This window comes from Malus sylvestris, chromosome 7, assembly GCF_916048215.2.
Source record: "Malus sylvestris chromosome 7, drMalSylv7.2, whole genome shotgun sequence".
NCBI classification, from domain to species: Eukaryota; Viridiplantae; Streptophyta; class Magnoliopsida; order Rosales; family Rosaceae; genus Malus; species Malus sylvestris.
In genome coordinates this window covers 1286976-1415734 of record NC_062266.1, presented here as the reverse complement: position 1 = coordinate 1415734, position 128759 = coordinate 1286976, and the positions used below count along the sequence as shown (strand labels likewise).

Sequence of the window (128759 nt, the reverse complement as noted above, 5' to 3'; positions counted from 1 at the left end):
GTGATGGTCCGTAATGCCCTTTGGTGCCTTGGTTCTGTTGGGTGGTCCAAAATTCCCTTTTTCAGAGATGTAGTCTTCGGTCGAGCTGTGGCGCTCTAGCCCGCATATTGACGTGTTGTATGTGTTATTGATGATGTGATGGTTGGCATTATTGATGGATGTGATTATGGAATGATGTTGGTTATGGTAATTATGATTAGACTCGTTGAACTTTATAACTAGTGAATATGATTGTGCTCCGTTGTTTGTCCCTTGTAATGTTGCATGTTATGCAATGTGATTTATTGTTGAGACATAGCGATTTAGTTGATGAATATTTGAGTGTAGTGACATGACGAACTACGAATGGCTTGATCCCTAATGAGGGTACGTAAGTAGTCTAACGAGGAGGTTAGATGCAGCCATAAAGTATACGAAAAATTCTATGCAATTCGAGGCATGGCATGTGCTTGATACATATCCCGGGGGACGGGTATGTTAGATATGTGGTTATTTGATGACGTCATGTGTCGATCCCGGACGTATGTTGGGATCGGAGCGTGACAAATAGTCATAAAATCCAAAAGAAATCACAAGCTTTGTGAGTGCATGATACATATCCAAATTTAAATATGGAAACATGAAATCCAAAATACGTAACTCCTTAATTCTAAAAGATTCTTTATAATAGATTTTATTAGTAAATGAAATGAGTTAATTCAAATCAAATACAAAACGGGTAATTTAATTGCAATATTAATCTAGCTTAAATTCCCATAATAGTTGTATTGTGATGCACAACCCAAATTCAAGGAGACTACTAATTACCCTTTTAAGAAAACGTATTAAAATAATTTCTTTTTATATGGGCAATATCAATAATTGTGAAAATACTTTTAATCTCACAATAACACAATTAGTGGAATATATTTTAAATTTAGAATCTCCTCCAATTTAGTTGATAATTACCAATTAATTTTAAAATCAATTCCATAAGGAAATCTACATACTGATGAAATTGGGGTTCCACCATAAATCCAATTGGCAATATGGAGAGTAGCTCAAGATTATATAAGCACATAGCAAACCTTGTCCCTCACAGATGTGGGACAACTCTCAACACTCCCCCGCACGTGTGGCGGATTTTCAAGCTTACACGTGGACAATAACTGGGTGACGTGGAGTGCGTGTGGCCGTTGGGCTTCACACGTGGACAACCTTGCTCTGATACCATGATGAAATTAGGGTTCCACCATAAAACCAATTGGCAATATGGAGAGTAGCCCAAGATCATATAAGCACATAGCAAACCTTGTCCTTCACCGATGTGGGACAACTCTCAACACATACAACACCAAAATAAATTAGTAAACATCAAATTAAATTGATTAGGAGATTGCTAACATAATTAGAAAATTGCAACATGTCTAATGCAATTATTCCCTTCAATAGAATATCATTAGGATTACTCATATTAAGAATAAGAGTAAGCGGAAGCATATAATCCCAGAGACTAATAGCAAAAAAATCGATATTAATTCGTAGGAAAATTTGTATTCGAAAACAATTATAATTCAAGTAATTTATATAAAAGCAAAATTGATACAAATTGTAATTCAAATTAAATCTTACCCAAGTTGTCTCCTAACAAGAAGTTTTTCTCGTCAGAAAGTGTCGAGAGAGCAAAAACCATAAGGAAAAATTTGAGCTTCAAATATTACATTGTAAAGTAGTGCTCGAAAAATATATAACCAAAAACCCAAATTATTTTTTTTTTACCAAAATATAAATAAAAAATAATTTATCTCATATAATTAACACCAATTTCATATATGTTATTAACCACGAAAAAACATTGCACACCAACACAAAATTGCTGAAGCATCAAAACCAATTTTCATGAGATAGAATAGTAGAAGGCATCCAACCAAAACGATAAGCAAATTTTCTTTAGTATGTGAATCATCTTCAATTAACAAATTTTTTGCTTATACCTTTATATTGGACCCTAAGCTTGTTGTGCGGCTCTGATACCATATGTAAGATATTTCTGAAATCATAAGAACAACAAAACATTAGGATCACGGATTTGATAAACTATAATTACAATAAATCATTTACAATTTACTTATCTTGGGAATATAGAAGACATGGCTCTTGCGGATGAGAAATGAGTCTTCTACTTTCAACAAGCAGAAGTGTTCCAACAATAATAGAGTTTGCTCGGAATGGAACGTGTATTTTGTGAAAGCAGGGACACCCTTAATATAGTGATTAGGGTTCCTCCAATTCCGCCTATTATAGTAATTAGAGGAATACACCAAATCACCATTTATTCTTAATGTTGTCCCACCAAGGCATGTACAATATGTCTTACTTAATTAGGGTTTCAATTAGTCAACTAAGTATATCTTGGTTTCAAGATTCCTGCTAACCAATATTCAATCACGTTAAAAGCCAAATATCTTGAGGATCAAGTTATTTGTCTTTCAAGTAATTCGATTCATAATAATTGACAACTCAACATGAGTCTTACAAGCCGTCCTTAAAAAGATGAACGTTCTGCACATACAAGTTGTAGGCGAAATTTCTGTTTGTTTATATGAAAATAAATCGCATAAAATTCTGCAGGTGCTCGGACTCTTCATATATGTTTATATTTATTTGTTAGAAAACATGAAACTTGAATTTCGTTTCCTATGATGATCAACCATTATTAGGATAGAAAACATCAAAGATGTAAATCTAATCTGTATTTTGAATTTCTTCAATGTCTTGATTTTCCACATAACTTGATTGACACGGTTTAGTGAGTCTTTTAGTCTATAATAACCGAATTAAACATTTTGGTACTCACCAGTGGCGAAGCCACGTGGGAGCGAGGAGTGGCCGCCGCCACTCCCCTCGCCGGGAAATACCATTGGACCTCGGGTCTTCGCCACTCCCCTCGCGCGCCTCGCCGGAACGCAGCAGAGGCAGAGCCCTCTGTTTTTCTGGGTTTTCTGGGCAATCTGCACTGCAGATTGCATTATAATTTTTTTTTTTTTTAAAAACCAGGCCAAAACGACGCCGTTTTGGACCTGGTATAAAAAAATTTAAACAGCTAAATCAAAACGGCGCCGTTTTGATGTTGAATTTAAAAAAAAAAATTATAATGGGGTGGGGGACCGCTTCCGCGTGTCACCCCAATGCCCAATGAAACCCTAGATTTCTTCTTCTGTCTGTACTCCCCCCCCCCCCCACACACACCCCATCCACACTGCCTTTACTCTTTTCTGTCCTTTTCTTCTGTCTTCTTCACCAATTATCAACACACACAGAGAGCGGGCCACCATCCATCTCAGCCAAATTTGCTCCTCAAACTCCAGCAGCCAAGCCAAAGCCACAAAGTCCTCTTTAATTTCTGTTCCACAAGCCAGTGAGCCACTCTCCTCTCCTCTGAGATTGAGCCGGCTCCAATCACTATTTAAAGGTAAATTTTTTAATTCTTAAATGCATAATCCCTACCTTAATTATGTGAATCAAATGATATGGTTATAAGTTATTGATTATTCATGTCATGGTTATTTAATACAAATTATAAAATTATTTTTTACGGTGAAATTATTGATACGAATTGTTGGGAATTAGAAGAATCATGTGTATGTATAATTGTACATATAGATAAATTGGCATGTCAAAAGTCATCTTGAACTAAACTTATTGGTAATAAGCCACATTTTGAATGAAATTATGAAATTATTTTTTAGAATGAAAATTAAAATTTGAATTCTTTGAATCTTGATGGATGATTAGTTGAATTGCTTAGTTGTATTCATATGAATATGATTACTTAAATTACTTAGTTGTATTCATATGAATATGATTAGTTGAATTGCTTAGTTGTATTCATAGAGTCTAAGAATTTTTATTTCTTTTCATTTTACAGTTACGTAATGGAACGATACTATAAGAAACAGTGCTTAAATCCTCCTTCAAACATTTTGGGTAGTCCTCCTCCTTCAAATATTCCGAGTAGTCCTCCTCCTCCTTCAAATATTCCAAGAAGTCCTCCTTCAAATATTCCAAGTAGGTCACAACAAAGTGAGGCCACTGAGTTTGATGAAATATTGGCTAATCTTCCTGCAGACTCTGCACATAGACGTCGAATGCTTGATTATCCACCTAATTATCGTGAAGCAATTCGTAGACACTATCTCCAAAATGATCCTTGTCAACCTAGAGACCACATCATGCCAAGAAAGGTTAGCGACAATCGATGTTTTATCATTGGTTGGTTTGATAAGTTTAAGTGGTTGGAGTATAGTATATCAAAAAATGCTGCATTTTGCCGTTATTGTTATCTTTTCAAATGTGATTTTGATCAAATGGGTAGCACTGGAAGTGATGTCTTCACTGAGATAGGGTTTACAAATTGGAAGAAAGGACCCAAAAATCTTCGAGTCCATGAGGGAGGTGTTGGAAGTCTTCATAATAAAGCTGTACAACAAGCTAGAGATTTGATGACACAAAAACAACACATTGAAACATTTGTGATTAAGCAAACCGATGAAGCTCACATTAATTATAGTACTTTATTGAGTGCCTCACTTGAGTGCACAAGATGGTTGTTGGGACAAGGTTTACCTTTTCGTGGCCATGATGAATCGTTGAAATCAAGCAATAGGGGCAATTATTTAGAGCTTATGCAATTTCTTTCCAAGCATAATGAACAAGTTAGGAAGGTTGTGTTTGAGAATGCTCCCAAGAATCTTAAGTATACTTCTTCCGATATTCAAAAAGATCTTGTCTGTGCTTGTGCCATTGAAACTGTAGGTGCAATCACTAAAGATATGGAAGGTGCATTTTTTTCTCTTTTGGTTGATGGAGCACGTGATTGTTCAACTAAAGAGCAAATGGCGGTGGTATTGCGTTATGTGAATAAAAAAGGAGAAGCAATTGAAAAGTTTTTGGGTGTTCAACATGTCTCCTCTACAACTAGTAGCTCGCTTGAAGATGTCATTGAGAGATTGTTTGCTACAACAAATTTGAGTATGTCTAAGTTACGAGGACAAGGCTATGATGGAGCTAGCAATATGAAAGGTGAGTTGAATGGTCTTAAAACAAAGATTTTGAACAAATACCCTCAAGCATTTTATATTCATTGTTTTGCACACCAACTTCAACTAGCTCTTGTATTCGTGGCAAAGGAAAATGAGGATGTTGCCTATTTCTTCATTAATGCTAGTAGTTTGGTGAATCTTATTGGATCATCGTGTAAGCGTCGTGATGCATTTAGAGAGAAACAACAAGAAAAAATTCAGAAAGCTCTTGATCTTGGTAATCTTGAAACGGGTAAAGGGTTAAATCAAGAAATGAGTCTCATGCGTCCATGTGATACACGGTGGAACTCGCATTATGGTACTATAGTTAGTATTATTGTTATGTTTGAAGCCGTGGTGGAGGTGGTTGAATGGATTAAAAGTGATCGCAACCAAGATAATCTCGGTGAAGCAACTAGGTTATTCAAAGACATACAAACTTTTGATTTTGCATTTCACCTTTTCTTGATGAGACTTATATTGGGAATTACAAATGAGTTATCACAAGCATTGCAAAAGAAAGATCAAGATATTGTGAATGCAATGGCGTTAGTGGAAGTATGCAAGCAAAGACTACAATCCTTGAGAGATGATGACTTTGGGAACTTGCTTCATGATGTAGAAAAGTTTTGTGAGGAGCATGATATTATCGTTCCTAACATGGAGGATTTGCATTTCGTACCTGGAAAATCAAGGCGTAAAGCTCCAAAAATCACAAACTTCCATTACTATCGTGTGGACCTCTATTTTCAAGTCCTTGATATGCAACTAAAGGAGTTGAATGATCGCTTCAATGAGGTAAACACCGAGTTACTTCTTTGTATGGCTTGTTTGAGTCCGGTGAATAATTTTGCATCTTTTGACAAAGCAAAAAGTGTTCGTTTAGCCAAACTTTATTCTCAAGATTTTGATCGTATGGACCTCATGAATCTTCCAATTCAACTTGACAATTACATTCATGATATGAAGATGCATAGTGAGTTTTCATCATTGAGAGGAATTAGTGATCTTGCACAAGAGTTAGTGAAGACCGGGAGGTCTGAAAGTTATATGTTAGTGTATAAACTTCTTACATTGGCTTTGGTGTTACCGGTTGCAACCGCTTCGGTGGAGAGAGTTTTTTCTGCTATGAAGATTGTGAAAACACCATTGCGTAACAAAATGGGAGATCAATGGTTGAGTGATAGCATGCTTGTTTACATTGAGAAAGATGTATTTGCTTTTATTGATAATGAGCCTATTATGCGACATTTTCATGACATGAAACCTCGCCGGCAACAATTGTAATTTGTTTGTATTGATTAATTATGGAAGACATTACTATATAAAAAGATTTAGTTGTTGCCATTTTTCTTTAACCTTGCATTCTTTTAAGTTCGCCCCTCCCCCCGAGAAATTCTGGCTTCGCTACTGGTACTCACTATCGTAACGATCATTTTCAAGTATCTTCCTCAAATTGTACATACTACTTTTTTCATGTATTATTTACAACATATAGACGTACAAAGAGCAGAAAACGAAGATTGTGTTCTTTTATGCAAATTCATAATTATTTTAGTACATTGTAAATTTATTATGCGACAAAAAACTTTAAAGGGGTAGGTAATCAGAGAAGATTCAACTCAGACCAGGTAAACGGAGAAGATTCAACCCAAACCCACAAATGAGGAATATTTTCCAAGATTTTGAAATTGGTCAATAGTAGAAGTTGATTAGGTCGGTTGGTCAAGACAAATTCGGCCCCCTTAGACCCAAGTTCAAGTTTAAGAGTAGTAGCCTTGTAAAAAGAAAGAAGAAAAAAAAAATTTCAAAGACGTAATTGTTGAATATTTGAGGAGGAAAAAAAGGCAAGAACTGTTTGGCTAAAATTTCCAATCGACTCAACTCTTAGGACAAACCTTGTCTGCCTGTTCAAACACTCTTGTCAATTCACGGCTACATTTCAATCATGAACAGATTTGAAAAACCAAAAGAAGAAGAAGAAGGCGACAACGAAGAAACCATCAAACACGAGTTAAAGGTTTATCAGCTGACCTAAACCTTTCTTATGGACACAAGGTACGTACAAGGTGGGCTTAATCAAAAGATAATATTAGGGAGACTAAAACTTTAAACTAAAAGACGTATCACTAATAAAAAAATAAGTGCGTTAATTAACATAATTTAATTATCAACAATTATGTTATTTAGTTTTGGGTTATTATACAAAATGGTTCCTGAGATTTGCATGATCAATAGAAATGGTCCCTGAGGTTTAAATTCAATAGCAATGGTTCTGAGATTGTCCACCATCCATGATTTTGGTCCTTTTGCTAAAAACTCTTTGGGCAATTTTCAAAGCTTCGTAACCCAATCGATTCTTAACCAAATTCGACCCATAATATATCAAAATGAAGATAAGAAAGTGTAGAACAAGGTTATACATATTTGGAATCCCAATGATTGTCAGAGATGGCCGGAAAATAGCCTGAAAGGTGACTGGTCCACGGGAAAACTGGAAAACTCGCCAGAAACTGGGGAAACTTTAAATGTTCATAACTTCTTCAATACTCAACGAAATCGAGTGATTCAAAAACAAAAATAATACTTCTCGACAAGAGGAAGATAATGGTATCTTTCTTCACTACTAACTCGCCGTGGTTTGGCCGGAAAACTGCTCGAAAGTGGCTAACTCGAAAATGGTTAGCCACTTTCGAGCCGTTGTCCGACCAAAACACGGCGAGTTAGCCTTCGAAAAAGGTACCTCTCTTAGTTTCATCAAGAAGTATGATTTTCAATTTTGAATGACTCGATTTGGTTGAGTATTGAAGAAGTTATGAACGTGTAAAGTTTATCCAGTTTCCTGCGAGTTTTCCAGTTTTCCCGCAGACCAGTCACATTTCAGGCTATTTTCCGGCCATCTCCGGCAATCATTGGTTTTCCAAATAGGTATAATCTTATTCTACACTTTTCTATCTTCATTTTGATATATTATGGGTCGAATTTGGTTAAGAAACGATTGAGTTACAAAACTTTGAAAATTGCCCAAAGAGTTTTTAACTGAAGGACCAAAATCATGGATGGTGGGCAATCTTAGGACTATTTCCATTGATTTTAAATCTCAGGGACAATTTCTATTGATCATGCAAATCTCAGGGACCATTTTGTAGAATAACCGTTTAGTTTTTAAAAATTAGCTTAAAAATTCGGTGTCCCCAAAATCACCCTTGTTTTTTTTTACCAATTCACCACTAAACAATTGGTCAGTGGACATAATAGTACAACTTTTGAACAAGTTGCAAGTACTTATTAGGAGAAAATTTTAATTGTGACGGGAATACGAGTGGTACACCATGTGTTTTTATGTAAGTGGTGGGAAATTTTATTTTTAAAGTTATTAACTTTTTAACACACAAATCCCACCATTTGTATAGTGACACATGGTGTACCACCTCGTGTGCCGATCACACTGAAAAATCTCTCACTTATTAGAGGTTGATGGCACCGAGGCTAGGTCAACACTCAAAACTGAAAAGTCTTGCTACCACCCCTACATTGCTCTTGTTAATACTCAGCCCTAGTTTGGTATTGCTTAAATTTTTTTTAAAAGCTGGGATGAAAAAAAGTTGAGCTCAATATTGTGTTTGGTAACTCTGCAACAAAGCACTTATTTCCAAAATTGCTGTGAGAAACAGCTATTTGCTACTTTCAAAAACCAGCTTTTTATCATAGAAACACAGGTGAACAGTAATGTTTAATGAAAGTTTTCAAATGCCGATCCTACCCTCACCCTTTGCGTCTCACTTCTCTTCCTTGCTCTGGCATCTCACTTCTCTCATTCCCGTCTCACTCATCATTCACTCCCAACTCGTCGCCCCAAACCCAATCCTCAACCTGAAACTTCCTTCCTCCCATCGATCTTTCTTGTTCTCCAGGTCGCATTCTCCGGCTCGGCATCCTTCCTCTGGTAAGCTTCTTTTGTCTAAAATTTTGTTATTTATTTGTTTGGATTTTTAAATTTGGGGATGGCAGAGTGAGTGAAAGAGGGGTGGGAAGAGCGAAGGGATGAGTGTATGGGTGTTGGGAAAAAAAAAATTGGGGATGGAGGGTCAGGAAAAAATTAATTGGGGAAGGTGATATGATTTGTGGAAAAAATTAATTGGGGAAAAAAATTAGGATTTGTGGAGGAAACAAGAAAATTTGAGAGAGAAGTAAGAAAAATTGATTACTTCTTTGCCCACAACGAAGCTTGTCGTTCGAGCCGCTCGAACCAAGTCCAAAGGGGTCTCTCTGGGGTTCCGAGATCCCAATTTTGAGGCACCACATATATACTTGTTCTTTTTAAATTTTGTTTTGAATTATGTTCAAGATTTGTTCTTTATTTTGATTGTTTGGGAATTGGTTTTAGATTTTGGAGCCACTTACTGGGAAAGTTTGGAAATTGGAAGATTTTGAATCACATCCTGCTTTACTGGTGAGTTCTTACTTTGTGTTTTTGTTCAATGGTGTTTTGGATGGTTATTGTTTGTTTGATTTTCTCATCATCTGTCATATTATATGTCATGTATTGGATATTGGCAATTAGTTAGAGTGGATTTTTAGATTAATTAACATGAATGATGGGTTCTTAAATAACAACTGCAACTGCAACTGCAAATGACATGACAATTGCTATTTTAGTGGAAATCAGAGGACATTAAACCTCTCTTTGCTTTTCCAGACTATCACCATTTAAAACAAACCAGAGGTTTCCCTTCACAATGGAATAACTACACGCCTATTTAACAATCATGTCACTGTACAGTTTTTAAAGGCTCTTCCCTCTCCGTTTGCTCTTTCTCCCAAAGGAATTGGTCATTGGTTGAATTGGCCATATTGTTTCCATGTAAAACCATCTCCATTGGAATGGAGACTATCAAACAATGTGACATCAAAGTGAGGCATGTAAAAGCTAACATATCACTAAAAAGTCATTTTTGTTTCTTAAAGCCGATAGGAGGTTTCCTTTATTTCGTTAATGAGGATTCTAGGTCTTATCATTGCTTCGAAATACTTGTACATCCAGTACATAGCTATAGAAGTTAGTATGTTCATTCAAGTCACTTTCTCATCATTGCCAGAGATCCCATTTTTTGGAATGTTGCAAGCTTTATATCACTAAAAAAATGAGATGGTGCCTCGCTATATTCCACACACACCAGGCTTAGCATTTGATTAAGCTGGGGTGAGAGCATAAACAACCTACTAGAATACCATTTGTTGATGCACAAAATCAGTGAGGACTTTGGTACAACATAAAGTGTTAAGTTTGTGACCTTCGCTAGATTGCTCTGGTCACTAGTGTGTGTAAGTATGTAAATGGATAGAAATAGGGAAGCAAACACAAGATGTACGTGGTTCACCCAGATTGGCTACGTCCACGGAGTAGAGGAGTTCTCATTAATTGTGAAGGGTTTACACAAGTACATAGGTTCAAGCTCTCCTTTAGTGAGTACTAGTGAATGATTTAGTACAAATGACATTAGGAAATATTGTGAGAGAATAATCTCTATTTATAGAAGAGAGTTTCTAGTTTCATTCTGACATTGACACGTGTCGTGTTGTGATTGGCTTCTGATGTTAACACGTGTCGCGCTATGATTGGCTTCTGATGTCGACTGATGTCGTGCTGTGATTGGCCTCCTAGTTGGAGGGAAACTCTTCTGGGTCCTTGACGGTATAACTTTGATCGGTGCTCAGTAGTTTCAGGATTGGTCAAGTATGGTACAAACAGTGCTCCCCTAAGTTCCTGAGTGAGGGAAGCTCCTTGGTTGGGGACTTGCAAGATCCAAGCCATTAAGTAATCATGAAACTTCTAAGTACCGAAGTGTGGTATCATTTTCACTTGCCTTATCTGTCTCATATGTAGATGTGGCATCTTCTTTGGAAGTACTTTTCCTCCATCCATGGGTGGTATCTTTAACCGATGAAGATGCACAAGGTAATGTATCAATTTCACTTGAAGCTTACTTGTAGTTTCGGGCTTGGTCAAGTGCGATACAAACCCTATAGTAGGAGTCCCCAAGTCGCCGAGTTAGGAGATTTGCCGAAGGAGGTAACAGACAAGGTAAGCAATTAGACTTCCAAGCAAGCAACCTGGATCGGAGGTTCGACTTCGGCTTCCGGTTGATTGTTCTCTTTCTCCTTGTGTCATAAATAGCACCAAGGATAAGGAGAAGCAAATGGATAAGACATGATATGAGATACTTTTTCTTTTGAAGAAGTAACTGTCTACAGGCTTATTCTTGAACTAGGCTGGAGGGTTTTCTGGTTTCCTCTAGAGTATAAGGCCGACTCAAGAATTTGAGGGTCAAAACAAGTCCATCAAATCTAAAGTACGTTTGACCCTGATGATATGGGATACTTTTGCTGTTGACAAAGTAGTGGATGTATCGGCACGTGTTCTGTTACGCTTGTCTCCACATGCTTCCTTGTATCCTTCTCACTTGCCCTATCTGTTCCTCAAGCAGATGTGGTATCTTCTCTAAAAGTATAAGATGTTGAAGATGAGTACTCGAGAGCAATACCAAGTAAGTAATCAGGCAAGGGGTTCCAGGCAGTCAGTTCCTGATTGTAAGCTTGATTCCAAATGCTGACTGATTGTTCTCTTTCTCCTTGTCTTACAGGTAAGAACAAGGCCAAAGGAAAAGACAGGGAAAAAGCATGATATGGGATACTCTTGCTTTTAACCCTGATGATATGAGATACTCTTGCTCTGGTGTGGCTTGTTTGCAGAGGTATTATCTGGAGGAAAAGAAGCTGAGTATTTCGAGAGACTCTGCTGAGAGTGCCCTCTTGGATGTGAAGAAAAGTTGAGCATTTTTTTTATTTGCAGGTTTGCCTGGCTATGGAGGATGGAGGTCGACATATATAGGAGTCTTCCTAACAACAAGTAGTAGTGTTATTCCTTTACCCTTCTTGATCATAGCAATGTAGTGAGAGCTGCAAGCTTCACGTGTTTTAACTTTGTCAGAGCACTTTGAAAAAGTGGTCTGTGGTATCTGGAAAGCTGATGTTGCGTGTGAAGATTGCAGATAAGCTTTATCCAAGGAAATCTGGCTCTCGAAGTTCGGAGAACGGTGCCTCTTCGGTTTTCGAACAAGCAATCATGTTGGGGATCTGGCTCTCAAGATTCGGATAACTGTGCCTCTTCGATTTTTGAGAAAGAAATCTTGTTGGGACTCTGGCTCTCCAGATTCGGAGAGCAATGTCTCTTTAATTTTTGAGAAAGTAATCATGTTGGGAGTCTGGTTCTCAAGATTCGGAGGGTGGTGCCTCTTCGATTTTTGAGCACGTAATCCTGTTGGGAGTCTGGCTCTCGAGATTCGGAAAGCGGTGCCTCTTCGATTTTTGAGAAAGCAATCTTGTTGGGAGTCTGACTCTTGAGATTCGGAGAGCAGTGTCTCTTCGATTTTTGAGAAAGTAATCATGTTGGGAGTCTGGCTCTTGAGATTCGGAAGGCAGTGCCTCTTCAATTTTTGAGCACGTAATCCTGTTAAGAGTCTGGCTCTCGAGATTTGGAAAGCGGTGCCTCTTCAATTTTTGAGAAAGCAATCCTGTTGGGAGTCTGACTCTTGAGATTCGAATAGCAGTGTCTCTTTGATTTTTTAGAAAGTAATCCTGTTGGGAGTCTGGCTCTCGAGATTCGGATGGCGGTGCCTCTTTGATTTTTGAGCAAGCAATCTTGTTGGGAGTGTTTTCTCGAATGTGAGTAAAGGTTGGGCATTTTTGCCAGTCTGCCTTACCACGGAGTACGGAGGTTGACACACATTGGGACTTTCTAGTTATCAAGCAGTGGTGCTGTTCCTTTACCCTTGTAGGTAATAGTAGGGTAGCTGGACCTTGAAAATTTATGTGTCTAAACTTTGTTAGAGATCTTTGGCAAAGTTATATGTGGTACCCGAGGAGCTGATGTTGCGTCTGGAAAGTGGTGCCTTTTCGGAATCCGGAGAGTGGTGCCTCTTTGATTTTTGAACCAACGGCCATGTTGCCCTTTCTTTTATAAGGGCACCAATTATGTGCAAGAAGTACATTCAGAGAGTTATTGCTTGTAGGAATTTTCCCCTTACTTCAGAGATTTATTGCACCTCATTTTTCCTTCATCATTTCTGAGAATGTCTGGCCCATTCGACCGTCGTTTTGACTTAAACTTTGGTGAAGAGGCAGCCATGCCTTCTCAAGACAACATATGGCGCCCATCCTTCTTATCCCTTACTGGTCCTCTTACCATTAGGGAATCTGTGATGAAGAATGATATAACCGCTGCGGTGGTGGCTAGGAACCTTCTCACTCCCAAAGATAACAGACTATTTTCCAAACGGTCTGATGAGTTAGCTGTTAAGGATTCTCTGGCTCTTAGTGTTCAGTGTGCAGGTTCTGTGTCTAATATGGCCCAACGCCTATTTGCTCGAACCCGCCAAGTTGAATCATTGGCGGCTGAAGTGATAAGTCTCAAACAGAAGATCAGAAGGCTTAAGCATGAGAATAAACAGTTGCATAGGCTCGCACATGACTATGCGACAAACATGAAAAGGAAGCTTGACCAGCTGCAGGAATCTGATGGTCAGATTTTGCTTGATCATAAGAGGTTTGTGGGTTTGTTCCAAAGGAATTTATTGCCTTCGTCTTCTGAGGCTGTACCGCGTAACGAAACTCCGAATGATTAACCTTCGGTGCCTCATTCTTCTGGGGTTCTGCCCAGTACTGAGGCTCCGACTGATCACCCTCCGGTGCCTACTCTTTCTGGGATTCTGCCGACTGCTGAGACTTCTCATGAGCAACCTTTGTGAAGTCTCCCTCTTGTTTGTTTATTTTGATTCATGTATATGTACATATTTGTAACTTATCAGAGATATCAATAAAGAAGCTTTGCTTCATTTCAACGTATTGTGTTAAATACACCAAGGCCTTTTTCACTAAGTTCTTTGAATTTTTTCTTTTGTTGAAGCTTGTATGTTGAAGCTTTGAGAGTGAAGTATGTATGTTGAGGTAGTGCTCCCTTAATTTCCCGAGTGAGGAAAACTTCTCGGTTGGAGACTTGAAAAATCCAAGTCACTGAATGGTCGTGAGACTTCGGAATATCAAGGTGCAGTAGCATATGGTAGGTGTCCCCCAAGTCTCCTGTCGAGGGAGTTGACGAATGAGGCATTTCCTTTCTAAGTGGTAGCCCAAAACTCCTCCTCCATATATATTTGTTATGAAAGTTATTAGGCCCAAAGAAGAGGAGGCCTAGGCAATTTTTTTTTTTTCAAATTTTTGAATTTCCGAATTTTTGAATTTCCGAATTTTCGAAAAAAAAAAAAAATATATATATATATATATATATATATATATATTTTAAAGCTTTGTAGGTGAAGCTTTGGTGTTGAAGTTTTGTAGGTGAAGCTTTGAGGTTGAAGTTTTGTTGGGCACCATGAATTGATTTTGCTTCACATTATCTTGATCAAGATAGTGTGAAGCTTTTGTGTTGAAGCTTTGTAGGTGAAGTTTTTGTAGGTGAAGCTTTTGTGGGTGAAGCTTTTGTGGGTAAAGCTTTTGTAGGTCAAGCTTTTGTGGGTCAAGCTTTTGTAGGTAAAGCTTTTGTGGGTCAAGTTTTTGTGGGTCGAGCTTTTGTAGGTGAAGCTTTTGTGGGTGACGCTTTTGTAGGTGAAGCTTTTGTGGGTGAAGCTTTTGTGTTGAAGCTTTTGTGGGTGAAGCTTTTGTGTTGAAGCTTTTGTAGGTGAAGCTTTGGAGTTAAAGCTTTGTAGGTGAAGCTTTGGAGTTGAAGCTTTGTAGGTGAAGCTTTGAGGTTGAAGCTTTGTAGGTGAAGCTTTGAGGTTGAAGTTTTGTTGGGCACCATGAATTGATTTTGCTTCACACTATCTTGATCAAGATAGTGTGAAGCTTTTGTAGGTGAAGTTTTTGTGTTGAAGCTTTGTTGGTGAAGCTTTCGTGGGTCAAGCTTTGGAGTTGAAGCTTTTGTTGGGTACCATGAATTGATTTTGCTTCACACTATCTTGATCAAGATAGTGTGAAGCTTTTGAGAATTTGTAGTTGTCCTCCATTGATTTAGCTTTTGTTGGTGAAGCTTTGGAGTTGAAGTTTTTGTTGGTGAAGCTTTTATGGATGAAGCTTTTGTTAGGTACATGAATTGATTTTGCTTCACACTATCTTGATCAAGATAGTGTGAAGCTTTTGAGAATTTGTAGTTGTCCTCCATTGATGAAGCTTTTGTTAGTGAAGCTTTGGAGTTGAAGCTTTTGTTGAATTTCCTTTTTTTTTTTTTTTTTTTTGGAAAACTAGAAATTTGAAAATGTGGGAAAGACAACATATACAAATTTTTCTTCCACATTGTTGAGCAAGAGATTGTGATGCAAGCCACACCTTGTAGTAGTCGAAGGTTTGGATGAACCATATAAATTGAATTTGCTTCGAAGGTTTAAGAATTGTAGTTGCCCTCCATTGATGAAGCTTTTGTTGGCACCATAAATTGGTTTTGCTTCACAATGTCTTGATCAATAGTGTGTGAAGCTTTTGAGAATTATGGTTGAACCCCTTTGATGAAGCTCTTATTGGCACCATAAATTGGTTTTGCTTCACACTGTCTTGATCAAGAGTGTGTGAAGCTTTTGAGAATTGTGGTTGCCCTCCATTGATGAAGCTCTTGTTGGCACCATAAATTGATTTTGCTTCACACTATCTTGATCAAGAGTGTGTAAAGCTTTTGAGAATTGTGGTTGAACTCCTTTGATGAAGCTCTTGTTGGCACCATAATTTGGTTTTGCTTCACACTGTCTTGATCAAAAGTGTGTGAAGCTTTCTACGAGTTGTAGTGTTTGCATTGTTACAGAGGGGAAATGTTTGAAGCAGATGCAAGAGGGCTGAATAGCTTGATCTTCGTATGCCACGCACTGAAGTTGTTGTTGGCTTGCAATAAGACTTTGTTGGTGACTATAACTCTTGTTGGGCATAAGTGCTCCCCTAGTTGAGTTGTCAAGCTTGAGGGTTTTTTATTATATGTGAACGCTAGGAGTTCACATGTACAAGTTGTACCACTCGTCTTCTGGTAGATGGAATGAATGGTGAGTTGCTTTCATCACTTGGTTGTGGTACGAAGGTGAGTTCCTTCATCACCTTTCATCACATTTCATCACCTGGTTGGTGGCACGAGGATGAGTTCTTTCTTCCCCTGGTTGGTGGCATGAATGGCAAGTTGCCAAATGATATTAGAGTACGAGTTGTACATTTCATCACCTGGTTGGTGGTATGAGGGAGAGTACGGGTTGTACATTTCATCACCTGGTTGGTGGCATGAAGATGAGTTCCTTCTTCACCTGGTTGGTAGCATGAGTGGCAAGTTGCCAAATGATATTAGAGTACAGGTCGTACATTTCATCACCTGATTGGTGGCATGAAGGAGAGTACAGGTTGTACATTTCATCACCTGGTTGGTGGCATGAAGATGGGTTCCTTCTTCACCTGGTTGGTGGCATAAAGGAGAGTACGGGTTGTACATTTCATCACCTAGTTGGTGGCATGAAAATGAGTTCCTTCTTCACATTTCATCACCTGGTTGGTGAGAATAAGGGCAAGATGTCTAGACACATTGTAGCAAGTGTCAAATGACACAAAGTATGTTGAACCCTTTCAAAGCACAATTAGCTTATGTACGAATGTGTTGGAATGTATGATTGAACGAATATACTGTGAAACTGTTCGTTTATTTGTATAGTCTTGTTGACATATACTTAGAATTTGTTTCATGTTGGAAGCATTCATGTTGAAGCTTTGAACCCAAATGTTTCATTGCTAGGAATGTAAGAGGATTATGACCGAGTTGTCTAAATCACCTCTTTATTGAATTCATGCCACATAGTATTCGTTACATAGGATGCTGAACGGCTGAAGCTTAACACTTGTACAATATGAGTTTACTTGTAATAGTACTTTAAGTGATCAGCGTTCCATGGATGGCCAATGGTCTTGCCATCGGAGCTTCTAAGCTTGTAGGAGCCAGGGCGACTGATGCCAACAACTTCAAACGGTCCATCCCAGTTTGGATTAAGTGTTCCTTCACTCGAGACTCTATCGCAGAGTAATCTTTTCTTCAATACCCAGTCCCCCACTTTGAAAGAACGAGGTTTGACCCTGGAGTCATAGTAGTTGGAGATGCGCTGCTTGTAGGCGACATTCCTCAAGTGAGCCTGGTTTCTATGTTCCTCGACTAGATCTAAGTTGAGGGTAAGTTGTTTGTCATTTTCGCTTTGCATGTAGTTCTGGACTCGGAACGTTGCTTGCTCAAGCTCAACTGGGACAACTGTCTCTGTACCAAAGGCAAGTGAGAATGGGGTTTCTCTTATTGATGTCCGATACGAAGTGCGGTAAGACCAAAGAACTTGGGGTACAAATTCTGGCCAACAACCTTTAGCCTTGTCCAAGCTGGTTTTCAAAGTTCGCTTGATTATTTTATGGATAGCTTCAACTTGTCCATTAGATTGGGGATGAGTTGGGGAGGCAAAACATAAGTTGATGTTGAACTTAGAGCATAACATCCTGAACTTATTGTTGTCGAACTATTGCCTTTTGTCAGTGACTATCGCATTGGGAATGCCGAATCTGCAAAGGATGTTCTTCTATACGAAGTCTTCTATTTTTGCCTCAGTAATGGTTGCCAAGGGTTCTACTTCGGCCCACTTTGTGAAGTAGTCAACTGCAACGATTACATAGCGAACTTTGCCTTTCCCTGCAGGCATTGGGCCGATCAAATCAAGTCCCTATTGGGCCAAGGGCCAATGGCTGATCATAGGAGTGAGCGGCTTGGGAGGGGAGTGAGGAATAGTTGTGTAGCATTGACACTTATCACATGAGCGGGATATTCTGATGGCATCTTGGTGGAGTGTTGGCCAGTAATATCCTTGGCGAAAAACCTTGTGTGCTAGGGATTGAGATCCAGCATGATCTCCGCAGACTCATTCATGTATTTCTCAAAGGACAGTTTCCGCCTCTGCGGGCGTAAGGCATCTTAGGTATGGTAGGTTAAAACCCCGCTTGTAGAGTTGGTCATTAATGATCAAGTAACGGGTAGCCTTGTATCGAATTTGCTTAGCTTGGACTTTATCATTTGGAAGGGTGCCATGAGTAAGGAATCTATAAATCGGGGTAATCCAACTATCCCCCTGTTGTAAGTTGCACACTTTCGCAACCATGGTGCTTGGTGCTGCCAACAATTCGACCTAAATTTTTCTCCCAATCTTGTCTTCCACCGCTGAGGCAAGGCGAGCCAAAGCATCTGCATGACTGTTTACTGCTCGAGGAATTTGGGTGATCTAGTAGTGGAAGTGATTGAGCAACAATTGTGTTTGTGCCAGATATGCTCCCATGGAGCTATCCTTAACGTCAAAGTTGTTGGTGACCTGGTTAACCACCAATTGGGAGTTACTAAAGATTTCAGTTCGTTTAACCCCAAGGTGTTTGGCCAAACGTAAGCCTGCTAGGAAGGCTTCATATTCAGCCTCATTGTTCGACGCCTTGAATTTGAAACGAAGAGCATACTCTATTGCCATTTTGTCAGAGGTCGTAAGGACTAGTCCTGCTCCACAACCCTATTGGTTGGACGAGCCATCAACATATAGGCTCCATGCTGGGGCTGTTGGTTCTGTTTTCTGAGCTTCCGAGGGTAATGAAACCACTTCTTTAGGCGTAGAAACAATGTTAACAAGATATATGAAGTCGGCGATAAAGTATGCCACTGCTTGGCCCTTCTCAGCTGGCTTTGGTTGGTAGGAGATGTCAAACTCACCCAATGTTATCGCCCATTTGATCATTCGCCCGGAAGTGTCAAGACTTGGAGTATCTGTCTGAGAGGATGATTGGTAAGCACGATGATGGAGTGTGCTTGGAAGTAAGGGCGAAGTTTTCGAGCAGACATGACCAATGCAGAGCCAATTTCTCAATGTTGGAGTATTATGTCTCCGCATCTTGTAAGACCTTGCTAGCGTAGTAGACAGGCCGTTCGACATTACCATCCTTTCGAATGAGAACAGAATTTACTGCTGAAGCCGATACCGACAGATAGATAATGAGAGTGTCACCAACCTCAGGTTTGGAGAGCAGATGGGCATTACTCATGTAGTCTTTGAGGTTCTTGAATGCCTCGGTACATTCATCAGTCCATGTAATGTACTTCTTACTTCCCTTAAGTGCTTTGAAGAAAAGAGCACATCTGTCTGTGGCCTTAGAGATGAACCTAGTTAAGGTTGCCACCTTGCCAATAAGGCTTTGGATGTCTTTTGAAGTTACCGGTTCCTTCATGTCGAGGATTGCTTTGATCTTCTCAGGATTAGCCTCAATGCCTCGTTGGCTTATCATGAAGGCTCAGAATTTGCCAGAGCCTATGCCGAAGGCACATTTGTTGGGGTTCAACCTCATTCGATACCTCTTCAGAATGGTGAAAGTTTCAGATAAGTTGGTGATGTGTTGGTCAGCATGTTTGCTCTTGACTAGCATATCATCAACGTAAACTTCCATGTTCTTCCCAATCTGTTCGGCGAACATTGAATTGACCAGTCTCTGATAAGTCGTTCCTGCATTCTTTAGGCCGAAGGGCATGACTTTATAGCAATATAGTCCCCTGTCAGTAGTGAAGGCTGTGTGTTCTTGGTCCGGAAGGTTCATGAGGATTTGGTTGTATCTTGAGTAAGCATCCATGAAGCTCAGGAGTTCACATCCTGCTGTAGAGTCTATAAGTCTGTCTATGAGAGGAAGAGGAAAGTTATCCTTTGGGCATCCTTTGTTTAGGTCAATGTAATTGACACACATTCTCCACAAGACCTTTTGGAGAAAGAGACTTTCCTTGGTCGGATTCTTATTAACAATGACAACATTTGCTACCCACGTTGGATAATTGACTTCGCGGACGAAGCCTATGCCTTTGAGTTTTTCAACTTCTGCCTTCATTACCTCGTACCGTTCAATGTCATAGGATCTTCGCTTTTATCTCACTGGCTTGGTCTTGGGGTCAATACTTAAGCGATGACAGATGATATCGGGAGAGATGCCTGGCATGTCCTCGTATGACGAGGCGAAAACCTCAGTGTTCTCTTACAAAAAAGATATCAATGCCAACCGAATGGGTGGTGACAAGATGGTGTCAATCTTCACCATGCGATCCGGATAATCTTTTGTGATAGAGACCTTCTCCAACTCTTCAGCGGGTTGTGCTTGCTAGGTGAAATAGTCATCTCGAGGATCGTCGAGTTGACTGTTGCCACCGTGAATATCCAAGTTGGCTTCGTCTGGGCTGGTCTTTATGACTTGGTCATGTATAGAAAGGGTTTCCTTGGGCACAGGCAGGTGTTGTTGCTTGACCGAAGTGTTGTAACATGATCATGCACTAAGTTGATCTCCTCTGATGTAACCATTGCCATAGGGGGTTGGAAATTTCATCAACAACATATGTGTGGATACCATGGCCTTGAGATCATTAATGCATGTGCGTCCAAAGATGACATTGTATGTCGTTGGGCAATCAACCACTAGGAAGTTAGTGGTAATGGTAACTGTGTAAGGGCCTGTACCAATGGTGAAAGGTAAGTGTATGCTCCCCAAATGTTGCACAATATCACCGGAGAAGCTTATCAGAGGGGAAATCGAGCGATTGAGCAAGTGTTCAGCTACATTAAGTGCCCTGAAAACTTCCGCAAACATGATATTGACCGAAGCCCACGTGTCTACCAGGATTCGTCGTACTTCAAAGTTGGCTATGTGAGCTTCCACGTCAGTGGGTCATTGTGAGGGTAGATGATACCTCTTTCTTCCTCAGGGTAGAAACATATTGGATCCCAGTTAGGCTTTTGATACTTACCTCCCCTGATGTCTTCCACGTGAAACACTTGGTGGCCAGACCTTAAAGCTCGTTCACTATTTTTCATGGCCTTGTTGGAAGATTTAGATATGGGTGTGCCACCACTTAAATATATCACATTCACCTGGCGTTGGTTACGGTTACCCCTTGGAAGGTGAAGGAGGAATTGATCAATTTTTCCTTCACATGCCAAAGCTTCAACATGATCACGAAGGGTGATACACTTCTCGCCGTCATGGCCGTTATGCTCGTGGTAGCAGCAAAACGTGCCCATGTTCTTTGTGGGCTTGTAATCCGGGTGCCTCGGCTTTGGTTTCGGTATCAAGTGTATTATGTTGGGGTAAATAGCCACACATGTGGCGTTCAAGGGTGTGTATGCCTCATACCTCGGGGTAGGGGCTGTTCTGACACGTGCTTGACCCACTGTGTTGACTGCCTGGGGTCAGGGATTATTATGGCGATACCCTTGGTTATCGCGGTAATGTCCCTTACTCATTTTACTAAAATGAGACTGGTGAGAATGGAAATCTTTCCTTTTGCCCTGAGATTAATATGTCTGTTGACTTGGCAAAGTATTAAGTAAGGCAGGGGGAGGCACCACTGCCGCTTAGAAGGTCGAGGTCTTCTCATTTGGTTGGATCTGGCTTCCACTCCCTACTTGCTGATAAGGGGTGGCTGTGGGGGGTTTCCCTTGATATGTCCTTGCCTCGGCGGAGGCGTGGTTGTAAGCATGTGCCATCACCTCAGAGTAAGTCTTCCAAGTGTTGGCATTGATCATGTACTTGAAGAAATAGTCAGGTAGGCCTGCCGTGAAGGCTTTGAAGGCAGTCTTGTCGTCTGCCTCGGCACAATAGGAATACTCATGGCTGAAGCGGCCAGTATACATACGTAATGACTCGTCTGGCTTTTGGCGAATAGTGTACAAGTCATCTGCAGAATGCAAGCGATCGGTCTGGAAGATGTGTTGAGAGACAAACAGTTTCCTCAATTCCTCAAATGAGTCTACTGTCTCAGGTGGAAGATAGCAATACCAGTTTAGAGCTCTGCCAGAGAGGGTGGAGGGGAAGAGAAGACATCGCTCTTCGTCGGTGTGCATCCGATATGCCATGGTGGACTCAAAGAGGTTAAGGTGTTCAATTAGGTCTTCCCTTGCAGTATAGAGTTGTAAACCAAGCTTTTGTTTTGTCTTCGCTTGAAAGGGGTGTCGAGGATCCTCCTTGTGAGAGGGCCAGGCCTGGGTTGGTTCCAGTCAGGTATCTCAGCAAGACGTTCGGCCTTCAACTTGTTTACTTCCTCAAGGAACTGTAGGACAAGAGGGTCCTGAATGGAGTCATGTACCACTGGAGCTTTCTTTCGTAAATCTCCATCTCCTCTTGGAAGTAGGAAGGTTTGATCAAGAGCATGTGATTTTTCCCTAGACTAGCCGTACTGACTTTCAAGGTATGTCTGTCGAAACATCTCTGAGTCCCCTATACCTTCGTGTTTCTCTAGGACTTGTTACCCCTTCCCCAAATTGGTAGCTGGCCTGGGACGTGGAAGGGGACCGAGCCTTTTAGAAACTCTTGGGTCATTGATCTTCGAGCTTATGTGGAAGGGATTCTCTCGACGTTGCTTTAGGAAATCTCAGCAGTCCCGATAAACGGCTTTCGATCCTTCCAACCTTTCTGCAATGAGGTATCTTCCTCCACTTCTCCTGCTTCGGGTCAAAGCAGCTGCGTTGAGAGAAGTCTCATGTTGATCAATGTTTTGATGATTAGCTCGCTCCTCATCAAGAATACCCATGTCGAAGGAAGGTGACCCTCCTTGTTGGGAGGCATCCAGATGATGGTTGATGTCCACAGGGGTAACAAGTTCGCGTGTTTGAGTACGCCTAGTTTCGTGGAGCATCTCAAAGAGCTTCTCATACTGCTTCTGGAGGACCTCATTCTTCATTGCTATCTTGTTGTTTTGAGATTCTAGCTCATCGACTTTAGCTTGAAGAGCAAACCTCTTTCCTTCATTCTTTCGTTGCTTCGCACTAGGTGCAAGATGGGTGTCATTCTGTGTGTTGAGGCTTCCTTCGCTCCCCATGTCGGAGAGGGATGCCTGGTCAAAATAGAGTGTACGAATGGTGGAAACCAGTTTGACAAAGCTGAAGAGAGTGGGAATAAGTGTCGTTCCCACATACGGCGCCAAATGTTGATGCACAAAATCAGTGAGGACTTTGGTACAACAGAAAGTGTTAAGTTTGTGATCTTCGCTAGATTGCTCTGGTCACTAGTGTGGGTAAGTATGTAAATGGATAGAGACAGGGAAGCAAACACAAGATGTACGTGGTTCACCCAGATTGGCTACGTCCACGGAGTAGAGGGGTTCTCATTAATTGTGAAGGGTTTACACAAGTACATAGGTTCAAGCTCTCCTTTAGTGAGTACTAGTGAATGATTTAGTACAAATGACATTAGGAAATATTGTGAGAGAATGATCTCTATTTATAAAAGAGAGTTTCTAGTTTCATTTTGACATTAACACGTGTCGTGTTGTGATTGGCTTCTGATGTTAACACATGTCACGCTATGATTGGCTTCTGATGTCGACACGTGTCGCGCTGTGATTGGCCTCCTAGTTGGAGGGAAACTCTTCTGGGTCCTTGACGGTATAACGTTGACCGGTGCTCAGTAGTTTCGGGATTGGTCAAGTATGGTACAAACACCATTGATATCCCAACCTTGAAAATGAAAGAATTCTCTGGAGTCCTAAATAGTTTGATCACTATTATTTGGTTGATAGAATACCATTTTAGTTCATTTCTATAGTACAAGAAATGCAACAGTCTACATATAGAAATTTACATAACTATTGGCCAATAGATTATACTGAGCAAGATACTACCACAGAGCTTTTAGTTGAATATTCGTTCTAAGTGTCATTCCTTGTCCAGTTCTTTAAATTACAGAGACTGCTTGTAGTCACTAATTGCAGTCACCAACATTACTAACAATATGCTAACTATAAGATGTTTGTTTTGTTGTCAATGTATTAAACTGCTCCCTGTCCAATGTGTTTCACATATGTATATACCTCAAATAAGACCATTTCAGGGATAGATCCACAACGTTTATCCCTCAAATAAAACAATGTCACGTATATATTTATGTGTGTGGGTACATAACAATGTCATGGCCCTGCTTTATTTCTTATTAACTAAACGTTTTATCTTATTAAGTTAGCCATGGCCCTTATAGACAATCCAGGCTCCTGCTGTTTGATTGTTCTGTGAATTGCTGTCATTTGTTCTTGTTTTAATATATATATATATATATATATATACACACACACACACAAATTAGTAATTGGTATCGATGGCAGAGAAGGGGGCATCTTCGTCAAGTCCTTCAGCTACATGGAATGCCCACAATATATCTATATTTTGTGATGTTTGCATCAAGGAGGTTCAGGCCGGAAATCGTCTGGGCACTCACTTTAACAAAGAAGGATATGCAAATATTAGAGCTAACTTCAAGGCAAAGACAATGTCACGTCCCTATCCCGACATACGCCCAGGATCGACACGTGACGTCACCAAAACTCATATCTCAAACTTATTCCGCCTCCGGAATATGGCAAATTACAACTCCAGAATTGAATTTCGTAGTGATTTTTCGTATACTTTATGGCTGCATCTAACCTCCTCGTTAGACTGCCTACATACCCTTAATAGGGATCAAGTCATTCGTAGTTCGTCATTTCACTACACTCAAACATCCATCACATAAATCGCTATGTCTTAACAATATATCACAATGCATACCATGCAATATGTCAAAGAACCAATGACGAAGCACAATATTCTTCTCAAGCCACATTGATAAACTAAAATAATCATAATAATAACATCCATATCCAAAGTCATTCCGCAATCCCATCAATTAATCAATTCATGAATAAAAAATGCATGATTTAGCATTTATTTACGTTAATCAATCAACGCGATAACTTATCATTTCACGAATTTAACTAAGGAACTCTATATAATTCCCTACTTGGATTATGAGTAATAAACATGGTAATTCTAATTTATATTCACAACGTCTATTAGGGGTAATTCTCATTCACTCGAATCTAGGGTTCTAGACTAACATTATGCAAATGAGCAAGAGCAAGGATTCCGGACTACTCAACGGAATCCAAAATATCAAGAGTTTTCTCGTAATCTACCCTGACCTGTCACATGTATAATCAGTGCCTACATCATGGAAATGATGCACAGGCCAACCAGAACTCAGATAAACTACGAAGCTCGGGTGAGTGACAATAATACAAGTATGTGATATTCAATAAAAAGAAAGACCATCGATCACAGTTTATAAACCGGAGACTGGTTTATCACATGTTACGCTACGGAAACGTGTCTTTCTTCCGAAAAATGGATGAAAGCCCTTCTGCTTATTTCTCGAACCAGTTCAATGCTACAGCCAAATCGGTTTAACCAACTGGTGGCTGAAACTGTCACTGGCCTAGTGCCAGTAGCTGCAAATGCACAGACCGGTGCTAAAAAGTTGGCAATGAAACAAGAAAACTTTGATGGGCTTGGGCTTGAGCAGCTGTTCAGCCTTGTGCAGTGCACGCCTGACCTATCGAGCACCGATTGTGATCAGTGTCTTCGCGGAGCTATCAAACTTTTACCGAAATGCTGTGACGGGAGGAAAGGGGGAAGAGTTCTGTTTCCTAGTTGTAATATTAGATATGAATCGTATCTATTTTTTAACCTTGACACTTCCATACCTCCGCCAACACCACCACCTCTTCCTCCTCCACCTCAGCTTCCAGGCTCAGTTCCAAGGTCTCAAGGTAAATATAATTTATACGAGGCAGTTAAGTGTTTAGAATTTTTACACATACATTTGTGTACTAAAAAGAATATTATTTTGTTTAGGAAATGATGAACAAATCTCATCATGGATCATAGTGGCGATTGTTGTTTCAATTGCCATTTTGCTTTCCTTGGTAGGCTGCCTTTTCTTTAGAAGAAGAGCGATGAAAAAGTACAATGCGATACAAGAACAAAATGGTAAATCTAAAAGTTTATTTATTCTTTTCCCGATCCAGTGAAATTATATAATTTCATCTCTTAAACGATTTGATTCTGGATCATTCTCTTTATTTTACTAAATCAAGATTAATAAATTTCTGATCTTGATTGTGTACGCAGTGGGGAAGGAAATAAATGCTGTCGAGTCATTGCAGTTTAGTTTTGGTACAATTGAAGCAGCCACAAACAAATTCTCTGATCATAACAAGCTAGGGAAGGGTGGCTTTGGTGAGGTCTACAAGGTTGTGATTTTCACATAGCAAATTTTATGACCTTAATATGCCAGAGTTCCAGAGCTGAGCGTAGCTAAGTTGGCTAGAGCAATGTGATAAGTTGATGTCATGAAATCTCAATTTGATGCTTGTAATGACTGGTTAAAATGTTTTCAGGGCACACTTCCTGATGGGCAACAGGTAGCCGTGAAGAGGTTGTCTTGGGGATCCGGGCAAGGCAGTGAGGAGTTTAAGAATGAGGTTGTTTTGGTAGCTAAGCTTCAACACAGAAACTTAGTGAGGATACTAGGATTTTGCTCCGAAGGTGAAGAAAAGATGCTTCTTTACGAATTTGGGCAGAACAAAAGCCTTGACCACTTTCTATATGGTATGTACCCTTCTAATCAGATTTAGGTATCATGTGTGATCTCGTATGCTATTTTATTACACTTGGATTTGTAACAAACCGAAGCTCAAAAGTGTCAGATTTTATGGAACACCCGGTGGGCCCGGATTTGGTATTGTTCTTACCTCTGTTTCTTCAATTTTTTTAATTTCTTTTATATGTAATTTCTGTGCTTGCTGTTGAAATGAATATTGTGGTGGAAACACTTGTTTTATATGAATTGGGTTTTTCACTAAATTAATAAAGATCAAATCTTTGTGGTTCTTTGTTGTTTTTCTCAATCTTGCTTCGCCCGCAGCCGCTTGAAGATGACGTGGTCCTGATCGTCGGTCACTTCTTCGACTGTTCCGAACAACAGATTCGGTTCCCAAGCTCCGACAATTCTGTCTTTGGCAAAGAGAATTCAGGAAGAGTGGAAGATCCTGGAGAAGGATTTGCCAGCAGAGTTCTTTTGTTTTTTTATTTTGAATTTCCTTTTGAATAACTGTTTTGAATTAATAGTAGTTGAAGTTTTCCCATACTTAGTCTATTAATTTTTATCAAATATTTTGCACCGACCATTTCATGATGCTGACTGCTGTAATTAATTTCGTTTTGTACTGAAAGAGTGAGTTGAGAATATATGGAATATAGTTGTTGGATTGGTGTTTGTACTATAGAAACTTAGGTGTGCTTACCCCCCTTTTCATTGACATCCACAGTAACAATATTTGTTAGAGCTTATGAGACAAGAATGGATCGTGTGAGAGCTGTAATTGTTGGGGCGGAGGCTACTCCTTACCATGATGGTCTCTTCTTCTTTGATGTTTGCTTCCCCGGTGACTATCCCAATGTGCCACCGGTATGTGATAATTTTGAACGCCTAGAATTGATTTATATCTGTTTACATCTTTGGCCTAACTGGGAACTCTGTTATGCGGAATATCTACTACCACTCTGGTGGCCTTCGATTAAATCCAAATTTGTACAATTGGGGAAAAGTATGCCTTATTCTTGGTTCTAGACAAACCAAAATGAATGTGTATTTGGTGGTTTTCTGCATTTTTTGCATCTTCATTTTCCTACTTTTGTGGTCATTGCTTTCATTTTACTGGAACTACCCTGCTTCTTTCTCATGGTCGTTAAGCATATGCATGTTTGTATTTTTCTGATGGATTATACTATTAGGAACTTAGGTACTTGTATTTTGGGTAAATTACATTTTACCCACTCAGGTTTGGAGTCGATTTCAATTCCTTGCAACATCTTTAAAACATTTCAGTTTCATACATTTACTTATCATTTTATTTCAATTTCATACATCCGTTAGAAAATCCGTTGAGTGATGCCGTGGCAAATATGAGATCCAAATTTGTGCTGACATGACTGCCAAATTTGTGTCATGTGGCAAAAAAATAATTTTTTATGTATTTAAAATATTATAATAATTTACCCTATTTATTAAAAAAAAAAAAACTAAACATCTTCCCCGACCCCTTCCCCTTCCCCGCAACCCAAACCTTCCCATCGCACCCCACACCCACCTCCCCCGCAACCCCCCACCCCACCCCACCCCACCCAAAACCCAAAAAAACCCAGATTATATCTGTGGAATTGCTGGAGTTTTGCAGTTGTTCGATTTGAAGCAGTGGGAAAGGCTGCTGCAATTGCTCCATATCTGTGGGTTGTGGAGTGAAGGGTGTGAGGGTCATAGACTCTGCCGATTTGGAGGTCATGGCTGTGAGTTGCAGCCGTTGTTGTTCGGGTCGTCGCTTGAACGGGCAGTTTCAGGAGAGCGGGTTTGCGGAGATATTTTTGTTGGGTTTTTTGTTTTTTCAGAAAATGGTTCAGAAAATGAGTATATGATTAATCGCTTGACTTTCGCTTTCAAAAGGACTGTTAGAAGTTTTGTGTCAATTTGGTTGTGATGGTAAGATTCCTTCATGTAACATTGTGTTGTGGCATGTGAGTGTCGAATCTTTTTCTTAATTTAATTTCGGAAAGAAGCGTTTAATGGTAGTGCTATATGATGAAGTTAGCATCCTTAAAAGTTAGGAACCTAAAGCAGGAGTAGTGTGCTCACAAATTCCTACTTTTCTCTGCGTCCTTCCTCTCTACTTGCACCAGTTGTGACTTACTTTCTTTTTTGGTTCCATCTCAGGAGTTTGTCAAGGAGAAAGTTCGTGAACAAAATAAATCTAATCGAGAGGTATTTTCTTTTTGGCAGATATCATGAATTATGATTGGGTGTTTAAACAATATTTGCCTAAAAGTATACTCTGTTTTTTAGTGGTATTTTAAATAAGGTAACTTCCCCAAACACTGATATTTTGGTTTTCTATTGGTATGTGTGAAACCAGCTTGATTCAGGTTACAAGGTTGAGGGTTGCAGATAGTTGTCATATTACGGATAGTTAATCATGTTCAATAACCTTAGTTACAGGGCCATTCATTTAAATTTTGGTTTCAAGTTGTTGAAAGACGGCTTTTCATTCTTTCTTAATATAACCTTTCATTACAGCTTCAGTTTCACATCATTCGTCACTGGCTTTGCTAATATATGTTTTTAGTGAGATAATCTTACTGGTGAATTGTTAAAAGGTAGGAAGAGAGAAGGCGGCCTGCGATTTTATAAACTAAAGTTCAAATGCATTTTCTGTGGTATGGGGAGTCCAAGAGAAAGGGTTTTGAGGATTAGGTTTGGGGTTTTGTTTGTGCGATCTGCAGATAGATGGGGGTGTCTGAGATAGGATTTAGGACATTTGTTTTAGGAATTGCAGAGATAGATGGGGAGTGTTCAAGAGAAGTGTGGGAGGATTTAGGCGGGATTTTAGGAGTTTGGTTTAGGGTTTGTTTTCTGCGATTTGCAGAGACAGAGAGATGGGAGGATTTTATGCGAGGGTTAAAGGGAACGGGTAAGGGAGGTATGGGTTTTTAGGGCCAGTTTCTAGGGAGGAGGTCTGGTGTCAGTACCTTCACAGGGGGGGCATGATATGGGGGAGAGAGAAGAGGGGGTTGGTTGCAGAGAGGGTGACGGTGGGTGCACAATTAGGGGGACAGAAAGAGAGTTGATTGGGTACAATATTTGAGGGTAGGGTTGAGGGAATGAGTGTGCTGGCTGCAGAGAGGGTGGGGTTGAGATAGTTTGGAGAATCTCTTTTCATTAAAACTCTTTATTTTTTATTTATTTATTTATTTTATTACACACTTACTACAAATTTGTACCATCTAGGGGTGGACACTTAGAACCGAAAACCGAAACCGAAACACGAACCAAATCGAACCGCACCGAACGGTTTGGTTTTGTAGTTTTGGAACGGTTTCGGTTTTGAAACCGAATCGCAACATAGAAAACGATTTGGTTTCGGTTTTGGCTTTTGAAAACCGCATCGAAACCGAACCGCACCGCAAATATTAATAAACATTTAATTAAATGTCCATATTAAATTTCATGTTTTAATTGGTTGTTTGTTAGAATCCATGCACTTAGTATGGACACAACTACACTAGAATATCATCATTCATCACTTTCTTTCGTTCATTAACTTGAATGACCTTTGTTATTTTATACCACCACACACACACACATACACATATATGTACAAGGGTGGACTAATCTTGTTATCAAGAGTTGAACAATGATCTAATGAAGTCCACTCATTTGAAGTATGATATCACATATTCTAGTATGAAAGTTTCACTCATGTTTAATGAATTCAAAGTTATTCAACTTGTTTTATGTTATACCTTGTACGGGACACCCTTTTGTTGCACAAACATATTTTAACATCACAACTGCATGCAACATTCTAATTGTTTATATAACAAATGTCTTTTTCCTATTGCTAATGCGAAATGCTTATTAATATGTTAAATTGCAAATTGTACTTTTTTTCTTAAAAACCAAACCGAAACCGTTTGAAACCGCACCGAACCGAACCAAACGGTTTGGTTTCATTTCGGTTTTGGCTTCAAAAACCGCACCGAACCAAACCGCAAAAAATTTTGGTTTCGGTTTTGGTTTCACTCAAAACCGCACCGAACCAAACCGTGCCCACCCCTAGTACCATCTCTCTAATAGAGGTATGGTCCACCAACACATATGAGTCTCATCTCTAAAAATATGATATGAGATTTACATGTGTTGGCCCCTATACTTATTAGAGAGGCGGTACAAATATAATATGACAAATACAATAAATATAACATTACTCTTTTATTGCACGTCCTTAATTCATTTATTAGTTTTTGTTTATCCATAAAATTTCCATCATTTCAATATTTTTATTGAATGTAACCAACTAAGAAATGGACATGGACAGCGAAGGAGATACTATTAATTTGGGATTGTGCAATATTGTACCACAAGCACAAAAACAAAATTATCATCAGAGGCAGTAATGGAGTTAAAGTCAAGGTGTTCCCTTTATTCTTTGTAGCTTTACCAATTCAAAATTCTAAACTGGGGTAGATCGATGTGGGTACGATCAGCTGGTGAGGGCAAATATATGCCATTCTTTTATGCTCGAATCTTCTTCCCCTGACGTAGTATAGGATATAGGAATACAACCCAAGTGGCTTGATGATTAGCGAAGCAGTTGCATCATGCTAGTTGGTTGTCTATTAAACCAAGAACAGAAGACAAGTTGGTTACCATAACAATATAATGAAATACTACATTTGACTTGAACAACAGTAATGGATTCCTCAAGATTGCTAATTCTCTTCATTGTTCCCGTTCTCTTGGACCTTCTTGCACCCGCCGGAGCCGTCGTTTGCACTTCTACAGCTGAATTCTGCTGGAGGTGTTCCAACATTGGCACCTACGAAGACCGTGGCAACTACCAAAAAAACCTCGACACCCTCCTCTCCTCTTTCTCTTCCAACAATCAAACCAATTCCGGCTTTTACAATTCATCAATGGGGTAAGACCCTGACAAAGTGAACGCAATTGCATTGTGCAGAGGAGATGTGTCCCTCAACGACTGTCACACTTGTGTCAACCAGTCTATTCCCTTTCTCCTCACGAATTGTTCGAATCAAGACGAAGCAATCGTATGGGCGGTGTATTGCACGGTCCGATACTCGAGCAAATTAATATTTGGTATTCAGGAAGATGAACCTTATCAGTTTGTGCCTGGCCCGGCTAACGCTACTGATCCCCAGACATTCGATTTGGTGCTCAATCTCTTATTGGATTATTTTACTGAGAAAGCTGCGTCGGGGGATTCTCTTAAGAAATTTGCAGCCGGACATACGATTATACAAGGAAGTACGACAAACCAAACAATATATGCACTTGTGCAGTGCACTCCAGATTTGGATAAGCAAAATTGCAGTGATTGCCTTAAAGGGGCTATCTCAAAAATACCAGAGTGTTGTGGTGGAAGGACAGGAGGCAGAGTTCTTGAGCCGAGTTGTAATTTGAGATTCGAGACATCTATTTTCTACGCGGCCAACGCCGATTCTCTAGTGACTCTTCCATCTGTAAAAGGTATGGTTAAACTTAATGTCTTAATTACAAATAATTTTTTTTTCTTTGCTTTCTATATGTGACACTCAATAAAATGAACGCACCCATCTGATGCTAAGCAGGAAAGAAGAGTACCATATCAAAAGCAGTCATCATCATCATCGCCGTTGTTGGGGTTGTTTTTGTCGCTATGATTCTTATCGGAACATTGATTTCCTTAAGAGTGAGGAGACGGCGGAAAAAGCAAAAACTTGAAAGTAAGTTCAATTGTGATAATTGTCACATAGTCTCATATATTATGCATTTATCTCAGTAGCGTTCTAGGACATATATGTTATGATTAAGCTGTCACTTTTCAGATGATGATTCGGAAGACACTAGTCTGGTGGAGTCGTTGCAATATGACTTTGAAACTATAAAATCAGCAACTGATGACTTCTCTTATGCAAATAAGCTTGGACAAGGTGGATTCGGAGCTGTCTACAAGGTAACAAAACATTACATTACAAGAAAAACGATTTAATGAAAAATTGTTTTACCCAACTAATTTTTTATTTTTTCTTTATAAACTTCAGGTTAGGCTACCAAATGGAAGATATATAGCCGTGAAAAGACTCTCTAAGAATTCTGAGCAAGGTGAACGTGAATTTAAAACTGAAGTCACGTTAGTTGCTCAACTTCAACACCGTAATCTTGTAAGGCTGCTAGGTTTTTGCTTGAAAGCAGGGGAAAGAATCCTCATTTACGAATACGTGCCTAACACAAGTCTTAATCACTTCATTTTTGGTACGTTTGCACTACCTTTTGGCATAATTCATAACATTTCCTCTCAATTTTATATTACTGAAAATTGTATCAACAAAAGAAAAACTTATGAATCGTATTTCAATCTATCGCGCTTGTATTTAGATCCAGTCAATCGTGGACATTTGAATTGGGAAACACGTTACAAAATCATAGGAGGGATTTCTCGAGGGCTTCTTTACCTTCATGAAGATTCTCGTCTTCGAATCATTCACCGCGATCTTAAACCAAGCAACATTTTGTTAGATGAAGATATGAATCCTAAAATTGCAGACTTTGGCATGGCTCGATTGTTTACGATGGATCAAACTCAAGGAGATACTAAGACAATTGTGGGGACCTAGTAAGTATCCAAAAATTCTAGCTAAATTAGTATCCTAAATTCATGTTTTAATTTGGTGAATATAATCATGCAGTGGATATATGGCTCCAGAGTATGCAATTCATGGACGTTTTTCTGTCAAATCGGATGTTTTTAGTTTTGGTGTGTTAGTTCTTGAGATCTTAAGTGGTACAAAGATCGCCAGTTTCCGAAGTAGTGAGAATGATGAGGACCTTTTAACCTATGTGAGTAAGAATATAATTTTTAATTTTACTTATGATTTAACTCTTAGTATATGAACTTTCTTTCATTAATGTAGTTCTCAACTTTATTATAGGCATGGAGAAACTGGAAGGAGGATACGGTGTCAAATATCATAGATCCTGTGTTAGCGACAGGATTTGGAACCAAAATAATGAGATGCATCCACATTGGTTTACTTTGCGTCCAAGAAAATGTGGCTAGCAGACCAACCATGGCTTCAATTGTTTCGATGCTTAATAGTCATTCTGTCGCACTCTCATTACCTTCAAGACCTGCATATTATTTGCATAACAGTGAAAGAGACACCATGGAAGGAACAAAAACATATGAATCTAAAAATTATGCAGATGTGTTGATAAATGAGGACTCAAACATTACTGAGCCATATCCTCGTTAGTGGGGCTGATTATAAATGTAGGCTTTCTGATTTATTTTTAAGCACAAGTTTGTTATAAGCCGGGTAATGTTATGTATTGGCGTGGGTAATCTTTAGGAAAATAGGAATGTAAATATTTTGTAAATATTAGAGTCCTTTATTAGGAATGATATCTCTGTGTCCTTTTTTGGTTCCTTGAAGAATAAGGACTGTATGTACTTATAAATCAAATTATGCAATACATGATAAAGCCGTTAATTTCTATTTTATGTGTGCTTGGAACACCGTCACGTGGTCTGATCAATGATCTATAGAATCCGTCCAGAGTTAAGTGCACAGAAGAACAAATGTTTTGGTCAAACAAGAAAAAGAAAGACACGACCAACTGCAGCTGAAGTTTAAATTTTCACAGATTGCATTGATCATGGAAAGGCATGTTCGATTTCTAACGTAAGAATTTCTTACGACATGTGAGAAGAGTCCTCGATGGTCTGTTTGCCGGCGAGGGCCTTGATGTTAGGGTTTTTATTCCCCTCTCTTTGGAAAGTACTAGAATATGGTTGGTGGAGCTTAAATTTATTTATTGGGGTCTCAAGTCAAATTATGATTTTGTATGAAATTATTGGCAAAATCATTTCTATGAAATTAAGCAAAAATTATGACAAAATCCATTGGTGGTATCACGATCATCAATTGCACACGCTTAGACATTGAAGAAAAGAGATGAAGACGCTCAAACAGCAGAAGTTTTCAACTTGCTTGGCATGGTGGATCTCTGTATTTATCGGACGTTGATTAATTGATAAAACTTGTTAAAAGGGCAATCCGGCTGATAGCGAAGCACATGATGCCAAACTTGATTGCATCATATGATACACTTTGTTGAATCGTTTTCCCCTTCATTCTATACAACAAAAACAATCAATTCTCTCATTTCTTTCTCAAATTATATGATTAGCAAAAATGTCCGCGCGTTGCTGCGAGACTTGAATGCACCAGCCTTAACCACATGAATAAAACATTTTAACCTGAAAAAAAAAAATTCAACACAATCATGAACGAACAAAAGGGATAGATGAGAGGAAGGTGTCGGTAAAATGAGCAGTTCGGCTTTTATATACATTCAACCAAGCTGATTACAAAAGATACAGTTGCAAAAAAATGCTTTGTTTCTTGAGAAACAGAACCAACATGCATTTAACACTTATATTGCCCTTCAAGTTAAGATGGCAAAATCATAGGTGGGATTTCTCGAGGGCTTCTTTACCTTCATGAAGATTCTCGTCTTCGAATCATTCACCATGATCTTAAACCTAGCAACATTTTGTTAGATGACAATATGAATCCTAAAATTGCAGACTTTGTCATGGCTCGATTGTTTACGATGGATCAAACTCAAAGAGATACTAAGACAATTGTGGGGACCTAGTAAGTACCCAAAAATTCCAGCTAAATTAGTATCCTAAATTCATGTTTTAATTTCGTGAATATTGTTGGAATTTAGTTTGGAATTTAGGTTGTTATCTTGCGGGCCAAGGATTAGTTACTTGCCCATTAAGTATTTGAGTTTGTTTAGGATTTGGTTTAGGGTTTTAGTCTAGGGTTTGCTTTGGTCTTTCTCTATATAAAGACCTCCTTGTTTTGTTTCTGATTATTCATTCAATAAAAGCTATGTTTTTCGGTATATTGTTCAATATGGTATCAGAGCGGGTTAGCTGGACCTGTCTCGGTGCCGTCTGTCTGAGTGATTCATGAACTCGTGAGTCTACCACCAGCACCGGATCACCCTGCACCACTGGACGCTTCCGACTGCAACCTGCTGCACCGACTTGAATTTGCATCTGCTCAGATCGCTGCAATCATCGCAGCTAACTGGACCACCGCCACACTGCACCCACCATCTGCCGCACTGCTTCAATCTGCATCAATCTGCATCGTTGCATCTGCATCAGTTTGCATCAGTCGCATCTGCACCTTTGATCTGCATCTGCACCAGGTATCGTGCTCCTTGTTCCTCCGTATTGTCATGGCATCTGCAAAGGATGATTCCTTACAAGCTATTGGTGTGAAATTGAATGGAAATAATTATGTGTATTGGGCATATGTGATGAAGAATTTTTTTATTGGAAAAGGTTTGTGGTTGGAAAAGGTTTGTGGGGCTATGTTTCTGGAATTATTTCTATTCCAAATAACCCTAAAGATGAGAAACATGTTGAATTGGTTGCTGCATGGGAGATGAATAATTCAAAGATTATTACGTGGATTAATAATTCTGTTGATTTGGCTATTGGAATGCAACTAGCTAAGTTCTCAACGTCTAAGGAAGTTTGGGATCACTTGGCAAAGTTGTATACCAAGGCCAATTTTGCTAAGAGGTATCAATTGGAAATGGAGATTCGTACAATCCAACAAGGTGATAAGAGTATTCAAGTGTTTTACAATGAACTGACCAATCTTTGGGATCAACTTGCATTAACTGAGCCTGAAGAACTCGGCATTGTCAAGCTCTATTGTAAATATAGAGAAGAACAACGTCTTGTTCAGTTTCTAATGCCTCTTCGAGATGAGTTCAAGACACTCCGTAGCTCCATCCTTCATCGAACTCCTCTTCCATCTGTTGATTCTGTTCTTAATGAGTTACAAGCAGAAGAAGTTCGTGTGCAGTCGCATAGGCTCTCTTCATCGTCGTCAAATACTTCAGCATTTGCTGCGACAAGGTCTCGTAGGGTTGCTATGGATGAGTGTTCTTATTGTAAAGGGAAAGGGCATTGGAAATCCCAATGTCCTAAGTTGTCTCAGCAACATGAACTTCCACAGAAAGGAGGAGCAGCTGCTGTTTTGCATATTGGAACTGATTCAAAATCTGAATCTAGGAAGGATGATTGGACATGGTAGTTTGAAGTTGGCATCGGCATTGACATGGTAGTTTGAAGTTGGCATCGGCATTAACATGGTTGTGTTTTGAAGTTGGCATCGACATTAGCATGGTTGTGTTTTTCGCATTGGCATTAGCACTAGAATTTGGAGTCTTGTATCCACATCTACTTTGCAAACTCATGACTATGTTCCGCCATGAGTTTGACGGGGGTGTTGGAATTTAGTTTGGAATTTAGGTTGTTATCTTGCGGGCCAAGGATTAGTTAATTGCCCATTAAGTATTTGAGTTTGTTTAGGATTTGGTTTAGGGTTTTAGTCTAGGGTTTGCTTTGGTCTTTCTCTATATAAAGACCTCCTTGTTTTGTTTCTGATTATTCATTCAATAAAAGCTATGTTTTTCGGTATATTGTTCAATATCATGCAGTGGATATATGGCTCCAAAGTATGCAATTCATGGAAATTTTTCTGTCAAATTGGATGTTTTTAGTTTCGGTGTGTTAGTTCTTGAGATCTTAAGTGGTAGAAAGATTACCAATTTCTGAAGTGGTGAGGATGAAGAGGACCGTTTAACCTATGTGAGTAAGAATATAATTTTTGATTTTACACATGATTTAACTCTTAGTATATGGACTTTCTTTCATTAATGTAGTTGTCAACTTTATTATAGGCATGGAGAAACTAGAAGGAGGATACGGTGTCAAATATCATAGATCCTGTGTTAGCGACAGGATTAGGAACCCAAATAATGAGATGCATCCACATCGGCTTACTTTGCGTCCAAGAAAATGTGGCTAGCAGACCAACCATGGCTTCAATTGTTTCGATGCTTAATTGTCATTCTGTCACACTCTCATTATTACCTTCAAAACCTGCATATTACTTGCATAACAGTGAAAAGGACACCACGGAAGGAACAAAATCATATGAATCTAAAAATTCTGCTTATGTGTCGATAAATGAGGACTCAAACATTACAAGCCGTATCCTCGTTAGTGGGGCTGATTATAAATGTAGGCATTCTGGTTTATTTTTAAGCGCAAGTTTGTTATAAGACGGGTAGTGTTATTTGTACTTGGAACACCGTAACGTGATCTGATCCATGATCCATCGAATCCGTCCAGAGTTACGTGCCCAGAAGAACAAATGTTTTGGTCAAATAAGAAAAAGAAAGAAACGACCAACTGCAGCTGAAGTTCAAATTTTCACAGAATGCATCGATCATATGTGAGAAGCGTCCTCGATGGTCTGTTTGCCGGCGAGGGCCTTGATGCTAGGGTTTTTATTCCTTCTCTTTTGAAAGTACTGTTTCGTTGAAAGTTGCAAGCTTTGACTCCCTTTTATTATATAAATTGTATCCTCGCGTGTAATATGTGTGTGTGTGTGTATATATATGTTGTGTGTTGGAACAGTTATATAATTTCTATAGAAAATTAGATTTTAATTTTTAAATAAGATGACGTTTAGAAAAATGTCTTTTACAAGATTAAAAATTAATTTTAGTCCCTAGATTATATTTCATGTCAGTATATACATTCAATGTCTTTTTACTATATAATTTTATGGTTGCCACTAAGCAAAGCCTTCCGGCCCCAAAAAGTTTTTTTTTTTTAACAAACGATATTATCTACTCTAAAAGGGTGAGAGATTGAGCTTAAGCCTTACAATGGGCTAGCAATTATAATGTGATTCAAATTCGCTTTTGAAAAAGAATATCATTAGACTATAGTACTAAGTGGTAGGTAGCAAGATGCAACCTTCTATTGAGTACTGCTTTTGGTGATTATAGTGAACGATTCATATTATGTCAGCAACTATATATATGATATGTTCGTGGATATAGAGTCATTGTTGGAGAAATAGAGAACAAAAAACAAAGTCAATTAGTGGGAAAACAAGTAGATGAGTTTCATTTTTCATTTTTTATATATAAAAACAACAAATTGTTATTTAACTCTCTAAAAATTTCATTTTACACTCCTTATAAGTATATTTTCTTTCTGATTATAGAAAGTTTGGAGTGCAAAAATAAGTTTTTTGGAGTGTTAATAACAATTTCCCAAAAATGTACTTACTAAGAGGTAAAAGAATAAGTTGGTTTCAAACTCATCATTGATAACATTTGAATTTAAAATCTCCCACCTACGAGTGAAAAAAATACCATTAGACTGGTATCAAGTGACATATTTTAGTTTTATTTTATATATCAATTAAATTATTGTTGCACCCCTAACTTATTAGGGTTTTTTTTCATTTAATGTAAAGTGCTAATAGGGGTATCTGCTGAAACATGACAAGTAATCTGTTCACAAACATCTGTAGCAATAGATAAAATGAACTATATTAAGCAAAAATACATGCTAAGAGCAAAAAATTTCCAGAAAAAAAGGGATTTGGATCCCATCCGGATTCAAATTGTGGGGATCTTAGGGATCCTCACATCTTAGCTATTCATTATGAATCGTGCGGTCATAAATTATTTGATTTTTTTATTTAAAATTAAACAAAAATAGTATCTAACAAAAACTGACCGCACGATGTACATTGAACGGCTATGATGTGGGGATCCCTAAGATTCCCACAAAGTCGATCCGAAGAGGATCCTCTACCTCGTTGAATCTAAATTTTTATATTTCTCATCGGTTCATTTATAATAATTTTTTAAAAAATATATAAATATACATATACATAGTATTTCCTTTTTCTTTGTGGTTGGCCTACAACAAAAAAATTCCGCATGAATTAGGCATTCGGCCTAATTTCCCTTCAAGGGTTTGAGTATTACTTCCAATAGGTGCCAAAATATAAATTCAGTTAATTCCAAATTTCATTGGTCATTGGACATAATTTTCCATTAGTTCATTAACTTACTTCCATTAGTCAAGCCTCCAACACTAAAGACCAAAACCAAATACGGAGCTCACACTTCTTGAAGATGAACTTAAAAATTATATTTCTGACATGCGTTTGCATAATGAAATTTCTGTGTTGAAAGGAATTTGTAGTCTTGCACAAAAGAGGGATAGGCAGTATGCCTTAGTGTACTTGCTAATGAAAATAGCAAAAATTTTACATGTTGCGACTGCTTCTGTTGAAAGAGTTTTTTCGGTGATGAATATTGTGAAGAATCCATATTGTAATAGGACAAGTGATGAATGATTGAGTGATAGTTTGGTTGTATACATTGAAAATGATGTATTTGATTTTATTGATAATCTTGTTGTGATACAACGTTTCGAAAATATGAGAACAAGTCGTGGGAAATCAAAAATGGAAGTATGATCAATTTTTTGACCCATCATTGTAAATTCCTGATTCTGCCACCGTTAACAGTTTAGACCACTAAATTTGATCACTCTATCATGGCATCTAAATGTTGAAACTTGTGAGGGACCATTATCAACCACCGAAAAAAAAAACAAAAAACAAAAAACAAAAAAAACATAGATCAATCCCTCTTTATAAGTGAGTCTTATTGATCGAAAGGAATTGGGCCAAATCATGAACCTTGGACCTTCGACTTTAGATAAATTTGGATATATATTAAATGTCAAAGATATGTTTTGGAACAGACCAAAAACACTTGGTTAAATAGTTATAGTGATCATTGTTGTAATTTGATTTACAACTATATTAGTTATTCATATTGTGGTTAATTATATATTATAGTGGAATTATATTTCTATATAAACCGTGCATATATTGTTATTTGTTTGGTTCTAACACTAAACTCCCTCCCGAGACGTAAATGAGTGAACCTTTCAGGGTCACAATTCAGTCTTGTTTATTAGCAAGTTCAATACACGAATTATCCCGTTTAGGTTTAGGTTATGGGTTGGTCCGAAAATTCCCTTGTAGATTTCTTTTTGTTTCTGATAAACAGCCTTGTCGTGTTCAGCAAGCAGACGTAACTCTCTTGCAATAGCTTTGTCTTGAGGTGCAAGTTTGCGCGCCCTTAGAAAGTCTTCCCGCGCAGCATCTGTCTGCCCAAGCTCCGCTCTGGCTTTTCCTCGCCTAAATAGCGCTTTGACGTTGTTTTCATCCTCTGCCAGTACCTGCGAGCATTCGTTCATCCATTACAGTTAACACAGTTGCATTGACAATTTGGGGGTATTCATAAAAAGTTAAATATCTGCCGACTCCAAGCGAAGCAGAAAAATCAATTAATAGACATTAGTTGCATTGACAATTTATGGGTATTCATGAAAAAGGTAAAATCACCCGACTCCATACGACACAGAAAAATCAATTATTAGACGTTAGTTGCATCAACAAGTTTAAGTTATAACAGCCATATAGTTTGAACAACAGGATGAAGCGTGGGTAGTAACATAATAAAGAGATCATGAGTCGCGTAGGACCTAAAATTCGACCATTGAATGAAGAATGGTGCCGGTGAGCCTACAAACTTTTCGCTGGTCCATACTAGGAGCATTTTCATTTTCTACGGCAATCCAAAATAGCAGGTTAAACTGAATGAAGATTCAAACTTGTTGGGATGCAGTTATACTCCCAAATAAGCCTACAAACCCAACTTTCTAGTATCTAATGATGAATAGCACAAACGCTGAACACATGAAATTAGATGACTTTCTTGTGATAGCAGCATACTTACAATACTGCATTGTCCAATGGCTTCTTCATAACGCTTGAGCTTTATAAAAGACGCTGCCATGTTAAGGTGGCACGGATTTTTAACAGCCAATGCCATGTCCCTGTACTTCCCAAACAACTGGAACATGAAGTCGTCACCCATATATGCATAGCCTGAGAAAACCCACCAGAATCATGTCAGAAAGGAAATATAAAAATGCACATCAGCCACAAATAAAATATATAAGAATTATAAGTGCGTAATATTTCATACTGTTGCATTGCCTCCTCTAGTTTTTTGCTCTTTAAATAAAGCATTTCCATCCATCTTTCTTCTATCTGCTGCTCCAATCCTTTCCTCCACAGTCATGTCACTACGTGCTTTCCGCTATGAAAGGCAGAACCCATAAATATACATGTTACTGTATTACTGAAACAAATCCCTGGAAGAGAAATTCTGGAACTTCCATTGGTAACTACTTCGGAAGACATTTGAAAGCAAGTGACCAACTTACTTCTTTGGTTTCATCAAATTCAATACGCTCAACTTCATATGATATATCTGCCACTGATGGAACATTCGGAAAAGAAAAGCTCCCTTCTTTCCCATACCCTAACTCCCAGCCTACACGTAATAGGACACGCTCTCCAGACTTCATGCTGGACACCCCAATAGACCAGCCATTCATTTCTTTTCTCTCTGTTGCAGTAACAAAAATATACTACTAATAAGAAGTTCGTTGCATTTAACCACCACATAATGATTAAATGCTTATGGACCCAAATCATCAAACGACAAGTTAACTACAGAGAATAAAAGCAATAAAGAAATCACAAAACTAATTGCAGGCTGAACAAGGAACATGCCAGAATTCTTCTGCATATATTTTGTATATATCAAAAGTACCAGACAACGGCAAGGCTAATACCTTTTCCTAAAATCATTTCAAGTGGTGTGGTCGTTGTTCATCCCATGTGTCCTCAAACTTGTGTCCTGTGCTTTCAGTCCATGTGCCCTGTAGTGCACTATCACACATATGCCTATCACTCAGTGATTGAAAAAATCAGAGTAAAACTTCACTGCAAGACCTTTCTACATGTATCTTAGGCATCCCTTTTATAAAATTTAATGCATGCACAAATAATTCTCCTATACGCATGCACAACTCTGTGAACCCACTTATGAGGTTAATTTGGCATATATTTGAAACTAAAAAGCTACTAAGAGTCTAAGATTTGACATATATTTGCTTTTACAGAAACCAAGTGTAGCTGAAAGATTGAATGAGTGTAAGTTAAGGCCAAAAGTATGACTAAACATACTAAGTGGTGGACTTTGCCGCTCAGCCTGCTCCAGATCCCAGAAACATCCTCCATTACTTCAAACTTGTATAATCCAATGCAAATACCCAAATCAAAGGCGCAAAATTTAATGCAATTGCATTCGAATTCCAAACCAAAAATTAGAAAGGGTTTCGTTTTCCTTGGAATTTTCCCGGGAAACAAACAAAACACGGAAAATAGAAAAAGGAAAAAGCGGGAGCGACTTGTATGATGAGATACAGACGGGAGGAGAATATTAGCCGTGCCCAGAAAGCCTTTGCCCACACTCTTCCTAAACTGTCCTTGTGACACCTGTCTTTTTACTTAACAGGGAAGATTAGCTGTTTTTATAATTAAAATCGTTTAATTTTTTAAATTTTATTAAAAGAATTTTTATAAGAAGTTATTTTGAATCGTAAATTGTTTATGCATCTAAATAGATGCAATAAATAAAAGGAAAACTAATGAAAAAGACTTGAAAACTTTGAATTTTAACTATAAGGATAAAATAAATGGTAAAGTGAATAGTATCATGATTGACTTTTTATCGTAAAAATATGATTTTTCGTTAAAGCAAACAGTACCGAAAGCTTTTCGTTAAAGTTCCCATATAAATAAATGGTGTGAGTATTAAGGAACAATTTATGATGATTGTCTATTCATTTAACACATTTCCACATAAAGGGAGGCATCATATGTCCAATGGGGAAGCTGTCTCAACTCAACTCTTTTTGTCATGAAAAATGCTCTAACTAATATGTATACTCATAAATAAAGTTATAGTCTAAACACTCAACTCAAAATACTTTCTCGCGTTATATACTTTTCTTATCTTCTCACCCTTCTGATCATGTAATTTTTCCATTAGCTAATAATTTACAATTTTACTATTCTAACACCAATTATCCAACATTAAGTTGTTAGACAATAAGTTGTCACCACTAGAATAATATTCGATGTGTTGTAAAGTAAGAAATTTTATCTATAATAGTTTGAGAGTGATGTAAAGTATTGTTGATTGTGATGTAGAGGAGATTCATCTTTATCTTATGTAACGGACAAAAGAGAACGTTGCCTCTTGTCTCCAGATAGTTTTAGGTGAGGTTCGGAAAAGTTCCTCCTAAGCCTTTAGATATGTGTGTATTCTATGTAAGAACGCCTACTTAAATGAAAAATTAGTTCTTTGTATGAACTTCTCTTGTTGAGTAAATATCCTTGCTTTAGTCATCCTTAATTTGTAACGATCCTAATTAAAGTAAAGCCTTTAGTTTCTCTAGGTTCAGGCACAACACGAGCCTGAGCACCATCTGAGAACTCAACAAGGGACACTTGAGAATGGGGTGCGAACCCATGTTCTCCAAACAACAAAAATACCACAATTTCATCATGCTCCAACTTCATCATTTTTGAACCAAAGGAGAAAGCTAAGGGCAGCAAGGAGATTGCATATACCGGCCTCAATCCTTTTGACAGAGAACACCTGATAAGGGTGAAGCTTGGATTTAGGGTGAAGAATTCCTAATCTTGTGGCCAACAACTGTGGTGGTAGACAAGTAGGATGCATTGCAGGATTTATGGGGTGTAGCTGCAGAACCAAGAATTGAGGGTGCACCTTGAAATGGTTCTCTTGGAACTTAAAACAGAGCATCAACTTTGTAGCTGTAGTTAAAGCATCTCCCGGATCCCATACAGGCCAAAGGTTAAGGTTACTGGTGAACAGCAGTGAGAAATCAACATGTAGATCAATTGTCAAGGCACCAAAATACTGTCATCTTATTGCAGCCGTTAGGATAGCTGCATCTTGTTCTCCCAGCATAGTTTCAAAGCTAACTCCCCATTTAGCACTACCTTAGACAATCTCAACTAGATAGGAATTTCCCTTCAAAGATGTTCTAACTGAAGTCTTGATCGATTGAAGATGACAACAAACAACTAGACTTGAACCCAGATTCTTATGCCTCATTAATGCCCATATGATCATGTCTTCTTTTGCCATTGTGAAAACCCAGCACGCAGCTATCAAGAAGACCTCCCATATAATACCAAAACAGCCATCAGACCACAGAGAAACGTGCTGCATTTTTCGTCCATGAAGCATTTGGATGCCAATTGTGTTTGTAAACAGGTACTCCAGAGAATATACGAGGAGATACAATAATTGTGCTTCCAAGTATAAACTATATCGCACAAGTGTTGCAATCGTAGACAACTAGACAAACCGATTTCATAGTATCAATCATATGTCTAGATAAAGTAAAAGTGGAAATTGCTTTAGTAAAAGTGGAAATTGCGAAGCACTAAAAACTGCAATAATAAGTTGGGAATTAGTGGACTGAATGAATCCGAAGGAGTTACGGATGCCATTGTCCTGTCAATCCTTGGAAGAAAGTAAATGTCCATTTTGTTGTTCATGGTGAGCAATCTCCATTAGCTCCGCTTTCACAGCAAATATCTGTTTTAAGCTCAAAACGTATTGAACAACGGAAGTATTAGCCAAAGAAAAATGCAATTGTAGCCAATCCAACTGCTGGAAGTATCAGGTTGTGGTTATCCCCAAAAAATAACCGTTGAATATGACAACAAAGGAACCTTCCTCGGAATACCGCTCTTGGTCCACTTCAGTGATTTCGCTCCCTTCTAAAAAAATATTCCCACTTCATTGCTTTCCCAATCATCCTTACAAAAGTATCCACAAAACACAAACTTGCTCATCCAAAGTGCCAGTCAACAAGAAGGTTATGGGAGAACCCAAAATGGTATCGATATCATGCTGAACATTTCTAGTCAGGAAAGAATTATTGAGGAACCCCCAATCAGGAAAATGAAGTGATATAAGTAGGGTAAACCTTCTTGTTCACAATACAAACAATTCGAATGCATAAGTAAACACATCCCTAGTGCAACGTTCCTCAATTTCAATAAGCAGAAAGTCAAGAACCGATTTAGTAATCTCCATCCGATGGTGCGAATCAAGTAAAAGGTCATGCCTATATTTCTAGCCAATTTCTCTCTGCTGCATTTTGTCAAACACATCTTGGGCTAAGATTTTTCTTCTACTTCCTGAGGATTTAAACACACAATCATTTCCAAGGTCACGTGATGTCTCAATCATTAAGATATCTTAATTTGACTTTAACTAGGATTTCCTTTTCAAAGACAAGTAATATCTTTATTAGACCTAAGCCTATCCTACCGGACTACCCTCCATGGACTTCGGACATTACGATTATCCTTTCCATGTGTCATGGACCTAAAAATTCATGATCTTACATCACTCCGAGACTTAAATGAGTGAACCTTCAAGACATCTCCAATGAAAATAGTTATAGGGCTATAGGTCAAGTTTTAGCCTTCAATAGATAGTTGGGCCAAAAAACATTAGGACCCACTAGGCCGGCCGGATGATAGCCGAAAGACTATCGGGCTAGGTATGTTGGGCCTGCCGAGCCTCCAATTGTGGAGCCCAGCACCAACTCCTTTCTGGGTTTCTTGACAGCTGAGTGGACACATGCACCTCAAAAACCCATGAGGAAAATCATGCTTTTCGGTTTTGACAAAAACACGGCCTGATTTGACCATATTTTGCTTAATCAGAACACATGATTTGGAAAACACGCATATTGTAGGTATTCTAATTGAAAAAGATGCGGAGCCCTTAGAAATACATTATGTTTGCAGATTGTAAATCATGACCCATTTTTAAAAACATGAATTTTTACTATTTTGACTCATTTTAATCCATTTTCTCACATTATATCCACCTTAAAAATTATGTTTTGATAACCTTATTTTCATATGATATAAGTAGTAAATAAATTTAAAGAGTGAAATTAAAACTAATAAATTAGTAAGACCAACACCAATGTGGGCTAAAAGCCAAATTACCCTCCAAAATTTTCCCCCAAACCCAACCCAACCCAACCCAAGCTAAAACATTGGGCTAAAAGCCAAATACCAAAGCTGGGCCAAATACCCCCCCCCCCAAAATCGCCCCTCCATGCGCATGGATTCGCTGGAACTTGGGCTAGTCTCAGCCCACTCACACGCCAACGCACCACACGCGGTGGGCTTGCAAGTGTTTCCTGACAGGGTGGGCCCCGCTATCAGCCTGTGTGTCGACCACCAAATCCAACCCAACGGGTATATTTAACATCCAACGACTGGGCTTTTTGGACCGTTGGTTGATCCAACAATCCATATTCAATTTTTTATAAAATATGTTATTTTAAAATACATTGAATCCAACGACTGAGATCGAATATAATAAAATCTAACGATAAAAAAAGATCTAACGGCCCAAATTTAAATCCAACGGCTAAAAAAATTAAAAAATTTATTTAACTCAAAATTCACCCAAAAACTCTATAAATACATATGTATTTGTTCAAACATCAACACAAAACTCAATTTTCTCGTACAATTCTTCCAATTTATCTTTACATTTCCAAATTGTTCAACATGACAAGAGAGCATATTAGAGGTCATAATTGGATGTCACAGCCCGTCCCGGGAATTATATATCGGGGACGTGAATTGACGGGTTTACCCTTGACGTTACTAAGGTATGTGTGCGTAACGTTATTTGGGTTAAATTATTATAAGTTTTGGGGATAATTTGGTTTAAATTTTTGTTTGTATGGTTAGGATGAAAATGGATGGTGTGGATTAGTTTGGACCACACACAGGACCTCTCTCTCTCTCCCTCCCCGTGTCTTCTCTGTCTCTCTCCCTCACGATCTCTCACACTCCCACACACCCAAAACGTACGGCACAAACCCAAATCCTCCAAAAACTCGACGGATCGAGGCAACCAAGGTATGCATCTTCATCCTTTTGACGTTCTGAGTTCATTGGTACTAGTTTAGGAAGTGAAACCCTCGAAATCACGTGGAACCCGAACCTCCATTTTTGAGTTACTGTTCATGCACTCGTAAAATGTCGTGTTTCAGGGAATTCTAAGCTTATAGTGAGCTTAGTGAGGTCCTAAGGAAGCTCGGGGACGTTCGTTGGGAAGTTTTGGACGTCGGGATCGTGAGTTTCAAAGTTGGCCGAATTCTTGAAATTTTCCCGATGAGATTTCTTGATTTTTAGAGCCTTAAACTAGTCCAACGTGATTCTACATGTTTGGGGCTTCAATTGGGTATAAAATACGAAGAAAATGGGTGAAAAACGAAGGAGAACGAAGAGTTTTAAAACTCGCCGGAAACCGGCCGCCGGAAAAACCAGTCCGGCGAGCCAAGGAAGAAGGAGATGCGCGTGGGGGGCGCGTGGACCCGTGCCACGCGCGGCGCGTGGGGGCGCGTGAGACCTCCAAAAAAATTTCTAAAAATTTCCCAACGCTCGTGCCGTCGAGTAGGTCGATGTGGTATATTCATATACCCAAATTGAGCATCGTATGAGAAATTATTTCTAATTATTGGTTATGTGCTTAAATTAACGTTTTTATAGTTGTTTCGCATATAGGTGAGACATATCCCGAGGACGAGCGTATCCAGGGACGCCACGGGGGTTACGACCCGTCGACTTATCAGTGAGTGGGCAGTTTTGATTTCGTATTTACCTATATACATATATTTTTCCCAGAAAATACGTTTTTATGAAAATTGTGAATTTAATTGCCATGCATGAAATTATTGAGATATTTAGTTTGATAATTGATATATATGTACGTGAAATGACGCGGTGGACGCTCAGGTGAGTTTATTTATTTTCAGCTAAGTTATTTATATGAATTGCATGGAAAGCTCATAACCTGCACCTAGGTGATAGTGCTTATATTGTTATTCACCACACCGCACGCTCGTCTTGGATCCAAGTAGGTGGATGTCGTACAGACCATGTGAGGGTTCCGACATGCTAGTTGTACAGATCACTAGATGTGATTCCAACTAGTGGGTAACCTTAGTTATGCGCGCTGATGATTGATGAGAGAAGCACTAGAGCGTATTCATACACCTGTCATCGTACAGACTACCATATGTAGTTCCGAGTGACGTGCAGAGTTGGACCGTACAGGTCACCGAGGTGACTCCGGTTGGATTGGATGTTGAGCTTTAGTACCAGCCGTACAGGACCATAGTAGGGTCTCCGGTTGACTTATTACTTCACCTGATTATTATTGATGCATTCTGATTATATTTTGGGCATGGTATATCATTATTGAGATATTATGATGATGAATATGTGCTGAGTTATGATGTGGCATATATATATATGTTTATATACTATTTTCTGGGAAAGTATACAGGTTTCTACGGCGAGGGGATAGAATTGTTTTTAATGAACTGTTTTGGAAAAACTATTTTGTTTTATTGACCCACTCATTTTGTTTTGTGCCCCTCCAGGTTCTAATTTAGCGGTTGGTGGCTCTCGAGGTCTTATTCCGGCTTTCTGACAAATTGTCGACATGTAGGACTCACATGAGGGTGATGTATTTTTATTTTAGTCCTACTTGACTGCAGTTAACCTATGCTCTGAACTTATGTGTTTACTTTATAACTCGTCCCGTTACGTTCGTAGGTTGTTATGTTAGTGTCTGGTTTGAATTTCTGCTTATATATGATGTTGTTCCGCTTCCATGTCGCACTTATGGTTACGTCACGCTCACGTGACTACCAGCACACCTGGGTCCTCTGGATCGGGGTGTGTCAGTTTGGTATCAGAGCTTAGGTTGCAGTCCTGTATAATTGTTAATGCTTTAACGATCTTTTGATGTTTTCTGTCAGAATCATGCCGCCTCGTAGAGAGCGTAGGGAATCTCGCTGTACTCATGATCCTAATTTTCCGGATATTACTCAGTTGGGGGAAGCAATGGCTCAGGCTTTCCAGAATGTGATTCCTCCTCCTCCCCCACCTCAGATGACACTTTTGGAGACCATGTACAATTTGAAGTTAGATCGTTTTATGGGTGATGAAGGTCACGAGGGCGCAGAGAAATGGCTAGATCACATTGAAAAGACATTTCAGGTAATGCAAAGTCAGGGGAATTTTCCAGCTGATAGGTGGGTGGAGACCACTACCTGGTTTTTGGGTCGTGAGCCGGCTAGTTGGTGGAGAAATCAGACTCAGTTTATGACCCCAGTTATGGCATCTGATTGGGCTGTGTTTAAAGATAATTTCAAGAAAAGATTTGTCCCTCCAGAGTATATTGATGGCAAGAAACAGGAATTTACTCAGTTGAAACAGAAGAATATGTCAGCTCATGAGTACTATAGAAAGTTTACTGATTTATCTCGCTATGACCCTGATACAGCTGGTAATCAGGGAGAGATGCTTAGACGTTTCAAGTTGGGAGCTAAGAAGAAGTGGCGTACCTTTGCCAGTGCACTTCCCTGTGCCGATTACCATGAGTTCTTCGAGATTTTGGTCACGATGGAGGATTCTGATAAACTTTCCAGTGACAGTGATGATGACGAGGATAAGAATGACGGTCAGAAAAAGGATGATAAAGGTAAAGGTATTACTATTCCGAGACCACACAAGACTCAGAATTTTAAGAAGAGTGGAGCAAGTTTGAGTTCTTCTAGTGGTGGATTCAGTGTTACTGGCCCTAGGAAAGGCGGTGGTAGATTTTCTGGTGGGCCTAGATTTCAGAGGCAGAGGGATTCTGGTGGTGCTGGTAGCTCTGGCGCTCCGTGGTGCCGCCGATGTAACTTCGTCACCATGGTGAGTGTAGGAGAGGTGGTGGTGCTTGCTTTACGTGTGAGCAAATGGGACATTGGGCTTCTCAGTGTCCCCAGGGTCAACAGAGACCGCAGCAGACTAATATGCCACCTCCAGCATCTATTCAGCAGAGTTTTGGACCGGGTGGTTATGGCCAGTCGAGTCGTGGTGGTGCCTACCACTACCAGGGGATGCTGCTCCGTATGCTCCAGGACCTTATCAGTATCCCCATGAGCCTTATCCTCAGGCAGGGTATTCTCAGGATTTTGGAGGTTATCCTTCTTATTCATCTATGCCAGCTGGTGGATCGCATTGGCAACAGGGGGGCCAACCCCGTCAGGGGGAAATTGCTACTGGTGGTGTAGGATCATCCAGGCAGCCTAGTCAGCCAGGCCAGGGGCGTAATCCTCAAGGACGAGGTAATCAGGGCAGTAGAGGCCGAGGTGGACGACAGCAAGCTCAGGGGCGAGTTAATCATATTTCACTGCAGGAGGCTCAGAACCATCCGGACTTGATCATGGGTACGTTAAATGTTCTTGGTCATTTTGCTAAGGTTTTGATTGATTGTGGTGCTACGCACTCTGTGATTTCTCATACGTTTGCTCAAATGACCCAACCTCACCCTTCACCTCTAGGATTTGATTTAGAGTTTGCCATGCCTAGGGGAGATAAATGTTACGTTGATAGCGTGTATCTTGGGTGTCCAGTGATGGTAGAGGGCATGGTTATGTCAGCTGATCTTATTCCATTAGATATTGTGGATTTTGATGTGATTCTAGGGGCTGATTGGTTACATTATAATCGTGCCCATATTGATTGTTATGGTAAATCAGTTACTTTTTATCGTCCTGGATTACCCGAGGTTACTTTTGTGGGCGAAAGAAATAGGGTGAGACATGGTGTTATTTCTGCCATAAGGGCAAGGAAATTATTATCGAAAGGTTGTCAGGGATACTTGGCTTATGTGGTGTTAAATGATGTTGCTCATACTAGTATGGAAGAAGTTGGTGTGGTCCGACATTATTCGGATGTATTCCCTGATGATTTGCCGGGATTTCCGCCAGACAGAGGGGTGGAATTCGCCATTGATTTGCTTCCAGGTACTGACCCTATATCTCTAACTCCTTATAGAATGGCTCATGCTGAGTTGAGAGAATTAAAAATCCAGTTGCAAGAATTACTTGATAAAGGTTTCATTCAACCTAGTTCTTCACCTTGGGGTGCCCCAATATTATTTGTGAGGAAGAAAGATGGAACTCTGCGATTGTGTATTGATTATAGGCAATTGAACCGGGTGACGATTAAAAACCGTTATCCATTACCTCGTATTAATGATTTGTTTGATCAGCTGAAAGGTGCGTGTGTATTTTCTAAGATTGATTTGAGATCCGGGTATTATCAATTGAAGATTAAAGAGGATGATGTACCTAAGACAGCTTTCCGAACTCGTTACGGACATTATGAATTTCTGGTTATGCCATTCGGATTAACTAATGCACCTGTAGCTTTTATGAGGTTGATGAATGAGGTATTCCAGCAATATCTTGATAAATTTGTTATTGTTTTTATTGATGATATTCTGGTATACTCTAAATCTCAAACAGATCATATCCGGCATCTTAACTTGGTGTTAAGGAAATTGAGGGAGCATCAGTTGTATGTTAAGTTCAGTAAATGTCAGTTTTGGTTGACTGAAGTAGCATTCTTGGGGCATGTTGTATCGGCTGAAGGAATTCAAGTTGATCCTCAAAAGATAGCAGCGGTGGAGAATTGGGAACAACCTCGAACCGTCACTGAGGTACGCAGTTTTCTTGGTTTGGCAAGTTATTACCGACAGTTCGTTCAGGATTTCTCTATGATTGCTTTGCCGTTAACAAAGTTGATCAGAAAGGATGTTAAATTTGAGTGGGATGAAAATTGTGAGCGGAGTTTTCAGCAACTGAAATATTGCCTCACTCATGCCCCATTGTTAGTACTTCCTGATGATAGCGGTAATTTTGAGATTTATAGTGATGCTTCCTTAAATGGTTTGGGATGTGTTTTGATGCAGCATAATAAGGTGATAGCCTATGCTTGTAGGCAGTTGAAAAATCATGAAAGGAAATATCCTACTCACGATCTTGAATTGGCAGCAATTGTTTTTGCTTTAAAGATTTGGAGGCATTATTTGTATGGTGAGAAGTGTAAAATCTTCACTGATCACAAGAGTCTTCAGTATTTATTTACTCAGCATGATCTTAATCTTCGTCAGCGAAGGTGGATGGAATTGCTAAGTGATTATGATTGTACTATTGAGTATCATCCGGGTCGTGCTAATGTGGTAGCGGATGCACTGAGTAGGAAACCTCAAGGTAGACTCAATGCCTTATATGCTTGTCGTGTTCCTCTTCTTGCTGAACTGAGGGCAACTGGGGTAAGGTTGGAGTTGGAAAACCGAAGTGGAGCTTTTCTTGCTAGTTTTCAAGTCAGGCCAGTTTTGGTGGATCGTATACTCGCAGCTCAGATGGTGGATGAGGAAATTCAGGAGTTGATTCAATTAAGAAGTGAAGGGAAAAAGAAAGATCTCAGAATTCGGGAATCAGATGGTATGCTTATGCAGGAAAACAGGATGTATGTTCCGAATAATGAGGAATTAAAGAAGGAAATTTTGGATGAAGCGCATTGTTCAGCTTATGCGATGCACCCGAGCGGAACTAAAATGTATCATACCATTCGACCATTTTATTATTGGCCAGGTATGGAACGAGAGATTGCTGATTATGTGAGTAGATGTATTATTTGCCAGCAAGTTAAAGCGGAAAGAAAGAAGCCATTTGGGCGATTGCAGCCACTTCTCGTTCCCCAGTGGAAATGGGAAAATATAACCATGGATTTCGTGTATAAACTTCCTCGTACACGAAATCGATTTGATGGTATTTGGGTGATTGTGGATCGACTTACCAAGTCAGCGCATTTCATTCCAGTGAGGGAGAAATACCCTCTGAATAAATTGGCTAAGTTGTTCATTACAAAGATTGTAAAGTATCATGGAGTTCCAGTAAATATTATCTTTGATCGAGACCCAAGATTTACTTCTAAATTCTGGGTGGCTTTTCAGGAAGCTCTGGGTACACAATTACTGTATAGCACAACTTATCATTCTCAAACTGATGGGCAATCAGAGAGGACCATTCAGACGTTGGAAGATATGTTGAGATCTTCAGTATTACAATTTGGTGATTCCTGGCATGATCGTCTGGACTTGATGGAGTTTGCTTATAATAACAGTTTTCACTCGAGCATTGGTATGCCACTATTTGAGGCACTTTATGGTAGGGCGTGTCGAACGTCATTATGTTGGTCTGAGGTTGGTGAAAGGGTATTAGAATGCCCAGAGATTGTAGATGAGACTACTTAAAATATTCAGGTAATTAAGTCTAACCTGAAAGCAGCCCAGGATCGGCAGAAGAGTTTAGCGGATCGACATACTACTGATCGAGTGTATGATGTGGGTGATTGGGTGTTTTTGAAATTGTCACCTTGGAGAGGCGTGGTACGATTTGGAAAAAGAGGAAAGCTAAGTCCGAGATACATTGGACCTTATGTGATAACCGAAAGAGTTGGTGAAGTTGCCTACCGGTTGGAGCTGCCTCCAGAGTTATCTAAGGTCCATAATGTGTTCCATGTCTCTATGCTTCAGCATTATATTTCTGATCCTTCTCATGTAATCCCTCCTCAACCGTTAGAGATTAATCCGGATTTGACATATGATGAGGAACCAATCACTATATTGGATTGGAAAGATAAAGTTCTAAGGAACAAAACGGTGAGTTTGGTGAAGGTGTTGTGGAGGAACCATTCTGTAGAGGAAGCTACTTGGGAGACGGAAGATCGGATGAGAGAGATGTACCCAAGGTTATTTTATGGATATTAAGTGCGTTATTTGGTTCTGGGAATTTCGGGGACGAAATTCTATAAAGAAGGGAGATTGTCACAGCCCGTCCCGGGAATTATATATCGGGGACGTGAATTGACGGGTTTACCCTTGACGTTACTAAGGTATGTGTGCGTAACGTTATTTGGGTTAAATTATTATAAGTTTTGGGGATAATTTGGTTTAAATTTTTGTTTGTATGGTTAGGATGAAAATGGATGGTGTGGATTAGTTTGGACCACACACAGGACCTCTCTCTCTCTCCCTCCCTGTGTCTTCTCTGTCTCTCTCCCTCACGATCTCTCACACTCCCACACACCCAAAACGTACGGCACACACCCAAATCCTCCAAAAACTCGACGGATCGAGGCAACCAAGGTATGCATCTTCATCCTTTTGACGTTCTGAGTTCATTGGTACTAGTTTTAGGAAGTGAAACCCTCGAAATCACGTGGAACCCGAACCTCCATTTTTGAGTTACTGTTCATGCACTCGTAAAATGTCATGTTTCAGGGAATTCTAAGCTTATAGTGAGCTTAGTGAGGTCCTAAGGAAGCTCGGGGACGTTCGTTGGGAAGTTTTGGACGTCGGGATCGTGAGTTTCAAAGTTGGCCGAATTCTTGAAATTTTCCCGATGAGATTTCTTGATTTTTAGAGCCTTAAACTAGTCCAACGTGATTCTACATGTTTGGGGCTTCAATTTGGTATAAAATACGAAGAAAATGGGTGAAAAACGAAGGAGAACGAAGAGTTTTAAAACTCGCCGGAAACCGGCCGCCGGAAAAACCAGTCCGGCGAGCCAAGGAAGAAGGAGATGCGCGTGGGGGGCGCGTGGACCCGTGCCACGCGCGGCGCGTGGGGGCGCGTGAGACCTCCAAAAAAATTTCTAAAAATTTCCCAACGCTCGTGCCGTCGAGTAGGTCGATGTGGTATATTCATATACCCAAATTGAGCATCGTATGAGAAATTATTTCTAATTATTGGTTATGTGCTTAAATTAACGTTTTTATAGTTGTTTCGCATATAGGTGAGACATATCCCGAGGACGAGCGTATCCAGGGACGCCACGGGGGTTACGACCCGTCGACTTATCAGTGAGTGGGCAGTTTTGATTTCGTATTTACCTATATACATATATTTTTCCCAGAAAATACGTTTTTATGAAAATTGTGAATTTAATTGCCATGCATGAAATTATTGAGATATTTAGTTTGATAATTGATATATATGTACGTGAAATGACGCGGTGGACGCTCAGGTGAGTTTATTTATTTTCAGCTAAGTTATTTATATGAATTGCATGGAAAGCTCATAACCTGCACCTAGGTGATAGTGCTTATATTGTTATTCACCACACCGCACGCTCGTCTTGGATCCAAGTAGGTGGATGTCGTACATACCATGTGAGGGTTCCGACATGCTAGTTGTACAGATCACTAGATGTGATTCCAACTAGTGGGTGACCTTAGTTATGCGCGCTGATGATTGATGAGAGAAGCACTAGAGCGTATTCATACACCTGTCATCGTACAGACTACCATATGTAGTTCCGAGTGACGTGCAGAGTTGGACCGTACAGGTCACCGAGGTGACTCCGGTTGGATTGGATGTTGAGCTTTAGTACCAGCCGTATAGGACCATAGTAGGGTCTCCGGTTGACTTATTACTTCACCTGACTATTATTGATGCATTCTGATTATATTTTGGGTATGGCATATCATTATTGAGATATTATGATGATGAATATGTGCTGAGTTATGATGTGGCGTATATATATATATATGTTTATATACTATTTTCTGGGAAAGTATACAGGTTTTTACGGCGAGGGGATAGAATTGTTTTTAATGAACTGTTTTGGAAAAACTATTTTGTTTTACTGACCCACTCATTTTGTTTTGTGCCCCTCCAGGTTCTAGTTTAGCGGTTGGTGGCTCTCGAGGTCTTATTCCAGCTTTCTGACAAATTGTCGACATGTAGGACTCACATGAGGGTGATGTATTTTTATTTTAGTCCTACTTGACTGCAGTTAACCTATGCTTTGAACTTATGTGTTTACTTTATAACTCGTCCGGTTACGTTCGTAGGTTGTTATGTTAGTGTCTAGTTTGAATTTCTGCTTATATATACTGTTGTTTCGCTTCCGTGTCGCACTTATGGTTACGTCACGCTCACGTGACGGCCAGCACATCTGGGTCCTCTGGATCGGGGTGTGTCATTGGACCTATGAGGAATATGTTGCTTTATGCTTGTCATAGGTTTTGTGGAAAATTTAGTGATTTTTTCAATATTTATCAGAATTTAAATATTTTTATATTAAAATGTTCATAAAATTAATTTACGATAGTCTACATATTTAATTTAAAAAAATTAATTTAAGAAAAAAAATAGCCTAAGTTAATTCTTTAATAATCTCGGATTAAAATTTTAGGTCAGAAGGATTTGAGCAGAAAAGCTGTTTCTAGGCTAAAAACTAAATTTTTCGGGCTAAAAAAATTGACTCTTAGCTCAACCATTGGAGATGGTCTAAGGAGTTATATTTAGTCATTTCAATTGAAAATGATATATGAATATGACCTAACTCTGTTCATTAAAAAATAATTCTTTATAACTCTAAACGGAACTATACATAACCTTTTAGTTGGAGATGGACCTTAAGGTCAGAATTCAGTCTTGTTTGTTAGCAAGTTCAATACACGAATTTCCTCATTTATCATACAATTCAAGAGCCTAAGATCTTTCGACAAAAAAAACGTGGAAAAAAAAAACAAAAGATCTTTGACTACTCAGCTTACGCCTTTCGCGTCTGAAAGCGTAACTATCTTGCAATAGCATCCTCCTGAGGTGCAAATTTGCGCGCCTTTAGAAAGTCTTCCCGCGCAGCGTCTGTCTGGGTCCCTGTTTGGTTTCGGAGAAAATCACAAGTTTCTCGCACATTTTCTCAATTTTTGTGTTGGAATTGATAGGTTGCGGTGAAGGAGGTTATCGAGAAGGTTCTGGCTGGGCTGATACGGCCTCATTTCGTTGTGGCTAATCTTGGAAGTGGGTTTGGATTGTATGACATTTCCAAGTTTGTTTGTGTTCTTGCTCATATAAACCCCTTAATCTTAATTAGTATATCTGAGCACGGTGAGTTTTTTGTATGATTTTTTTTTTTTGGGGTTCGTGGGTTTTAGAGTTTTTTCGGTGAATGGATTGATTTTTGTATGATGTTTGATAGTGGGTTTTGATGCTGAACCTATTCGTTGATCAATCTGAAGAGGAAGAGGAAGAAGGCAATTCCGAGCACGAGTCCAATCCCCAGCCCAATTCTGTATGATCCTCTAATTTCAAGTTTCCTTTCTATTCTGATTCCAAAAGCATGTTTGGGAATGATTAGGGTTTCAATTTTTGCTTTAATCTTAGCCGAAGGAACATATAGGTTGTGGTGTTGTCATTGCGGTGGATGATTTAGAAGAAAGTATGTATCTTGGGATTTTTTTGCTTGCAGTTGTTTAGGCCTAGACTGAAGAAAGTTTTGTGGAATGAGATACTTATGATTAGTCAATTTTACTAAAGCATTTCAGGTGTGATCCTTGTTGTCATATCCTTGAAATACTCAATTTTGACATTTAGTAATCTGTTTCGGTTTTGATGTCTTTAAGTTCATGGGTTGGTTCAATGTTGGATTTGAATTTTACCCTTCAAGAGTTGCTTATGTGAACCTTTTGACTGTTTCCATTGCAGGACTATAACAACAAAGTGGCGCAATTATGAGCAGGAAGAGTAGCAAGAGCAACCTTACAATTGTAAAGTTCAAGACTCCGGAGTCAGTGGATGGATGGGAAGTTTGTCAGGGGACTTACTTTCTGGATGTGGTTGCTTCTAAGTATGATGGAGGAATGGATGCCAAGTTCAAATTCACTTTCACCGGAGATGCTGTTTTCTCTGGTACAAGAGACTAAAGTAGGGTTTTGAGGTTCTAAAAGGAAATGAACTATTATTTCTTGTACTCTATTTCTTGCTGCATTGTAGGATATGTTTTCACCAGGGGAGGGTATTGAACTGTCAAAAAAGCTTTCAGTTCCTTTGGGTCGGACCCTTGACCAGTATGCCATATTTGCATTCTCAAATGGAGCTACTAAGCTAAAAGCAGCTTTCCAAAATGAAATTCATGGTATTTTTCTTATTATTTATTACAAGATTTGGGTAATAAAATTCATGGTATCCTTATTATTAATTACTTGGAATTTGAACACAAAATGAATTCATTTGATAGAAAATCATTGGCAACAGAAATTACCTGATGAATTTGCCGTGCAGCTACGACATTCCAGCTACATTTTGTGAATTGAGAAGCAAGCTGTGCAAGTTCAGTTGCATTCTGTTTACTTAATTTTCTGTGTTTTTTCTTTTGCTGTTTGGATTTAGGGCCTAAAACATTTTTCTTGTGCAAAATTTGTAGGTGGATGGTGCTATCTGGGCTGTTGAAAGTGCCACATTGAAAGCTGAGATGGTTTTAGAATTGCCTGTGTACAAAGGATTATCATGGCAGCGAGATCATGTTGCTCTGGGAAGCTATTTTGACGGCCCCCGTTGTTGGAGGTCAGTCTCTTCCTCTGCTTCCACTCCACTCCATTCATTTTATTTTTTATTTTTCATCACAAAAAATGAAAAATCGCTCGGGTTTCTGATTTTCCAGTACTATTATGTATACTTTTTACTTTTGGACATGAGTTCTGATTTTCCAGTTCAGTGGAATAACCGCCGCCACCAAAATCACATCTCAAAGTCTTCGAATTTCAACCCGCACATGCACTCAAACAGGTAGCAAATCGCCTTGACATCTCTCTCTCTCTCTCTCTCTCTCTCTCTAAATATGGGCTGTTTTGTTGTTTTGGATCTAATTTTTTTTTTTTTATATTTTGTTTCTGGGTTCTTTTAAAAATATGGATTTAGTGTCTGTGGAGTAATATTTATGTCAATATTTCTGTCAGATTAAGTAGACCTTCTTCTATATATCATTGTGCAGGAGTGGACGAGCTTAACGATGGTAAGTTGTCGCTGAAGGACGATATGAGAATGAACTATATACCATGCCAATCATCTTTCATTTGTTCATAGTGCTATAAAGTAGGGTGTGTCTGTTTGTTTTTGGGTTTTTTGGTGGTTTTTTTGTAATTTTCTGTGTTGTTTTTGGTGTAACAGATCTAAAAAATGTGTAGGGGCATGTATGACGGAATGTGAAAATTGGGGTTCGTCGGTTTGGGTGTTGTCACCATCGATCCTGCTTCCGACAACTCTCTTATCCAATCCGTCTGTTCCTCACTCTCTCCGTATCTCATCATTTTCCTAAATTTCTGTTTGTTTCCCGATAAAATGATTGAAAAGCAAAGAAAAGAAAAATGAGCTTAAATTTCTTTTCAATTAAAATTGGTTCTTTTTTGCTTGATTAAATGCCATTTTCGTTCCTGCTCTTCTGTTGCAATGCAATTTCCTTCTGGGGTTTGTATTATATGCATATTAATGCCTTAGCTTAGAGTTTGCAGGTTCCAGGGGCAAAATTCTTCCATGGAGTTGGCATTCCTGGCGATGCTAAAGACCTACTCAACCATATTGTTTGCAGGTTCAAGGTCCGTACTTTTCCCTTTTTAGTTCTTGGCAATACTAGCATCTTCAGACTTCAGCTTTTTAAAAATAAACATATTAACATATTATAAGTATGAGCTGGTGTGGGTTAATAATGAACTTAGATATGCGGGATAGAATATGGAAAGGAAAACTTAAGAAACCAATAGATTTTGATTGCAGATTAAGAAAATTTAAGAGACCGGTTCAATTGGGTAGCTGAAAAAAAGGAAAGAAAAGAAGAATATTAGTAAACATTCGGTACGTTTTCAGAATTTGTTTTGACTTATGGAGACCATTTGATTGCTAAGGAAATCGAGGAAAAGAAAACAAAGAAACTAAGAGTTGTCTGAGTTGTTTATTGAGAGAGGACATAGAAAAAACAACAAACATTTTTGTTTTTGTAATGGTTGTCATAGAAAGGATAAGATTGGGAATGAGGATGCTTCGTGGGATGTGTGGGCACACGAGAAAGGATAAGATTGGGAATGAGGATATCCGAGGTAAAGTAGGAGTAGCCGAAATTGAAGGAAAGATGGGAGAAAATCGGTTCCGGTGGTTTGGACATGTGCAAAGAAGGCCTACTGACGCTCCGGTTCGAAGATGTGACTACGGGACAGATGTTCAGGGCCGAAGGGGTAGAGGAAGACCTAGGAAAACTTTGGAAGAGACCCTAAGAAAAGACTTAGAGTACTTGGATCTAACGGAGGACATGACACAAAACCGAGCGCAATGGCGTTCTAGGATTCATAGGCCGACCCCACTTAGTGGGAAAAGGCTTTGTTATTGTTGTTGTTGTTGTTGTTGTAATGGTTGTCATAGAAAAAACAACAAACATTTTTGTTTTTGTAATGGTTATCAGTTTATTTGCTTTACTGAGAATATAGCGTTTATTGTGATTAATTTCGGGTTTGGGAGCAAATATTGGTGTCCTGAGCCGTATCTAGAGTAGATTTGGAGTTCATTCGGTTACTCCAGTGCATCGACAATTAATAGACATAATTCCTTTTGCCATTGTTTGTGTATAATTATGCGACTTATATGTTATATCGTGAAAAAGGTTGTTTCGCTTCCAATGCACCAACATATATTAAAAAGAAATATTTAAAGAGGGCTGGAACCCAGTCAAAGCTGGGAGGCTAGGCCCTCACGCCCATATTATATTACTTGAATGAAAAATATACAACGGGGGAGACATAGTTCCAAAACCCCTAAGATCAAAAGCAAAATGATATACAACCACTCTAAGTGGTCAACATTCACATATTGAACCAAAAGGTTGACGCCCCATTCACTGCATATAAGACTACATAATTGAAAAAAAAAAAAATTGAATATTTCATAGTTCATATTGAGTTAGGCAAGTGTAAATTGAAACAAGTTAGAAAACACACCTTAATCAGTGTCAATGTGTGGGATGTGAGCAATCTTAGGCCAGTCCTCACCTGTTTCTTTCTTGCATCATCTTAACATAGGGCACCCAGAAATTCCCAATATATTTAAACATGCCTCTTGGCAGTGAAGTTAGATTAGGACAATTACTGCTAATCAATTGAGAAAGACGGGGAAAAGAAGACAACGACAGATTTTCCGTTGATGAAGAAGAAGAAGAAGCACTGTTATGAGTGTGCGCCCTCCACCATCCCTTCAGAACAGGGCAATCTTCTATCCAGAGTTTCTCCAGGGAGGGAAAGAATGAGATCCTCATCATCTCATCACTCATACTATTACTGCTCTCTTTCTCTGATAGTAATATGTACTCCAACTTCTCCAGACGCCAGAGACAAAGAATCTTAAGGGAAGGCAAATGATCCAAGGGTGGAAAATGTTGGCATCTCTCACAGTTATACAATCTGAGATTAACAATATTAATGAGAGAAGAAAACCAACTCGCAAACCTCACACCACCATAATATGCTATAATCAACTCCTTTAGATTAGAATGGGGTTGCAATACTTCCATTGACTTTATAATATCCTCCTCATCCACTCCCTTTACATCTTCTCTAGAGTTCCAGATTAATTCCAACGAATGGAGATGCTGTTTGTCCTTGAGAGGTGTACCAACATTTGATTCTGACACCGCATGCCTCATATTATCAATAAGTAAGTCTCCCCTTAATTCGTTAAGGCTTCCCAGCTCAGCAAGACCAGCACTACCGCCCCTCCCCAAACAACTGCTTTCGCTCAAAACAAATCTATTCAATGTACGAACACCATTCAATTCACCAATTCCACGTGGCATTTCACTCAATCTCCAACACTCTTCCAAGATGAGATGCCTCAAGTTGATCATTTTTTTAATGTCTCTAGGCAATTCCACAAGCCCCCCACACTCTGTGAGGTCTAGTGTTTCCAAATTCGAAAGTCCAACTATCCAATCTGGAAGTCTCTCCATGGGATTACCTCTAAGATCAAGATATCTCAAATGTTTCATATTTTTGAGACTCTTGGGTAATGTTGTAATTCCCAATCCATTGAGACTCAACATCCGTAATGACTTCAAATTTGAAACAATTGTAGTATAAAATGCACTACTTGAGGAACTTCGATGCCCTTGCCAAAGAAAAAGAAAAGTTCGTATCTTGCTTGCTTTTAGCAACAAAGTTGGCACTTCTCATTCCAACAAATCAATATTAAAATTGAAAGATACGTGACGAAGCTTTTCATGAAAATTCTTTTGGTTCAGATCAATTATGGCGCTTCCGACCCCCGACACTAAGATTGCAAGTTCATTCATGAGATCGTGCATTTTACAACTTTTTATTATACCAAACTTATTTGTTTTTTCTTCTTGAAAAAACGATCTCTGCAACAACTCCCTATAATATTCATACGCAACATCCTCCAAACCCTCGTTTTCATCAGATGACTTAATAAACCCTTGTGCCACCCAAAGTCTAATCAATCTCTGTACAGAGATCTCATAATCAGGCGGGAACAAGCTACAGTAAGCAAAACAATGCTTCAAATGTGATGGGAGCACATCGTAACTCAGTTTAAGTGTTGGTAAAATATCATTTTCTTTCTGGCTTATTTTTGATAGTTTCTTTGTCACAGCCCGTCCCAGAATTACTAAATACCGAGGACGTGAAATTACTGAAACGCCCTTAAACGGGATTAAGGTGCGTAAATTTGGTATTTGTTTTACACTAAGATCCTAACTAGGGTTAGAATTATATATTTGTATGTGTTAATATTATATGGGTTAAGGTAGGGCCTTATACCCTGAAATCCTTCCCCAAAAACCGTTTTCTTGTCTCTCTCTCATCTCCTTAGTCACTCTCTCTCTCTTTCTTCATTTCAGAAACACTCTCTCACCCTCTCTCGAACTCTCTCAAGCTCTCGGACAAACACCAAGAACAACCATAATTCTATACGAACGTCCAATCTAAGATCACCATCGTGATCTTGGGAACTTCACGAGCACGGGGGTATAAGTTTCAGGTAAGTTTCATTTCTGAAATCCTAGTTTCTAAACACCCCGTGAATTGACACTATTAACGAACTTTAAATTTGTTGTGTTTTAGGTTAAACAAAGATCACCACGAGTCTTAGGAAGTCCCAAGGAGGCTCGGAGTGCCTCGTTTGAACAAAATGGACGTCGGGATCAATGGTTTCGAGTTTGGCCGAATTTGAAGAATTTTGGAAAGGTTTGATCTTGTTGTTTTTAGGCCTTAAAACCCTTCCAACGTGATTGTACATGTTAAATGCTTCATTTTGGTATAAATTACGTGAAAAATGGACGAAAAACGAAGGAGATTAGTGGATTTGAAATTTTTCCAGAAACCGGCGAACAGTCGCCGGCAACCGGCGACTCGCCGGAGAAGACAGAGAATCTTCCGTCAAGTTTGACGGAATATTCCGACGCCGTTAGTTAACTTTAACGGAAACCGTTAGTTTTTAACGGAATATTCCGAGAATATTCCTAACGCCGTTCACTGTAGCCGTCAGTGTGCACGGCACGTGGCTGCGCGTGGGGGGCGCGTAGACCCGTGCCCTATTTGGCGCGTGGGGGCGCGTGAGACCTCCAAAAATTATTTTAAAAATATGGGGATGATCCTGAGGTTGTGTAGGTCACTGTGGTATATTCATATACCCAATTTGAGCATCGTATGAAGAATTTATTACCTAGTTTGGTTTAGGTGCGTTAAATGTGCGTTAAATGATTGTTTTAAGTTATTTCACTTCTAGGTGGAACTTATAACGAGGACGAACACATCCAGGGGCGTCAAGGGGGTTACGACCCGGCGACATACCAGTGAGTGGGCATTGCTTTCTATATATATACGTATATACTCGATTTCCCCAGAAATCAAATTTAAATGAAAAGTATATTGAAATGAAATGAAATATGATGTGATTGCCATGCATAGAATGTTATGGATATTATGAACTGTCGTATGATGCATATATGTATGATGGTGCTGTGGAAGCACAGGTAAGTATTTAATTAATATTATGATGATGATGATGTATATTGAGCTCATATCCTGCACCATGGTTTAGTGCTTATAGTATTCACCGCATCGCACGCTCGCCTTGGATCCAAGTAGATGCTGGTCGTACAGTCCACGCGGAGTGGGTACGACGGGCCAGTCGTAGAGTGTTAGTGAGATTATGACTGGTGGGTGACCTTAGGTTATTGTATACAGATGATTGATGAGAGAAGCACTAGAGCGAATATTACCATGAGTCGTTCAGACTACATTAGGTGGTTCCGACTTATGTGCAGAAGGCCGGACAGGTCACGCGGAGTGACTCCGGCAGAGTGAGATTGATAGATGTTGAGCTCTAGGTTCAATCGTTCAGGGCTATTAGAGGGCCTCCGATTGATTATTTCTTTTACCTGATTTATATTATGTCAATGCATTCATACTAAACTGTTGAAATTGGCATGGTACATTCTTTATTGAATCTGTTATAAGATTGATGATTGAGACAGTTGAGATATATATGCTATATACTATTTTTCTGGGAAAGTATACAGGTTTTCCAAAAAGGGGTTATAAATGTGGATTTATGAAATGATTTGGAAAAGCTTTATTTTCGCCCACTCACGTTTTCTGTTTTTCGCCCCTCCAGGTTCTAGTTGATAGTTGTGGCGTTGGTGGCCTACGAGGACTGCTTCGGCGTTCTGACAGACTAAATAAATGTAGGATTCACCCGAGGGTGTTGTAAAATAGTTATGGTCCTACTTGACTGCACCTAGACGCTTATGCTCTGTTTATGTGTGTTTAGTACACTCTTATGCACATAGAATGCTAAGTTGTGAATAACTGCAATTAGTGGTTTTCGTTGACTCGTGTTTTATTATTAAATCGTTTCCGCTTGCGTTATGGTTACGTCACGCTCACGTGACGGCCAACACGTCCTAGTCTTCGGGTTAGGGTGTGTCAGTTTGGTATCAGAGCATAGGTTGCAGTCCTGTATAACTAATGAGTTCTTCTATTGATTTTTGGATGTTTTCTGTCAGAATTATGCCGCCTCGTAGAGATCATCGCCGTGCTGCTGAGCCTAATTTCCCCGATATAACTCAGTTATGGGCAGCAATGGCTCAAGCTTTTCAGGCTAATATCCGTCCTCCTCAGAGAACGCCCGTAGAGACGATGTATAATCTGAAATTCGAAACCTTTGAGGGAAATGAAGGTTATGAGGGGGCAGAAAGGTGGTTAGAGCGAATTGAGCAGACCTTTCAAGTGATGCAAAGTCAGGGAAACCTGCCAACTAATCGATGGGTGGAGACTACCACCTGGTTTTTGGGCCGTGAGCCAGCTGCGTGGTGGATAAATCAGTCGAGGCACATGACACCTGAAAGGGCAGCCGAATGGGAGGTATTTAAGGAAAATTTTATGAAGAGATTTGTTCCTCCGGAATATATAGATCGCAAGAAACAGGAATTCACCAGGCTGAAGCAGAGGAATATGTCTGCACATGAGTACTACAGGAAGTTTACTGATTTATCCCGTTATGATTCTGATTTAGCGGGTAATCAAGCAGAAATGCTTCGTCGTTTCAAGTTGGGATCTAAGAAGAGGTACAGAACGTTTGCCAATGCACTTCCCTGTGCCGATTATCATGAGTATTTTGAGATTCTGGTTCGGATGGAAGACTCTGATAATCTTCCGGACAGTGAGGATGACGAGGATAAAGGTAATGGTCAGAAGAAAAATGATAAAGGTAAGGGTATTTCCATTCCAGGACCTCGTCAGATGCAGAATTTCAAGAAAAGTGGAATGAGTTCGAGTTCTTCCAGTGGTGGATTTAGTGCCACAGGTCCGAGGAGAGGAGGTGGTAGGTTTGGTAATGGACCTAGATTTTCCGGTCAGAGAGGCTTTGGTGGTACTGGTAGTTCGGGTCCTCCGTTATGTCGCCATTGTAATTTCCGACATCATGGGGAATGTAGGAGACTCAGTGGTGCATGCTTTACATGTGGTCAGACAGGACATAGAGCTATGAATTGTCCCCAGAATCAGCAGAGACCCCAGCAGCCTGTTATGCCAACACCAGCACCGACTCAACAGAACTTTAATTCAGGCAGTTATGGCCAAGGTGGTCGTGGTGGTGCTTATCACTATCAGGGTGATGCTGCTCCTTATGCTCCGGGACAGTATCACTATTCCCAGGATCCTTATTTTCAGAGTGGATATTCTCAGGATCAGGGAGGTTATACTTCATATCCGTCTATGCCAGCTAGCGGATCTCAGTGGTATCAGGGGGGTCAGCCCCAACAGAGCGGAGTTGCTGCTAGCAGTGCAGGGTCGTTTAGGCCGCCTGCCCAGGCAGGTCAAGGACGTACTCATCAGGGACGAGGTAATCAGGGTGGCAGAGGTCGTGGAGGACGACAGCCAGCTCAGGGACGTGTTAACCACATATCGCTGCAAGATGCTCAGAACCATCCAGACTTGATTATGGGTACGTTGAATGTTCTTGGTCATTTTGCTAGAGTTTTGATTGATTGTGGTGCTACACACTCTGTGATTTCTCATACTTTTGCTCAAGTGACACAACCTTATCCTTCACCTCTAGGGTTTGATTTAGAGTTTGCTATGCCTAGAGGGGATAAATGTTATGTTGATAGTTTTTACTCTGGGTGTCCAGTGATGGTAGATAATGTCATTATGCCTGCTAATCTTATCCCGTTAGACATCGTGGATTTTGATGTGATTTTAGGGGCGGATTGGTTGCATTATAATCGCGCCCATATAGATTGTTACGGGAAATCAGTTACTTTTCTTCGTCCTGGACTACCTGAGGTTACATTTGTGGGTGAAAGAAGTGGAGTGAGACATGGTGTTATTTCAGCCATAAGGGCAAAGAAGTTGTTATCCAAGGGTTGTCAGGGATACTTGGCACATGTGGTTTTGAATGATGTTGATCCCAGTAGTGTGGAGGAAGTCGGAGTAGTCAGACACTATCCTGATGTATTTCCAGATGATTTGCCTGGATTGCCTCCAGATAGAGATGTGGAGTTTTCGATTGAATTACTTCCAGGTACAAATCCTATCTCTTTGACTCCTTATAGAATGGCACCAGCAGAATTAAGAGAGTTGAAAATTCAATTGCAAGAGTTAATTGATAAAGGTTTCATTCAGCCTAGTTCTTCACCTTGGGGAGCTCCGGTGTTGTTTGTAAGAAAGAAAGATGGAACTTTGAGATTGTGTATTGATTACAGGCAATTGAATCGGGTGACGATTAAAAACCGTTATCCCTTGCCTCGTATAGATGATTTGTTTGATCAGCTCAAGGGTGCCTGTGTATTTTCTAAGATCGATTTGAGGTCTGGGTATTATCAACTAAAGATTAAAGATGAGGATGTTCATAAAACAGCTTTCAGGACTCGTTATGGACATTATGAGTTTTTGGTGATGCCATTTGGATTGACTAATGCTCCTGCAGCTTTCATGAGATTGATGAATGAAGTATTCCAGGAATATCTTGACAGGTTTGTCATTGTTTTTATTGATGATATCCTGATATATTCTAAGTCGAAATCAGACCATATTCGACATCTTAACTTGGTGTTAAGGAAATTGAGGGAACACCGGTTATATGCCAAATTTAGTAAATGTCAGTTTTGGCTAAATCAAGTGGCATTTTTGGGACATGTGGTATCAGCTCAGGGAATTCAAGTGGATCCTCAAAAGATAGTAGCAGTGGAGAGTTGGGAACAACCTCGAACGGTCACTGAGGTGCGGAGTTTTCTTGGTTTGGCAGGTTATTATAGACGGTTTGTTCAAGACTTTTCTATGATTGCCTTGCCATTAACGAAGTTAACCAGGAAGGATGTTAAGTTTGAATGGGATGAAAGTTGTGAGCAAAGTTTCCAGCAGTTGAAGTATTGCCTTACTCATGCACCTGTGTTAGTACTTCCTGATGATAATGGTAACTTCGAGATCTACAGTGATGCTTCTTTGAATGGTTTGGGTTGTGTTTTGATGCAGCATAGTAGAGTGATTGCCTATGCTTCTAGGCAGTTGAAGACTCATGAAAGAAACTATCCGACTCACGATCTTGAGTTGGCAGCTATTGTGTTTGCTTTGAAGATTTGGAGACACTATCTCTATGGCGAGAAATGTAAGATCTTTACAGATCATAAAAGTCTTCAGTACCTTTTCACTCAGCATGATCTTAATCTTCGTCAGAGAAGATGGTTGGAATTGTTAAGTGATTATGATTGCACGATTGAGTACCATCCGGGTCGTGCAAATGTGGTAGCTGATGCTTTGAGTAGAAAACCTCAAGGGCGACTTAATGCTTTGTATGCCAATCGTGTTCCTCTTCTGGCAGAGTTGAGATCTACTGGAGTAGAGTTAGAATTGGAAGAGCAAAGTGAAGCTTTTCTTGCCAATTTTCAAGTCAAGCCAGTCTTAATTGATCGGGTGCTTACAGCTTAATCGTTGGATGAAGAAATCCAAGAGTTGATCAGTTTAAGAAATGAAGGGAAGAAGAAAGATCTCAGGATCCGAGGATCAGATGGTATGCTTATGCAAGAGAACAAGATGTATGTGCCTAATAATGAGGAACTGAAGAAGGAAATCTTAGATGAAGCACATTGTTCGGCTTATGCTATGCACCCAGGAGGGACTAAAATGTATCATACCATTCGACCATTCTACTATTGGCCGGGTATGAAGAGGGAGATTGCGGAGTATGTTAGTAGGTGTATTGTCTGCCAGCAGGTTAAGGCTGAAAGAAAGAAGCCGTTTGGGAGATTGCAACCACTTCCCGTTCCCCAGTGGAAATGGGAGAATATAACGATGGATTTTGTGTATAAGTTGCCTCGTACACAAAATGGTTTTGATGGCATTTGGGTGGTTGTAGATCGACTTACCAAATCAGCACATTTTATTCCAGTAAGGGAGAAGTATCCTTTAAATAAGTTGGCTCAGTTATTCATATCGAAGATTGTAAAGTATCATGGTGTCCTAGTGAATATTATTTTTGATCGAGATCCAAGATTTACTTCTAAGTTTTGGACAGCTTTTCAAGAAGCTTTGGGTACTAGATTGCTTTACAGTACAGCTTATCATCCACAGACAGATGGTCAGTCAGAGAGAACTATTCAGACACTCGAGGATATGTTGAGATCCTCTGTGATGCAATTTGGTGACTCTTGGCATGATCGCTTGGATTTGATGGAGTTTGCCTACAATAATAGTTTTCATTCGAGTATTGGAATGCCTCCATTTGAAGCGCTTTATGGTAAAGCTTGCCGTACTCCATTATGTTGGTCAGAGGTCGGTGAAAGAATACTTGAGGGCCCAGAGATTGTGGATGAGACTACTCAGAATATTCAGGTAATTAAATCTAACCTGAAAGTGGCCCAGGATAGGCAAAAGAGCCTAGCGGATCGACATACCACGGATAGAATGTATAATGTGGGCGACTATGTATTTCTGAAATTATCGCCTTGGAGAGGTGTGGTTCGATTTGGGAAGAAAGGAAAGCTAAGTCCCAGGTACATTGGACCTTATGAGATCACTGAGAGGATTGGTGAAGTTGCTTACAGGTTGGAGCTACCTCAAGAGTTGTCTAAGGTACATAATGTGTTCCATGTGTCGATGCTTCGACATTATGTTTCAGATCCTTCACATGTGATTCCTCCTCAACCATTGGAAATTAATCCGGACTTGATGTACGATGAGGAACCAGTGACTATTCTGGATTGGAAAGATAAGACCTTGAGGAATAAGACCGTGAGCTTGGTAAAAGTATTGTGGAGAAACCATTCAGCTGAAGAAGCTACTTGGGAGACAGAAGAACGGATGAGAAATATGTATCCGAGATTATTCTATGAGTTTTGATGTTCTGGTTGATGATTGGAATTTCGGGGACGAAATTCTATAAGGAGGGGAGATTGTCACAGCCCGTCCCAGAATTACTAAATACCGAGGACGTGAAATTACTAAAACACCCTTAAACGGGATTAAGGTGCGTAAATTTGGTATTTGTTTTACACTAAGATCCTAACTAGGGTTAGAATTATATATTTGTATGTGTTAATATTATATGGGTTAAGGTAGGGCCTTATACCCTGAAATCCTTCCCCAAAAACCGTTTTCTTGTCTCTCTCTCATCTCCTTAGTCACTCTCTCTCTCTTTCTTCATTTCAGAAACACTCTCTCACCCTCTCTCGAACTCTCTCAAGCTCTCGGACAAACACCAAGAACAACCATAATTCTATACGAACGTCCAATCTAAGATCACCATCGTGATCTTGGGAACTTCACGAGCACGGGGGTATAAGTTTCAGGTAAGTTTCATTTCTGAAATCCTAGTTTCTAAACACCCCGTGAATTGACACTGTTCACGAACTTTAAATTTGTTGTGTTTTAGGTTAAACAAAGATCACCACGAGTCTTAGGAAGTCCCAAGGAGGCTCGGAGTGCCTCGTTTGAACAAAATGGACGTCGGGATCAATGGTTTCGAGTTTGGCCGAATTTGAAGAATTTTGGAAAGGTTTGATCTTGTTGTTTTTAGGCCTTAAAACCCTTCCAACGTGATTGTACATGTTAAATGCTTCATTTTGGTATAAATTACGTGAAAAATGGACGAAAAACGAAGGAGATTAGTGGATTTGAAATTTTTCCAGAAACCGGCGAACAGTCGCCGGCGACCGGCGACTCGCCGGAGAAGACAGAGAATCTTCCGTCAAGTTTGACGGAATATTCCGACGCCGTTAGTTAACTTTAACGGAAACCGTTAGTTTTTAACGGAATATTCCGAGAATATTCCTAACGCCGTTCACTGTAGCCGTCAGTGTGCACGGCACGTGGCTGCGCGTGGGGGGCGCGTAGACCCGTGCCCTATTTGGCGCGTGGGGGCGCGTGAGACCTCCAAAAATTATTTTAAAAATATGGGGATGATCCTGAGGTTGTGTAGGTCACTGTGGTATATTCATATACCCAATTTGAGCATCGTATGAAGAATTTATTACCTAGTTTGGTTTAGGTGCGTTAAATGTGCGTTAAATGATTGTTTTAAGTTATTTCACTTCTAGGTGGAACTTATAACGAGGACGAACACATCCAGGGGCGTCAAGGGGGTTACGACCCGGCGACATACCAGTGAGTGGGCATTGCTTTCTATATATATACCTATATACTCGATTTCCCCAGAAATCAAATTTAAATGAAAAGTATATTGAAATGAAATGAAATATGATGTGATTGCCATGCATAGAATGTTATGGATATTATGAACTGTCGTATGATGCATATATGTATGATGGTGCTGTGGAAGCACAGGTAAGTATTTAATTAATATTATGATGATGATGATGTATATTGAGCTCATATCCTGCACCATGGTTTAGTGCTTATAGTATTCACCGCATCGCACGCTCGCCTTTGATCCAAGTAGATGCTGGTCGTACAGTCCACGCGGAGTGGGTACGACGGGCCAGTCGTAGAGTGTTAGTGAGATTATGACTGGTGGGTGACCTTAGGTTATTGTATACAGATGATTGATGAGAGAAGCACTAGAGCGAATATTACCATGAGTCGTTCAGACTACATTAGGTGGTTCCGACTTATGTGCAGAAGGCCGGACAGGTCACACGGAGTGACTCCGGCAGAGTGAGATTGATAGATGTTGAGCTCTAGGTTCAATAGTTCAGGGCTATTAGAGGGCCTCCGATTGATTATTTCTTTTACCTGATTTATATTATGTCAATGCATTCATACTAAACTGTTGAAATTGGCATGGTACATTCTTTATTGAATCTGTTATAAGATTGATGATTGAGACAGTTGAGATATATATGCTATATACTATTTTTCTGGGAAAGTATACAGGTTTTCCAAAAAGGGGTTATAAATGTGGATTTATGAAATGATTTGGAAAAGCTTTATTTTCGCCCACTCACGTTTTCTGTTTTTCGCCCCTCCAGGTTCTAGTTGATAGTTGTGGCGTTGGTGGCCTACGAGGACTGCTTCGGCGTTCTGACAGACTAAATAAATGTAGGATTCACCCGAGGGTGTTGTAAAATAGTTATGGTCCTACTTGACTGCACCTAGACGCTTATGCTCTGTTTATGTGTGTTTAGTACACTCTTATGCACATAGAATGCTAAGTTGTGAATAACTGCAATTAGTGGTTTTCGTTGACTCGTGTTTTATTATTAAATTGTTTCCGCTTGCGTTATGGTTACGTCACGCTCACGTGACGGCCAGCACGTCCTAGTCTTCGGGTTAGGGTGTGTCATTCTTTTCTTTGAAATTCAACCATTCTATTTCGTGATCTTTGGTGCGCAACATCCCACCTATTGTCCTTATAGCAAGTGGAACTCCATGACATTTTCTTGCAACCTCCGCCCCAATTGCCTTAATTGTTGAATTCTCCGGCTCTTTTCCATCTTTAAAAGCCATTTCCTTAAATAAAGACCAACTTTGCTCTTCATTCAAACCCCTTAAGGTGTATGGTTTAGTTGTGTCTGATATCGTCGCAACGATTTTACTACGAGTGGTTATTAGTATTCTACTACCTTTTTCACCAGCCATTAACAAGTACTTCAAGCTACGCCATTTCTCTGGATCCTCATTCCAAACGTCATCCAGCACAAGTAGGTACTTCTTCCCATCTACTTTTTTTCTAAGATCATTTTGCAACTGCTCTATCCCATTATGCTCTGATTGAAGGATTTTCTTAACAACTATATCCAGCTCAAATACATTAGAGACACATGTCCATATTTTCAACTCAAAATGTTTTTGAATCTCCTTATCGTTGAATATGAGTTGGGCAAGTGCAGTTTTCCCCAATCCTCCAAATCCAACTATGGAAATGGTTGACACGTTCTCAGTTGAGATGGGATCCAACAAAAGTTGGATTATTGCCTTTTTATCTTCATCTCTCCCTATAATATTTTCTTTAGGGACAAATGAGTGAGTGACCCTCTCTCTCTTTATAAATCGTGTATCTTCACGATTATCTTTTAAGTCATTGGGTCTACGAGATGCAACTTCACTAAGCCTTTTGTTAATATTTTTTACCTTATGACCCATCTTTAGCCCAAAAACAAGTTGATTTGAGCTAGAAAAGAAAAGACGCACCTGTAAGAATTTGAGCAGACATAACCATTATTTCGATAGAACTGTATTAATTAAGTTAATAGAGTTTTGTAATAGTAAGTTATATGAAACATTCAAAACAATAATATAGAATGCTTATTGCAGTTAATTATGAGTTGTTGAAAGACCTAGTCACTACTAGAAATTTCCACTTTGCCGACAAAAATAGTTTGTCGGCAAAAGTCAAAATTCGTCGGCAAAGAGCCTTTCCCAACGAAAAATTTTGTCGGCAATTTTGTCGCTAAAAGCATGTCGCGCAAGATCTTTCTCGACAAATCTTGATATTTCATCAGCTCATTTTTAAGGCGACAAATCTCAGCCGTCAAACTGTGCCCATCACCAAAACAACATTGCGACAAAATATTTTGTCAGCATAGGTTGTTTTTTCGCGACGAAATTATTTGTCGGCTTAGTGATCTTGTCGCGACAAAATATTTTGTCGGCTGAGTAATCTTGTTGCGACAAAACATTTTGGCGGCTAAGTAATCTTGTCATGACAAAATGGTTTTTCGGCTACGTAGTCCTATGACAACAAATTGGTTTGTCGGCTCAAATGACTTGTGTAGACAAAATAATTAGTTGGTTGAATCTTTTGTGAACAAAAACATTTGTCGGCCAATTAATTTTGTGCCGACAAAACATGTCAAGTCCAATATTTTCTAATTTTTAATAATATTTTTAACCATCACAAACAAGCAAGCTTAAGAGATCGAGAAGGGGCGTGAATGAAGAATTAATGTAGGAACAACACAAAATTCATGTAATATAAACTAATGTAAGGTTCACAATTCGGTGTAGTTACAAAATACAAAAATATCTATGTTTTCATTTCGAGATTACTATAATATAGATAAAATATCCTTAAGTATCACCATTCTCACTATAGTCCTCATCAAGTTGATATGCAACATCATGAAATCGGGAAACGATAAGGATCATCATGAAACACTCCAGTATCAAACAACTGTAGAAGAAAAACAAATTAAAAAACTTGATTAGCAAACGTTAAGGGTGCTAAATATCATTGACATTAAGGAACGCAAGGCCACACTAGAGTGGTATTTCTAAACAAATAACTTATGAAACCATAAATGTGTAAACAACAAGATAAAGATATCTACTAATCAAGTTAACTTACCAACGCCATGCAGCATCACAACCTAGCAAAATTACATGTTTAATAGATACCAGGTAATAATCAAGTTAACATCAACTACTTATATGTCATTCATCACTGTAAACAACAAGATAAACATTATAAACAGCAAGGCAACATGATTATCACACTCTGTAAACAAGGCAGCATGATAAGTAGATCATATAAATCCTTGAAAGGTATATAATTTATATAAACATAACAATACCAATCACCTATCTAAGTAGGTTATAACTCTAGAACATAAGCATATGCACCTGGAAACATAAATAAACTATACTAAAGCATCCTAATTCATCATTGTTTAAATTCAAAAGACATAAGCGTTCAAACACTGCAAAAATAAGTGGAAGAAAAACACAAAGTCACCAAAGACAAAAGCTTCCTAAAACGAAAAATCAAACCAGATGGAACAACCATAGACAAATGATCACAAAATAGAAGAAAACATTTGAAAGAAAGAGCTAACAGACCTTTATTCGAAAGGGCTTGCATCGCTGTTCACAAAACCCCCAAAATCTGGAGACCAATATTTTCTGCAACAAAAAAGCCAATCAGATTAGGGAACCACACCGAAATCACTAAAAAAATTAACCAAACAATGAATGAAAAACGCTAAAAGTTCAATTTCACACCGATAATAACTGAAATGAAAAAGAAACAAAAATATAGGAATACCATATTAATTTTCAAATCTTACCACCAGTTTGCAGGGTGTAACGAAAGCTTGTGTCTCACCATGGCTCAGTCTTTGCTTTATTAGTAACTTAGCCGTCAAATCTTTCAACTGCAATGATCAATTGAACATGATCAGAGAAAAACCACATATGGAAAAGCACACAACTTTCAAAATGTTGATGGCATCCACAATCAAAAGTTTTCACTTTGCTTCTATCTGCAAGATACCAAACGATATTAACAATGAAGGGATGATAACAAATCTCATTAAAGAACACACTGCATTTATTACCAAAGTGTTAACCAGGTGAAAGTATAAAATATTACGGATTTACACAGTCAAATTCTACATTTGTTGATTATAATTAGTGAAATAAACAGTAATCTATACAACAATAAATATAAAAATAGTTATTCAAGTTGATTTCGCAATTTCTAAAGGTTTAAAGACTGGAGCATCAGATATTTGTTGAATTTAAAACTTTATGTGATCTTAATCCAAACATAGAATGGGTATGGGAATCAGGGAGAGAATATAGAATGGGTATGGGGTAATAACTCTGTATCGATGCGAAGCAATCCATATGTTTTCAAACTGAAACATGAAAAAAATTAAAATAGAAGTGCCTTCTAAAGTTTTTATTTTTGCTATCATATAACATTGATAGCACATGGTATGTTTGTGTTCTTCCCTCATATAGGATGTACTCTTATACACTAAGACAAACTGTCAACCTTGACAACCATTAAATGACTCTGCTAGACCATCTATCAGAAACATTGCATTCATATTTTTGCTTGACCACAATTTTAACATGTGTTAATCTGTAATGCGATTTGTTATCTTTTTAATGGATATCTGATTAGAGTTATACAGTTTTTCCTTCTTTTTTCATTTCACATTAGAATATAAACATTCATCCATCATAACCACACCAAAAGTGGGCAATTCATTGTAAAAATACAAAACCATTAAGGTGATAAATCTAACTGATCTATTTCTTGAACTCCGAGGCTAATTCTATCTTAGAAATGTTTTCTTCTGGTACAATATTACTACTCCCCCTTTTTCTTTTTGGCGGAATTGATTGAAATCAATTGGATCAACAGAATAGCCAGTTCATTACAATCTACAGAAATTCAAAATAAAAACTAATATAAAGCTCAGCCAAAACATACCCAAACTGAATACGATTTGTCTGACGATCACTTGAATACAAAGATCACCCAAAATTGAGCGAAAATCTGGGAACAAAATCAATCCAATTGTAATAATTAACAGTTAGACAACCAAAAAACAAATCTATGGGCAAGACAACCAAAAATGAAATCAAACTGCAAAACAAAACTAAAAAATTTAGAAATCAGTCACCTTAATACGTACCAGTTAACAAAACGGCGAAAAAGACGAAATCGATACGGTTCGCACCCAAAAACAGAGAAGAACAGCCAACAACTATTCCAAAAATCAAAGAACGTGTCTGCCCGGAGGTAATTTTGTGAAACCAAGAGGAAGAAATTGATAGAAAACAGGGCGCACAACGATGAAGGCGGAGGAAAACCTAGATGAGGAAACCAGAAAATGGAGAGCCAAAAGGTAAAGTGAAACAGATGAATCGAAAGAGAGAAAGAAAGGCTGTTGGACGCGTGGGCTGGATGGGTAGAATCGGAAATTCACTGCACACATATGAGGAAGCACGGCAAAAGCCAAGAAAAGCGGAGGGCATAACTGTCCTTGCACTGTTCACGAACAGTATAAAACAGTGCACCCGAGTTTGGGTTTTAGTATATGTATAATATATATAGAATTTATACTTTCATTAAGTATAACATAAGAATTTGTGGTATCCACAAGTGTAAATATTTTAAATTGAAGATCGAGCTCATTCATTGTATTCATATAGGATCAAGGAGTGTAGCTGTAAAAAATCATCAAAATTGGAGTTAAAATAACCGCTAAATCGTGATTTTTCGTTTATAGCCGTCAAAAAGTTTTGTCTCCTTACATGATCTCTGAATGTTTGTTTTTTGCAATTTTTTTCGTATGCGATCTCGAAACATATATAAACAAGTTTGACGGTTGGATCGTTGAAATTAGTTTCGTAGAATGTGTATCCCATGAAAATGATAGATTCACTAACACTTAGAGTTTATTTATACTTTCATTAAGTATAACATAAGAATTTGTGGTATCCACAAGTGTAAATATTTTAAATTGAAGATCGAGCTTATTCATTGTATTCATAGAGGATCAAGGAGTGTAGCTGTAAAAAATCATCAAAATTGGAGTTAAAATAACCGTTAAATCGTGATTTTTCGTTTATAGCCGTAAAAAAGTTTTGTCTCCTTACATGATCTTTGAATGTTTGTTTTTTGCAATTTTTGGCGTATGCGATCTCGAAACATATATAAACAAGTTTGACGGTTGGATCGTTGAAATTAGTTTCGTAGAATGTGTATCCCATGAAAATGATAGATTCACTAACACTTACAGTTTATTTATACTTTCATTAAGTATAACATAAGAATTTGTGGTATCCACAAGTGTAAATATTTTAAATTGAAGATCGAGCTCATTCATTGTATTCATATAGGATCAAGGAGTGTAGCTGTAAAAAATCATCAAAATTGGAGTTAAAATAACCGTTAAATTGTGATTTTTCGTTTATAGCCGTCAAAAAGTTTTGTCTCCTTACATGATCTCTGAATGTTTGTTTTTTGCAATTTTTGGCGTATGCGATCTCGAAACATATATAAACAAGTTTGACGGTTGGATCGTTGAAATTAGTTTCGTAGAATGTGTATCCCATGAAAATGATAAATTCACTAACACTTAGTTTATTTATACTTTCATTAAGTATAACATAAGAATTTGTGGTATCCACAAGTGTAAATATTTTAAATTGAAGATCGAGCTCATTCATTGTAAATATTTTAAACTGAAGCCCTTTTGTGACGCCAGCATTAGTGTCGCTATTCCAATCCGACATTACATTGTTTTATGTCAGATTTTTTCTAAATTTCCGACAGAAATTGGGTTTCTTGTCGGTTTTTGCTTCGCCACTGATAAGGTATATTGCAGTAGTGGGTGTTGGTACCAAGTAACAGATGATAGGGGCGTGGATGATAATCAGTTAAGAGTGCAAGAATCGTAAACCTAGGGATAGAAATCGTCAAAATTGTTTCTGAGCGGGAAAGACCCCGCCAAATTGTTAGAAGATAAATAAGAATTCTTATCAAACTGAAATCGGATGGCGTGAGCGAAGAATGTGGGAGGGAAGTCATGAGCAATTGGGATTAGCATGCAATTGGGAGGGAGATCATGAGGCGACAAAATAGGAATAGCATGCAATGGGAGGGAGATCAGGCAATTGGGGGATGTGAACCGACAATTGAGGGATGTGAACCGACAATTGGAATAATAGAAATATTATGGGAGGGAGATCATGAGGCGGTAAAATAGGATTAGACAAAATATGGGAGGGAGATCATGCAATTGGCAGATGTGAACCGACAAAATAGGTTTGGATTGCCACGGGAAATTTATAAGTTTGTTCTTATAATTATATGTTATGTTTTTAGAAAACTTGGCATGCTTGTCGAATTAAAATGGATGATTACATACAACTGTATTCAAATTTACAATTGTAATTGCTAATAATTGATCATAGCCTAAACCAAGTTATATGTTGCTAGAAAGTAGTTTGGAGTTAGAATTGATAGGAAGAACTTTTTCAAACACTCACATATTATGAAATCAAATTGTCAATATAGATTATTGATGGCATAAAACTACAATCCAGAAATATGAAATGCTAGATATCTCTTTATCTATGCTCCCGTTCATATAGAGAAACAAGAGAGAATGACAGCATAAATAGTTGCCAAGAGCTTTGATTGCGTTCCCCGGAAAAAAATGGATAGGTGCACTGGTGAAAACCTCTCACGTAGAGTTATTAATACCTTGCCAATGACATACTTTATTGCCTCTCTAATCAATTTGCCGATGAAATACTTTGTTGCCTCACATCATCGGCTAATATTTCAATATAGCGGGAAAAGTTCCCGCCAAAGTTTACCCGTCAAAACAAAATTTGTCAGGGCATCGAATTTACGCCTACAAAATGATTGTCGGCTAACGTTTCAATTTTCTCGGCTAAGATTGGCATTGTAAATTGGTTCTAGTGTGAGTATTCAGCCGACAAATTAAAAATTTCGTCGAGAAAGGACTCTTGTGCCGACAAAATTTTGCTTTGTCGGCTTATAATTTGTCGGCAAAATTATAATTTCTAGTAGTGAGTGTTTTCCTAATAGGTGGATATCTATAGGCTTATGTGACTACGAAAAGGTTCTACGAGATGCAACCTCACCAAGCTTCTCATTAATATATTTTATCTTATGACCCATCTTTAGCCCAAAAACAAGTTGATTTGAGCTAGAGAAGAAGAGGCGTACCTTCTTTGACAGCTTAGTATTTCCAGGCACCATTTGTCTCCGCTGAGCTTCAGCATTAAACTCATCCAGCACGTCATCGGCTTCATAAACTGCGTCTTCTATTCTTTGGAGACATACTTTGACTTCATTGTTGGCCTGCTTTTGCTCAGCGTCAAGAAGAACAGCTTGGAATTCGGCAACTGTCTGCTGGAGCTTGTTGAACTCATCTTGAACACCACAAATCAATCCAATCTCTTGGAAAGCAAGGGAGCCAAGCCTTCCAATGATCCCTTCGGCAATGTTGAAGAGAACTCCTTCCGCCATTTCTTGTATTCAGGACAAGAAAAAACACAGGCAGGTGAAGTGAATTAAAGTAGAAGTTTGTACACGAGAATATGATTTTGCATAGTGAAAGATGGCTCGTCCCTGCTCGTCTTTATACATGCCATTCCACTTTAATTAAAGAATAACTTGAATGGTTAACACACTCATTCCCATTCCACTTTAATTAAAGAATAACTTGAATGGTTAACACATTCTATCCCTTTTCCACAAGTTCTGAATGGTTAACATATTCTATCTCTTTTCCACAAGGTAAGGCAATTATGTTCGACAAAGGAAGTCAAAAATTGGGTCCATTTGGGAGAGGAAATTTCAAACCACAATCCAATATTTTTATGACTTCATATAATATGGCATGCTTTTTTACACAAAATATAAATTAAAATCATTTCGATTCTTCAATTTCATACACTTACTAAAACATGATATGCTTTATTTATAAAGAATAAAATGGAGCCCATGCATTATGCCTGTGTAAATATAAATAATTTAAAAAGAAAAATATATGGAAAAGAGAAAAAGTGGGGGTTTTTTTTTTAAATTATAAATACTATGATGACATGTAGGCGAGGTTTGAAAAAGATAGCTGCTAGACTCACTCACGTTATATTTACACCCATTATAAAAAGTTAAAATGTTATTTTTCCACCCACTATTATTCCTAAAATAACCCTTAATATATATATATAATTAGAGATAAAAAGTCACATAACTGGGCTTCAATTATATGATGTCAACAAATCAAGATGACCCATATCAAATTATCTTTTACCTCTTCGACAGAAACATAATCATCTACTTCTTCCATAGAAACATCATCTTCTAAGTTCATTCTTCTCTGAATGAAAGGAGATAGGAAGGATGAGTTAGGGTTTAAGGTAGACAAATCGTCTAAACATAGCGTGAGAGTTATCACGCCCAAACTTTTCTTTTTTCTTTTTTATAAAAAAAAAAAGTAATGCAAAAGGGGGTAACTAAGGTCCTTATTAGTCATTTTACAAATTGACAAATTTGTAATTAAAAAAGGGAGTTTTAACGAAAAGACCGCGGTACTGTTCACTTTAATGAAAAACCACATTTTACACTAAAGAGTTAAAACTCAAAGTTTTCAAGCCCTTTTCATTAGTTTTCCAATTAGAAAAATTCATAAAAAGGTGGGTGGGAAGATATGACATTGGGGTGAGAATAACAGCTTTCTTGGAAAAAACACATCAAAACTTAGTTTGTAGGAAATTACATTACTACCCCAGACTCATAATCAACACTAGAGAACCAAACCTTATTGATTATTCCCCTAGTCTTTCCAATTTCTATAATAATAAGGTAAGCTTGTTGGATCCACCTTAAAACTTAAAAAAAGAGTTTGGACTCTTTTCGTCTTCTTCTATCTCATTTCTAGCTTCCCTCACCTACCCCCACCCCAATTGTCTTTTCACTCTTTTGGTTGACAAAGAGCATTTTGTTAGCCAGTAGTTTAGATAAGAATAGGAACAATTCCCCGAGCTCACTACTAGTCAAATAGTTTTTCTTAATTAACTCAATAATGTAGTACAAATTCAAATCCTTATGTTTAAATCACTCCATCCACATAGACCCCTAAATTGTTAATAAAGAAACAATATTCTCCGGCCAAAGATAAACTAAAGAAACAAGAAGCACTTCAAAGAAACAAATTGACCCGTTTTATACACCATCTAAAAGATAATGGTGGTGACGGAAAATTTACAACCAAAAACTCAATAAGCAAAGCGAAAATGAGATAAATCTCTTGTTAACAGTTTAGAACAGTTCAAAACTTTAATTTGATCACCGTATCTTCGTTTCCGGGTAAAACTATTGGCATCTAAACTCCCTCCCGAGACGTAGACCTAGTTTGGGAGTGAGGTGCTTAAAAAAAAAGCACCCATGAAAAAAAGCTGTGAGGGTTTTAGGTGTTTGGTAAACTGAAAAAAAATGGCTTATTTTGGAAGCTGCTGTGAGAATAAGCTGAAATCAAAGGAAAAAGCTGAAGCTGCTATTTGCAGCTTTGGAAAACTGACTTTTTTTTCAAAGCACGCGGAGCTACAATACTTCTTTAATGAAAAGACCCACTATTAGACTGCTTTTTTTTTTTTCCAAAAGCACTTTTACAAAAAGTTTACCAAACACTCTGCTGATTTATTTCACAGCCGCTTATTCTCACAGCACAGCCGCTTATTCTCACAATAGTTTTTTTTCAAAGCACAGCAATACCAAACCAGCCCGTAAATGAGTGAACCTTCATGGTCACATTTCGTAGTCTTGTTTATTAGCAAGTTCAACACACGAATTTCCTCATTTATCATGCAATTCAAGAGCTTAAGATCTTTGACTACTCAGCTTTATGCCTTTCGCGCCTGAAGAGACGATAGAACAATGACAACAGCCAGTGCCAAAAGATGATCAACCAATATCCCGTTTGGGTTTAGGTTCTGGGGTTGGTCCGAAAATTCCCTTGTAGGTTTCTTTTTGTTTCTGATAAACAAGGCTGTCATGTTCAGCAAGCTGACGTAACTCTCTTGCAATAGCTTTATCTTGAGGTGCAAATTTGCTTGCCTTTAGAGAGTCTTCCCGTGCAGCATCTGTCTGCCCAAGCTCTGCTCTGGCTTCTCCTCGCCTAAATAGCGCTTTGACGTTGTTTTCATCCTCTGCCAGTACCTGCGAGCACTCATTCGTCCAATTACAGTTAACACAGTTGCATTGACAATTTAAGGGTATTCATGAAAAGGTAAATATCTGCCAAATCCAAGCGAAGAGAAAAATCAGTTCATAGATGTTAGTTGCATTGACAATTTTTAGTTATAACAGTGATTTACTTTGAACAACATGATGAAGCATGGACAGTAACACACCAAAGAGATCATAAGAGTCGCATTCTATATATACTAAAACCCAAACGGGTGGAACACTGTTCATGAACAGTGAAAGTAACAGTGTCGTTCCGAATCTGCCCTCCCAGTTTTACTCTAATCTCAGTTTTGCCCGCTCTTTCCACGCGTCCGTGTGCTATACGAACTCTCGAGGGTTCGGTTTGTTCCCGTGCGTGCGTTTTGTGTGGAATGATGCTTCCAGTATCTTTCATTTTTCACTTTCTTCTTTTCTTCTCTCTGTCTTTCCGTTTCTCTCTATTTCTCCGTCTTTCGGTTTCGATTCCGATCGTCTCGCTGTTTTCCACGAACGAATCGCTTTGGTTCAGGTGTGTTTGTTCGTGCGTTGCTTTATTTTCTGTTTAGTTAGGAAGAATCGCAACGTTCAGACAACCCATGGATGATATTTCGCTCAAACTCGCAGATCCATGTTCGATCGTCCGGTTTCAGAGCAAAACATTGATCCAGTTCCCAGATCCACCAGAAGCAAAGGTAAAGACTCGGTTTGTTCCAAAAAATGGTTAAGTCGGTAGAATTTGTTTAGATCCTTTTGTCGGATGCTGCAGACGACAACGCTCGCTTGCTAAAAAATGGTCAGTTTGGTCTCGATTTGCAGAAAATTTGGAGCGGATCGCGCTTCCTGCTGCTGATTTGGTGTGGGCTTTGAATGTTATGTGCTTGGGAGTGTAAATTTGTATTTATAAACGGGTTTTTCATTTAAATTTTTTGGTTGTGATTTTGGGAATTTTGGCTTCAGATTTAATTTGGTTTTCTTTTTGGTTTCAGGATATCCGGTTTTTCGGGTTTCCGACATTTCTTTGCACCCTGCGAAGGCCTCTGTGTTTAAGGTGAGGAGTTTTGAAATTCTACGTTTTTATTCAACTTCCAGCCTGAGATGTAATTTTAAAGCTGAAATTTCCAACTTTTTTTATTAATCTTAAATCAGATTAGTTAATTATAGTTAAATAATTTTTTTCTTTTCTTTCTGTTATGCAGCTGAAGTAACTAGAGTTGAGAAAGAACAATTGGAGCTTAGAGTCTTTGCATATTTGAAAGGCTTTGTAAACGTGTTCTCAATTGTAGGGCATTGCATGCAACGGACCCTGATAGCAATTTTGGGTGAGTCTTGATTCCCCAGTGCCCATAATTTTGTTTCAGTTTATTTGTCTACTTTTTCATTTCTGTGGAATTTTTTGGAAACCCAAATGATTCAGGATTGGAATTTATGTGTAAATTGATTTAAGGGTTTTGATTCAGTAAGGGGTATGGATAGTGTGTGGACAGAGATTAAGCTCTGTGGTGGGCAAGAAGATTCATAGTGGTTTGATCATTTGTAGCATACTTTTTCAGTTTATTCTTACTCATTTATTTCCCAAATTTGTTTCTATGTGACTCTGAGTCTATATTTCAACTTATACTTTATTTACTCTTCTTTTGCAGCATACTATTTCACACATTTACTCTTCAGTAAACAGGCTAACAAATTTTCGCATACAACATTGTCTCCGATCATCCTTCATTATAAGGTATGCTGTTCTCACATTGTCTTCCGTCCACTTTCATAAAAAAATTTATTGCATTTGAATATTAATTGGCTTCAGTCTTTCTTTCGTCTTAACTATCAGTGCACAAACTTATCAATTATTGACAAACTCACACTTGAATAAACATTTTTTCATACACTGCAAGACCAGTTTAACCTTTGAGTTACAGCTGCAGTGTTTGTTACCATTGCTCCATTATCAGCTAAAACTTAACCATAGTTGTGTTAAAGAACATTGAATGATTGAGTCAACGGATTGGAGATTAATGTTTATGTGGAGATTAAGTATGTTTTGTTTATGGTTATTGTTGCTTTTGGTGTGTGTATCACAGGATTATTATAATTTTTCTTCAGGTATCTGAGTTTTGGGATTCTGTTTATTAGATTGGATTATAATTTTAAGTTGATATTAAGCGGTGGATTTGTTTTTTTACAGGGTTTGAAAACGTTCTGCTCTTGGGTTTTGAAACATTTGCGTTCGTCTTCCAAGATTTTTCATGCCAAAGGTGAGTGATTTAAAATTTTTGGATTGTCAGCTTAAAATTTTATGTGCCTATTTTCATTGCAGGTTCAAATTATTCTAAAACCATGTTTATGGAAGAAAAAACAAGCTCCCAACTAGGAAACCCAATGAAGGTAGTACTCTTTTCTTTCTTGCTCAACTTGCTTAAAAATGATTTCCTAACCATTATTGTTTTTCATTTATTTGTTTACAATTTGAACAAATTCTTAACTTTTACTGCAACCATAATTGATACCCATTTTAATTCACTTTCTGCCAATAATGTTTCAGTCTTTCTCCATAGTTCATGCTCGATTGTTAATGTGAATTCAATATGCTGACCTTTATACATTATAAAGCTGTTGTATGCATAATATTTCATCAAGGTCAAACTTTAGTTTCTTTGCACTGTATTTTCTGTTACCTAAACCTCAGTACTTATTTTAATTACAGTGGAAGTGATTGAAAATTATCAAGAATTAGTATCTACATACTGAAAGAAATAGATTGAAAATAACATTATTTTGTAGTAAGGAAAATTAGGGTTTCAATTAATGGATGGTAGGAGGAGGAAGACCTTTGGAGCAAACTCCAACTATGGCAGTTGTTGATGTTGTTTTGTTCTGGTTTTGGTTTCGATCCGCATCAAATATTTCATTCATTTAATTGGAAGGGTTTCCTTTCACACGTAATTGGGTTAATTTCATCTTATGTTGTCACTTTCGGGTTTATTATGAATGCGAAATGAGGTATTTTGATTAAATTTTAATTGCACTCCTTGCAGTGGTTGACAAAGAGACACAAAAGAGCTCTCTATGAAGCTCTTGATAATATGGTATTAGGGCTCCTATGTTTGTTTCTAACAGTAGGTTGAAGTCATTCGTTTTATTAATGCTGGTGATTGAAATCAATCCAAGTTAATGTGAAAACGATATCATTATTTTTGTTATGGTGAGAACTGATTTAAATTAATAAATTGAATTACTTTTTATACCTCTTTTGTGATTTAAATTAATAAATTAAATCTATCTGCCGCTCCAATCCTTTCCTCCACAGTCATGTCACTACGAGCTTTCCCCTATGAAAGGCATAACCCACAAATATACATGTTACTATATTACCGAAGCAAATCCCTGGAAAAGAGATTCTGAAACTTCAATTGGTAACTACTTGGGAAGACATTTGAAAGCAAGTGAGCAACTTCTTTGGTTTCATCAAATCCAATAAGCTCAACTTCATATGATATATCTGCCAATGGTGGAACATTCGGAAAAGAAAAGCTCTCTTCTTTCCCATACCCCAACTCCCCGCCTACATGTAATAGGGCACACTCTCCAGACTTCATGCTGGACACCCCAACAGCCAAGCCAGTTCTTTTCTTTTTTCCCTGTTGCAGTAACAAAAATACAATACTAAGAAGAAGTCCATTCCATTGAATACCCCTAGATAATGCTTAAATGCTTATGGACCCAAATAATCTGGAATGACAAGTAATTACAGAGAATAAAAGCAATAAAGAAATCACAAACTAATTGCAGACTGAACAAGGAACATGCCAGAACTCGTTTGCATATACTTTGTATATATCAAAAGTAACAGACTACTCGGCAAGGCTAATACATTTTCCTAAAATCATTTCAAGTGGTTGCTGTTCATCCCATGTGTCTTCAAACTTGTGTCCCGTGCTTTCAGTCCATGCCCTGTAGTGTACTATACACAGATGCCAATCACTCAGTGATTTGAAAAACCAGAGTAAAAATTCACTGCAAGACATTTCTACATGTATCTTAGGCATCCCCTCTATAAACTTTAATGCATGCACAATTAATTCTCCCATATACATACACAACTTTGTGAAAGTGGATGTTGTGTGTGTCTGTTTGCAAGTCACAAGCTCATTCATGTCTTACTCCCATCCCATACTAACAAATACATGCACACATAACAATTCTTAGATTTTCAACTAAAACAGCACAGCACTACCAAAAAGGAAACCACTTGACACTTACGGAAGCATGTTGAATACTTGGATGGTATTGGACCATGACCTTCCTTGGTGATTTGCTTTGTGACTTTCTCATGAAGGATTTCCGCCTTGGAATCAACTTTTGGGGGGCCATTAGCATTTTGAGAAGGTTCTCCACGCATGAAGGTAGCATCTTCAGTTACTGTTTCATTTTCACCATCTTGACCTACAAACAAGATGAAAAGATGAGTAGTAGTCTATATTAATATATGATTATTTGGAAATCTAACTCACTCATACGCAGAGGGGAACGACAATCTTCCCCTTTCCTGCACATTATACAGGTACTACATAGCTGCCATCCCCACTTATACTACATGAGTTTTGTAACACAGGATTTCTGAGTTACTCAACATAAAAGCATGGAGGAACGATGAATCAGTGTACTGGAAGCGGTTGCATAATGTCTACCTACTGCATTCCTTCTCGATATACAAATTATTTCCGAAATCCTATCAATTAGTAAATAAAAACAATAAGTTTCCACCTCGATTATGACCGTTAGAAGAATTGTTCTTGAAGAAAACATCTCCATGTATTCATTTAGTCCAACTAAGGGCTGGTTTGGTATTGCTGTGCTTTGAAAAAAAGCTGCTGTAAGAATAAGCGGCTGTGAAATAAATCAGCAGAGTGTTTGGTAAACTTTTTTGTAAAAGTGCTTTTGGAAAAAAAAGCAGTCTAATATTGGGTCTTTTCATTAAAGAAGCACTGTAGCTCCATGTGCTTTGAAAAAAAGCCAGTTTTCCAAAGCTAAAAATAGCAGCTTCAGCTTTTTCCTTTGATTTCAGCTTATTTTCACAGCAGCTTCCAAAATAAGTTTTTTTTTTCAGTTTACCAAACACCTAAAACCTTCACAGCTTTTTTTCATGGGTGTTTTTTTTAAGCACCTCATTCCCAAACTAGCTCTAAGGGCTGGTTTGGTATTGTTGTGCTTTGAAAAAAAACTGCTGTGAGAATAAGCGGCTGTGCTGTGAGAATAAGCGGCTGTGAAATAAATCAGTAGAGTGTTTGGTAAACTTTTTTGTAAAAGTGCTTTTGGAAAAAAAAACAGTCTAATAGTGGGTCTTTTCATTAAAGAAGCACTGTAGCTCCGTGTGCTTTGAAAAAAAACCAGTTTTCCAAAGCTGCAAATAGCAGCTTCAGCTTTTTCCTTTGATTTCAGCTTATTCTCACAACAGCTTCCAAAATAAGCCCATTTTTTTCAGTTTACCAAACACCTAAAACCCTCACAGCTTTTTTTCATGGATGTTTTTTTTTTAATCACCTCACTCCCAAACTAGGTCTAAATCACTCGAAAACCGGCTTATCAGGTTAATTTGACATTTAATTGAAGCTGAAAACCTACTACGAGTCTAAGATTTGACATATATTTGCTTTTACAGAAACCGAGTGTAGCTGAAAGATTTGATTGAGTGTAAAAAGTATGACTTAATACTTGAACCGGAAATTAAGGCCAAACGTATGAATAAACATACCAAGTAGTTGACTTTCCTGCTCAGCCTGCTGCCGAACATCCTCCATTATTTCAAGCTTCTATAATCCAATGGGTCTTCTCAAAATTCTATAACTACCCAAATCAAAGACGCAAAATTTAATGCAATTGCATTCGAATTCCAAAACAAAAATTAGGAAGGGTTTCGTTTTCTTTGGAATTTTATCGGGAAACAAACAGAAAATGAAAAGTAGAAAAGGAAAAAGCGGGACTTACTTGTGTGATGAGATACAGAAGAGCGAGAGAATTTGTTTTGAATTGGGAAGTGTTATTCACATTTTAAAAATATCATTCTACACTTCTTAAAAAAAAAAAAAAAATATATATATATATATATATATAGATATATAAAGTTTAGAGTGTAGAATAAGATTTTTTGAGTGCTAATAACAATTCCTTTTGAATTTGTATTGTGTTTTGTTTTCAACGATAGAAGAAGATTATAGAGAAACAACAAATTAATTAAGACCGTACCATTACACATTTATTTTTACTTGTAGAACACTTCTTTTAATTTTTTATTATCGGATTAAATAAATTAAAAAGTATTAATAGTCAAAAATTAACAAGCGTGTAAAAGGTAAAAACATGTGAACAACACTTTCTTTAATTAATTAATCTTTCAAGTTTAAATAATTTGTCCTCAAATAGCCCTAGTCCACTCACCTACCTTTATTTGATATATTTGGACATATACGACAATCTATTTATTAGATACATTTAAACATAAACGAAGGCAGCTGCCCCTGTTTATTTAATAACAGAATATGAGGAGGATAAAGAAGCGGTTAAGCTGGATACGGTGAATATGAGTATGAGTCAGAATTTTAGGCATAAAGTAAAAGCGTCGCTGTGACACCGACCGATATGGTGGATTCAACAGAAGATGGTCGGTGGACTGCCAGAGAATCCAGAGAGCTGCTAACTGGCATGGAAAATGATACAGAAGGACCCAGCACTAGGGGTTTTGAGTTGTTTTCAAGCTCTCCTGTTAGGAGACAGGAGAAAGCTGATCAATCTGGTTCCAGCATGAAGGATGAAAAGCTGGCACTTGAGCCGCTTGATCTTTCTCTGAGCTTGCCTAATGTTTTGTTACCCATCGGTGGTGCAGCTCCTGGTTCTCCTGACCAAGCAATGAGTGTTCAGTCTCTAAGTAATACTTTTTGTACTAACTCTGATGGATTTACTCAATCAATAACCTTTTCAGGCTCTCAGTCGTTTTATCACAACCCTAGCTGTTCGCTAACCACCCAGAATTCAATGGACTTTGAACAGTCGGTTAAAAGTCGTCCCCTTTTCCAGGGAATCGATTGGCAGGCACTCGCTCAGAGTGAGGCTAAGGGAAAAGGAGTACCTTCGCAGGCACTCGTTCAGAACGATGCTAAGAGCAAAGAAGTCCCTTTGTATCAAAGAATCTTGATGAATGGAAACGGGTCTCATCAACAACAGTCTCAAGCATCACAAGGCATTCCAAATGGTCAATCGGTCCAAGGGCAACAACATCGTAGACATCCTGAAGGAAGCTCTGAAATGACGAATGGAATGGAAAGGCAGCTGAGCTTCAATAAGCAGTTGTAAGGAGGACAGACAAGGAACCATGACGATGTTAGATCACCTTCGATAGCGTTGGATCTCATGAAATGGGATCAAACTATAGTTTTGACAGAAAACGACTATTGAGAGAGAAAAGTAGTGGTAGTTTATATAGGACTAGCAGTCAGAAGGAACACGAGAAATTTCTCATTGGTGGAGCTGACTTTGTGGAGACAATCGTTGCCAGGATAGTCTCCGATCCCATACATGTAATGGCTAGGAAGTTTCATGAGATGACAGGACAATCTGCTTCATGTGTGAAGGAGACCATTCGCGATATGATGCTAAATATGGATAAGCGCATGCAACTGTTTGCATTTCAGAAGGCATTGCAGAGCAGGTCTGATATAACCATGGAGATGCTACTAAAAGCTCATCGTGCGCAACTGGAAATCTTGGTTGCTCTGAAGACTGGTCTACCGGATTATCTCCAGCAAGAGAATGGTGCATCTTCTGATTTGGCTGAAATTTTTCTTAACTCAAGATGCAGAAATCCTTCTTGTCGGAGTCTTGTGCCTGTGGATGAATGTGATTGCAAGGTTTGTTCGCAAAAGAGTGGTTTTTGCAGTACGTGTATGTGTCTTGTGTGCTCAAAGTTTGACATGGCCTCGAATACATGTAGTTGGATTGGGTGTGATGTTTGTCTCCATTGGTGCCACGCGGATTGTGCATTGCGGGAATCTTATATTAGAAATGGACGCAGTGCTACTGGATCTCAAGGGATGACTGAGATGCAGTTTCATTGTGTTGCCTGCGATCATCCTTCTGAGATGTTTGGCTTTGTGAAAGAGGTTTTTCGGAATTTTGCAAAGGATTGGACAATTGAAAATCTTGCTAGGGAACTTGAATACGTTAAGAGAATATTTGTTGTCAGTAAGGGCATGAGAGGGATACGACTTTATGAAATTGCCGATCAATCACTGGCAAGATTGGTAAACAAGTCTGACCTTCCGGAGGTGTACAATTATGTCATGGCTTTTCTTTTGGGTAAGTTATTTGTTTTATCACAAAGAATTTATTGTTTCGTTCTTACAATACTATTCAGGGTCATAATCTGCATGCATTGTCATAATATCATTGTTTAGGATCATGCTTTTTCTGAAAAAGAAAAATTATCTGTAATATATTATCAATTTGTCATATATTTGTTTTCAGTAGAGTGTTTAATGATATTGAGTTATAAAAGAAGAGTCATTTGGCACTATGTAGTTTTTCTTATATGACTTACCCTTGCTTTTGTTGGATTTTTCGTTGGGAAAATGGTTTTGGTATATCGTGCTACATCATTTGTTAAATTTACAGATGCTTCCTTTCTCCATGGGTTACAAGATATCGATGTTACATGGAGATTTTGATACTAGTGAATTGCTGTAAATAAAAGTTTTATAAATTGTGTTCTTTGTTATGACATGAATGGAAGCCCTTTGATATATTGAAGCAACTTAAAGCCTTTTGTTTTTATATTGAAGATGCAAAATAAAAATCTTTCGGGGGAAGTATTCTTCTTTCTGCTTGAACAATTACAACTGATGGTTTCTGTAGTACATACATTATGAGTTTGGCTTGCTTGAAGCTCTGCGTTTCTTAGGATTATGGGATTTGGGATTCAGTTTGATGCCTGGCCTAAATACATCCGTATCGATGTCTCTGAACTGCTTTTTTGCGCTTATGTGAGAATATTATGACATAGCACGAGTACAAAATCCCGAAGGCAGAAAAGTCATGCCTTTATTGAGACTCAAAGTTTTGCCTTTTTGTTCTCTGTTGTAATACTGTGCTTAGTTAATTGGAAACTGTACTGTTTTTAAACAAGTCCTCCACTTTTGTTTCAGATGCTGACAGTTCCAAGCTAGGCAAAACAGCCACTTTATCTGGGAAGGATCAAAGTAAAGTGAACAACGGGATTGCTGGGCCAAGCCAGGAAACCACATGGCTGAAATCAATATACACAGAAAAGGTCCCTCAGTTGGAGACTGCAGCTGACATTCATCCTAGCTTTAACTACAATCAGCATGAGAAACGCATTATGGACACAGAGTTGAACACAAGTGCCCAAAAAGAACCTCTTTTCGAAGAGCTGGAGAGCTATGTGAGGATCAAGCAGGCTGAGGCAAAATTGTTTCAAACACGAGCAGATGATGCAAGAAGAGAAGCTGAGGGGCTGAAACGCATAGCAATGGCAAAGAATGAAAAAATTGAAGAAGAATTTAGGAGCAGGATAGCAAAGTTGCGCTTAGTCGAGGCAGAAGAAATGCACAGCAAGAAACTTGAAGAAGTACAAGCTCTAGACCGAGCGCATCGTGAATACTCCAATATGAAGATGAGAATGCAAGCTGATATAAAGGATCTTTTGTTAAAAATGGAAGCGACGAAGAGGAACCTTTCTTTCTGATTGGCATACGAAAAGGAGTCCCTGTGAGAGTTTTCGATGTGGCAGGTAACCGTAACCTCGTGTGCTGATAGTTCTATGTTGTACCTTGCAATGTAGTGGTTTTATAGCTCCAATTAGGGTATTTTTCATGGTAGTTTCTGTTGTATTTGTTTATTGAACCACTAACCAGAATCTGTACAGAGAGATTGCCTCATTTCTTTTATGGTTTTTGGAACCAATTCCGTTTTCTCATTCTACGCTTTTTTTTGTTCGTTGATTCTTTTTTGATCAGTTCAATTAAATGTTTATAATATATCTATAAAAAAAAGGCGGAAATCAATTTCAACATATAATACATGTTTAGAAACATGTCGCTGCTTTGTGTTTTCAATCTCCTGTCTGGCTCCTTGTGATACTTTGGAGTCTGCTCGTATCATATCATTTATCACCATTTCTTTAGCCTAAAGAAGGGGATGGGATTGCATACCGAACGACAGTGTTTTGGGGTTGCTTTCTGCGTTTGTGCCTGGTGCCCAAGCGTCGATCATCGTGGGATGCTCCGCTTCGACTACGCATCGCCTTCTGCATCTTCACCGCTTCTTCCCCTCTCGCTCCACGCGTCGATAAGAGCAGCTCCAGCGGGAGCTCCTGCTCGAGGGACAGGCTCCGGAACAGGGCTTGATTGCCCGAGGGAGGAAGTCCAGCGTTGGCTGGCGAGGGAGCCCGAGCACCCCCGAGCGCCAGGCCCGTCGATTCTCGCCGGCCCGAGAGCCTGAGGTGGGTCTGACGTTAGCTGACGTCAGACGCCTGTTTTAATGTTTTTTTTTTCTGTCGAGCCTCGAACTCCTCCAACATCTCGCCGATCTCGTCCACTATCCCCATCCTCTCCAGCACTAGCGGTGGTCACGGTGGAGGAGGAGAAGGAGCTGACGGAAGATTCGGAGCATGCGATTTCAGCACCAAAATTGTGATCTGATGATGCATGCAAGAGAATGAGAGAGATTAAAGAGAGAGAGAGGTTTCAGAAATGAGGGGGGTTGCGTCGTAGAGAGAGAGAGAGAGAGAGAGAGAGAGAGAGAGAGAGAAATGAGAGACAGAGGGCTAGGAAACATGAAGAGTGTTCTGGAAAAAAATGAGAGAATGGTTGTCGGTTGAGTTTGGAAAAATGAAATGGAAAAGGAATAGGAAAAAAGAAAAAGGAAAACAATTAAAAATGATTTTGTATTATTTTATAAATAAAAAAATACTAATATTTTATTGTCAATTGCCCCGGCTATTCAGTGCAGGGGTGGAGATGCAAAAGACAATTGCCAAGAGAATGCACTATTTATTAAGGGCGGTTACTGTTTATTGTGTGGATTAAATAGTGAATAGCCTGGGAGGGCTCCTACACTGGAGTTGCTCTAAACGACGACCATCCTCTCGCACCTAACCGCCTTATCCTTCGCGTCAGCGGCATGCGTTAGCAAATCCTGGAACCAAATCTGCAGCCGAATTCTTGCTCGCCCGAAGCTCGCCTCTGCCCTCTCTCTCCACCCTTCGCCTAAGGTTTGGTTTAGAGTCCAGACCCCTGTTTGGTTTCCGAGAAAATCACAAGCTCAAATTTTCTCGCACATTTTCTCAATTTTTGTGTTGGAATTGATAGGTTGCGGTGAAGGAGGTTATCGAGAGGGTTCTAGCTGGATTGATACGGCCTCGTTTCGTTGTGGCTAATATTGGAAGTGGGTTTGGATTGTATGACATTTCCAAGTTTGTATGTGTTTTTGCTCGTATAAACCCCTTAATCTTAATTAGTATTTCTGAGCACGGTGAGATTTTTGAATGATAATTTTTTTTTTTTTTTTGGATTTGTGGGTTTTAGAGATTTTTCTGTGAAACCCTTGATTTTTGTATTATTTTTGTATTGTTTGGTTATTAATTTGGGTATTTGAGCAGTTGGATGCTCGGAGAGGGAACCTTTTCTGCCCATTCCTCTAAGGCAGTCCGGCCTAGCCATATTCCAATCAAGATCTTTTCAACAGCATCCTCTGGCAATTCAAATGTAATCCCCTCACCCATTATCTTTGAGAATCTTTTTCTGATGGAGTTTGTGGTGTTTTGCCGAATAGGGTTGAAATCCATTGGCTTGAACACAATGGCATCATCAACAGTATCCAGTGATTCTCGGGGATCAAAGTCTAATAGCAATAGGCGCATTAATTATCAAACCCTAGTTTTAACTGTTTGGATCATTGCGGATTTGGGGGTTGTTTTTTTTAATTGCGTTGCTTCTACTTGCTGTATTTTGGCTGATGGGTTTCGGAGTATTTTTTGTTTTGTTGATTGGATTTCGCCATGCAGGATTGGTTTTGTGTGCTACGATTGGTGTGGTTTATGTTATTGTTGATGGGTTTGGTTAAAAGGGTTTTCATTCATTTTTAGTTTTGTTTCGACGCACACAATTTTGAAGGATGCTATGGTGATATTTTCTATGATCCAATCAAATGAACTATTTAATGTCAGTAGTTTGAGGGCTCCGATTGCAACACACACCAGCAGCGATGGGGGAGAAGTGGCACCGGGTGATGCAGAACCTATTCGGTGATCAATCCGAAGAGGAAGAGGAAGAGGTCGATTCCGAGCACGAGTCCAATCCCCATCCCAATTCTGTATGATCCTCTAATTTCAGTTTCCTTCCCATTCATATTCCAAAAGCATGTTTGGGAGTGATTAGGGTTTCAAATTTTGCTTTAATCTGAGCTGAAAGGAAGATATAGGTTGTGGTTTTGTTAATGGCGGTGGATGATTTGGATGAAAGTATGTAACCTGGGGATTTTTTTTCTTGCTGTTGTTTAGGCCTGGACTGAAGAGGTTTTGTGGAATGAGATTCTTATGAGTAGTCAATTTTAGTGGGATTGTTGTTTCAATTTGGATAACGAATGATGCGTTTTCCTATTCGGTCTGTCCTTTGATGTAGCAAATCTGGAATTTTGTGAATTGTTCATTATTGAGAATGAAGTGCCACAAATTGAAGACGAATATAAAAAAAATTGCACATCTTCTGATTAGAAATATAAAATTGGTTTTAAATTATTTTTTTGACTGTTTGGTTCTGATGTGCTTTACCGATAAATCAAGGGTTTGCAAGATAATTTTTGTGCTTTTACTCCTTTAAATGGTGGGTGTTATCATTTTCTCTCTTTTTTCATATCTGTCTTGCCATTGACTGGAGATGTGGGTGATCCTGCTACCCTGCCCACCGCAGTACAGGGCTGTAACAAGATTATCTATTATGCTACTGCAGGCTCTACTATCAGCGGAGACCTCTACAGGGTTGATCAAAGAGGGGTCTACAATCTTTACCAAAGCATTTCAGGTGTGATCCTTATTGCCATATCCTTGAAATACTCTTTTTTGACATTTAGTAATCTGTTTCGGTTTTGATGTCTTTTAAGTTCATGGGTTGGTTCAATGTTGGATTTGAATTTTACCCTTCGAGAGTTGCTTATAGGAAGCTTTTGACTGTTCGCATTGCAGGACTATAACAACGAAATGGTGCAATTACGAGCAGGAAAGAGTAGCAAGAGCAAACTTACAATTGTAAAGTTCAGGACTTCGGAGTCAGTGGATGGATGGGACAGTTCGTTCGTCAGGGGGCTTACTTTCAGGATGTGGTTGCTTCTAAGTATGATGGAGGAATGGATGCCAAGTTCGAATTCACTTTCACGGGAGATGCTGTTTTCTCTGGTAAGAGAAAGACTAAAGTGGGATTTTGAGGTTCTAAATGGAAACCAACTATTATTCCTTTTACTCTATTTCTTGCTGCATTGTAGGATATGTTTTCACCAGACGAGGGTACTAAGCTAAAAGCAGCTTCCCAAAAACAAATTCATGGTATTTTATTATTAATTACAGATAGTATTTCTATGTTTTCCCTCTTTGTTTTATAGATAATCAACTGTTATTAAGCTCTTTTCGTAGTGATTAGAACTTCCTATAGAACTAATGAATCAAGTCATAGCGAGATAAGCTAATTGAAACAGCACAAATATGAATGAAAACAGGTTCTCTCTTTGGTCGTTAACAGGAACGTGTGAGGCACTTGTTCGTTGACTAATTGAGACCCTTCTCCAAGTTTTTAGTAGACATCGGGTCGCTGTAATTTGCGTTTATGAGCACACTGTGACTAAAGAAAATTTAAGCTGTCAAGTTCCCAAAATGTCTAAGGAGATATCATGTTTAACAAGTCACGAATTGTGATCAATCCAAATGCTTTTATGAGCACAACCATGTCATATTTAGTTTTTGCAGAGGTTGTAATAATTTTCCTTTGACTGATCTGTTAAAAAGTTTGTTTTTGTAGATGCCAAAGAACTGCATGCAAGATTTCTGTGTGAATGTCAAGGTCCGTACTTTTCCCTTTTTAGTTCTTAGCAATACAAGCATCTTCAACATTTTAAAAATAAACCTATAACACGTTATAAGTATGAACTGGTGTGGGTTAATAATGAAGTTGGATATGCTGGATAGAAGATGAAAAATAAACCTATAACATGTATTCTGATTACATATAAGTAAATTTTTTGAATAAAACTTAATAAACCAATATATTTTGGTTGCAGGTTAAGAAAAATTAAGAGACCAGTTCAATTGGGTGGATGAATAAAAGGAAAGAAAAGAAAAATATTAGAAAACATTCGGTATGTTCAATTAGGGAGACCATTTGATTGCTAAGGAAATCGAGGAAAAGCAAACAAACTAACTAGGGGTTGTCTGTGCTGTTTATAGAGACAGGACATAGAAAAAACAACAAATATTTTTGTTTTTGTAATGGTTGTCATGAATTTCCTTTTGACTAAACAAAACAAAATCAGTTTATTTGCTTTACTGAGAATGTAGCGTTTTTTGTGATTAGTTTCGGGTTTTTGAGCAGATATTTGTGTCCCGAGCCGTATCCAAAGTTGATTTTGGACTTTCTTCGATCTTAGAATATATGGTTACTGCAGTGCATTGATAATTAATAGAGGTAACTTTTTTTTTTTTATCATTGTTTGTGTATAATTATGCAACTTGTATGTTATAACGTGACAAAGGTGATTTTGCTTCCAATACATCAACAAATATTAAAAAGAAATATTTAAAGAGGGCTGGAACCCAGTCGAAGCTGGGAGGCTAGGCCCTCACGCCCATATTATATTATTTAAAGAAAAAACATAGGGTACATAGTACTTAAACCCTGACTATCAAAAGTAAAATCATATACAACCACTCCAAGCAATTAACATACAACGAGGGTACATAGTACTTAAACCCTGACTATCAAAAGTAAAATCATATACAACCACTCCAAGCAATTAACATGGCAATCCAACTCCAAGCAATTAACATGGCAATCCAAAAGGTTGACGCCCCCATTCACTGCATATAAGACTATATAATTGAAACGAAGGAAATTAAAGAGAAATTAAAAAACAAATTGAATTGAGTGGGTAATGAGTGCATACCGAAATCATCGATCCACATGGTATGTCATCTGGAAAGAAAAAAAAAATGCTGGTGATGATGAATTAAGAATAAAAATAAGAGACGAGATCAGCATTTTAATATTTCATAGTTTATACTGAATTAGGCAAGTGTAAATTGAAACGAGTTAGAAAACGCACCTTGATGAATATCAATGTGTGGGATGTGAGCAATCTTAGGCCAGTCCTCACCTGTTTCTTTCTTGCATCTTTCGCTTAACATGGGGCAACGCTGAATTTTCAATCTATTTAAACAGGGGAGTCCACGAATCCATTCTGGCAGTGATGCCAAATTAGAGCAATCCTTAATTGTAAGCTTCTGAAGTGACGTCAGATTGCTTATTTCTTCTGGCAGTGATGCCAAATCCTCAATTCCATCGAGTGACAGTTTTGTTAATTTGGAGAGTGGAGGGGAAGAAGAAGAGGCAGAAACATCAACACCAATATCATGTGTAATATCAGATGCTCCTCTAACAAACAAGGAATCAACAACCTTCCCGCTGCTCCCACTGAGTTTTATTTTAACCACATTTGGATACGGAGGCATGGAAGCTAGATTAGGACAATCCCAGATCCACAATTCAGAAAGACAGGGAAAAGAAGGCAACGACAGATTTTCCGTTGATGAAGAAGAAGAAGCACTGTTATGAGCGTGGGCCCTCCACCATCCCTTCAGAACAGGGCAGCTACATATGGAGAGGTACTCCAGGGAGGGAAAGAATGGGGTGCTCATCATCTCATCACTCATACTATTACTGCTCTCATTCTCTGATATGTACTCCAACTTCTCCAAACCACCTAGACTAAGAGACTTAAGGGAAGGGAAATGATCCAAGGGTGGAAGATGTTGGAATCTCTTACAACCCGACAATTCGAGACCAACAATATTCATGAGAGAGGAAAACCAACTCGCAAACCTCACACCACGATAACACCGCACGGACAAGTGCTTTAGATTAGAATGGGGTTGCAATACTTCCATTGACTTTATAATATCCTCCTCATCAACTGCCTTTACATCTTCTGTAGAGTTCCAAAGCAAAACCAACGATTGGAGATGCTGTTTGTCCTTGAGAGGTGTACCAACATGTGATTCTGACACCACATCTTTCTCCTGCCTCAAAATGTCAATAAATAAGCCTCCCCTTAATTCCTTAAGGCTCCCCAGCTCACCAAGACCAGCACCCCTCCCCAAAGCAAATCTATTCAATGTACGAACACCATTCAATTCACCAATTCCACGTGGCATTCCAGTCAACTTAACAAAGCCTTTCATGATGAGATGCCTTAAGTTGATCATTTTTTTAATGTCTCTAGGCAATTCCACAAGACCCATACAGTCTGAGAGATCTAGTGTTTCCAAATTCGACAGTCCAACTATCCAATCTGGAAGTTTCTTGATGCCATAATTACAACTAAGATCAAGATATCTCAAATGTTTCATTTTTCTAAGACAATTAGGTAATGTTGTAATTTCTAAACAATTGAGACTCAACATCCGTAATGACTTAAAATTTGAAACAATTGTAGCACAAAATGAATTACATAATGATCCATCTCTAATAATCCAATAATCTTGACGAAGAAGAAGAAAAGTTCGTATCTTGTTTGCTTTTAGCAAGGATGTTGGCACTTCCCATTTTGACAAATCAATACCAAAATTGAAAGATACGTGACGAAGTTTTTCATGAAAGTTCTTTCGGTTCAGATCAACTACGGTGCTTCCGACCCCCGACACTAAGATTGCAAGTTCAATCATGAGATCGTGCATTTTACAACTTTCTATTATACCAAACTCATCTTTTTCTTCTTCTTGAAAAAACGATCTGCGCAACAATTCCATGTAATATTCATACGCAACATCCTCCAAACACTCGTTTTCGTCGGATGACTTAATGAACCCTTGCGCCACCCAAAGTCTAATCAATCTCGATACAGAGATCTCATAATCAGGTGGGAACAAGCTACAATAAGCAAAACAATGCTTCAAATGTGATGGGAGCACATCATAACTCAATTTAAGTGTAGGTAAAATATCATTTTCTTTCTGACTTATTTTTGAAAGTTTCTTTTCTTTGAAATTCAACCATTCTGTTTCATGATGTTTGGTGTGCAGCATCCCACCTATCGTCCTTATAGCCAGTGGAACTCCTTGACATTTTCTTGCAACCTCCTCCCCAACTGCCTTAATTGTTGGATTTTGTGGCTCTTTTCCATCTTTAAAAGCAATTTTCTTAAATAAAGACCAACTTTGCTTTTCATTCAAACCCCTTAAGGTGTATGAATCAACTGTGTTTGATGTTGTTGCAACGGTTCCACTACGAGTGGTTATCAATATTCTACTACCTTTTCCACCACCCATTAACAAGCACTTCAAGCTAAGCCATTTCTCTAGATCTTCATTCCACACGTCATCCAACACAAGTAAGTACTTCTTCCCATCTACTTTTTTTCTAAGATGATTTTGTAGCTGATCCATATCAAGCTTATCCACCATCTCAAGCTGGTCAAATTTTAGGATTTTCTTAACCAGTATATCCAACTCAAATACATTGGAGACACATATCCATAATTTTAACTCAAAATGATTTTGAATCACCTCATCGTTGAATATAAGTTGGGCAAGTGCAGTTTTACCCAATCCTCCAAAGCCAACTATGGAAATGGTCGACACATTCTCAGTTGAGATGGGATCCAACAAAAGTTGGATAATTGCCTTTTTATCTTCATCTCTCCCTATAATATTTTCCTTAGGGACAAATGAGTGAGCGACCCTCTCTCTCATTATAAATCGTGTATCTTCATGATTATCTTTTAAGTCATTGGGTCTACGAGATGCAACCTCATTAAGCCTTTTGTTAATATCTTTTACCTTATGACCCATTTTTAGCCCAAAAACAAGTTGATTTGAGCTAGAAAAGAAAAGGCGCACCTATAAGAATTTGAGTAGACATAATCATTATTTCGATAGAGCTGTATTAATTAAGTCAATAGAGTTTTGTAACATTAAGTTATATGAACATTCAAAACAATAAATAAAAGACTTAATGCAGTCAATTATGAGTTATTAAGAGACCTAGTGTATTCCTAATAGGTGGATATCAATAGGCTTATGTGACTATGAAAGGGTTCTACAAGATTCAATTGCACAAAGCCTCTCGTTAATATATATCTTTTATCTTATGACCAATCGGTCGGCCAAAAGCAAGTTGATTTGAGCTAGAGAAGAAGAGGCGTACCTTCTTTGACAGCTTAGTATTTCCAGGCACCATGTGTCTCCGCTGAGCTTCAGCATTAAACTCATCCAGCACATCATCGGCTTCATAAACTGCGTCTTCTACGCTTTGGAGCCACAGTTTGACTTCATTGTTGGCCTGCTTTTGCTCAGCGTCAAGAAGAACAGCTTGGAATCCGGCAACTGTCTGGTGGAGCTTGTTGAACTCATCTTGGACACCCCAAATCAATCCAATCTCTTGGAAAGCAAGGGAGCCAAGCCTTCCAATGATCCCTTCGGCAATGTTGAAGAGAACTCCTTCCGCCATTTCTTGTATTCAAGACAAGAAAAAACACAGGCAAGTGAAGTGAATTAAAGTAGAAGTTTGTCAACGAGATATGGTTTTGCGTAGTGAAAGATGGCTCGTCCCTGCTCGTCTTTATACATGCCATTCCACTTTAATAAAAGAATAACTTGAATGGTTAACACACTCATTCCCATTCAACTTTAATTAAAGAATAACTTGAATGGTTAACACATTCTATCCCTTTTCCACAAGTTCTGAATGGTTAACATATTCTAACCCTTTTCCACAAGTTAAGGCAAAAAGAAAAAAGGAAACTAACGAAAAGTCGAAAAAAAACTTCCCTTTTAACGAAAAGTCTTTTTTTTTTAAGTATAGTGAATAGTGATAGTTACAGGTAAAAATGTGGTTTTTCGTTAAAAATAAACAGTACCGGGAGTGTTTTGTTAAAACTCCCAAAAAAAAATTATGTTCGACAAAGGAAGTCAAAAATCAGGTCCCATTTGGAAGATAAAATTTCAAACCTCAATCCAATGCTTTTATGATTTCATATAATATGGCATGCTTATTTATACAAAATATAAAGTAAAATCTTATAAATTAAAATCATTCCGATTCTTCAATTTCATGCGCATACTAAAACATGATATGCTTTATTTATAGAGAATTAAATGGAGCCCATACATTATGCGAGTGTAAATATAAAAAAATTTAAAAAGACAAATATATGGAAAAGAGAAAAAGTGGGTTTTTTATTTTTTATTTTTAAATTATAAATGCTATGATGACATTTAGACGATGTTTGAAAAAAAAACATTAAAACTTAGTTTGTCTAAAATTACATTACTGCACCAAATTCATAATCAACATTTGAGAACCAGACCTTATATATTATTCACCTATTCTTTCCGATTTCTCAAATAATAAGGTAAGCTCGTTGGATCCTCCTCATCCTCATAACTAAAACAAAGAGTTTGAACGTATTCTTCTTTGTCTGCATTTCCAGCTTTCTCTCCTTCACCTTTTTCTTCCCCTCCAACCCCCCCCCCCCCCAAAAAAAAAACACTTGAAGATTTTATTTTGTCGTAGAAGGTCAAATTGTCTTTTCACTCTTTTGATTGACAAAGAGCATTTTGTTCGCCGGTAGTTTATACAAGAATAGGAACAATTCCACGAGCTCACTACTAGTTTAATAGTTTTTCTTAATTAACTCGATAATGCAGTAAAAATTCAAATCCTTATGTTTAAACCACTCCATCCACATAGATCCCTAATTTGTTAATAAAGAAACAATATTCTCCGGCCAAAGATAAACTAAAGAAACAAGAAGCTCTTTAAAGAAACAAATTGACCCGTTTTACACACCATCTAAAAGATTGTGGTGGTGACGGAAAATTCACAACCGAAAACTCAGTAAGCAAAGCGAAAATGAGATAAAACTCTTGTTAACAGTTCAATACTTTAATTTGATCACCGTATCTTCGTTCCCGGATAAAACTATTGGCATCTAAACTCCCTCCCGAGACGTAAATGAGTGAACCTTTAGGGTCACATTTCATAGTCTTGTTTATTAGCAAGTTCAACACACGAATTTCCTCATTTATCATGCAATTCAAGAGCTTAAGATCTTTGACTACTCAGATTTATGCCTTTCGCACCTGAAGAGACGATGGAACAATGACAACAGCCAGTGCCAAAAGATGATCAACCAATTATCCCGTTTGGGTTTAGGTTCTGGGGTTGGTCCGAAAATTCCCTTGTAGATTTCTTTTTGTTTCTGATAAACAACCTTGCCGTGTTCCGAAGTAGACGTAACTCTCTAGCAATAGCTTTGTGTTGAGGTGCAAATTTGCATGCCTCTAGAAAGTCTTCCCGCACAGCATCTGTCTGCCCAAGCTCTGCTCTGGCTTTTCCTCGCCTAAATAGCGCTTTGACGTTGTTTTCATCCTCTGCCAGTACCTGAGAGCATTCATTCATCAAATTACAGTTAACACAGTTGCATTGACAATTTAAGGGTATTCAGGAAAAGGTAAATATCTGCCAACTCCAAGCAAAGAGAAAAATCAATTAATAAACGTTAGTTGCATTGACAATTTTAAGTTATAACAGCCACAAAGTTTGAACAACAGGATGAAGCATGGACAGTAACATACCAAAAAGATGATAAGAGTCGCACAGGACCTAAAATTCAATTATTAACTGAAGAATGGTGCTAGTGAGCCTAGAAATTTTCACTGGTCCATACTACGAGCATTTTCATTTTCTACGGCAATCCAAAATGGCAGGTTAAAGTGAATAAATATTGAAACTTTTGGGATGCAGTAACGCTCACAAATAAACCTACAAACCCAACTTTCTAATATCTAATGATGAATAGCACAATCACTGAACACATGAAATTAGATGACTTACTTGCGATAGCAGTATACTTACAATACTGCATTGTCCAATGGCTTCTTCATAACGCTTAAGCTTTATAAAAGACGCTGCCATGTCCATGTACTTCCCAAACAACTGGAACATGAAGTTGTCACCCATATATGCTATAGCCTGAGAAAACCCACCAGAATCTAGTCAGAAAGGAAATAAAAAAAGAGACTGGACACTCAAAAGCTCATCAGCGATAAATAAAATAGGATGAAGTACAAAAAACTACCTCAACTATTGGTGTCACGACACTTTCATACCTCATCTTTTAAAATTAACAATGTCATACCTCATCTTACGAATTTGTGTCAATGTCAGACCTCCGTTAGTTTTTCTGTTAATTTTTCTGTTAAATGCTGACGTGGCTTAAGATGGGCTCCACTTTTTAGTCCAACTGAATTAAAAAATAATTAAATATTAAAAATAAAAAATAAAATTATTTTTTTTATATTAAATTGTGGGCAACCCTTCCCTCCCTCTCTCTCTTCTCTCTATTTAGGCAACCCTTCCCTCCCATCCCCCAACCTTCCCTCTCTCGTCTTCCCCAAACCCAGATCCTATCCTGCTCTCATCTTCTCTGCGCCAATCAGTACCGCCACTCTCCATTTGACCTCCCCCGCCTCTTCAACCTCCCTCGCCACTCTCCCTTCGACCTCCCCCGCCACTCTCCCTTCGACCCATCCCCAAAATCCTAGAAACTCTTCCCACCCATCCCCTCAACCTTCCTCCACCACCCTCTTTCTCTCATCTCTCTCTCTCTCCTCTCTCTCCTCTCTCTCTCTCTCTCTCTCTCTCTCTCTCTCTCTCTCTCTATCTTCTCTCTCTTTGGGCAACCCTTCCCACCCATCCCCCCAACATTCCCCCTTTCGTCTTCCCTAACCCAAACACCCCGAACCCAGATCCCATGAGGAAGATCGATGCCTTCAAGCGCGAGCTTCCTCTCTGCATGTTCCTATTGAATGATGGTTCGTTTTTGTTTCCCCTGGAAAAAAAAAAATTCAAGCTGTGATTTCAAGTACACATTTTCCTAGCTTTTCATAGCTTTTTGAAATATTTTGGGATATGAGTTTTGGATTTCTGATGATTTGGATTGATAGGTATCCATAAATTATTTAATTTAATTTGATTTTAGAAATGGGTTTTTGGTGTTAATTTGGTTTTGGATGATGGGTTTTGGTGGTGGTAGTGATCGGTGCAGAGAAGATGGGAGCGGCGGGGGAGGTCGAAGCGGCGGATTAGTGGCAGAAAAGTCAAAGAGGGGAAGAGAGGTCGTGGGGGACGGTGATGGGGAACAACGATGGGGGATGACGATGGGGTAGAATGGAGATGAGAAAGAAAACAGAGAAGTGTCTGGAGATGGAGAAGATGCCTCTGGTTGTTTTGTTTGGGGATGTGACTGCCGCCTCTGGTTGTTTTGTTTGGGGATGTGACTGCCGCCTTTGGTTGTTCTGTTTGGGGCTGTCGCAGCGGCTGCGAGTGAGGTAAGGGTTTTGACACTGAAGACGTCATGTTGGAGGCGAAGGTGGAAGAGTTGGGTGGGGGTTTTGTTAAGCATCTTGGTGTCGATGTGGTGTAACTGTACGAAAAGAGAGTTTGGGGTTGTGGCGATGGCGATGGCGGAAAAGGAGGATTATGGGGCTGTTTGGTTACATATTTAAATTTGGTGAGGGTGATGAATTTGTAGGGGATAAAAATATTAAATAGAAATATTTTTTAATCTAGTTAGACTAAGGAGTGGAGCCCATCTTAAACCACGTCAGCATTTAACAAAAAAATTAACAGAAAAACTGATGAAGGTTTGACATTGACACAAATTCGTAAGATGAGGTATGACATTGTCAATTTTAAAAGATGAGGTATGAAAGTGTCGTGATACCAATAGTTGAGGTAGTTTTTTGTACTTTACCCAATATTTAAAATATGTAAGCATTACAAGCTCGTAACCATTTCATACTGTTGCATTGCCTTTAGTTTTTCATCTTTAAATAAAGCATTTCCATCCATCTTTCTTCTATCTGCTGCTCCAATCCTTTCCTCCACGGTCATGTCACTACGAGCTTTCCCCTATGAAAGGCAGAACCCACAAAAATACATGTTACCATGTTACCGAAGAAAATCCCTGGAAAAGAGATTCTGAAACTTCAATTGGTAACTACTTGGGAAGACATTTGAAAGCAAGTGAGCAACTTCTTTGATTTCATCAAATCCAATAACCTCAACTTCATATGATATATGTTGGAAGAATGCATGCAAGTCATATCTTGTGTAAAATGCATGCATGAAATAAACATGTTGGATGACTAGTGAAGTTAGGCTAGTCAACATTCTTTGTGTAAATTAGGCAAGTTAGGCAAGTTAGGAAATTAGGCAAGTTAGGCAAGTTAGGCAAGTTAGGCTTATGTCTACTTTCTTTTCCTATATATATGTTTCATTTGTAATTGTTTCTTCATGAAATACACATAAAAAATTCTACATGGTATCAAAGCAGGTTCATTTGTAACCTGTCTCTGCCATTCTTGCTGCTGCAATTTTTTCTTTCTTTCAAAGTCTAAGTCATGACTGAAGAAAGTTCTGTGAACCATGATGAGGAAACCCGGCACAATCTCTCTCCAAACTTCTCAGACGTTGAGGTTAACACCAATCAACGTTTGTGTTCAGTTCTCTTGAACGAGTTCAATTATCTTCCTTGGTCCCGAGCTGTTTCACTAGCTCTCGGAGGCAAAGGGAAGTTAGGGTTTGTAAATGGAAGCGTGGAAGCTCCAGACAGTTCTTCCTCTACATACAATGCATGGCTCTGCAAAGATCAACTTGTCATGTCCTTGCTGCTCAACACCATGGAGAAACATGTTGCTGAAATTTTTAGCTACTCCAATTCCGCACATGATCTTTGGAAAGCTTTGCAGGATATGTATGGAAATCAAAACAACTATGCACGGGTCTTCCAATTAAAGAAGGACATTGCCAGTGCTCAACAAGAAGGGAAAGCATTTGTTCAACACCTTGGGAGCCTCAAAGCCATGTGGAATGAGTTGGATGTATATCTCCCTCATACCACAGATCCTACCATTCTCCTAAAACGAGTTGAGGAAGACAAAATTTATCAGCTGTTAGGGAGTTTGAGCTCTGAGTACGAGGACCTAAGGAGTCACATCTTGATGAGTCAAGACCTGCCTACCTTCAACAATGTTTGTGCAACTATCCAACGAGAAGAAGCAAGTAAGAAGGTTATGAATGTTGATCACAATCCTAGATTAACAGAGACTCGGGCATATGCATCAAAGTACAAGAACTCAGAAGCCAAGGTATACAAGGGAAGAAACACACATCTAAAATGCAAATATTGCAATGGTGTTGGTCATGAGGAAGACAAGTGTTGGGAACTCCATCCTGAACTCAAGCCTAAGTTCAGCAAAGATGGAAGGATGATACCAAGGTCCTCACAACAATTTCAACCTCATTTCAAGGCACAACTTGCTAATGCTCACGCTCCTACTATCTCACAAGGATCCATGGAGTTCACTGCCAATCCATTGTCATTGATCAATGAATTTGCAGCTTACCTACAAAGTAAGGGGCACGGAGGAGGCTCACATGGTCAAGGCAATGAAGAGGGTAGTCACACAGCTATGTTGGGACAATTTGCCGGATTTCTTGCTGGAAATGAGAAAGTTCCAAAGGGAGAAGCATCAGGTATACTCAAAGCCTTTACTACTGCCCTATTAACTAGTACTGAAATTGATTGTTGGATAATTGATTCAAGCGCCACATATCATATGACAAACAAAGTTACAAATTTACATCATTTTAAAAAAATTTCAAGCCCCTCACATGTGTCTGTTGCAAATGGAAAAAATGTCTTAGTTTTGGGAAAAGGAGAAATAAACTTACTCTCTCAAAAAACACCTTCCACTGCCCTCTATGTACCAACCTTTCCCTTCCAACTTTTGTCAATTGGAAAGATCACCAACACCCTAAACTGCCGTGCTATTTTCTCACCAAATAAAGTAATGTTTCAGGATGTTCTCACCATGAAGATGATTGGTGAAGGGGTCTTCATAAATGGACTTTACAACCTGTGCAAGAATGCATGTTTCACTCAGGCTCTTCAAGCTCAATCGAAGTCCATAGATGAAAACCAACTTTGGCATAGGAGATTAGCTCACCCCTCTGAACTTGTCTTGTCGAAACTGTTTCCAAATTTTTGTAACCCCTATCCTACTTGTGATACTTGTCAATTTTCTAAGTTTACTAGGCTACCTTTTGGTAATTCAATGTCTAGGACAAGTAAACCTTTTGAAATGGTACACACCGATGTATGGGGGCCTGCAACTGAATCAATGGAAGGTTTTAAATATTTTGTTCTATTTGTTGATGATTTCTCTCGAACAAGTTTTTTATATCTTATGAAATCAAAAAGTGAAGTCCCTACCATTTTCAAAGACTTTCACATGCATGTTAAAACGCAATTTCAATCAAACATTAAGGTTTTAAGGTCAGATAATGGCACTGAATTTCTATCCAACAACATGCTTCAATACATAAGTTCTCAGGGTATCATACATCAAACCAGCTGTGTGGGGACTCCCCAACAAAATGGAGTAGCCGAGAGGAAAAATAGAGATCTCTTGGAAAAAAACTCGTGCTCTCATGATTCACATGCACGTTCCAAAGAAATTTTGGTCGTTTGCCATCCTTACTGCCACTTATCTCATCAATCGACTTCCAAGTCGTGTGCTAGGGTTTAAATCTCCCTATGAAGTTCTCAAGGGGAGGAAAATAGATTTGACACATCTCAAGGTGTTTGGTTGTGTGTGTTTTGTTCACATCCAAACCTTGAACCGTGACAAACTAGATGCCAGGGCAACCAAGTGTGTGTTTATGGGATACTCGACCACTCAAAAGGGATACAAGTGCTTCAATCCAGTCACTAAGAAGTGCACAGTTTCAAGAGATGTGAAGTTCGAAGAAGACTATCCCTATTTTTCAAGTCAGGGGGAGGATTTAGTTGACATGTTCCCACTCCCTCAAAACTTTAATTATCCGATGTTGGAAAAGAGATCAGTCATTGTAAGTCCAGATTGTGAAGAAGTTCAAACTGACCAAATTACTGCCAGTGAGAGTGAAGACGAGCCCTACTCTGATCCTTCTCCGCCCTCTACAGAGTCTCAGGTGATTAAAAGAAATCCTCCTCGAATCAGAAAACCTCCAGCTAGGTTGCAGGACTATGTTACATATGCCTCACGACATCCAATCAATGAATGTATCAGCTTTAGTAAGTTCTCAACATCTCATGCTGCATTTCTCAGTGAAATTGATAAGCACTATGAACCAAGAAGCTTTCAAGAAGCTTCTCTTCTCCCACAATGGAACCAAGCCATGAAAGAAGAGATTCGTGCACTGGAAGAGAATTGCACCTGGAGCCTAGTTCAACTACCACCAGGAAAAAAGGTTGTTGGAAGTCGTTGGATTTACAAGACTAAATTCAAAGCTGATGGATCTATCGAGAGACACAAGGCTAGACTTGTTGCTCGAGGTTTCACCCAAACCTTTGGTGTAGATTATAAGGAAACATTCGCACCGGTGGCCAAGATGAACTCAGTCAGGGTTTTACTGTCAGTTGCAATCAATTGTGGATGGTCACTCTACCAAATGGACGTGAAGAATGCTTTCCTTCACGGCGAGCTGCAGGAAGAAGTGTATATGCAACCTCCTCCAGGCTATGATGGTATTAAAGGCAACATGGTTTGTAAATTGCACAAGGCAATATACGGATTGAAAAAATCACCAAGAGCTTGGTATGCCAAGCTCAGTTCTGTTCTGGAAAAGGCTGGATTCATGCGAAGTAATGCTGATTCTTCGTTATTTGTAAGAACTGGCACCAGGGGGAAGTTGGTGGTCCTCGTCTATGTTGATGATCTTATCATCACTGGAGATAATACCGTGGAGATTGAGGCACTAAAACTCTCACTACATCAAGCTTTCGCTATCAAAGATTTGGGGAGGTTAAAGTATTTTTTGGGGATCGAAATGGCAACATCTTCAAAAGGACTGTTTCTACATCAACGGAAATATGTATTGGACCTCCTTCAAGAAGCAAAAATGCTTGACTGCAAGCCTGCTATCACTCCCGTTGATTGTAAACTGAAGCTCAGCATAGATGGAGAAGCCATGCATGATGTAAGCTACTATCAACGATTAGTAGGCAAGCTCATATACCTCACTATCACTCGTCCAGATATCACATATGCAGTGAGCTTGGCTAGTCAGTTCATGCACTCTCCCACTGTTGATCACCTTAACCTTGTTAAGAGAATCCTTCGTTATCTTAAGGGTTCAATTGGGCAAGGAATTACAATGCATAACAATCAGTCCACTGTCATTAGTGGCTACACAGATGCAGACTGGGCCGGTAATGCAATTGATAGGAAATCAATCACAGGCTATTGTACATTTGTTGGTGGAAACCTTGTCACATGGAAGAGTAAGAAGCAACAGGTAATTGCTCGTTCCAGCGCAGAGGCTGAGTATCGAGCCATGGCAGCCACTGCGTGTGAACTCATTTGGCTTAAAGGGCTTCTTTCAGACTTAGGGTTTCCTAGTTCTACTCCTATGACGCTTATGTGTGATAATCAGGCAGCCATGCACATTGCTGCCAATCCTGTGTTCCATGAAAGAACCAAACATATTGAAGTGGATTGTCATTTCATCAGAGCTCAAGTTCAAACGCAAATCATCCAGACCATGTTCACACGAAGCCATGATCAACTAGCAGATCTTTTTACAAAGGCACTAGCATCATCTCAGTTTCATCGGTTATTGGGCAAGCTTGGCTCAGTGAATCCCCTCGATCCAGCTTGAGGGGGAGTGTTGGAAGAATGCATGCAAGTCATATCTTGTGTTAAAATGCATGCATGAAATAAACATGTTGGATGACTAGTGAAGTTAGGCTAGTCAACATTCTTTGTGTAAAATGCATGCATGAAATAAACATGTTGGATGACTAGTGAAGTTAGGTTAGTCAACATTCTTTGTGTAAAATGCATGCATGAAATAAACATGTTGGATGACTAGTGAAGTTAGGCTAGTCAACATTCTTTGTGTAAATTAGGCAAGTTAGGCAAGTTAGGAAATTAGGCAAGTTATGCAAGTTAGGCAAGTTAGGCTTATGTCTACTTTCTTTTCCTATATATATGTTTCATTTGTAATTGTTTCTTCATGAAATACACATAAAAAATTCTACAATATATCTGCCAATGGTGGAACATTCGGAAAAGAAAAGCTCCCTTCTTTCCCATACCCCAACTCCCAGCCTACATGTAATAGGGCTCGCTCTCCAGACTTCATGCTGGACACCCCAACAGCCAAGCCAGTCATTTCTTTTTTCTCTGTTGCAGTAACAAAAATACACTACTAAGAAGAAGTCCATTCCATTAAATACCCCTAGAAAATGCTTAAATGCTTATGGACCCAAATAATCTGGAATGACAAGTAATTACAGAGAATAAAAGCAATAAAGAAATCACAAACTAATTGCAGACTGAACAAGGAACATGCCAGAACTCCTTTGCATATACTTTGTATATATAGAAAGTAATAGACTACTCGGCAAGGCTAAAACCTTTCCCTAAAATCATTTCAAGTGGTCGTTGTTCATCCCATGTGTCTTCAAACTTGTGTCCCGTGCTTTCAGTCCATGCCCTGTAGTGTACTATCACACATGCCATTCACTCAGTCATTGCAAAAAACCAGAGTAAAAATTCATTGCAAGACATTTCAACATGTATCTTAGGCATCCCTTTTATAAACTTTAATGCATGCACAATTAATTCTCCTATATACATACACAACTTTGTGAAGGTGGATGCTGTGTGTGTCTGTTTGCAAGTCACAAGCTCATTCATGTCTTACTCCTAAACTAACAAATACATGCACACATAACAATTATTGGATTTTCAACTAACGCACACAGCACAGCACTACCAAAAAGGAAACCACTTGACACTTACAGAAGCATGTTGAATACTTGGATGGTATTTGACCATGATCTTCCTTAATGATTTGCTTTGTGACTTTCTCGTGAAGGATTTCCACCTTAGAATTCACTTTTGGGGGGCCATTAGCATCTTGTGAAGGTTCCCCACGAACGAAGGTACCATCTTCAGTTACTGTTTCATTTTCACCATCTTGACCTACAAACAAGATGAAAAGACGAGTAGTAGTCTATATTAATATATGACTATTTGGAAATCTAACTCACTCATACGCTGCCATCCCCACTTATACTACAAGAGTTTTGGAACACAGGATTTCTGGGTTACTCAACATAAAAGCATGGAGGAACGATGTATCAGTGTACTGGAAGCGGTTGTCATAATGTCTACCTACTGCATTCCTTCTCGATATACAAATTATTTCCGAAATCTTATCAATTAGTAAATAAAAACAATAAGTTTCTGGCTCAATAATGACAGATAGAAGAATTGTTCTTGAAGAAAACATCTCCATGTATTCATTTAGTCCAACAAAATCACTCGAAAACCCGCTTATCAGGTCAATTTGACATTTAATTGAAGCTGAAAACCTACTACGAGTCTAAGATTCGACATATATTTGCTTTTACAGAAACCGAGTGTAGCTGAAAGATTTGTATGAGTGTAAAAAGTATGACTTAATAATTGAGCTGGAAATTAAGGCCAAAAGTATGAATAAACACACCAAGTAGTTAACTTTCCTGCTCAGCCTGCTCCCGAACGTCCTCCATTACTTCAAGCTTCTGTAATCCAATGGGTCTTCTCAAAATTCTGCAAGTACCCAAATGAAAGACGCAAAATTTAATGCAATTGCATTCGAATTCCAAAATAAAAATTAGGAAGGGTTTCGTTTTCTTTGGACTTTTCTCGGGAAACAAACAGAAAACGGAAAATAGAAAAGGAAAAAGCGGGACTTACTTGTGTAATGAGATACAGACGAGAAGAGTGAGAGAATCTGTATTGTCTTTTGTTTTCAACGATAGAAGAAGATTCCAGAGACAGCAAATTAATTAATTAATTAATTAAGGTCGTGCTATTATACATTTATTTTTATTTCTCACACCTCTCACAATTTTTTACCGTCGAATTAAATGAATTAAAGAGTATCAATAGTAATAAATGAATTAAAGAGTATCAATAGTAAAAAATTAACAAGCGTGTGAGGAACAACATTTTCTTTAATTAATTAATCTTTCTAGTTTAAATCTGTTGTCACTAAATAGCCTTAGCCCACCCACCCTCCTTTATTTTATACATTTGGACATATTCATGACGTAGGTCTATTTACTTGATACATTTAGACGTAAACGAAGGCATCTGCCCCTACTTAACTCTTTTTATCATGAAAAATGCTCCATCTAAAACTATAAATTATTTGTATACTCAAAAATGAAGTCTTAGTCAAAACACTCAATTCGAAATACACTTCTGACAAATATCAGGGTAGGCACGTACTAGCCGACACCCGAGGGTGACGAAGCCATTTTTAAACATGCCTACGAATAAAATATATAATTAGAAAGAGAATGTTAATGCAGGAACTTGTTCAAAGCATACAACTACTAAGAATAATATTAAAGAATTTCTAGGAAAGAATACAAGCAAAGGAATAATACCTATCCGAAGAAGAATTGAGAATGACTAATGCCTTGAATCTAAACCCTAGGGGGTGCAAAATAGAAAAGGTGAGTGGACCAAAGTTTATAATAATACTAATAATAAGAAAACCATTTTCTTTTTTAATATAATAACCCCCTGTTTTGAAAACTTATATAATACTACGTAGTAGATTTTTTGAAAACCCTAGCATGCCGTGCACTCATTGGAAAACATATATGCGTAAAACACTGCTCGAAGATGGTAGTAAGCCGCCCAAAGGCAAATCCGTAAAACCTCAGCCCGAAGGCAAATCCGTAAAATCTCCGCCCGAAGGCAAATTCGTAAAATCTCAATAATACTATACTCTCTAGGGGTATCATAGTTGCCCAAAGGCAGTACATGTCCATCACTCGAAGGTGAAGCTGTACAACACTGGGTTCGCTAGTGAAGAAACATGGTAGACCCCAGTGGCGAAGCCAGGAATTTTCGAGGGGAATGGCCAAATTTAAAAGCGTTAGTAGATTCTGAAAAAAAATTAGACAATTAAATTCTTTTAGATAGTAAACAATAGTAATTTTGTTCATAATTTATCGATACAAACAAGTTGTAATTGTTATCGGCAAGGTTTCATGTCATGATATCGCATAATAAGCTCATTATCAATAAATGCAAGATCATCTTTCAATTTAAACAACCAAACTATCACACAATTGTTGTACATCTCTCTCTATGTAAACATTTCTTTCAATAAAAACAAAAACATTTCTCACATAATATGAACACTAATACCTTTCCCCACAAAACTTTTTGTATATATGAAACAAGTTCTGAAGTCATTATTTCTCAAGAATTAAAAGAAAATAAGATAAAATAATTTTAAATACTGGAAATAATAACAAGAAATAAAAAAGAACAATAACAAACATCAACCTTTTGTTTTTTTTTTTTTTGAGTACATCGATATTTTTACACTAAGGGGAATGGGAGTTCTGCTAAGCCACACGATGAACAACCTAATGGAGGGGGAGTTCGGCTAAGCTACATGATGGATAATCTAATTTGGTATCAAATTCGCCATGTACAAGATTCGAACCTAAGACCTCTCACTTTCAAGTGAAAATAAATATCACCATACCATAGTACCGAGTGACAACCCTTTGTTTTTCTTAAGTCTAAAAGTTTAAACAAATGAGACAGAGGGAAGATAATTTTAATTGTGCAAGGGTATTGCAGTTGGAAAAGAAACCACACCAATAGAATTAAAAAATAAAAATGAAAATAAAGAAGCCAAACCGCACCGTTTCATTAAAGGAATATTGAGTTTTGATAACCAAAGTATATAATAATGTAAACGACGCCGTTGGGTTCTAAACAAAATAGGATCGTCGTCTTCCCTTGATATCAAAACCCAGCAGCGCAGCAGGTTCAAAAAATCGGTCGGAATTCTCACTCTCAGCGATGATTTTCGACGACGTCGTTTTGGCCTGGGTGTTTTGAAAAAAAAAATGAATGCAGCTCTGCTGCGCGCAGAGCAAATGCAAACAGAGACAACACCGGAGGAGATGAAGAGCAGCAGCGCTGCAACAGCAGTAGGGGAGGGGCTGGCCAGCGCTCCAGCCTTGTTTTTCCGGCGAGGGGAGTGGCGACCGCCACTCCTCGCCCTCACGTGGCTTCGCCACTGGTAGGCCCCATCACCCGAAGGTGAAGTTGTACGACTCCAGGTTACGTCGGAGAAGAATATAACATCACACACCGACACTAGCCGTGGCTAGTGAAGCTGTCAGACACTACTTTCGGCAGTGAAGCTGGGGTATAACATATATCTCACTCCTCCTCATCACCATATGGCCATAGACATCTAATACAAAAATACATTTCAAAACTACGTCAAAATAAGCCATAATAGTTTATACTCACAAATCCACTAAATTCTTACGTATAAAATCATTTTTTCAAAACTCAAATAATTCGTAAAGCAATGAAATCCCATCATATGTAAATCCTTAAAATGTACTTTAAGACATGCTCAAATTATGAAAACACGATATGCATGCATTCGTAAGATTTATAAAACCATGCAAGTTATGAAGGGGTCCACTCACAAGTCTTCCATTGCCCGGGAACCGCCCAAGTAGCGAGGATGATGCCACATCCTATCAACGTACCTAAACACATATAGAGACCGCTTAGTCAAACTCTACTAATACGTTACAATTTGGGAAAACGGATAGCGGATTCGGCACGTCGAATGAACTAAGGAGAGACCTTGAGTTACCCCACGCGCCGCCACGGGGCGGCGGCCGGACGGCCATGCGCCACCGCACGTGCCGAGATAGGTCAACCAGAAAGTTTGCCGGAAAAGTGGACAGCGGTGAAGCACAGTGCCTCCGGTGAAGGCTAGTGTGCTCCACGCACCGGCCACCACACACGCCCACGCGCTGGCCGTGGATCTGGGTTTCAGTCTCGGGTCGGGTCGGATCTTGGCTCAGGTTTGACTTGTTGGGTCTGGGTTACGAGTTAACGGGTTTGGGCTTGTTTTAGTTTTAAAACTCTTGGGCCTTAGGTTATATAATAAAGGGGTTGGGCTTGGGCTTGGCCTAGTTGTGGTTTATGTTAATTGGGCTATGGATTAAGGGTGAATCTGGGCCGAGTTTAAGCACGAGACGGGTCGACCCGAGTTACTCGTGGGTCACCGGACCCATCGAAGGAGAACACCAGGTTTTTGGCCGAAAATTCTCCCAACTTCGATTTGGGGTCGATTCTCCACTATTTTCCAAGATTGTTAACCTAAAATGAAGCTAATGAAAGGAAGAATAAGAATTTACCACTTCGAGAGTCTGCCATGGTCGAGATTGGCCGGAACTGTCACAAACTTCGACGGGTTTCCTCGTCGGATTCTGGAACTAAACTCACAGTGCATGCACAAAGAAATATCAGGGTTAAATCCTTGATTTTTCCACACCAAAACACATCACCACCGTGACAGAAATCCAGAAATTCACAGATTTGGAAAGGGAGACCTCACCTGAGTTCGAGGCTGAGAGCTTCAAGCTCTCGGCTTGTAATGGTGCCGAGATCAACACTACGCCACTCTCACATGCAACGCCACCACTCGAATCCATAGTTCAAACTACGACTAAAACTGGGAAAGTTGGTATGAAATTAGCTCGGGAATGAGGTTGATATGGGTGTTTCGTTCTCGGACATAGAGGGTGAGGGTGCAGAGAGAGAGAGAGAGAGAGAGAGAAGAAAACAGAAGAGGATGTGGGACGGGTTTTTGGGCCTACACTCCCAACCAACCTTTTGGGCCTAAGTGTCACCGCCCCAATCTAATGGCAACATTGTAATTTATGCCAAAATTTGAGAACGGGTTATTACAATTTCCACATTCTATACTTTTTTTATCCTCTCATCCTTTCAAGCTTGTCATTTTTTCATTAGCTAGTAGCTTACAATTTTATTGTTATAACACCAGTTATCCAAAATCATGTTTTTGGACAATAAGTTGGCCCCACTAGAATAGTCTTTGATGTATTATAAATTAAGGAATCTTATCTAGACTAGTTTGAGTATGAAGTAAAGTATTGTTGATTGTTATATAGACAAGATTCCTCCTTATCTTATGTAAGCAAGGGACAAAAGAGGATGATGTCTCATGTATGTTCTTTGTAAGTGGGTAGACTTGAATGGAAATCAGTTCTTTGTATAAACTTCTCTTTGTTGAGTAAATATCCTTGTTTGAGTCTCAAACATAGTTGTCCTCAAAAGTTTGTGTATTCCTTGTTACTCAGATTCTTAGCATGTTTTGCAGTTTCAGCGAAAGCCTAATCGTTTGCATTAGAACTGAATCTCAATAAAGTTCTTCCCCTCCTACACAAAAGTAAGTAATTTTTATACACAAATTAACATGTTTTCACTTCACATAGATGGTACGAAAATGAAATTTACCTATTTCACATCTTTATACTTTACATGAAAATTATCTCCCGTAGGTTTTCTTTTTCACTAGTGAATGGTTGAGAAGAAAAAAAAAACTCTTACTTTACAATATCAAACATGTAAAGCGAGGGAGAGACCAAAAGATACATAAAATGAACCTCTCTATCAACAATTGATGAATAAATGAATGCAGTCAGTCAGTAGAGATATGAAGAGAAAACAAGGCTGGCTGAATCGGGGACAACACAAACTTGTTGCAGATACAACTGCTCGCTCCAATGCTATTAACGCTCAATTTCTTGCTTGCTACAAGGGCTATCGTACTTTCTCTATGCGGATCAACAACTAGAAGCCTTTAAAAGGTTATCGTAGGGGCTTGATGCCGGTAACTGAAAGTGTGGATAGGGCTGATACTCAGTCGCGCAAAGCATAGAAGAGCCATTTCCAACAGATTGGTTGAGTGAAATAGCACTTGATTCAAGGAATGGATTTCCACTCTGCAGTCCCAGATGGTTTTCGGAAACTCAGAATATGCTAAAAACACAATATGCATGCAATGCAAATTGCAACAACAGAAGGATTGAATTTAAAACTTTCCCATATAGTATGTATGTTAAAGAATATACCGTAGGAGCACCCAGCGGAACAACAGATGGAGTTTCCTTTTCCTGGCTGCAATCATTAGAAAATCTAATCAAACTTTCTTGTCTCTGCTGGGAAACTATAAACGTCGACAGCTTCTGCTGCTTCCCCATTTGAATGGCCTCACACTGACAGAGTCACTTGTAGCTGATGGATGCCTTCTTGAACTAAATTTGGACTTCAATCTGTTCAACATGGATTCGTTAGGAACCTTTGCTTCTTCCACAATTACAACTTTGCCCTTCATCTCTTGACCGATGTTTTCCTGTGCGTGAGATTGATTGGTTAATTTTTCAAAGAGCGCAGCTAATGAAGAAAATACTGATACAGTTCTAGAGAGGGTCCTTCCAATATTATTTTTCTTTGTAGTAATGGGTGCAGCAGCACAAGGACGAGGGCAAACAGATGACGGAACAAGCACGACAGAAAAAATACGGTGTGCGCCCACCCTGCTTTCATGGTCTACGCAGACCATAGCTACGAGTAACAGGTGAAATAATGCCTCAGGAAATGTCTACAGAAATTCAGACATTCAAACCACAAATGAAAAGAAAGAAAATCAGATGGAAACTAGGTAAGTTTTTGCACTAATAATTGTAGATCGAAGGAAGTGATATAGCTGATGCATTCTTGCCTTGTTTTGATATGTCAAATTAGGTATCGTCGCCACAACTTGACCAGTACGGTAAACAGTAGAAATTAAGGTTCTAGCCATAACGATAATGTTAGACATGTTTTCTAACATCACGGCCATCATGTCAAGAACAGGACCGGCATCTCCTACCTGCACAATATATAAGAGCAATCAAACCTACCTTGTGAGACTACTTGTTCCATCTTTAAAAGAAATGTAAAGGATGTTACCATCACCTTATGTGTCAACTGCACAAGGCACTCATCCACTGCTGCTCGAAATTTTCTGTTCCATTCAATTACTTCAGCCCCCAAATTTGAATCATCAAGTGAGCAATGTATACTTTTTCGCAGGTGTCTCATCATATCACTCAGAGCACCAATTATAGCCACTGATGATTGGACCTTTGCTTCTCTAGCAAGAGAGGTGGCAACATCAACAATGTCCAGCTGCATATTTGGGTTCTTAAGAACATTCTTGTGATCAAGATGCTTAATTAAGATGGACAACATGAAGTGCCTGTTCTACCCTGCAAGAAGCAGTTTACAGGTCATCAAAATATCAGTTGTACGAGTGCAACTAATTTCATCACAAAAGAAGACTAGTCAAGTTCCCAGAGGCAACAAGTTCTAAGCAATTTGAAGAAAAATTAAATACCACAATTTTCAATTATTAACTGCATATTCATCAAGACAGACAGTGCGAGCCCATGTTTAGGAGACCAGAGATCTCCATTATCAAAATAGCGGAACGAAGACTCTAATACACGCCGTACGGTTGTAGCTTCCTTGGCTAACTTAGCAATCTTGTGCAGGCAAACCTTTGACCAGAATCTGGGGTTATTCATGTTGTCTCTGTAAACAAAAACAAGAAGAAGAAATAATACCTTAGCTACGACAAAATGAAATAGCTCAAATGATACATAACGATAGTTAGTTAGTTAGTACTGTGCCAATAAAAACTACCCTGATACATTGACTTCGCCTATTTCACTCCCTAGCAGCCTCGAGGACGAAATTTTTGTCATGGGTTCTAGTGAAGGTGAAACTTCTTCTGGACTCCCTATCTGAGTGTCTTGTTTTTCTGACTTATTCTTTGGACCTCCATAATTTTCCAAGACAACTGAAATAACCTGATTTACAAAAGGAAAATAAAAGGTTGTCAGAAGCTAATGATTTGCGGCTTGAAAAAGATGAAAATTGGCCTACACCGTAAATGCCATTAGAAGTTACGAACCCAGCCATGAAAAAAGACAGAAAGAAAAAGAATCTGTAAACAATAGTTGATGTCAAAAGGTGTTCTTATGCGTATTTTTTTCTTCCCACAGCTACAAGCTGACGATGATACTTATTTAAAATCTGTCTGAGTCTATGAACATAAATAAGCACATTTTTAGTTAGATAAAATAGCAAAAAGGTAATTATATTAGAAACAATCATATAAGAATTAGGCATAGCAGTAAATGGTGCCAAATAAACTTACGCTATCGAATTCTGATGAAATATGAGAGAATTCACCCATGAACCAAACCTGCATACAAAACACACTTGTGAGGGTGCATATGGGAGAATTTGCAACTCATACAAGATTATGATTTACAAGATCTAGTGCCGCTCCGCATGAATCACTAGTTACCATTCTCACCTACGCATAAATATTCTAATAAACCTTTCGCACTAAGTAACAATGTGAAATTTATGAATATCGGACTACATGATACTAAATTGAATATCACATGCGAAACAAGTAGCAGTGCATGAAGTAATGACCATATTGAAATGAGGAGGAATTACCATTGATGATAGAGCTTGAAGCCCAGCAGAACGCAAACGCTTATCCGTCCCATCCTCCCTTGTTTCTTGAGCTAAGAGACAAAGTTTTGGAATCATGCCATCTAAGTTAAACATATATGTACCATCCTTCTGCACAACCAAAACAGCTACATGTGATTAAAAACTTCCATAGGAGAGAAAAGGCTACAGCTTCAGAAGCAAGTCATACCCAATTACCAAAAACAAACAACAATCTGAAAGAGAAAGAACAGACCGACAACTCCCACCTGATTATTTATAAACTCTATAAGAGTTTGGCATCCTAAAAGACGTATTTCATCGTGTCGTGTTCGAAATCGTCGTCAAAATCCAAAATATGCTCACGAATAGGTCGGGAACTTCGAGTCATGCACTAGTACCTAAAAACAAAGAAACAACACAAATCAGCAACTACGATAGAAAACAAACGAAAAATAAAAAGAAATAACGAGGGATTAGCAAAGTTGCTAATCCCCGGCAACGGCGCCAAAATTTGGTATGATATTAATTAGCACTCAAATTAAACCCTCTTTTTATCAATTGTAGCAAAGTATGTAAGTAGGGTTCGTTCTAAACCGGGGATTAGGAGGGATTGCTAAACACTTGAAAACTGAATTAGAAACGTAAAAACAAAAGGGTGGACCAACTAGAGAAACAAATGGGGCAGATTGCCGAAGTTGTTGGGCAGATTAGGGACCAAGGGAAGCTTCCTAGTTCCACCATTCCAAATCCAAAGGGAGGGTTTGAATCAGCCAAAGCAATCACCCTAAGAAGTGGTAAGGAGGTTGGAGCAGGTTCTTCATCAAAAACAGGTCACAAAGAGGATGAAATGTTGCAAATGGAAGAGGAGGAATCACATGAACCCGCGGCAAAGGTGGAAGTACCTTTGCCGCAAGTCTCCAATAGCCCTAAACTGTCCAATTTGTCCAATAAAGGTAAGAATGTGTCAAATTCAGTTTCTACTAATGTTGTGCCTTCGAATGCTTCTTTTCCTAGCAGGTTTGTGCAAACGAAGAAGGATGAAGCTGAAAAGGACATCCTTGAGACACTTAGGAAAGTTCAAGTCAACATACCCTTGTTGGATGCCATTAAGCAAGTCCCGAGATATGCTAAGTTTTTAAAGGAGCTGTGCACCACTAGGAAGAGGTTTTCAACCAAGGAGGTCGTGAATGTAGGAGAAAATGTCTCTGCCATCTTGCAACGCAAACTACCCCCCAAATGCAAAGATCCGGGTAGCTTTACAATTCCGTGCGTCATTGGTAACACTCGTTTCAAATCTGCCATGCTAGATTTAGAAGCCTCTATAAATGTTATGCCATACTCCATTTATGTATCTATGAACTTAAGTGAGTTAAAACATGATGCTGTAATCATACAATTGGCCGATAGATCTAACGCTTATCCAAAGGGAGTTTTGGAAGACGTTTTGGTGCAGGTTGATCATTTAGTCTTCCCAGCGGATTTTTATGTGCTCGAAATGGATGAATCGGATCATGCTCCATCATTGCCCATTCTCCTTGGAAGGCCATTCATGAAGACGGCCCGGACGAAGATTGACGTGTATAGTGGAACTTTGTCCATGGAATTTGATGGGGAAGTTGTTAATTTTAATCTTTCTGATTCCATTAAGTACCCTAGTGAGGACCATTCATGTTTCTCTATTGATATAATTGACTCTTTGGCGCAGGGATATCTTGAAGATTTGAATGACGATACGCTTGAAAAAGTCATTACACGAAGCATGGAACCTACCACCAAGGGGGCAGATTTTAAGCTAACCCACGGCACAAATGAACTAGGCCATGCCGTGCCTCCTAGTGAGGAAATTCTTGAGTTGGTTGCTGCCCTTGAGTCATTACCTAAGCATGGTGGTAAGTCTCCTAACTTTGAGTCAATTCCAATTTCGACTAACAAGTTGCTTCCATCCATCGTTCAGGCACCCATCCTTGATCTCAAACCCTTACCAAGCCATTTGAAGTACATCTTCTTGGGGGAAAACGAGACCCTACCTGCCATCATTTCCTCATCCCTCACGGCACCAGAGGAGGAGAAACTAGTGCGTGTGTTGAAGGAGTTCAAATCTGCCCTAGGTTGGACCTTGGCCGATATCAAAGGTATAAGTCCTACAACATGTATGCATCACATATTTCTTGAGGAGGGGGCCAAACCAACTAGAGAGGCTCAACACCGTCTTAACCCTCCGATGATGGAAGTTGTGAAAAATGAGATAATCAAGCTCCTTGATTGTGGTGTGCTTTATCCCATCTCCGATAGCCGTTGGGTTTCACCTATCCAATGTGTGCCCAAGAAATCCGGAGTGACGGTTGTCGAGAATGCAGAGAATGAGCTTGTGCCCACCCGAATTCAAACCGGTTGGCGAGTGTGCATTGATTATAGGAAGCTAAACGCAACCACAAGGAAATATCACTTCCCATTGCCGTTCCTAGATCAAATGCTCGAAAGGTTAGCAGGTCATTCCTTTTATTGCTTTCTTGATGGATACTCCAGTTATAATCAAATTGTTATTGCTCTGGATGATCAAGAAAAGACCACGTTTACTTGTCCCTTTGGAACGTTTGCATATCGATGCATGCCATTCGGTTTGTGCAATGCTCCTGCCACGTTTCAAAGGTGTATGGTTAGCATCTTTTCTGATTATGTTGAGAGGATTATTGAGATATTCATGGATGATTTTAGTGTGTTTGGTAACTCATTCGATAATTGCTTGGATAATCTCACTTTAATCTTGAAACGTTGTGTTGAAACAAACCTTGTGTTAAATTGGGAGAAATGCCATTTTATGGTTAAACAAGGTATTGTTTTGGGTCATATAATTTCTGAACGAGGAATTGAGGTTGATAAGTCTAAAATCGATCTTGTACGCTACTTACCCTCTCCTAATTTGGTGAGAGAGGTTCGTTCTTTTCTTGGTCATGCAGGATTCTATAGACGATTTATCAAGGACTTTTCCAAGATTGCACAACTCCTATGTCGTCTCCTACAAAAGGATGTGTCATTTGAGTTCAACGAGGCATGTGAGAAGGCATTCAAGCATCTCAAGGACCTCCTCACCACGGCACCCATCATAACTCCTTCGGATTGGTCCATTCCCTTTGAATTGATGTGTGATGCATCGGATTATGCACTTGGAGCTGTTTTGGGTCAAAGAAAAAATAAACAGCCACATGTTATTTATTATGCTTCACGCACTTTGAATGATGCTCAATTGAATTATTCTACAACCGAAAAAGAACTTTTGGCGGTTGTATTTGCTTTAGATAAATTTAGATCATATCTAATTGGTACTAAAGTAATTGTTTTCACTGACCATGCAGCCTTGAAGTATCTTTTCACCAAAAAGGAGGCCAAACCGAGGCTCATTCGTTGGATGCTCTTACTTCAAGAGTTTGACATCGAAATCAAGGACAAGAAGGGGAGTGATAATGTTGTTGCCGACCACCTAAGCAGGTTGGTGCGTGAAGAAGAAGTTCTTCCCATCTCCGAAACGTTTCCGGATGAACAACTCTTGTCCATTCAGGTAAGTGCTCCTTGATACGCAGATTTGGTGAATTATTTGGTGACTAAACAAGTTCCTAGCACCCTAAACAAATTCCAACGTGATAAACTTAAAAAGGATGCTAGATTTTATGTTTGGGATGACCCATACTTGTGGAAATATTGTCCAGATCAGGTTATAAGAAGATGTGTGCATGAATCGGATTTTCACTCAATTTTAAGTTTTTGTCACACATATGCATGTGGGGGTCATTTTGGCACCCAAAGGACAGCTTTAAAGATTCTTGAATGTGGTTTTTATTGGCCTACTTTGTTTAAAGATGCTAGAACCTTTTGTTTAACATGTGATCGCTGCCAAAGGACAGGTAATATAGGCCAAAGAGATCAAATGCCGCAGGTACCCATCTTTGTTGTTGAAATTTTTGATGTTTGGGGTATCGATTTTATGGGTCCTTTTCCTTCATCTTTTGGTTTCACTTACATATTACTTGTCGTTGATTATGTTTCAAAGTGGGTGGAAGCGAAAGCCACTCGAACTAACGATTCTAAAGTTGTGGCAGATTTTGTGAAAACTAATATCTTTTCTAGATTTGGGATGCCTAGGGTGCTAATAAGTGATGGAGGGTCTCATTTTTGCAACCGTACCATTGAGGCATTACTCAAGAAATACCATATGACGCATAAGGTTTCCACACCTTACCACCCCCAAACCAATGGCCAAGCCGAGGTGTCTAATCGTGAGATCAAACAGATTTTGGAGAAGACCGTTGGGCCAAATAGAAAAGATTGGAGCTTACGGTTGGATGATGCACTATGGGCGTATCGAACGGCTTACAAAACCCCCATTGGTATGTCTCCTTTTCGGCTTGTGTATGGCAAGCCTTGCCATCTTCCCGTGGAATTAGAACATAGAGCACATTGGGCCATCAAGACCTTCAATTTGAATGTGGACCAAGCCGGAATTCATCGAAAGCTTCAATTGAGTGAACTTGATGAGATAAGGCATGAAGCTTATGAGAATGCTAGAATTTACAAAGAGAAGACCACGGCATTCCATGATAAGATGCTTCGAGGCAAGACTTTCGCAATTGGGCAGAAAGTGTTGTTGTTCAACTCCCGTCTTCGTCTATTCCCTAGTAAGTTACGTTCCAAGTAGGTTGGCCCGTTTGTTATTACTAATCTTTTTGTGCATGGTGCAGTCCAAATAAAAAGCTTGAGAACCGGGCAAGAATTCAAGGTGAATGGACATCGATTGAAGCCGTACTACGAGAACTTTGTGGAGCATGTTGTGGAGGAAATCCCACTGCATGCCGTGGGTTCCAAGGAGGAGTGAAGGTGTTCTTCGTCCGGCTTCACGACGTTAAAGAAAGTGCTACATGGGAGGCAACCCATGCAATTCAACAAAGGAAGACCAAGGAATCACTCCAATTCCAAATTTGCGTTCCTAAACTCTTCACTTTGTTGTTTATTTCGAATCTGCCTATTTAGTTGTTTTAGTTGTTGTTTGTGTGTTTCCTTTTGTTTGGTGTGGTTTTATGCTTGAAACATTTAGAACAATGTTTGATTTAAGTGTGGGGGGGGGGGGGGGGTAACTAAGTGTTTTTTATGCAAATTCGTGGGATTTTATCACCCATAACTTATAGTATTGGTCCTTGCTGTTTTAAGTGTTTTTAAGCAGTTTTGGTGTGTTTTAGTGTGTTTTGACATATAACTCCGAAAATCACATAAAAATTTGAAAAAAAAAGTGTTTTGAAAAGCCTAAAAAGAGTGTTTTGAGTCGTTTTTGTGTGTTTGTGTCTTAGGGTACCTTCCAACACAATGATGAGGATTTGGTTTGTAATTACATGGCTGTTAAAGAGAGTGATTAACATGGATGAAAGTTTGATTTACTCTTTGTTTATGCTTGGTTATGGTTATAACTTATGAATTCACATGTAATCATAAAAGAAAAAATTAGTTTTTGTAACATGCTTGAAGGAAGGAACTCAAACAAACGCTACAACCTTGTAAGACTTGAGCCTAAACGTTTATTTGGAGAGTTAAAATCTGTGCATTATTGTTTTCTAAAGTCGTTGCATGATCTCATTATTCTTTGCTTGGTTATTACTTAGAAGGCGTTTCATCATTTAGTTCCAAATGCTAGAACTCATGCCCATTTCATTCAAAGCATGCTATTGATTTGCATAACACATATTCAAGATGAAGTTGCGTAGTTACCACCACAAAAGCCAAACTGCCATGTATCCCATTTCCTTATATGTTTAAGTTTAACCCCTTCGAGCCTTGTCAGCCTACATTCTTTGTTAAACCACACTATCCTCACCTAGCCTAGTTTAGAACCATCCATACCCTTGTTCTTGAAGCATAGTAAAGCATGATTCAAATTGAATTCCTTTTGATTAATGTATGGCAGAAAACAAGTGTGGGGGAAATATTTCTAATGTGAGTTTGGGTGCCATAGGCACGGCATTGAAAGAAAAAAAAAAAAAAGGTTGTGAAAAGGAAAAAAAAAAGAGTTGAAAAGATGTGAAAAAGAGTTCTAAGATGTTGTTTGTTGAAGAAAGGGTCCAAAACTTTGAATTCGGCCCTAAGTATTGCTTGAATCTTCCCTTCATGTTTAAAAGTTAATTTCTGCAATCTAAGTGAATTCTAAGTTTCAATTTCATTACTTTGCTTGCTATTGCTTTAAGAATGTTTGTTATCCCTATCCTTCATTTGTTAGCCAACACCCCAAGCCCCGTTACAACCTTTAACTTCAATCTTGAGTGTTATGTGTTTCAATTTGTGGAGTTTGAATTTGGTATGAGCATATGGTGTCACTGGTTCTCGCGTCTAAGTAATAGCATTCCATTCATGAGATCATATCTAAACATGCTTATTAACTCCAGAAATTGCTTTCTTTGTGATACATATATGTGAGCGTTCGTTTTCATATCTACATCAATCTTCTCACATATAACTAGTATAGGGTGTGTAGTTAGAAAATCTGAGTGAAAATTGAGTGCATATCTTGTAAGGAATTGAGTAAATTCTCTAAGGCATGTTACTACATTCAAAACATTGTTTTAATTGATTAATTGTGAACAAGTAAGTAGTGACTATGATTAAGTATGTGCTTAAGTGTAGAGATGACTCAAATCTGTGGGGATAACGATTTTTAACATGTCATGTTCATTGGAAATCCCTGAGACAAATGTTGGAAGGTTTAGGTTGTGTTTTAGTTGTTTTGTTTTATTTCTTTGTTTTGCTCGAGGACTAGCAAAAACTAAGTGTGGGGGAATTTGATAGGAGCATATTTATGCGCCTTAGTTAGCTAGTTCTTATGCATTTCCATGGTGTTTTCTTAGTTAAAGTAGTCTTTTAAGCTAGTTTTATGTGTTTTCAGGTTTTAAGGCCAAAGGATGCAAGAAGATGCATTTTGGAGCTTTTTGGAGCAAAATTGGGCTTGGAATGATTATCACATAATTGGAGCCAAGGTTTGGACGAATTTGAGGACTTGAAGATGATGATTCCTACTTGAACAAGGTTTCCTAGTTGAAGTAGGAAAGTGCTTACATGAAGAAGGAGTCCTAATCAACGAAGGATTCCTAATCACATAAGGATTCCTAGAAGAACAAGAATTCCTACTCCAAGAAGGATTCCTACTTGAAGTAGGAAAGTTAAGCCAAGGTTTCCTACTTTGGTTTGATTTTTCCTAAATGTCCCTAAAAGTTCCAGCAATTATGAAGACTTCCTAAGAATTCTAGGACACAAAACAAATGCCTAGAACCCTTATTGACCCCTTGCCGCACTCCCTTGCCCTTTCCCCTTCCTTGCCGTGCAAGGGAAAGGGCTCTTTCCTGTTTTTATGCATTAAACACATTCCTTTTGTGTTTTAAACCCTAGCCGCACCCTTTAGCCTATTTTCCCTTAGTTTTATGATTTGTTTCCTTAATTCTAGAGCTTTAGACTTAATTTCTGTTTACCAAATTTACCTAGGGTTTTAATTTCCTAAACCCTTTAAATAAACTCCCTTTGTGCAGCCACAAATCATCCAAAAATTCACCATTCACACCAGAAACAAAACTCCACTTTCAGCCGCACCATTCTACCACCATTCACCCAAATTTCAGCCACAAATCACCCCTAGCCGCACCACCCATCAACCCTAAACACTTCCATACGTCCCCCATCCATTCTACATCATTCAATAGCCCAAAAAACCTGCCCATAGTCCCTGTGCCGTAGCAAAGGAGAGGAAGACGAAGTACTTGAAGATTCTAGCCATTCAACATCGAATCGTTGGAATATTTAGGTGTTCTCTTTCTTATATTTACAATGTATAAATCTGTTTTCCTTTGTTTTGTGAACATGAGGAACTAAGCCTTTTGGCTAGGGGGTTATTCAATACCATGATTATGCTTGCAAGATGAATTGATTACGTCTAATTGTTATTTCATGAATTGTGAATGCAATTTGCTTAACCGTTTGATTGATGACTTATTTTTGTGTGTTAATTAAGGTGGCCAACTTAGTTTTCATGCAGGAATTTGAAGCTAAAACATAAGGAAGTTTCACCTAATAGTTACAACTTTATGTTTGCAAGTAGTGGAGGTCGCTTATAAACGATCGTGTTTAGTGAATTCTTGGCAAACGTTTCATGCTTTTCATAGTAACAATTGCCTCGTCAATGCTTATAGTTTTCATGAAGCTTAATGATCTTTGATTGTACCTTTATTGTGCTTTTCACGTAAGGGACTTTTAGAGAA

General features: G+C 38.8%; 9 protein-coding genes and 5 pseudogenes across 35 annotated transcripts; 7 read left to right on the top strand and 7 right to left on the bottom strand.

The window, feature by feature from the left end:
• The first annotated feature begins 4346 nt into the window (after positions 1-4346).
• LOC126628887 (uncharacterized) lies at positions 4347-6489 on the top strand. The gene is made up of 3 exons (XM_050298748.1): positions 4347-5738; positions 5835-6197; positions 6436-6489. The coding sequence occupies exons 1-3, from the start codon at positions 4347-4349 to the stop codon at positions 6487-6489; spliced, it is 1809 nt and encodes a 602-aa protein (XP_050154705.1).
• An 18839-nt stretch (positions 6490-25328) lies between these two features.
• Positions 25329-27329, top strand: LOC126628886 (cysteine-rich receptor-like protein kinase 25). Its single transcript, XM_050298747.1, has 5 exons — positions 25329-25749; positions 25835-25969; positions 26111-26232; positions 26380-26720; positions 26907-27329. The coding sequence occupies exons 1-4, from the start codon at positions 25329-25331 to the stop codon at positions 26614-26616; spliced, it is 915 nt and encodes a 304-aa protein (XP_050154704.1). The 3' UTR covers positions 26617-26720; positions 26907-27329.
• Positions 27330-31285: 3956 nt separating this feature from the next.
• LOC126628320 (cysteine-rich receptor-like protein kinase 44) lies at positions 31286-34021 on the top strand (annotated as a pseudogene).
• A 6418-nt stretch (positions 34022-40439) lies between these two features.
• On the bottom strand, positions 40440-42670 carry LOC126628885 (peptidyl-prolyl cis-trans isomerase FKBP42-like; annotated as a pseudogene).
• Positions 42671-56964: 14294 nt separating this feature from the next.
• Positions 56965-97536, top strand: LOC126628337 (uncharacterized). 14 transcript variants are annotated; one of them, XM_050297980.1, is made up of 9 exons: positions 93751-93942; positions 94040-94115; positions 94330-94435; positions 94900-95042; positions 95639-95749; positions 95911-96120; positions 96207-96267; positions 96737-96778; positions 97307-97536. In XM_050297980.1, exons 4-9 carry the CDS (start codon positions 94935-94937, stop codon positions 97336-97338), a joined length of 564 nt encoding a protein of 187 aa, XP_050153937.1. In that variant the 5' UTR covers positions 93751-93942; positions 94040-94115; positions 94330-94435; positions 94900-94934; the 3' UTR covers positions 97339-97536. The 14 variants fall into 14 exon arrangements, with proteins under 14 accessions (XP_050153930.1, XP_050153934.1, XP_050153935.1 ...); XM_050297976.1 differs by having other exon boundaries at positions 94897-95042; XM_050297975.1 differs by having other exon boundaries at positions 94040-94147.
• Positions 57084-60597, top strand: LOC126628335 (uncharacterized). 6 transcript variants are annotated; one of them, XM_050297969.1, is made up of 9 exons: positions 57084-57320; positions 57412-57504; positions 57918-58121; positions 58206-58347; positions 58636-58775; positions 58927-58997; positions 59203-59223; positions 59396-59486; positions 59720-60597. In XM_050297969.1, the coding sequence occupies exons 4-9, from the start codon at positions 58336-58338 to the stop codon at positions 59823-59825; spliced, it is 441 nt and encodes a 146-aa protein (XP_050153926.1). In that variant the 5' UTR covers positions 57084-57320; positions 57412-57504; positions 57918-58121; positions 58206-58335; the 3' UTR covers positions 59826-60597. The 6 variants fall into 6 exon arrangements, 4 of the variants coding, with proteins under 4 accessions (XP_050153926.1, XP_050153923.1, XP_050153924.1 ...); XM_050297966.1 differs by lacking the exon at positions 58206-58347 and having other exon boundaries at positions 58005-58121; XM_050297967.1 differs by lacking the exon at positions 58206-58347 and having other exon boundaries at positions 57918-58136.
• Positions 60902-62845, bottom strand: LOC126628331 (disease resistance protein RGA2-like). Its single transcript, XM_050297963.1, has 2 exons — positions 61193-62845; positions 60902-61104 (listed from the first exon to the last, which is right to left on the bottom strand). The coding sequence occupies exon 1, from the start codon at positions 62287-62289 to the stop codon at positions 61240-61242; it is 1050 nt and encodes a 349-aa protein (XP_050153920.1). The 5' UTR covers positions 62290-62845; the 3' UTR covers positions 60902-61104; positions 61193-61239.
• Positions 60902-101521, bottom strand: LOC126628346 (putative disease resistance protein RGA3). The gene is made up of 5 exons (XM_050297999.1): positions 101135-101521; positions 98681-100827; positions 98037-98398; positions 97807-97906; positions 60902-61107 (listed from the first exon to the last, which is right to left on the bottom strand). Exons 1-4 carry the CDS (start codon positions 101435-101437, stop codon positions 97827-97829), a joined length of 2892 nt encoding a protein of 963 aa, XP_050153956.1. The 5' UTR covers positions 101438-101521; the 3' UTR covers positions 60902-61107; positions 97807-97826.
• LOC126628328 (putative disease resistance protein RGA3) lies at positions 72457-80105 on the bottom strand. Its single transcript, XM_050297958.1, has 2 exons — positions 79662-80105; positions 72457-73354 (listed from the first exon to the last, which is right to left on the bottom strand). The coding sequence occupies exons 1-2, from the start codon at positions 79962-79964 to the stop codon at positions 72494-72496; spliced, it is 1164 nt and encodes a 387-aa protein (XP_050153915.1). The 5' UTR covers positions 79965-80105; the 3' UTR covers positions 72457-72493.
• LOC126628341 (uncharacterized) lies at positions 83054-87490 on the top strand. 7 transcript variants are annotated; one of them, XM_050297995.1, is made up of 7 exons: positions 83054-83196; positions 83292-83715; positions 83864-83986; positions 84308-84393; positions 84847-84916; positions 84979-85046; positions 86885-87490. In XM_050297995.1, exons 3-7 carry the CDS (start codon positions 83959-83961, stop codon positions 86912-86914), a joined length of 282 nt encoding a protein of 93 aa, XP_050153952.1. In that variant the 5' UTR covers positions 83054-83196; positions 83292-83715; positions 83864-83958; the 3' UTR covers positions 86915-87490. The 7 variants fall into 7 exon arrangements, with proteins under 7 accessions (XP_050153952.1, XP_050153951.1, XP_050153950.1 ...); XM_050297994.1 differs by lacking the exon at positions 86885-87490 and having other exon boundaries at positions 83292-83359; positions 83484-83521; positions 83654-83715; positions 84847-85908; XM_050297993.1 differs by lacking the exon at positions 86885-87490 and adding an exon at positions 85697-85908.
• On the bottom strand, positions 85937-114847 carry LOC126628340 (peptidyl-prolyl cis-trans isomerase FKBP42-like). 3 transcript variants are annotated; one of them, XM_050297988.1, is made up of 6 exons: positions 112789-114847; positions 88414-88499; positions 86922-87104; positions 86533-86622; positions 86083-86299; positions 85937-85990 (listed from the first exon to the last, which is right to left on the bottom strand). In XM_050297988.1, the coding sequence occupies exons 2-5, from the start codon at positions 88457-88459 to the stop codon at positions 86148-86150; spliced, it is 471 nt and encodes a 156-aa protein (XP_050153945.1). In that variant the 5' UTR covers positions 88460-88499; positions 112789-114847; the 3' UTR covers positions 85937-85990; positions 86083-86147. The 3 variants fall into 3 exon arrangements, with proteins under 3 accessions (XP_050153945.1, XP_050153944.1, XP_050153942.1); XM_050297987.1 differs by lacking the exon at positions 112789-114847 and adding an exon at positions 88647-88669; XM_050297985.1 differs by lacking the exon at positions 112789-114847 and having other exon boundaries at positions 88414-88627.
• LOC126628884 (protein OBERON 4-like) lies at positions 88614-92612 on the top strand (annotated as a pseudogene).
• LOC126628347 (peptidyl-prolyl cis-trans isomerase FKBP42-like) lies at positions 102861-116453 on the bottom strand (annotated as a pseudogene).
• An 827-nt stretch (positions 116454-117280) lies between these two features.
• Positions 117281-120806, bottom strand: LOC126628880 (protein SEMI-ROLLED LEAF 2-like; annotated as a pseudogene).
• Positions 120807-128759: the final 7953 nt, after the last annotated feature.

Excerpts from the sequence above, each read along its gene's own strand:
- LOC126628340 (XM_050297988.1), bottom strand. The coding sequence starts at position 88,459 with ATGGAGGATGTTCGGCAGCAGGCTGAGCAGGAAAGTCAACTACTTG. Across the intron at positions 87,105-88,413 it reads GCAGGAAAGTCAACTACTTG|GTCAAGATGGTGAAAATGAA; the intron begins GTATGTTTATTC and ends TCTTGTTTGTAG. Across the intron at positions 86,300-86,532 it reads TGAAATGATTTTAGGAAAAT|GGAAAAAAGAAAAGAACTGG; the intron begins GTATTAGCCTTG and ends TTACTGCAACAG.
- LOC126628887 (XM_050298748.1), top strand. The coding sequence starts at position 4,347 with ATGGGTAGCACTGGAAGTGATGTCTTCACTGAGATAGGGTTTACAAAT. Across the intron at positions 5,739-5,834 it reads ACATGGAGGATTTGCATTTC|GAGTTGAATGATCGCTTCAA; the intron begins GTACCTGGAAAA and ends ATGCAACTAAAG. Across the intron at positions 6,198-6,435 it reads TTTTTTCTGCTATGAAGATT|TTCGCCCCTCCCCCCGAGAA; the intron begins GTGAAAACACCA and ends CATTCTTTTAAG.
- LOC126628328 (XM_050297958.1), bottom strand. The coding sequence starts at position 79,964 with ATGGCGGAAGGAGTTCTCTTCAACATTGCCGAAGGGATCATTGGAAGG. Across the intron at positions 73,355-79,661 it reads ATACTAAGCTGTCAAAGAAG|GTGCGTCTTTTCTTTTCTAG; the intron begins GTACGCCTCTTC and ends AAATTCTTACAG.
- LOC126628335 (XM_050297966.1), top strand. The coding sequence starts at position 57,421 with ATGCTGAACCTATTCGTTGATCAATCTGAAGAGGAAGAGGAAGAAGGC. Across the intron at positions 57,505-58,004 it reads CCAATCCCCAGCCCAATTCT|TGGATGGATGGGAAGTTTGT; the intron begins GTATGATCCTCT and ends CTCCGGAGTCAG. Across the intron at positions 58,122-58,635 it reads CGGAGATGCTGTTTTCTCTG|GTGGATGGTGCTATCTGGGC; the intron begins GTACAAGAGACT and ends CAAAATTTGTAG.
- LOC126628337 (XM_050297973.1), top strand. The coding sequence starts at position 94,935 with ATGGGGGAGAAGTGGCACCGGGTGATGCAGAACCTATTCGGTGATCAA. Across the intron at positions 95,750-95,910 it reads TCTTTACCAAAGCATTTCAG|GACTATAACAACGAAATGGT; the intron begins GTGTGATCCTTA and ends TTCGCATTGCAG. Across the intron at positions 96,268-96,736 it reads TTCCCAAAAACAAATTCATG|ATGCCAAAGAACTGCATGCA; the intron begins GTATTTTATTAT and ends TTGTTTTTGTAG.
- LOC126628886 (XM_050298747.1), top strand. The coding sequence starts at position 25,329 with ATGAAAGCCCTTCTGCTTATTTCTCGAACCAGTTCAATGCTACAGCCA. Across the intron at positions 25,970-26,110 it reads TGCGATACAAGAACAAAATG|TGGGGAAGGAAATAAATGCT; the intron begins GTAAATCTAAAA and ends TTGTGTACGCAG. Across the intron at positions 26,233-26,379 it reads GCTTTGGTGAGGTCTACAAG|GGCACACTTCCTGATGGGCA; the intron begins GTTGTGATTTTC and ends AAATGTTTTCAG.
- LOC126628331 (XM_050297963.1), bottom strand. The coding sequence starts at position 62,289 with ATGTTGAGTCTCAATGGATTGGGAATTACAACATTACCCAAGAGTCTC.
- LOC126628346 (XM_050297999.1), bottom strand. The coding sequence starts at position 101,437 with ATGGCGGAAGGAGTTCTCTTCAACATTGCCGAAGGGATCATTGGAAGG. Across the intron at positions 100,828-101,134 it reads ATACTAAGCTGTCAAAGAAG|GTGCGCCTTTTCTTTTCTAG; the intron begins GTACGCCTCTTC and ends AAATTCTTATAG. Across the intron at positions 98,399-98,680 it reads AGTCTAGGTGGTTTGGAGAA|CAGCGGGAAGGTTGTTGATT; the intron begins GTTGGAGTACAT and ends ACTCAGTGGGAG.
- LOC126628341 (XM_050297989.1), top strand. The coding sequence starts at position 83,959 with ATGCAACGGACCCTGATAGCAATTTTGG. Across the intron at positions 83,987-84,307 it reads GACCCTGATAGCAATTTTGG|CATACTATTTCACACATTTA; the intron begins GTGAGTCTTGAT and ends CTTCTTTTGCAG. Across the intron at positions 84,394-84,846 it reads CGATCATCCTTCATTATAAG|GGTTTGAAAACGTTCTGCTC; the intron begins GTATGCTGTTCT and ends GTTTTTTTACAG.